Source organism: Lachnellula hyalina (assembly GCF_007821495.1).
Source record: "Lachnellula hyalina strain CBS 185.66 chromosome Unknown contig00052, whole genome shotgun sequence".
NCBI lineage: Eukaryota > Fungi > Ascomycota > Leotiomycetes > Helotiales > Lachnaceae > Lachnellula > Lachnellula hyalina.
In genome coordinates, this window is record NW_022157166.1 from 1 (window position 1) to 137,731 (window position 137,731).

General features: G+C 47.8%; 38 protein-coding genes across 38 annotated transcripts in view; 21 read left to right on the plus strand and 17 right to left on the minus strand.

Moving 5' to 3' along the window:
• Nucleotides 1–1,036: 1,036 nt before the first annotated feature.
• LHYA1_G004219 (uncharacterized protein) lies at nt 1,037–1,720 on the plus strand (the record flags this gene model as incomplete). Its single annotated transcript, XM_031149181.1, has 1 exon — nt 1,037–1,720. One exon carries the CDS (start codon nt 1,037–1,039, stop codon nt 1,718–1,720), a length of 684 nt encoding a protein of 227 aa, XP_031006001.1.
• A 1,187-nt stretch (nt 1,721–2,907) lies between these two features.
• Nucleotides 2,908–5,163, minus strand: WAR1_1 (Transcriptional regulator; the record flags this gene model as incomplete). Its single annotated transcript, XM_031149182.1, has 3 exons — nt 2,908–3,794; nt 3,839–4,125; nt 4,172–5,163. 3 exons carry the CDS (start codon nt 5,161–5,163, stop codon nt 2,908–2,910), a joined length of 2,166 nt encoding a protein of 721 aa, XP_031006027.1.
• Nucleotides 5,164–12,392: 7,229 nt separating this feature from the next.
• LHYA1_G004221 (putative purine permease) lies at nt 12,393–14,341 on the minus strand (the record flags this gene model as incomplete). The annotated part of the gene is made up of 4 exons (XM_031149183.1): nt 12,393–12,767; nt 12,816–13,359; nt 13,456–14,135; nt 14,186–14,341. The coding sequence occupies 4 exons, from the start codon at nt 14,339–14,341 to the stop codon at nt 12,393–12,395; spliced, it is 1,755 nt and encodes a 584-aa protein (XP_031006028.1).
• A 576-nt stretch (nt 14,342–14,917) lies between these two features.
• Nucleotides 14,918–18,012, plus strand: LHYA1_G004222 (Uncharacterized protein; the record flags this gene model as incomplete). The annotated part of the gene is made up of 3 exons (XM_031149184.1): nt 14,918–15,382; nt 15,436–16,400; nt 16,884–18,012. The coding sequence occupies 3 exons, from the start codon at nt 14,918–14,920 to the stop codon at nt 18,010–18,012; spliced, it is 2,559 nt and encodes an 852-aa protein (XP_031006029.1).
• Nucleotides 18,013–18,309: 297 nt separating this feature from the next.
• IRC22 (Increased recombination centers protein) lies at nt 18,310–19,331 on the minus strand (the record flags this gene model as incomplete). Its single annotated transcript, XM_031149185.1, has 4 exons — nt 18,310–18,444; nt 18,495–18,693; nt 18,744–19,183; nt 19,257–19,331. The coding sequence occupies 4 exons, from the start codon at nt 19,329–19,331 to the stop codon at nt 18,310–18,312; spliced, it is 849 nt and encodes a 282-aa protein (XP_031006030.1).
• Nucleotides 19,332–20,422: 1,091 nt separating this feature from the next.
• On the plus strand, nt 20,423–21,013 carry cetA (Secreted thaumatin-like protein cetA; the record flags this gene model as incomplete). The annotated part of the gene is made up of 2 exons (XM_031149186.1): nt 20,423–20,770; nt 20,798–21,013. The coding sequence occupies 2 exons, from the start codon at nt 20,423–20,425 to the stop codon at nt 21,011–21,013; spliced, it is 564 nt and encodes a 187-aa protein (XP_031006023.1).
• An 826-nt stretch (nt 21,014–21,839) lies between these two features.
• Nucleotides 21,840–22,828, plus strand: LHYA1_G004225 (putative oxidoreductase; the record flags this gene model as incomplete). The annotated part of the gene is made up of 3 exons (XM_031149187.1): nt 21,840–22,137; nt 22,212–22,465; nt 22,568–22,828. 3 exons carry the CDS (start codon nt 21,840–21,842, stop codon nt 22,826–22,828), a joined length of 813 nt encoding a protein of 270 aa, XP_031006024.1.
• Nucleotides 22,829–30,122: 7,294 nt separating this feature from the next.
• Nucleotides 30,123–30,502, plus strand: LHYA1_G004226 (uncharacterized protein; the record flags this gene model as incomplete). The annotated part of the gene is made up of 2 exons (XM_031149188.1): nt 30,123–30,304; nt 30,388–30,502. 2 exons carry the CDS (start codon nt 30,123–30,125, stop codon nt 30,500–30,502), a joined length of 297 nt encoding a protein of 98 aa, XP_031006025.1.
• Nucleotides 30,503–31,581: 1,079 nt separating this feature from the next.
• Nucleotides 31,582–32,977, minus strand: tdiE_3 (putative methyltransferase; the record flags this gene model as incomplete). The annotated part of the gene is made up of 5 exons (XM_031149189.1): nt 31,582–32,259; nt 32,403–32,446; nt 32,520–32,690; nt 32,754–32,859; nt 32,924–32,977. The coding sequence occupies 5 exons, from the start codon at nt 32,975–32,977 to the stop codon at nt 31,582–31,584; spliced, it is 1,053 nt and encodes a 350-aa protein (XP_031006026.1).
• A 964-nt stretch (nt 32,978–33,941) lies between these two features.
• On the plus strand, nt 33,942–35,316 carry hpm5_0 (O-methyltransferase; the record flags this gene model as incomplete). Its single annotated transcript, XM_031149190.1, has 4 exons — nt 33,942–34,245; nt 34,302–34,934; nt 34,976–35,107; nt 35,165–35,316. 4 exons carry the CDS (start codon nt 33,942–33,944, stop codon nt 35,314–35,316), a joined length of 1,221 nt encoding a protein of 406 aa, XP_031006031.1.
• Nucleotides 35,317–35,750: 434 nt separating this feature from the next.
• LHYA1_G004229 (uncharacterized protein) lies at nt 35,751–36,392 on the plus strand (the record flags this gene model as incomplete). The annotated part of the gene is made up of 1 exon (XM_031149191.1): nt 35,751–36,392. One exon carries the CDS (start codon nt 35,751–35,753, stop codon nt 36,390–36,392), a length of 642 nt encoding a protein of 213 aa, XP_031006032.1.
• A 263-nt stretch (nt 36,393–36,655) lies between these two features.
• Nucleotides 36,656–38,227, minus strand: cbhB_0 (putative 1,4-beta-D-glucan cellobiohydrolase; the record flags this gene model as incomplete). Its single annotated transcript, XM_031149192.1, has 3 exons — nt 36,656–37,489; nt 37,542–37,959; nt 38,016–38,227. Coding segments are annotated over 3 exons (1,464 nt in total), but the record flags the coding sequence as incomplete, so codon positions are not given.
• A 1,609-nt stretch (nt 38,228–39,836) lies between these two features.
• On the plus strand, nt 39,837–41,262 carry LHYA1_G004231 (Uncharacterized protein; the record flags this gene model as incomplete). The annotated part of the gene is made up of 2 exons (XM_031149193.1): nt 39,837–40,200; nt 40,250–41,262. 2 exons carry the CDS (start codon nt 39,837–39,839, stop codon nt 41,260–41,262), a joined length of 1,377 nt encoding a protein of 458 aa, XP_031006006.1.
• Nucleotides 41,263–41,844: 582 nt separating this feature from the next.
• WBC30 (putative white-brown complex protein 30-like) lies at nt 41,845–44,116 on the minus strand (the record flags this gene model as incomplete). The annotated part of the gene is made up of 4 exons (XM_031149194.1): nt 41,845–41,985; nt 42,013–43,402; nt 43,451–43,535; nt 43,582–44,116. 4 exons carry the CDS (start codon nt 44,114–44,116, stop codon nt 41,845–41,847), a joined length of 2,151 nt encoding a protein of 716 aa, XP_031006005.1.
• Nucleotides 44,117–46,494: 2,378 nt separating this feature from the next.
• On the plus strand, nt 46,495–49,512 carry HET-E1_3 (Vegetative incompatibility protein HET-E-1; the record flags this gene model as incomplete). The annotated part of the gene is made up of 4 exons (XM_031149195.1): nt 46,495–47,052; nt 47,371–47,654; nt 47,913–49,036; nt 49,466–49,512. 4 exons carry the CDS (start codon nt 46,495–46,497, stop codon nt 49,510–49,512), a joined length of 2,013 nt encoding a protein of 670 aa, XP_031006004.1.
• A 1,132-nt stretch (nt 49,513–50,644) lies between these two features.
• On the plus strand, nt 50,645–52,244 carry CYB2_2 (Cytochrome b2, mitochondrial; the record flags this gene model as incomplete). Its single annotated transcript, XM_031149196.1, has 3 exons — nt 50,645–50,771; nt 50,825–52,036; nt 52,087–52,244. 3 exons carry the CDS (start codon nt 50,645–50,647, stop codon nt 52,242–52,244), a joined length of 1,497 nt encoding a protein of 498 aa, XP_031006011.1.
• An 820-nt stretch (nt 52,245–53,064) lies between these two features.
• On the plus strand, nt 53,065–55,208 carry LHYA1_G004235 (uncharacterized protein; the record flags this gene model as incomplete). Its single annotated transcript, XM_031149197.1, has 3 exons — nt 53,065–54,901; nt 54,987–55,070; nt 55,129–55,208. 3 exons carry the CDS (start codon nt 53,065–53,067, stop codon nt 55,206–55,208), a joined length of 2,001 nt encoding a protein of 666 aa, XP_031006010.1.
• A 511-nt stretch (nt 55,209–55,719) lies between these two features.
• LHYA1_G004236 (uncharacterized protein) lies at nt 55,720–56,964 on the minus strand (the record flags this gene model as incomplete). The annotated part of the gene is made up of 2 exons (XM_031149198.1): nt 55,720–56,617; nt 56,813–56,964. The coding sequence occupies 2 exons, from the start codon at nt 56,962–56,964 to the stop codon at nt 55,720–55,722; spliced, it is 1,050 nt and encodes a 349-aa protein (XP_031006009.1).
• Nucleotides 56,965–61,380: 4,416 nt separating this feature from the next.
• Nucleotides 61,381–62,448, minus strand: LAE1_4 (Secondary metabolism regulator LAE1; the record flags this gene model as incomplete). Its single annotated transcript, XM_031149199.1, has 2 exons — nt 61,381–62,166; nt 62,215–62,448. The coding sequence occupies 2 exons, from the start codon at nt 62,446–62,448 to the stop codon at nt 61,381–61,383; spliced, it is 1,020 nt and encodes a 339-aa protein (XP_031006008.1).
• An 823-nt stretch (nt 62,449–63,271) lies between these two features.
• Nucleotides 63,272–64,872, plus strand: gsfC (O-methyltransferase; the record flags this gene model as incomplete). Its single annotated transcript, XM_031149200.1, has 6 exons — nt 63,272–63,457; nt 63,517–63,640; nt 63,745–63,765; nt 63,838–63,933; nt 63,980–64,489; nt 64,556–64,872. 6 exons carry the CDS (start codon nt 63,272–63,274, stop codon nt 64,870–64,872), a joined length of 1,254 nt encoding a protein of 417 aa, XP_031006003.1.
• A 466-nt stretch (nt 64,873–65,338) lies between these two features.
• lga1 (L-threo-3-deoxy-hexylosonate aldolase) lies at nt 65,339–66,328 on the minus strand (the record flags this gene model as incomplete). Its single annotated transcript, XM_031149201.1, has 1 exon — nt 65,339–66,328. The coding sequence occupies one exon, from the start codon at nt 66,326–66,328 to the stop codon at nt 65,339–65,341; it is 990 nt and encodes a 329-aa protein (XP_031006002.1).
• Nucleotides 66,329–67,682: 1,354 nt separating this feature from the next.
• Nucleotides 67,683–69,028, plus strand: ydgJ (putative oxidoreductase; the record flags this gene model as incomplete). The annotated part of the gene is made up of 2 exons (XM_031149202.1): nt 67,683–67,878; nt 67,959–69,028. The coding sequence occupies 2 exons, from the start codon at nt 67,683–67,685 to the stop codon at nt 69,026–69,028; spliced, it is 1,266 nt and encodes a 421-aa protein (XP_031006035.1).
• Nucleotides 69,029–69,666: 638 nt separating this feature from the next.
• HYR1 (Glutathione peroxidase-like peroxiredoxin) lies at nt 69,667–70,623 on the minus strand (the record flags this gene model as incomplete). Its single annotated transcript, XM_031149203.1, has 3 exons — nt 69,667–70,028; nt 70,125–70,259; nt 70,461–70,623. 3 exons carry the CDS (start codon nt 70,621–70,623, stop codon nt 69,667–69,669), a joined length of 660 nt encoding a protein of 219 aa, XP_031006036.1.
• A 359-nt stretch (nt 70,624–70,982) lies between these two features.
• LHYA1_G004242 (putative oxidoreductase) lies at nt 70,983–72,347 on the plus strand (the record flags this gene model as incomplete). The annotated part of the gene is made up of 3 exons (XM_031149204.1): nt 70,983–71,016; nt 71,093–71,947; nt 72,007–72,347. 3 exons carry the CDS (start codon nt 70,983–70,985, stop codon nt 72,345–72,347), a joined length of 1,230 nt encoding a protein of 409 aa, XP_031006033.1.
• Nucleotides 72,348–74,273: 1,926 nt separating this feature from the next.
• RDH11_0 (Retinol dehydrogenase) lies at nt 74,274–75,364 on the plus strand (the record flags this gene model as incomplete). The annotated part of the gene is made up of 2 exons (XM_031149205.1): nt 74,274–74,390; nt 74,450–75,364. Coding segments are annotated over 2 exons (1,032 nt in total), but the record flags the coding sequence as incomplete, so codon positions are not given.
• Nucleotides 75,365–75,695: 331 nt separating this feature from the next.
• LHYA1_G004244 (uncharacterized protein) lies at nt 75,696–76,258 on the plus strand (the record flags this gene model as incomplete). Its single annotated transcript, XM_031149206.1, has 2 exons — nt 75,696–75,706; nt 75,790–76,258. 2 exons carry the CDS (start codon nt 75,696–75,698, stop codon nt 76,256–76,258), a joined length of 480 nt encoding a protein of 159 aa, XP_031006039.1.
• Nucleotides 76,259–76,412: 154 nt separating this feature from the next.
• CMD1 (Calmodulin) lies at nt 76,413–77,276 on the minus strand (the record flags this gene model as incomplete). Its single annotated transcript, XM_031149207.1, has 5 exons — nt 76,413–76,507; nt 76,563–76,787; nt 76,896–77,036; nt 77,128–77,143; nt 77,220–77,276. Coding segments are annotated over 5 exons (534 nt in total), but the record flags the coding sequence as incomplete, so codon positions are not given.
• A 1,458-nt stretch (nt 77,277–78,734) lies between these two features.
• On the minus strand, nt 78,735–80,896 carry FUS6_8 (Efflux pump; the record flags this gene model as incomplete). Its single annotated transcript, XM_031149208.1, has 7 exons — nt 78,735–79,141; nt 79,297–79,430; nt 79,530–79,771; nt 79,832–80,017; nt 80,078–80,254; nt 80,312–80,698; nt 80,753–80,896. The coding sequence occupies 7 exons, from the start codon at nt 80,894–80,896 to the stop codon at nt 78,735–78,737; spliced, it is 1,677 nt and encodes a 558-aa protein (XP_031006037.1).
• Nucleotides 80,897–83,614: 2,718 nt separating this feature from the next.
• Nucleotides 83,615–85,527, minus strand: CYP52A12 (Cytochrome P450; the record flags this gene model as incomplete). The annotated part of the gene is made up of 7 exons (XM_031149209.1): nt 83,615–83,943; nt 83,998–84,099; nt 84,157–84,569; nt 84,622–84,860; nt 84,923–84,969; nt 85,027–85,099; nt 85,159–85,527. The coding sequence occupies 7 exons, from the start codon at nt 85,525–85,527 to the stop codon at nt 83,615–83,617; spliced, it is 1,572 nt and encodes a 523-aa protein (XP_031006038.1).
• Nucleotides 85,528–88,399: 2,872 nt separating this feature from the next.
• Nucleotides 88,400–96,580, plus strand: FUM1 (Highly reducing polyketide synthase; the record flags this gene model as incomplete). The annotated part of the gene is made up of 14 exons (XM_031149210.1): nt 88,400–89,067; nt 89,124–89,637; nt 89,689–89,812; nt 89,861–89,973; nt 90,022–90,475; nt 90,502–90,957; nt 91,011–93,148; nt 93,202–93,324; nt 93,390–94,253; nt 94,300–94,593; nt 94,644–94,718; nt 94,764–95,104; nt 95,161–95,638; nt 95,687–96,580. 14 exons carry the CDS (start codon nt 88,400–88,402, stop codon nt 96,578–96,580), a joined length of 7,536 nt encoding a protein of 2,511 aa, XP_031006041.1.
• Nucleotides 96,581–99,724: 3,144 nt separating this feature from the next.
• Nucleotides 99,725–100,503, minus strand: nop16 (Nucleolar protein; the record flags this gene model as incomplete). The annotated part of the gene is made up of 2 exons (XM_031149211.1): nt 99,725–100,307; nt 100,391–100,503. 2 exons carry the CDS (start codon nt 100,501–100,503, stop codon nt 99,725–99,727), a joined length of 696 nt encoding a protein of 231 aa, XP_031006042.1.
• A 4,266-nt stretch (nt 100,504–104,769) lies between these two features.
• Nucleotides 104,770–107,438, plus strand: LHYA1_G004250 (uncharacterized protein; the record flags this gene model as incomplete). Its single annotated transcript, XM_031149212.1, has 2 exons — nt 104,770–105,745; nt 105,799–107,438. The coding sequence occupies 2 exons, from the start codon at nt 104,770–104,772 to the stop codon at nt 107,436–107,438; spliced, it is 2,616 nt and encodes an 871-aa protein (XP_031006013.1).
• A 3,432-nt stretch (nt 107,439–110,870) lies between these two features.
• On the plus strand, nt 110,871–111,809 carry LHYA1_G004251 (putative 4-hydroxy-2-oxoglutarate aldolase, mitochondrial; the record flags this gene model as incomplete). The annotated part of the gene is made up of 1 exon (XM_031149213.1): nt 110,871–111,809. The coding sequence occupies one exon, from the start codon at nt 110,871–110,873 to the stop codon at nt 111,807–111,809; it is 939 nt and encodes a 312-aa protein (XP_031006012.1).
• A 3,804-nt stretch (nt 111,810–115,613) lies between these two features.
• aldA_0 (Aldehyde dehydrogenase) lies at nt 115,614–117,398 on the minus strand (the record flags this gene model as incomplete). The annotated part of the gene is made up of 3 exons (XM_031149214.1): nt 115,614–116,254; nt 116,303–117,042; nt 117,097–117,398. The coding sequence occupies 3 exons, from the start codon at nt 117,396–117,398 to the stop codon at nt 115,614–115,616; spliced, it is 1,683 nt and encodes a 560-aa protein (XP_031006015.1).
• Nucleotides 117,399–118,938: 1,540 nt separating this feature from the next.
• On the minus strand, nt 118,939–121,235 carry LHYA1_G004253 (uncharacterized protein; the record flags this gene model as incomplete). Its single annotated transcript, XM_031149215.1, has 2 exons — nt 118,939–120,906; nt 121,065–121,235. 2 exons carry the CDS (start codon nt 121,233–121,235, stop codon nt 118,939–118,941), a joined length of 2,139 nt encoding a protein of 712 aa, XP_031006014.1.
• Nucleotides 121,236–127,472: 6,237 nt separating this feature from the next.
• LHYA1_G004254 (Uncharacterized protein) lies at nt 127,473–128,597 on the plus strand (the record flags this gene model as incomplete). Its single annotated transcript, XM_031149216.1, has 2 exons — nt 127,473–127,899; nt 128,110–128,597. 2 exons carry the CDS (start codon nt 127,473–127,475, stop codon nt 128,595–128,597), a joined length of 915 nt encoding a protein of 304 aa, XP_031006017.1.
• A 4,410-nt stretch (nt 128,598–133,007) lies between these two features.
• SPBC3B8.09 (Uncharacterized protein) lies at nt 133,008–134,861 on the plus strand (the record flags this gene model as incomplete). The annotated part of the gene is made up of 2 exons (XM_031149217.1): nt 133,008–133,200; nt 133,252–134,861. 2 exons carry the CDS (start codon nt 133,008–133,010, stop codon nt 134,859–134,861), a joined length of 1,803 nt encoding a protein of 600 aa, XP_031006016.1.
• A 377-nt stretch (nt 134,862–135,238) lies between these two features.
• The window catches only part of CHIT1 (Chitotriosidase-1), a gene marked incomplete at both ends in the record, with an annotated part of 2,730 nt that continues 237 nt past the window's right edge, over nt 135,239–137,731 (minus strand). The window contains 5 exons of the mRNA XM_031149218.1: nt 135,239–135,980; nt 136,100–136,636; nt 136,685–137,140; nt 137,201–137,546; nt 137,590–137,731. The exon at nt 137,590–137,731 is cut by the window's right edge and continues 237 nt beyond it. Of these exons, the coding sequence (XP_031006019.1) occupies nt 135,239–135,980; nt 136,100–136,636; nt 136,685–137,140; nt 137,201–137,546; nt 137,590–137,731 (2,223 nt within the window). The remainder of the gene's footprint in view (nt 135,981–136,099; nt 136,637–136,684; nt 137,141–137,200; nt 137,547–137,589) is intronic.

The following is a 137,731-nucleotide window of genomic DNA, read 5'->3' on the forward strand; positions in this document are numbered from 1 at the left end:
AGGGCTGGGGGGCGTGTAGTCGCTTGCTAGGGTGGGGGTGGGGGATAAGAGGAGGATGGTTGGGGAGAGGAGGATGGATTTCATTGTTGGGAGATAGGGAGGGTTGGGATGAGATGATGTGGTAGGTAGGTAGGTATGTATGTATGGTATGAGGATGTAATGAATGGGAATGTGAACTGGACTGGACTGGACTGTGGGTTTAGATATCTCATGAAGTTTTTTCTCCCTCGCTTGGAGGAGGAAAGGGAAAAGAGGATATAAATCCCCTACCGTAATTGCATTAAAGAAACGTGTCCTAGTACCAAACAATACTCTTCCCTCTTCCCTTCACCCACCCTACCAAACCCGGAGCATGCATGGCTTAATTAAGCCTAATATACTGATACTCGCTCACCTCAACTTGAGATATAGCTGCACGGGATTGGATTGGACGCACACGCAAATCGAATATTTTATCCGTAGCTATACGGAGGTAGTTGTAGCTGTATGGAATCAAGCAAACACTTGTTCATATATTTTGATATTTGCCGCGTGCAGCCGGGCCGCGACTGAGTGGAAAGCGGGGTCCCCGGGGTTTGCATAAATGCTTTTGATACTGTAGGTGGCAGCTTTGCCGGTTTCACGTGCTTTATACGGGGTGTAGGTAAAGAAAGGGTTTCTGCTTAAGATGCTTTGTACTATACGCTTTTTTGTGTTGTGTTATTTCGTGGTGTTGTAGTAGGAATTTTCGTATTCGGCTTAAAATTGATTGATTAGTGGGAGGATTTCACTCCACTGTTGACTCACACCGGCACACTAGCATCTACTATAAGCTGATAAACAACGGCTTAGAGAGATACATGAAGTAAGTGCGGCGTAATCAGCGGCGTCATATCGTTCTTCCCTCAATTCCCTTGAAAATATCTTCTATAAATCAGTGTAGTAGGTATCGTAAGTCACCATCTTTCATTATCCAAGGTCTTCTCTTCTCATCTAAAGTTAAGTTTATCAATCACCCCTTCTTTCATACATACAAAATATATCAATCTACGTTAAAATGCCGCTGCAAATCCGTCCAGGAAAACTCTCCGACGCAGCAGCCATCGCAGAAATCTACCTCTCAGCATTCAACAACAATGCAATATCCCTCCTCGCTTTTCCGCGCGATAACCCAGCATCCTATAATTGGTGGTACGATAGCATTATTGAGGAATTCGCAGATCCTCATGCGCATTTCCTCTGTATCTACGACTCTCCTACTCCCACCCCCAGCTCACCACCTTCCCAATCCCCCATAATCGCATTTGCAAAATGGACCGATGCAGATACTCCTACTCAAAATAGTGCGATGCCGATGCCGAAATGGCCCGAAGGAGGCGATCACGAGATCGCCGAGCTCTTTTTCGGGACGCTGGCTAGGAAGCATGGCGAGGTTATGGGAGGCAGGAGACATTGGTTTCTAGAGGCTCTGGCGACGAGGCCGGAGTGGCAGGGGAAGGGGGCGGCGGGGATGCTGATGAGGTGGGGGTTAAAGCGCGTGGATGAGGAGGGGACGGAGGCGTATCTTGAGGCTAGTCCGCATGGGAAGCCGGTTTATGAGCATTTTGGGTTTAGGGAGGTTGATCGGTTGGTTTTGGGGTTGGAGGGGCAGGGAGAGGGAGTTTTGGGTGAGAGGGAGTTTGTGGAGTGTTTTATGGTGAGAGATGTTGGCAAGGAAAGGGGGATAGATTTAAGTATATAAAAATAGAAGTAGGCGTGAATGTACGAACGTTCTATCAAATAATAAAATGTCGGCTTAAACGTGCAACACTCCTTCTCATACCTATATTTCCCCTCAGGGTCTGTCCAATAGATCGCTGATCGCCTTCCTCAATCAAGTCCCCTCTACAGATTCTCAATCTCACACCTCATCAATTTTCCCCCGCCCTTCCCAACAAGTTCCTTAATCCCGCAAACCGCGACGCGACGATTTTGAGTAGGAGAGAGATGGTACGGAGTATCCGCCGCCCAACGTCTCCATCGCAAACCCGAATGACCGGACCCCTCTGCTACAACTTGCACCAAGTCATCAGCCCCTCTCTCTCCGCCTCGCCTTGTTCCTCTACTTCTGCCCAAGTAATGGCGTGCGTACAGAGTAGATAAATGCCAAGAATATGGAGTAGCACGAGCATAGTAACGAGGAGGAAGCTTTCCACGACAAAGTAGCTGATGTGGTATGGATCCTGCGCGATCAGAGGCCGCGCAGATGTCCGTTACTCCGTATTCCCGTATTTCCAGTAGGTTGTTGAGCGTGAGCAGGATGAAGGACTGGTGTCGGTAGGGTAGAGAAGAACTTGGATGCGAGGGCAAAGACGATAGCGAGGGTGTAGCTCGGTGAGAGTGTTAATTGTGTTTGGAAAAAAAAGATAAATAGGAAGCACATCCTTAACCGTAGATGATTCCTCGGGCTTCGTTTGGAGCGTGAGGCTTGGGAAAGTTTGGATCGATAGAACCAGAGCTGGAGGTCAGGGTTTGCTCATTCTGGCTAGATGGTGGGTGATGTTTGCAAATGAAGAATGGAGGTATTGAATTTGATACAGGGCTGAGATAGAGGGTCATGAGGGTGTGTGGTAGGCTAGTCTGGATCAAACCATCTATGTATTCTGACAGCTAGCATAACAAAAGGGATCGAGGGAGTCAATATCAAGGCGTTGGTGATTCGTAGTCGCTGGTATGATTGCAAGAAAAGCCATACGCTGGTTCAGAAGTACGGATGGGGTATTTGAGTGGCGATTTGTAGAGTTCATCCAGATCTGGTGCTCCTTCCTTGCTCATTCTCCACCTAAAGGCCGTTAGGATAGTACAAATATAGTTGAGTGTCCATTTGCGAAGATTTCGTCTGGCTGGCTAAGTGACATGTTGGGATAGATGGACGGCCGTGACCTTGTATCATTGAAAAGTGTTGTCGACATCTTGGGGGGCCCAATCATACGTCTGCTGCATCTGAGTATCATTCATGACATTGTGCATATTCAAATCATTCAGATTCGGCAATCCACTCCAGTCTCCATCGTCTTTGGCAATGGAATCCATTTCCCCAAATGGCAAGAACTGATTGACATCTAGATTCCCAAAATCGATATCCATGTCCGGCAGAGGCTGCATAGTAGCCAAATCGGTCAAGCCCATGGCCCCGACGTTGCCACCTTGCTTTCTATCCAATGCTATCGACGTTTTCTGGCCAATATACATTGGTTCGTTCAAAAAAGCGGTGTTGTCGACATTCGGAGGAGATGGTAGCCAGCAGTGATCCAATACCGTGTAGAGCTCGGTAGGTTGCCTGAAATGTACGTCTTTTTCTTGACTTTTATACCATATTTGAAGTCTCATGAAGAATCCCAAAAATGCGAAAGGGGCCCTGCATTCCATTGGTCCAACTGCCACACCCAACTTTTCGATGACAGCTTCCAAGTAATACCCCAGTTTGATCATTTTTGGTTCGATAACGGCTCCAATCTGACTTGCTGGAGTTTTGGAGGAAATATGAAGCTTCGTGAGAACGATTGAGGCGTACGCCATTCTTACAAAATTGAAGATGGGAAGAGCTCGAAGGGTTTCTACTTCCATATCAAGTATTAGGTCGAGTAAAGAGTGGGCTGATGAGATTGTAATCGCAATGGCATCGATATAAGATAATGATGCTTGGTTATCTGATCGAATTGAGACGACTTTCTCCAGTCTGTAAGGTGGTTGGAAGTCCTCTAGGGAATGGTCATCGTGCATGCAAATTTCATGGAGATAAATTTGTGTATGGTGGTAGGTGAGCATCAAGGCATCTGCTCTTGTCAATACAATAATCTCAAGATGTGACATGACCTACCATTGATTGCACCAGTCGACGTAAACTTCTCTTTCCAGGCCAAAAGCTTCTTTTCAAAACCACTTAGAGTAAATTGTATTCTTGTCTCTGCGAGATTTATCATATTTCCAGGATCATCAAAAGAGAACGAGGTGCAAATCTCTTCGGTGATTTGTAGTATGCTGACCCATGCAACGAGACAATTGTCTAGATACAAAGGGTTGGCATTGGCGTCCACATACTCAAGGCATTCTTTTAGCCAACTATTCGATCGCAACATGTTTGGACGGCGCATAGACATAGATACACTATAATGATTCAGCCATATTTCCTAAAAGAGTGAAGTCTACTAACCCCGTAGTAATAAGGAAGCAAACTAAGAATGTCCTTCTTCTTTCCATCTCATCCTCATCGACTGGTAAAGAACTGGCTGAATCCAAACCGCGTCGGCGGCTTGAAGCATTGGGATTCGTCCCTATTCCAATATCCATAGCCATTGTTGCAGCCATATGAATGTATTCATAGAACTTGAGTTGTGAAAACCTGCCTGGAGGATAATACCAAACAGCTGATATAATCATAGCCTTGACCAACTCCAAAGATTTCTCACTGTGGATGACCGTCCGATGGGCGTAAGCTGAGAGGACCTCGCTGTTGAGGGCACTAAACAAATGCGGATCCGTCTTTGCTGCAGCTGCAGCTATGACTGCCAGGAAGAGGGTGGGCTGTGTACGCCTAACTTCCTCGGGTGACGTGTCTTGCGGAAAGGGAACGGCCGGGTAGTGTTGATAGAGGTCGCTCATATAAGTCCGAAACAGTTGGATTGCAACTTCCAAAGAAACCATTCCCCTATCTATGACATCTGAGTTCATGGGAAAGGCTGAAATGCTCCAATCCTGGGTCAAAGACGTTTCTACTTCCGGGGTTTGAACTGCCGTTGGGGTCCAACCGGTCCCTCCAATATCTGGAGAATATGTTGGTCCTGTCCCTGTGCTCTGAACGGAAGTATTCACCTGGCCAAATAGATTCATTTCACTTGGCTGGGCACTTGCATCAGGGCCGTCTGTTTCTTGCTTCTTCTTTTCAAACAGTGCACGCATAGCCTGTACCTCTCGTTCGAGCTCCGCGACCCTAGTATCTGTCCTTTTACGTTGCTTTCTCTTCTGAGGAACTGTAAAGTTGCACTGCCGATCCGTTCGGGTGCATCTCTGGCATGCTTTGGACGTGGACGTGGACGTGGAGGAGGTTGAGGTGTTTGGGAAGCACCGTACTTTATGCAGCCGGCAGGCATCACAAGCGCGATTGAGTGGCTGATCAGCGCCGTTCTTCTGTTGCTCTTGGTTCATGATGAATATGTATATGGGTTTGTCGCCTCCCAGAGGCGGAACAAGTATTGTGGGTGTATACCTGGGTATATATACCGGTAGTTGAAGTTCAAGCATACAAAAGTCGCTGCTTACGTAGGCCGCAAGGCTGACATCCTACAATGCGCATCAGCATGACAAACGAGGATTCGATCTATCAACCTGTTGGCTGCAGACTCTTCAGACTGTGAAGTTTATTAGTTTCCTCCGGAACTAATCTTATCATCCCTAAATCCTGCCTGACAACTTAATTATAAAGGCACGTGACCAGGGTTTGGAAAGTAGGAAATTGAAAGCGCTTATTGGCTACAAGAACCTTCTCTCATAATAGGAGATTCATAAATAGTTGACACACTCTCTCAGTCGCCCATTGAATCAGCATTTTCTCGGAGTTGATCACGTGTGGTGGGTCAATACTTAATGTCTCGCGGCAATTCCTGATTCTCGATTCCATTTCGTCCCTCCTTACCTACCGCAACAACCAACAGTTCGTCGGGGCGCCTAAAATTTCCCACGGACCATGCCATACTCTAACCCCGTTACACTGTGGGTATCCCTTGCATCATGCTGTACCAGCTGTCAGCATTGATAAGACGATTCCACTATGCGGGAACATCACCCCGCTGAATCATCCAGCAAGGCTAAAGAGATCTTAAAGTTTCTAATGGAACAATAAGCACTCGATTGAAACTTGCAGATTATATGCTGTAATCAAAGTTTCCACGTTTTTCCTAGATCTGGGGCGTCGATGTTCTCCAATGAGCCTGTACTGGAAACATTTGCCAACAATCAAATACGTCTTGAAACCCGCCTATTCTATTTTATCATGCGATTATCCCTTTCTTTGTATCTGTGTTATTGTTCCAAATCAAGCTTTTGAAAGTAGTTTGCCTTGTTTTATTCAACTACAGTTAGGAAGGCAGTCGGGATGGCGCTGTTCGGGTTCTCGTCAAATATCACAAAAGATTATCCCACCATGCATCTTGCTCCCGGTGCTTATGGCTGGTTTGCCACGCGCTTTGAAATCACCTCTGCAATGCCGTTCTGAGGCTACACGCTGTTACCATTTCCTCAACATCTCTACGTCTCAATTGATGCAGGGGTACAAATCTCAAGTCTCTAGACCTACAACGATATCAACACGTCTTCAAACAAATACCCAACTGCCGTCATTTTACTCTAACAACAACCGGCTTCACGGCTATACCGTCAAATTCTAGAATGAGGAATTGCTATACCTGGGGTGTTGCGAGTAGCCTTGATCAAGCACCTAAAAATGTTCAAGCGCCTCTAATTTGCTAACGTACCAAGTCGATTGCACGTGCGTCTCTTATCACGAGGCAGGCTCAAGCGAGTAATAATAATTGCGTCAGTTTCCATATGTTCATTCATGACGGCGAAGTGAGACTTCAAGTGGAATTTCCTTGTTTGACAAATGTCTGCGCGATGTACCGTCATTATTTCTATAGAGATTCCTGAGGGATTAGTTGCACTTATAATCCTTCCAGGCTCTTTACTAAAGTTTAGTTTACGTGCCATGGACAAGCATTAGAGACAAGGCCAATGAAATCACCGAGTTATTTTCTCTGAACAAGCGAATGCTGGCGCTTATGGGGTAGGGTGTACTCCGTAGCGCGCGGGAGGATCGGAAAATTTCTTTCCTGGCACGGGCTCTCCGTAATGCACATCATTGTTGTTAGTTGGTTAATAAGAGGACCGATGTAAATTAAAACAAGTGTTTCGGATTTCTTGACGTTAATACTAGGCCAAATACAGATTATTTGCACGAAAGTCAGGAACCGTGCCTCGCGGTAGACAGAGATTGCGGTACCAATTTACAATGCGTTAGACTAGTCAGGCGAGTGCCTCCTAAGAATAGGACTTTTTCAATTCTAGATTTGCGTACCTATTACCGGTAGGGACGTGAACTATTTCTTCAAGAAAAGAAAATAGCTACTCGCCTGAGGGGTATAAGTGAGAGCCGACGATTCGTGGCCAAAGAAACACGCTTGCCTTCAAAAGCCTTTTCAAATCCCAAACCTGTATAAGTTTTAACATCATATCAGGGGCTTCTGTCTTTCTGCGCTAAATATAGCCTACAATGACCTAGCAAAACAATCCGCCTTCATTGCCATTTTTTCAACGCCATGAATTTATACTCCGGACTGCCCAGCCGGGGAAGCGGCCAAGCGAGAAGTGCATTTAAATTATCTGGGGCGAATCAGTCCAACCAGCTCTGTTGAAAAGTCCAGAGTGGGGTGCCTTAAGTGAGGAATGTAGGAGTGTGGTGGCACAGTGTGGTGTGGCACGGACGATTCCTACGGAGCACAGCAATCCTCCAGGGTTACGACCACGACCTATTTCTGTGGCATTTCCCTGCATGCTTGCCTCTTGAAATTCCTACATAGATACATCTCGAGCCTCTTGGCAACATAATTGATCTTAGACATTCTCTTGAGCTTTGTATATCATTAGTCCATTAAATAATAATTTCTAGTATGGGTTGTGGGGTAGCACGCAATGAGTGTGTCCTTCCTACCGTATCGTTCTTTCACTCATGCCAAGCTGGAAACTCATGACGAAGAGGGTGATATTTCAGCAAATCATCGAAAACCAAAGACCCAGAAGTCGTTCGAAGTTGAGGTCTCGATTGAGAATACAAGTACCATTGAGATCCGCCGCCCCTCAAAGTAAGATGAGCCATTCCGCGTAACACTGACCCGAGCTGATCAAATGCAGGTTTTCGATCAAGGCATTCAGCGAGAATGTCCATAATACATGGGCGAGAAAGAACTCGAAATTCAACTATTCAAATCTTGAGCTTGGGACCTATACAGAAGTCTTCCTCGGAGCGCCACGTGCACCTTCTCTCCCCAAAAATGACCCCTCACTACCATCTCCGCAGAAAACAGGATGGAGAAAAGGGATTATATGGGCATCGGCGGTGACAGCCTTGGTACTACTCCTGAACATTTTAGTCCTCGCAATTTCTAGCGCGAAGTATGGGACTTCAGATGGGGTGGGTACTTTGTTCCAAGGTGATTGCGGGAAGGCCTCCCGGATAGATTCTGGCTTTCATGTTGCGATCAACATCATGAGCACCATTTTATTGGGAGCGAGCAACTATGTTATGCAAATCCTGAACGCACCGACTAGGAAACAGGTTAACAAGGCCCATGCGAAGAATGTCTCCCTTTTTATTGGTGTTCCAAACTTCAGAAACCTTGGCTGGGTCGGTGTTGACCGTGCTGTTCTGTGGCTTTTGTTGGCCGTCAGCGCTCTACCCTTGCACTTGCTGTAAGTGCTTTCCTCCAATTATCTTGCGAACGCTAAGTCTTTCCAAGCTGGAATTCGGCTGTCTTTAGTACTTTGCAGTCGAATCAATATAATGTTCTCGTTGTGTCCAATGACTTCGTGGGGTCCGACTCTTTTGACTGTAACCTACAAAACCTCAATCGGACTGGAGGATCGGGAACAGGTGGGATGGATGATCTCGACTTCTGCACTTTTGCAATGGGACTCTATGGTTCGGCAAGATCAGGAGGAATGGAGGTTCTCGACAACGAGGCATGCATGAAGGCATATAGCGTCGACTTCTTGTCAGGCCGCAGGAATTTACTCGCGGTATCGAAGCAGAATACGAATGCTGCAATTGGGACAGATGTCAAGAATGGCTCCATCTTTACCTTTATGGATAGTACGGAATGGCAAAAAAGCATGCTGACAGTCGGAGGGTCTGACTGGCTTCCGGACTCCTGGATTTGCTCCGCCCCAGACTCGAAATACACGCACACGTTCCACAGCCCCGAGGCCCAGAGGTTGCTCACTACATGCGACGCAAATCGCGCCATTGCCGATGCTTCTGATTGGGAACTTGGACCTAATGTTCCAATTGACCATTGCCTTAGCGAAAAAGTGCCGGAGGTGTGCCAATTGCAATTTATTTCGCCCGTGATGTTCATAGTGATCTTCTGCAATGCAGTCAAGCTCGTCTGTATGGTCTTAGCGGCATACGGCTTGAGAGATCGCCCGTTAGTTGTCATCGGAGATGCAGTAACGAGCTTCCTGGAGACTGAGGATGTTGCTACGGAAGGGCAATGTCTTACCGTCGCTTATTCAGATCATAAGCATCCTCGAAAATCTAAGCAGAGAAGGTTGGGATGCTGGTCAATCAAAGAATATCAGTCGAAAAATGGCGGAATTTCTCGACTGTGGGCCTTGCATCAAAATCGCTGGTTCACTGCACCTGGGGCGTTCACTTGGATCACGTGTATCATGCTGTCAGTAACATCTTTGAGCATACGGAAAATTTGCTGACTTTAGGTCTATAGATGCCTCGCATTTCTTGGAGTAGCCAGCGCCATGCTTCGGATAGCGATCACGTCGATCCTAGGAGCTTCATTCTCCTCCCTCGCATTCAGCTCCATCTCACCATCTACTCTGATAACCTGGTTTGAATCATGCGCCTCGATCAACGTCACATCGCCCAAATCATCGCTCCTCATATCGTTGATCTTAATAACGAACTTACCACAACTCGTCTTCTCAATGCTATACTTCCTCTACAACACCCTCTACACCTCCATGCTATCAGCATCCGAATTCATTAAATACTCCCGGCACCGGAAACCACTCCGTGTCAGCTATCCCACCGGAATGCAGCGCTCAACCTACTGGCTGCAGCTCCCTTTCCGATACTCGATCCCACTGCTCATCTCCAGCAGTCTACTGCACTATTTCATCTCACAATCATTGTATATTGCCCGAGTTTCCTTCTTCGACGCACAGGGCCAGCCTGTGAACACCACCATGCCCAACACGGACGGTCTCGTCGCCGAATCCAATATCCTCACACTTCCCGGCTACAGTCCAAAAGCATTGATTGCAGCCATCGCTGTCGGCGCTCTAATGTTGCTCACACTCGTGGCGATGGGACTGAGGAAGTTTGATGACGGCATGCCGATCATTGGCAATGACAGTTGGGCTATTAGCGCCGCTTGCCATCCGATTAAAGTCAAGGAACCGGAAAAGTGCGTTCATGTAGGTGTTAAATGGGGAGTCATAGCGTTGCGTAGAGAGACTGGTGTTGGACGTTGTTGTTTTACACAGTTTAGTGTCGAGCGGCCTGTGATTGGCGGCAATTATGCTTGAAAGGTTAGGTTTGGGTCAAGGTTGGAGTTTAGGGTAGACGGTATACGGTGTACGGTATACCAGGGACTGTAATTCTAAATGCTGTTTGTATAAAGCCACCGATAAGATTAATAAGAGAAAGATATGTGATGCCGAGTAGCCAAGTCATCCGCTGCTATATGTGACACATCCTGATGGAAATAATCAATCTGCGCCTCGATATTTCCTCCCTCTCAAATCATCCCATAATCTAACTACTCCCAGAAACACAGTCTATCCCACATACCTATATCCAAGCGGTTGTTTAGTCATAGGCTTCCAAAGCCTCCACCAGATACTGTCGATAATCCTCTTCGCTGTTGATATATTTTAGAGGCATGGACCTTTATTCACTCAACTGCAGTAGCTGAGCTTAGACTGGAAATACCAGAACTTAAAAGGAGGCACCAAGTTGTTCCGAGAACCAAATCAATTTCAAAGACTAGTATCAATTTAGGCATAATTATAGAACAACAGAGAACCATAAGAGAACGTTTTCTCGAAATAGAATACTTGCAAGGCGTGGAACGATTGACGAAAGGTCTCGAGAAGCCTCGCGACAAGACTAGGAATAGAATAAGATCATACTTAAACCACTGCCATGAAGACCTCGTGTTGGTTTTTCGCTCGTGTTGGTCAGCTGTTGGTTGGAACCCTGCCTCGATTAATTTGGTGACAACTCAGCCGCGTCTTACTTTTTGGGTTGCTCGCAGCACGGAAGAGTAAAACGCGAAGCTGTAATCCGAGTGTGAATCATCATAGGGCAAGGGAGGCGAAGTGGTTGGAAAGTTATATGCGTATAGTAAAATCGTGGCGAGGCGGGGCTGAGTGTAACACAAAGCGCTTATCAAGCGCCTTATATCACGAAAGAAAGTTTCAGATATTACTCGTTATAGAACGGTCCAATACATGCCGTGTGGAAATCGGGTTGGTTGTAGGCCTGACTAGCTGGTCTGTGAATTCAGACTTTTGACGTGTACTTTTAGCAGCTCGGAGTAAGGAAGTAAAGCAGGCAGCCAAAGTCGTTGAGGCAGAGACCTCCAAGCCACTATACAAATGCCCTCACCTATTTTTAGGAATCTTGTGCCCTTTGACACTCGACCAGCAGTATGGTCCACAGGTTGTATATATAAAGCTTTCAATCGGCTCTCATCATGGAGTTCCTCAGCAGCAGAACATCATCACACCTCGACATCACAAAATCCCAAGCCTAATACCTCATCCTAACTTACAAGCACCTCCAAAGTCACCCACCGAAAATGCACATTCTTTCGATTTCCGTCGCACTACTCTATCTCGGGGTCAGTACCAGCGCGGGCTTCTTGTCGGTATGCAGCTCCGTATCAATGTCGACCGTCCCCCCTTATAGCAATCTGATCGCGACATGCCCGGATTCCAAAGGAAACCCAGTCAACGACGATTTTGATCTCAACGACTGTATCGCCAATATGCACGGGACCCTTGTCGTAAGTTCTTCCCCGTCTATATCCTTGTGACCTACTAACAGCTGCGCAGTGTGCCCAAGGGTAAGTGCAGATAGAGCTGATATAAGCATTTGATGAAAACAGTACTCGAATCTGACTATGTGGCAACAGTGGTCGCTTCTTCGATTCTTGCAAACAGGATGATGGTTGTACCCTCGCTATTGCGGACACCTCTACTCCTGGGTTGCAGTGCGAATGCTCGGATGGTGCGAATTTTGTAGGCACGAATTTTGACATCGGTATGTGATTGGCTTTTTTTCCGTATTGAACAGCACTAACAGGGTTTTAATTAAAAGACTCGTGCATTAGAGTAAATAGCGATGGCAAACTCTTCTGTTGATCCAAAGGTGAGGTTTGTTCGTGGAGAGGGAGGGAAGATGTCGGGATGTGGGGTGGTGTGGGGTGGGATTTGAGATATCTATCCACTGGAGATCGCATTTGGGGGTAGAGTCATATGACACAGCATCTGCTAAACATTGGCTTTAGTTAGATTTTGACAAGATCAATTTTAAGCATCTAGAAGTATCCAACGTATATTTTTCTTCTCCTTTTAAAGCCTCAGTCTTCTCTCAGTTGAGTCTGTTCCAATACAGGTTTCCCCGAAACGTCCCTCACTACCCCATCCATCTCACTTCTATCCCTCGGTAGCACCAGATTCAAGAACACACCGATCACGGCAGCGACAATGAATGGAGTCTCAACGATCAAGTTGAGGCCCTGTTCGAAGCCTTGAAGATGGACGTTGCTTCCACTATAATCTAGTATCTGATTGAACCACTTCGGTTGCACAATATCGATGAACCCTATCCCGAGGGATGCAGTGAGAATGAAACGATTGCGTCGAGTCCAGGCAATCAGACCTAGAACACGGATACCAGCCACGGCGATGGTGCTATAGAGGAAGACCTGCATGCCGCCAAGTACAGAAGGCGGCTTTGAGTAAATTAGATATTGATTTTCCAAGACATGAGGAGAACTTACCATGCTCCCAAAAACGGCACCGAACTTCCCAAACATACCCATCAAGATCAAAAATCCCGACGCACACCATCCGGCGCGTCTACTCGCACATCCCGTCAACGAAATAACGCCGTTATTCCCGGCCTGTGAAACCATAGGCAAGCCCGTGCCAAAAGCACTAAGCAAACTCCCAAGCCCATCGCACAATATCCCTCCCTGGATACGGCTATTGAACTGCGTGCCCTCAATATCCACATTCGAGATCTCGGCCGTGGCGAGGATGTCAGGCATGCAGCTGACAGCTTCACAGATAAACATAATTAGCAGTGGCAAGATCAGCGCTCCGTCTACGGAAAGCTTGAATGTGTGGACCCATAGAAAGGTGATAGCAGGCGCGGCGTCGATGTTTTCGCGGGACCAGTAACCTGTTGCGCCGGAGATGGCACAGCCGACTGCGAGGCCGAGGATGATGGATGCGGATTTCATGATTGGCGAGCCGAATTGCTCGATGATTATTACGGTTACAAAGACGCTGAAGCCGAGGCCGATGAGTTTTGGTTCTCCCCTGTAAGTATTGTCAGTATGGAACTCGTTCCTGAATTGGTAATTTCAGAGATATAATTGTCTCATTCCTTGCAGGTATTCCGGGAGTGGTACTGACCAAGCAAGAGGTTTCGGAGCACCAATATTTGGACAAAGTGCATAGAACCCATCTCCACCATTGCAATTCGAACTGCCGCCCCAATTCTGCATGCCTGAGTTAATCAAATACACCCCTACGAGCAACAATAAACTGCCTGTCACGATCTTAGGGAAGATCTTGTTCAACGTTTTAGGTGGGACCATGCTCATTGCTATCTGAATCCAGACTGTGCACAACATGCTTCCTAGAATGGCACCCCAGGCGTCAGGGCAGGGGAGTTGCGTTCCGTCTTCAGCTGTGGGGCATGTTCCGTTGGCGTAGCGCATGGATGTGTAGTTGAAAGCTATGGGAAGGATGTCGAATGTTGGGCCTACGACGGAAAGCAGTCCTGTGCCAATGTAGAATGGTGTTTTGGTGATGTGGACTCGTGTCACTTGCAAAGCGGTTGCAATGCCCGTTGTAATAAACGCGGCTGAGACGAGGTATTGAGTGATCGTTGCGTCGAAGTTGAAAGCACCACCTGCGATTGCAAGGGGAGGAGACACGATAGAACCAATCATCGTAAGAGCATGTTGCAAGCCAAGGAGAATGGTGAGGAAGATGGGTATTTCATCGTTGAGGCCGTAGAATGGGGCGACATAATCTTTGTACTTCCGGTTCAGGGGCCAGATATTTGGAGTGATGAGATAGAAATAATCCTGATTCTTATAAGCAAATGACATAATCGAAAGGGCGAGATAAAACATACGTAGTCTCCAATCCATCCCTCCCGGCTCGTGAAGTAGTGCTTCAAGTATCCCCAATTATCATTTTCTTGATGCTCAACTCCCTCATTTAAAGAAGAAGCATACTGAACAACATCTTGCTCCTGCCCAACTTTTTCACTGGTACTAGGAGTTTCCATTATCAAAAAGTGGACGAAAAGAACAATGCCAATGTTCGAGCCAGATGTACTTACTTGGGCTATCCATGGGACCCTCTTCTATATTAATATTCCTGAACCCTTACCGAGCAAGACTATCATCGAATTCTATCTTCTCGATCGGATACGGTAGATAATTTCATGAAGTCCAAAAAGTGGGAGGAGTGATAAGAATTCAGGAGGTGCCCGTGGCCAATTAGCAACCTGGGATTGCAACTTATACCGCTTATCAGGGTCGGAGTCGCCCGGGGACAGAGGTAACGCCAAGGATCTGGGATCTGGGGAAAGCTAAAGCTTCAGAGAGAGAAACTTCCTATCTTCTTGGGTCGTCCGCATTTTCGGTTTGTTCCTATCACTATGAAATCTAGTTTAATTTTTTTTTCTAAAAAGAAAAATTCGGAGGGGAGTTGATTTTCAGGTCTAGTTCCGAGAATTACACTGTACCACCACCAGTCTTCTTTTTTGAGAAACCAAATAATTCTTGCTTGTCTTATCCAAGTAAGAATCTAAAGGTTATATATTGAGTAGGGTAATTGTCGCCAGAGACTCACTATCAAGATGTCAACAGAAAAGTCAACCCTTTACACAAACGCAACCATAATCTCCATCAATCCAGAACGGGAAATCATCCTCGATGGAGCTATCTTGGTAACCGGCTGCCGAATTTCAGCCATTGGAAAGACTGCTATTCTTTCCAAGTCACCTCTTCCGCCAAATACAGAAAACTTTTCTCTGGCGGGAAGAATTATTCTTCCGGGTTTAATTAACACTCACTCTCACCTCGCCCAATCACTCCTCCGTGGCTTAGCTGAAGACCTACCACTCCATTCCTGGTTATGTGACGCCGTATGGCCACTCGAAGCATCATATGATGCAGATGATGGATACATAGCCGCGAGGTTGACCATCGCTGAGATGCTGAAGAGCGGAACAACATGTTTCCTCGAAAGTATGTTGACCCATCGCTCTGGATTCGAGAACGTCGTGCGAGCAGTAGGAGAATCCGGCATCCGCGCCTGTCTCGTACGTCCCTGTTAAACATCCCACACAACTCTAGACATTAACAAGCAACACAGGGCAAACTCGTAAAGTTCGAAGAAACAAACGCCCAGCTAAACATCACCGATCCCCGCGACAAAGATCTATCATCCATGTCCATCGCCAGCATGCTCGCCGCCCACTCCAAGCACAACAACATATTCAACTCCCGCCTGCAAGTCTGGGCCGCAGCCGGAACACCACGCGGCAGTCCCCTCTCCTCACACCTAGGCATCGGCCTCGCCTGCAAAGCGCACAACATCGGTCTGACCATGCACTGCGCCGAAGCTCCCAAGGACTTAACCATCTACAAAGACAGTTACAACCTGACCCCCATGCAATTCTGTGAGAAGGCGCAGTTGACAGGTCCGAAGACCGTGCTGGCGCATATGGTGCACCTTGATCTCGCGACCGATTTGCCCATTCTAAGGGAGAGCGGAACCACGGTAGCGCATAATCCGAATAGCAACCTTAAGCTCGCTTCTGGGATCGCAAAAGTGCCTGAGATGCTGGACGCGGGTGTGAATGTAAGTCTGGGTACAGACGGTGCGCCTTGTGGGAATACATATGACATGTTTCGCGAGATGCACTTGGCGGGGATACTGCATAAAGGCGCAAATCTTGATGCTGGGGTGGTGGGAGCCGAGACGGTGCTGGAGATGGCTACGATTAATGGAGCCAGGGCGTTGGGGTTGGAGAACGAGATTGGGAGTTTGGAGATGGGGAAGAAGGCTGATTTTTTGGTGGTAGATCCAAGGAGCTTGCATGCGGCGCCTTTTGATGAGGGGCAGGTTGAAGGGGGTGGAGTGAGTCCGGTTACGACTGTGGTATATAGTTGTAGCGGGGCGGATGTGGAGATGGTGGTTGTTGATGGGGAAGTGCTTGTGCAGGGAGGGAAGTTGGTGAAGATGGACGAAAGAGACATATTGGAGGCTGCTAAAAAGTCAATCAAGGGGATAAGAGAACGATCTGGAGTGAAAGCTGTGAATAGGAAGGGATGGAAGTATGTCTAGTAGACTTGAGCAAGCATGAAATCTTCCAAGATACAGACATCCAATTCGCTTGATTTGGTGATTGAAATTGAGAACAAACTCAAGTCTCTGCTATCCTGTTGGCTATATACTGAAGATTCGTCTTGATAGCATGCAGAATAATCATCCTCATTGCGCTGTCATTTCCAAGCAGGCACTTGCACGTTTAATGTCACCTGACCAGCCTCATTTCCGGCCGAAGATTCACCCGAAGTCACTTGACTCCGGACAAGACCGCCCCTCGTATGATTATCTGTGAACCGCTCTTCGTCCCACCAATGACCATCAAGCTGACCCGCCGGAAACAACCGCTGATATGGGATATCTCAAAGAGATATATTCTCCCGTCTCAAACTTTGAAAGGAAAAAAATACGAATTGCCGGGCCCGAACAGTTATCTAACAATTCATACAACGGGAATCTTTTACTCAAAAGTGAGATAACAGAAAAATTAGTACAAATGGCAGCTCCATCTCTCTGCAGACAGTTTACCAGACACTCATTGTCTCGTACGACTCCCAACACCCCACCAGCCTCATCACTACAATTCACCAAACTCACTTTCCCATCATGGCACCAACAAAATACACAGACCGTACAATCCCCAAAATCAGCCTCCACGACTTCGACGCCCGCGTCGAAGAGATCACCCAGCAATTAATCCACGCCGCCGAGACGGATGGTTTCTTCGGGCTAATAAACCATGGCATATCTCTCGCAGAAATAGAGCACATGTTCTCTACCTCAGCCTCATTCTTCGCGCTCCCAGACACCACGAAAGCCAGCGTGCCCTTCTCGCACCTCAACGCCGGCTGGGAGAAGAACGCACAGATCAGACCTAGCACTGGACAACCAGACCAGAAGGAAAGCTACCAGATGCAGTTCGGGGCCAATATGGGTTCGTCGTGGCTCCCCGATGCCGCACTCCCAGGCTTCAAGTCCACGAGCCTGGACTTCATGCACAAAGCGCAACACGTATCAGAGAAACTCATGCTCTGCTTCGCGCGCGGCCTAGGCTTCCCCGACGACTACTTCGTGCGCGCGCACGACATATCACGCGCTGAGTCCCAGACTGTGCTCCGCCTGCTGCACTACTTCGAGGTGGACCCGAGCGCGCCGGTTCCAGAGGGGTATTACCGGGCGGGCGCACACGTGGACTGGGATTTCATCACGCTGCTGTTCCAGCGGCCGCAGCAGTCCGGGCTGGAGATCTGTCCGGGACGCGAAGTGTCGACCAGCTTCGGCATCGGCGACGTGTGGACGAAAGTCGAGCCCGCGGCGGGGGAAATTGTGTGTAATATTGGGGATCTGTTGATGAGTTGGAGCGATGATCGGTTCAAGAGTACGTTTCATCGAGTCAAGACGCCGTGCGAAAAGGGGGATTGGTATGGGGAGAGGTATAGCATGGCGTTTTTCAATCAGCCTTGTGTTGATGTCAACATTCAGGGGCCACTGAAAAAGTATGACGGGATTACAGGCAGGGAGTTTACGCAGAGGGCGATGGATAGGAACTTCAAGGCGTTGACGGCGAAGAAACAGGCACTGGAGGATGTTGTTGATAGTGCTGCGGCTGCTGCCTCGTGAGCTGAAGGGAATTTCAAAAGATTTGGTTCTGCATTCATGTCTCGTTTTGTGCCTTCCTATCAAAAGTCTGTTAATATACACGATTTCAATAATTCAGACCGCAGCGGCGTTTTGCAAACCTGATGGCAATAATGACTTTTGTTGTATTGTACACATCATCCTTTTCTTTCCAGGCAATACATGTATGCTGCCCCATTTACTCTCCGCCCATCCTACACTCACCCGGCCTAATCCTGAATTGGATCTCCCCATCATTGTTCCCGCAGGTCCAATATCATATCATCTCAAGACGATACTTCACTCGCCCACAGCGCGAGTTTTTGACTTTGACGACGCGCCGCTCTTGACGCGCTTGGCGGATGGTCGGTTGATGTGCGACTCCGGGATCCAGCTCTCATCGTATGCCTTTTGGGCCAATGCACCGGTGGTAACCTATGAATTGATTAGAAAAGTCCGCTTACTTAGTGAGACAGAAGACTTACGGCTGGTCCATCTGCACCAATGACAGAGACCTGGTCCTTGACGTCAACTGCCTTCTTTGACCCTCCAGACGAACGCTTGGCGCGCTCTCCACCCTTGCCACCACGCTTTGTTTGTGGGAACAATGCTTCAATCCAGGTCTTGTAAACGAAGTAGAGGGTACCGGTGAGTCCTGCAAGGAGGAAAAGATAGAGGAAGATGCTGTGACCGCGTTAGTAATCAAAGATTAAAGATACCAATTTAAAACTTACATCTGAGGATCGAAGATGCTAGTAGCAGCCTCAACAACGCTGACTGTCTCATTGAAAGCCTGGACCTGGTAAATCTCCCCAGCTTTGCTCATGACAACCGCCAGCAAGTTCAATCGCAGGTCTTGTGGGTTCAAGTCCGTGGTGAAAGTGTATGGAAGCGTCAGCTTCTCGCCGGCCGGGATCTCAACATCGTAACGGGTGCCGGTCAAGTTGCGGATAATCGCAGCGCTGGCGGGAGTTTCAGGTGCCAATGGCTGCAGAGTCGTCAACGCGCCTCCAATGACAGCTATTTGTACAGCATCGGGCTCGCTGTTGGTGAAATCGAGGAGCGCTTGTGTCGCGTGTCCATTAATGAGCTTGACGCCGAAGACTTCGGAGGCTGGGAAGGCGGCAGAGACCGACACGGCGAGATTGGGGGGGCTTTCGGGCACTTCTTCCACCTGAGAATAGTCATGTTAGCATTCCAGGAGCTCTGTCTGTTGCTGGCATTCGTGCTCTCCGCCATTGACTTACGGGAGCTGCTGCGGCGAATACACCGACAGCTCGCAGGGCGAGGAGCGCAAGAGCTGAGTATCTGTACAATCCCATGATGGCGGTAGTTTGAGGAGATGGGGTTGTGGGAGAGGAATTGGAGTTGGAGCTGAGGGGGTTGGAATAAAATATATCAACATCATAACAACACTGCTTTTGCAATCTGGCTTGGTCTCTAGCCGAGTGGCGCTAACGAACCTCCCCCTCCCCTCTCTTCTCTTTCCTTCCCTGTCCCACCTATTTCCCATTCTCTCTCGCCATCTCTACTCGTACACTTCAATCTTTTACGTACTTCCCATATAATTTCGAGTGGGCGGTTGGATATCCTCAAAATTGCAGTCAGCCCCATGAAGTATGGACCTAGACCGAGACCCACAATGCAATGTCAAAGAGTCCCCTCTCTGTGTCCTTTTTGGAGACTTAGGCCTTTCACTTTAATTCATAGATAATCCCTGCTTCGTTCTGCTCTGTGACAAAGGTTATGCATATGAAAGCCATATCTTTTCAAGAGTTTGTTTGTCCAGACTAAGTGGTCTAGACACAATTCTCAAAACTCTTGAAGCCCTTTTCAGTTCCAGTAGGAGGCAGTCTTGTTGTATGACACCTTGGACCTCCTATCTTACGTCTGACAGATTTGTGTTTTAAGTGCTGTATCTTGGCATGTGACTAGTCTAGACGCGCTAGTTTAGCGTCTTGTGCCTTCTAGTCTAACGGGCTACACTCAAATAAGTGAGCCAGGTAACCACTCAAACATCTGAACCTACAACAACGAGTTATGACAAGCTTCAGGTCAAAGGAATCCTTGAAAAGGTGCTTATTCATAAAAATGCCTAATGTTATTGTGTGCTGTTTCTGAAAGGATTTATTCAGCTTGGTGAACAAACAACATAGTGAATAACAACCTTTTTTCACCAGCTCTTGTCTTTGAACAGAACATGAGCCCTATTGTCCCATTGTCTTTCGACAAGTTTTTGAATCAATCTTTGTTTGTTGCATCTATATAATGCCTCTTCTTTCCTACAATGCCATTTTTCTTCATCCCTACAATCCTATTCATCCAAAGTCACTTTCGCCAACACAAAACACTCGACTCATCACCAACTGATTCATCAAGCGTTTCCGAAACTTTGATTCGGCAAATCAACATCATGCATTTCACAGCACTTACATTCACAGCTCTGGTAGCTATCTTCGCCGCACCAACCTTGGGAAACAAAATCAACATCATGAACTGGTGCTCACAAGATGTGACGGCTTGGCAATCCCACAACGGTGACTGCGACCACGGTGAGAACGGGATATGTTCCGGTCGTCCCGGCTCAGCTCCTTTTGTCATCCCCGCAAACCAGCACTCAATCGGAATCGACTTAATCTCTGATGGTGCCGGCTCTTCTATCAAGATGACATTTGCCAACGGTGACAGCCATACTCCTTTGCAATACGAGTACACCATCGCAGGCGGAAACATTTACTGGGACTTATCCGCTATCGACAGCGTAGGTCCCAACGATCCCTTCTACAAGGAAAACGTCAAGGTCACTCCTACTGGCAATGGAGTCGGGCAGGGATCTTGCACCGCCATTAAATGTCCTGCGAACCAGTTCTGTGGAGATGCCTACAACAAACCTGAAGATACCAAGACTAAGGCTTGCCCTGTGGATACTGGAGACATGTGGGTGGATCTGTGCATGCCCACTCAGTCATTCAAGCGCCAAAGTCCTCGGGATTTTACTTTTTAATTCTGCCTGAAGACAGCTTGTTCTTTCAAAGGAGTGTTGATGGTGGCCTTTCACCTTGAGGTAGGTCCACGTATAGCAATCAAGCCCCTTGATGGGTGCTAGGGTTCTTAGCTAGTGCTTCTCACCTGCTGGGAGGGTCACTCGATCGAGAGCGCTAGCTTAGTAGCTATTTCTTAATACAAACATATTCATGACATCGCTTTTCTGCTTAATGTGACTATAATTCAATGATGCTTTCTACTTTAATGCTTACTTCGCGAGTTATATTAACAAGCTATGATGTTTCTATTGTTTCTTTCTCTAAAAACTAATCAAAAAAGCTAAAATATGAATAATCAAATCATATTCCTGATCCTATCTTCTAATCTCTTTATTGAACGTCTGTGAAAAACAGCCAACCTGCTTGACTATTTCTTGATCTTCGCAAACTTGTTTGCTTGTGCTACCACTAGGTTAACCGACAGTCTATCTAGCAGAGTACTTGCACCTCCTCACCGTACCTAGCTCTAACTCCGTTCCTAAACAGTGCAGTTTCATTTGCATGAGGCCTAGAGATTTTACTATTCACGGATGTCCGTAGGTGCATGATAAGCAGTCATCGTGGCGCTTTGTAATATGCTTGAAAAATACTCGGATATCCGTGAAGGCATTGCCGTTCCGTTCAAGAGGAAATGAGTGGAATCCTCACATAGATATATATACCTCCGTAGTATCCCTTTATGTTTATAACAAACTCAACATCAACTCCCTATCTATCAAACCTCAGAACTTCTCGCAATTCTTTGCATCTATACGGTACCCCCCTCCCCTAACGAATCCACCCAACATGCCGGTAGATACGCTCTCACTGGCCGGCAAGACAGCCATCATTACAGGTTCTGGGAGAGAAAATGGCATCGGTGCTGCTATCGCCACGGCCTTCGCCCGGAACGGCGCATCTGTAGCAATTCATTATGTATCGGAAGGGTCCAAGGGAAAAGCCGAGAAAGTAGCTGCTGGCCTCACCAAGGATTTTGGAGTAAAAACGACTGTGGTGCAAGGATCTGTGGATAATTACAGCACCGCGAAGCGAATTGTCGAGGAAACCTTGAAGGCATTTGGCATCGCTCATATTGACATTCTCGGTATGTAGTTATCGTATTGAGGAATTGTGCCATGGCCCAGGTTAAAAAGGAACTAATCTCCCCCCGCATTCTAGTCAACAATGGAATAGTTACCAACCCCGTTCAATCCCTTACGGAGGTCGCACAAAAGGATCTCGAAAAGGAGTTCAGCGTCAATGTCTTCGGTACAATCTACATGACACAGGCCGTTGTCGGAGCAGGCGCAATGCCCATCGGTGGCCGCATCATCAACATCGGGTCTATCGTCTCGAAGCTAAATTCTCCTCCATTTATCTATTCAGCAGCAAAGGCTGCGCAAGATAGCTTGACCGCAGCGTGGGCTAGCGAGGTAAGCTTTGCGCCAGTTTTGCTTTGGCGCTCGCTCGTTCATTCATTTCCCGAGCCTCAGCTTTTGACGATAGCATACTGATACTGACGATGAATTCAACAGCTTGGCCGATCCCATGGCATTACCGTCAACACGCTTGCGCCAGGCCCGATGCCCACCGATTCTTCAAAACCATTCCTGCAGAACCCTGATGGGTCTCCAAGCGGATTAGCACAAGCTGTGATTCAGCAGGGGCGAGCGGCAAACCGTCTGGGAACTGTGCAGGATATGGCTGATGCTGCGCTTCTGTTGGTTTCTGAGAAGAGCCGTTGGATTACTGCACAGTGGATTTCTGTTAGTGGCGGTGTCACTGGAACCAGTTAGAGAGGAGTTGATACTCTAGAATTGAGATTATGTCGCATTCTCTAGGGCCATTTAATGGAGGATTCTTCTCGCGGCGGGGATACTTCATGGTGGTAACTGGTTTAGAAAAATTGTCTACCTGCCAGGGATTGCTTTCATGGTGGTACAAGTCTCAGTGGTTTTATTTTTGATCAATCGTTGATCTTGTGGAAACCTTGTTATGCTGTCATATGATACATTTGGATGATTTTATTTTGCAGTGCTACTTGGATTCAGGAAAGCGTTAAAATAGCCTGCTGGAACCGCTAGTGAAACGCCCCATATTACTTTTGCTTACGGCCGTATTTGAGGCGACGGTGCGTCCCCCCTGATGTATTATTAAGCTGCATTACCCACCTTTCACGGATCTCCATGAACTGCCCTGCTGCCATAAATCACATAACATATCCCCAATATTACTTAAGCAGTTCCCTACAGAATTGTTTAATAGTTCATCACATCTTATAATCTCCAGTATTCCATATCCCAGTATTAAACTGCCAAACAATACCACGACCGAAAGATGCTCGATGAGATGGAACAAATAGCTTCGGATAATTCCGAACCAAGCATATGCTGTCCATTATGCAAGAGAACATTTACTCAAGGTAAAACACCATTCGTATATCCGTTGGATACCAGACTTGGAATCATCATATCTTTACATACTAACAATTATTCAGAATCCACACGGAAGCGACACTACTACTATTGTCGCTCCAAACCCGCCGACACAAACATATCTCGGAGGCGATCCTGCGGTGCGTGTATACGCGCAAAGACACGCTGCATTTGGCTGGCCGATGCAAGTCAAAAAGCCTGTATTCGCTGCAATAAACGCAGTGCCAAGTGCGAGTCCGATGCAGTTTCCCGACGGCATCGAATATCTAGCCAAGGTGACATAGTTCTCACAGTAGATGAAGCACTCCGTGAGGATCGAGAGTCACAGATCCCAGAGAACACTACCGATGTATCTGGGAAACTTATCCGCGCTAAGAGCTTACAAGTTAGCACGTCCATGAATAACTATCAGACCAAAGAAGCTCCTTTTGGACCATCAGGAGATGGCAATTGGGATGTTGATTTCGGGCAGATTGACACTGTTAGACTTGAAAGCATGCTTGTTGAAACTCAGGGAGTTGACTTCAAGGCATGTGATTTTAGCAAAGTGTCGAATGGGCTTGTGGACAGGACATCCATTCCCTCGCCATGGACTCAGCAGTTATCTAGTCTCTCCCTCTTCAATACTCGTGCCCTCACAAGACCAGACCAGGCTCCCCTGATGTCGTTGGCGATGCGCATATTACGATCTTATCCCTTTCTGATGCTCCAAAAAGGCATACATTCGCCGTTTATGAGTCCTTTATTGTATTCGTGGTCCGAATCAGGAGAAAGCCGCCCACAGCAGGTCAGTCTTTTGCATCTCTGGTTCATCTATGCTTATTCAAGGATTCCCTGGTTTCTGAGAAATGAATCAGAGTTTACAGTGTATCTCGCATATTGCCCGAGATTCTTAGATTACCTATTAAATCAGAATAGGCCGTTGCTGATCTTCGATAAGCAGGTTTTAATTAATTGCGAGAGGTTGGTGCGCGTGTTCAAGTCAAGAACAGAAGCAAATGAAAACCTCATTTGGGGGCTCATCTGGCTTGAGCAAGACAGAATTTTGACAGAGGTAAGCCCAGCCCGGCTTCGGCCCAAGCGAGGTCTTTAAATAACGATAGCTAGCATTCTCATTTCGACCGATGGGAGCTTCTAGCTGCTTTGCAGGCCTTGCTCGTCTACTGCTTGTTGCGCCTTCAGGATGTTCCAGTTGGGCATGATGTCTTTGACATTTCGCTACTTGCCACAGTTAATGTAAGTTGATCGCAAAGTTAACCAACTTCCAATTGTGCATGGCCGCTCTTTCACGGCTGACAAGTGAAAAAGCTCGTCTCTAGGGCACTGGCGTTATCGATCGGGCAGCGTTGTGATTGTGAACTTCCAGATGATCCTGCCCTGGCGTGGAGACAGTGGAGTTTCAACGAATCAAGAAGACGGTGAGCATTGCTGTTACAGTCATAACTTATTATGACCATTCATGCTAAAGTCCTACCCAGCACAGTGCTCATGTTTCAGATTATCAACATCTTAGTGGACATATCAACTAGCGTCTCGTATTATTCCATCGGTGGATATGTTCTCATCCCTCTACCAAGCACCGCGACATTATGGAATGCACAGGATATCGAAGTATGGAGGGTAGAGTTCAAGACGTACGCCGAGCAACGCAGTATATACGGGGTTTCCGAAGCTGGAGAATTAAATAGGATTCAGAAAACGGATGCTGGGATGCTGTCTAGTGTGACAAAGTGGGACGAATGGAATGCGGAGGTTGGTGATGTAGGAACACTAGTGATGATTGTTGCGGAACTGTTATAAATTGATGGAGCTATAATACATACCGACCTACATCCGAAGAAGTTGTTTTTTGTGACGCAATGTCCTTCTATGATTGTCTAATCCACTGGTCATTATTTATCTTTCGTCGATTAATCTAGTCCTCCCGCTCAGCACTTATGAATTACTAGTCAATGTATGCGGATCGTATTAACAAGTTACAAGCTGAATCAGTGCCTTTAAATTATTGTGATAACCTTTATTCTTATACTATTGGGATATGAGTTTGGCCTTTCAAATTCGTAGGCAAGATGCGGAGGGCCGTCTTCATAAGTCTACTTTCATATCTAAATGTGTGAGTTGGCTTGCATATTATACATTATGTAGTGAATCACAGAGTTTATCAAGCACCACAACTACCTAGACTTTTTCCAAGACCGTTGTGTAACTCCTACTATATCTCAAAGGAAGGAATTAACGGAATAGGAATGATGTACCAAGTCAATCTCATTGCTTGACTCCATGGAATGACTCACGGTAATGTTATATGAATAGTTTGCAGTTTGAGGAGTCATGGCCCAGTTTCGAGCTAGTACAAACTTGCTAACTATAAAATCATGTTTTGAAATACAATTCCTCACCTTAAGACAACTGTTTTTTTAAAGCCACATCATTACTACATTATTCAACTTAGATCACCATCACCATGTCACAAACTGGGATTAGCAAACTCCTCAAGGTAAGATACGCTGTGTTCTCTGAACTCCTTTCCCTCATCTATCCAAGGGGTCTTTCTCTCGAGGCAATTTTAGGCTCTTCCTTCCAGGAATGTCTCACTGCTCCAGAGTCATGACCTCTCTCAACTACATATAACAAACCCTTCCAAACACAAAGCTAACACGCACTCATGCACAGCTTTCAAAGACTACACCAGTCGCATCAATCAACGATGTCCTATCTCACGCCACCCCAGACCTCGGATTCTTGCAATCCTTCTTCTCGACATGGCTCAGCCTTGATGTCACAACACTAGCTGCCGTCCTGACAGTCTTCGGCACCGTCTCCGGCGCCTTAAATTACCTCAAAGGCTTCGGCCTCAAGGCGTATTGGTGGATGATTCGACTATTCACTGCTTCAATTTCGATTGGGAGTAAGGATATGCTTAATCGAGAAGTAATTAATTGGATTAGTGCTCATGTTTTGGAGCGTCAGGGGACGAGGATCCTGACGGCGCGGACTAAATCGATTCAGAACGACTATTTTACGAGACAGCTGGAGGAGAATAAGTTTAAGCATGAGAATGCTATTCCTAGTAAGATAACCCACCTCTGAATCACTTCATTCCGTTTCATTTCAACCCGGGTCGGCATGAATGAAGACCAAAACATTGCTTCGAGAAGAAATGATCAGTTCCGAAGACAGAGGTCCAAACGTATGTAGCTTAGAAGAGATACCAAAAGCTAAAATATATATTTCACAGTCCAATACTTACCCACCTTCGGCACAACATGGTTCATCCACGCTCGCCGTCTCTTCATGGTCCGCCGCTTTCCTGCCCCATCGTCAAGCACAAGCACAAAAGGCTCCACCAACACGCCAGACGAATATGCATCCGCGCCCATCGGCCACGAGCCGCTCGTGGTAATGTGCATGGGTCGCTCCGTAGTTCCCATAAAGCGTTTCCTGGACACGTGCCGAGAATTCGCGAAGAACCAGCGGGAAACATTTACCACTATTCGTACTAGTTCAGAAGTAAGATATGGGTCTGAGTAATATCCGTCGTCTGGAATCAAATGGTACTCGAGACTGATTTTGTGTTGCGTATTCTAGCGTTGGAATGGTCCATGGGATCAGACGATCTTGAAACCCATTCGACCGTTAGATACGGTTCATTTTGATGAGGAGCTCAAGGCGTGGCTTGTGGCTGATATCAAGAGTTACTTGAGGCCTGAAACGAGACAGCTCTATCTTGATCGCGGGGTTCCGTATCGCCGGGGGTATCTTTTGCATGGCACTCCGTAAGTTATCCAACATTCCTATATATTCCCGATACTGGTACTATTTGGATATCTGTCTATATGCCCAGAATTACAGCCGCCCCTGAAGCGATTATATCTTGTTGCTTCGATCTCTAAGAAAGTTAAGCTAACTCGCGCTTTCTGTAGAGGAACTGGCAAGTCATCGCTGTCTCTCGCTCTCGCTGGGATTTTTGGACTTGACCTCTACCTTTGCCATCTCCTAAGCGTCTATGATGATGCCACTCTCCAGAAATGGTTCTTCGAGTTACCCCCTAGATGCATCGTAAGTACTTATGATTCCAATTTCACCCAGAGCATAACTCTACACCGCCTGAAAAGATTAGCCACCACCCCCACCCACAAGGATATTCATAACTAAGGAACCCTCCACTAACATTTCAACCTCTAGGTCCTCCTTGAAGATATCGACGCTATTGGTCTAGACCGCCGCCCCGGAATGCATGAGGATGATGAAGATGAAGACGAAAAGCCCGAGCAACCATCCTGGCGGCAAGGGTACTGCACTTTATCGGGTTTACTGAATGTCTTGGATGGAGTGTCCTCTCAAGAAGGCCGCATCGTGCTCATGACTTCCAACCAAGCCCACAAACTGGATCCTGCACTAGTCCGACCGGGGCGTATCGACAGCAAGATATACCTAGGGCACATCTCGGCGCAGAGCGCGGAGCTGATGTTTCTGCGCATGTATGGTTCTGCGCATGTATGGTTCTGCGCATGTATGGTTCTGAGAAAGTGGACGATGAGTTGCGGAAGTTGGCGTGGGAGTTTGGTGGGCGCGTTCCGGAGGACAGGTTTACGCCGGCGCAACTACAGGAGTATTTACTTACGCATCGTGATAAGCCTGCTGTTGCTGCGAGGGAGGTTGAGACGTGGGCGAAGGATGAGGAGGCGCGGGTAGCAGAGACTAAGACTATGGTTGAGAGAGCGAAGAAGAAGGCGGAGGAGAAGAAGAAGACAAAGGCCTTGGTGATCAATCTTGAGGTGCTGACGCAGGCTGTGGCGGATGGAGGGGGTTAAGGGGGCCGATTTGGTGAAGTTGGCGAAACAGGCTGCGAATAAGGGTGGGCCTGAGAAGAAGCGGAAAGATGCGATTGAGGTTCTTACCAATTCTGTGGTTGATGGTGAAATAAAGGGTGAGAAGTTGGTGGAGATGGCGAAGGAAATATGGGACGCTGTAAAAAAGGAAAAGGAGAAGAAGAGTAAGGCCAAGGAGGGCAAGCCGGAGAGCAAGGAGGACAAGGTTACTCCTTCCGAAGTCGAGAAGAGCGACGAAACCAAAGATACCGCCACAAGCCCAACCAAAGAAGCCGTTGAAACCACCCCCAACGTACCCAATGGTATCATCACCAATACCGAAACCACCCAATCGCCAACTACACCCAACGCCAACAAACCATCTCCCTACAAAAGATAAACAACAACCGAGGGATGAATCTCATCAACATGTATAACAATAAATAGCATAAGGCATAGCATAGAAGAAAGCAATATTGGATGGATAGATAGAAAGAAAGATGTACAAAGCAAAGCAGGCAACCAAGGAATTAATTTACTAACGAGTACCTACCTACACGTGGTCCTCGTATACCGGGACACCAGCACTAATGCTTGGTATCACGTAGTGCACTTTGCTAGCCTAAGGTAGTAATTAGTTGTTTGGTGGTTGCATATCTAGGTGAAGAGGTTTCTAGCTAGGTTGAGGAAGATGGAGGCTAAGCCTTCATCTACGCTAGCCGTCGCGCGCTATCACATGGTACTCGTGAAATTCATTTCATTCCAACACTAACAGGGCTTACAAGTAATATATACCCGTAGGACATGATTTCTAGGGCTCATGGCTTCTAATAATAGAAGAATGGCCAAGAAGGGAAACGGCATCTTTAAGCCGTAGGCACAAGCTGAGTGCTAGGTGATAACAGGTTAAGTATAAGCTTTAATCCTGATTGGTTTTTAAAGAGGCGTGAAAGGGACAGTCACGTAGAGTTGGTTATCATTTGATTGGGTAGAATAACTCTAGTTTTATAACTACGCCAGGGAGCGTAAGTAGGCTTTCCCGAAGTTGTATTATCGGATGTCGGATGCGGGGTATTTGGCAGCTGAAAGTGATACTGATAGCCTATCAGTGATAGGTGATTTCCACATTTACGAAGATGTGCGGTTTATAGTACATATGACCTGTTTCTTTACGTATCGATTCTTTGTCTCCATGCTAGCCATACTCCGTAATAACTTATTCTTTTGATGCAGCGGAATGGAATTGTTCATCCTTGTTCATTGCATACAGTATGCCCCAGCCCAGCCCAGCCCCAGCTCCTTTCCCCAATGTTTTCTTTGGTGCAATTAAGCGAAGGCACAGCGCACTCCTATTCCTACAGGATTTGGGCGCTCATCTCTGCACTTAGGTACGGAGCAAGAATTCACAAATCAATTAGACCATGACCTAAAACCAGAAAATGCACAAGTCAGCGAATCAGATTTTTGGATATTCCTAAGGTTTTCATGGGATCGTTTTTTTCTTTTGGAAATCAGGCCAGCGTGGTCTTCGGCGCCGTGAGCAGAGCTTCGGATGTGGCCGAACCCTGACCCCTGAGCGCGAATGGCTTCATGGTTACAGAATGTCACGCCACGGATTTTATCAGAACACGCAACGGCGGAATCGTCGCAAATCTTCACTGCAAGGAAAGCCATATAAACCAGCATAGCGGTATCTATTATCCAAAACATCAATCTATACAAAACACACTTACTTCTATTCTACTTGAACAAGAAAGCGATCAATCAAACAATCAATACATAGTCCTCTACTCACACATCAAAACTATTTCGATCTCTCTCAATATCAAATATAAATCTCCAACATGAGTACGAACCCAGCAATCGCAGGAACCATCCTCCGCAACTTCTCCATCATCACCGCCGTGGCCCTAACAGGCGTCTACGCCTCAGACCGCATCATCAGCATCGCGAGCCGGAAACAGATGGGGATACGCGGGGAACAGAGCATCTATAATGCCAGCGTACACCCAGAACAAGATCCACTGTATGCACATGAATGAACCCCACGCAATACATTGAAATGGATAAATTAAGGGGCTTTTACTAACTTGGAGTGTCTTGCAACAGAGATACGATCTTGGATCGCAAGAACCTCATGAACGCGGCGAAAGCGAGGAAGCCTTGGAATATGACACTGGCTGAGAAAGAGCGGTCGAGGAGGGGTGAGGCCGTGGAACATTAGCGGTGTATGGACATACGCACGTTCTTGTTTTCTTTTGTCTTGCTGTTGACTTTGCTGTTGGTACTGTATATACCACGGGGGATATTGGGAGTCTGGGAGGCGTTCTGCTGCTAGTATTGTGTTATGCCGTTTGTTGTTGATGGTAGGGGGTGAATAAGTAGAGGTGGTCTGGTGGCGCGTCTTAAATGATGCCCGACCTGCGACTGGGCATGCTTGAATTATGGTGCCGTGTTGCAGACCAGCGCGCAGGTTTATATATATCAATTTGAATTTGAAGTTACTATACGTACGATTTCAAACCCTAGCATGGCATTTCAACAGCTTGCATGATGTCTCAGATACCATTGCTTGCATTGAATTGTCCGAAGATTCTCTCCCGCCTGCAAACTAGCTCGGGCTCGGTCTTCAACAGCTATCACAATAGATGTATCAGCATCCGCAAGCAATCCTGTTAGTGACCTACCAAAAGAAACCCCAGAGCTCGATACATATTCCTAGTAAAGCACCACGACTAACGCCCTTTAACTTACCAATCCCAGCTAATGTCCATTGTTAGTAGGCGTTGCAGCAGCGAAGCCTCAAAAAGAAAAGATTGAGTCTAGATTTCAATGGCAGAAGCGGCGCAAAAGCGGCGAGGGAGGTTGAAGTTAAGGATTCATGAGTGAATATCGCTTGCACTTAAATTAGATCTATGAGTAGCTGTTAGTAATTAGATCGTTTGCTCGCGAACCGTGCTAGCTGGTCTAGTTTTCACACCCAGGCCTATGTATTCATTTTCGCTTAAAAAAGGGGCTGTACTACTGAACGGAACGGAGTTAGAACAAAGTTTCAAGACAGGTGATGGCTTTGAATTTAGTGATATTTAACGATTCACCTACTAGTTATATAGTAATATAGTATGGAGAAAACTGCATAGGTAGAGAGTATACTTTTCGGCGGCTGGTGATTTTGAGCGGAATCTTGGTTGGAGAAGAATATAGCTCAATGATGCACGGAGTAAACCTGAATGGTGATCAAGTAAATCACATTACGATATGTTGAACATGTGACTATAATTGATCTAGTGCGCTACATACAAGTCATGGAGATCTATTGGAAGTAGCTGTTGAAGGCTTCTGCCCATACACAGCATAGAAAGGGTAATAAGAATGATGCCTCCGATTTCTTATATCCTTTCTCACGGCCGCAAAGAACACAGCCGATTCGTCCGCGCTCCACCCCAAACCCTTCTCAAAGACCCTCAGGCTGATACCCTCCAAATTGACCGTTAGGTTTTCCTGCTCAAAGGCTCCGACTAAGCGAAGCCGTGGATCTTTGGGCCAGGGACTCGTCGGCATTTTGAAGACCTTCTCTGTCACGCCCTCGAATCCCGCGCCTTCGAACCATTTGGCGTAGCCCGTTGGGTCTTCGAGCGGGGTGCCGAATGCGGATGCGGCGGCACGGAGCAGGCGGTCGTATTCTTTGAATTGGCTGTCTTCTGGGAGCGTGCCGTCGTCGCATTTGAGACTCCCGTCAATGCATTGGAATTCGAGCCATCCGCCCGGTTTGAGATGTCTGTTGTGTGAGTTTTTGGTTACTCTTGAGAATTCTGAGTTATCGTGGGAGGAGGAGCATACTTGTAGCATTGGTCGAGTAGGCGGGGCCAGTCTCGGATGCAGAGCAGCAGATCTCGAGCGAAGATGTAATCGAAACTTTCCTCCTTCCATGTCCACGGCTGTTCTATGTCGTCGATCTCGAAATGACAATTCGGCGAGGTCCTTATTGGAATAAATATTTACAGAAGTTGAACTACAAGCAAACAGTTTACTCACCATTTTGGTTGAATCGGAGCTATGTCAACTCCAGTGACCGGAATCTGAAGTTAGTACCGTTTTGACCATGACATGGATGGAATTCTTACCTCTGCAGATGGATATGCATCGGCAAAGTCGATGCTCCAGATTCCTGCAGAGTGGATCAACATGATTCGTTCCTAGCAAGTTTCGTGAAGAAAGAAAGGTGCAGATGACTGACTGACCTGTTCCACAAGCTAGGTCGAGGACTTTCTGTGGCTGTGCGGGAATTGGAGCAAGCCATCTCTTTTTATCCAACAACATGAAATATTTAGCGTGAGCCATGTCGATTCTGTCCATCTCCTGTTCGTCCATTGGCGCGCCATACTCTTGACATTCGCAGTGCTCGTTAGTTGCTGTTCTGTTTTATACAGATTTGGCTCAAGGAAAGCTGGCCAGTCCAGATACCATCAACGAACCTTCTTTCCCATAAGAAGCGTAGGTTCTTCCATTTTCCTCGACACCCTTCACAAGACTCGAAGAGAAAGATGTCAGAAGCGAATTTTCTCCTCCCACGTCGGCACCCTGGACGAATTTAGAGATAGGTTAGATTTTAGCTTCCACTTGGAGAAGATGGATATGAACGAACCTCATCACTGAAAGAGTCATCGGCGGCTTCTATAATATCAGTTGGCTCCGCCATATTATCGATAAACGATGAAAACAGAAGCAGATCGGCTACCCACAAGCAAAGCAACACGACTGACTGTACAGTGTTGATTTGAGCGTACGCCAGCGGCTGAGAGGGGCGGGGTGGGGTAAGACAGACTTTATAAATAAAGCAAATGGAGTTCAGTTTGGCGTGGAAAGAAAATAACACGCAATTTTGGACATTTTGCAAGGTAATGCACTTGGATGGAGAAAGTATTGGCCCCTCTTCCCCCCCCTGCCCCTGATCCACGCTCGCCACGAAGCTGTAGGGCTGATTAGTGGTACTGGGTGTTTTTAGATAAAATAAGAAGCGTGACCTTGGCCAGATCATATTCAAGATTACTATTGGCGCACCCCTCTCGCCACTAAATAGCACTCCACCTTTCCTTGATCATGGTGGACGCACATGCACATCCATCTCCAACACCTCCCATCTCGGACCTTGTTACTTATTATATGTACCTACTTTGATGCTTCATCCCAATTCCATGCACACGAAGCCTTATATCACATCCCTCGGACACTCCTGCGATGGTCGAGAGTTCGGATCTGTCCCTCGGCTACGTGCTGCGTGCTGCGTGCCACGTCACATAATCTTCAGCTGCATCCCCGTTTCGCCCGTCTTATGGTAGGCCAGTGTCACTTCACCATGCTTCTACGGAGTCTTCTAGAGCAAGACTACGAGTACCTAGGTATGCAGACAGTATGTATCCATATGTACCTAAATACATTAGGAAACCTCATCCTTGACCCCCTATGCGTAGACTTTTGACTTCCTCGGCCACTCGGCCACTCGTCCCTGTCACCCCACCCAAATACTTCTACGGAGTAAGTACCTACGAAGTAATTTCTATTTATTTCTGCATACGCTTTGCCGGCATCCACTCCGTTCATTCTGCCACCGTACAAAATATCCAAACATCACATTCGTTACTGCTGACAACCGACCCGACGCAATGGAATCGTCACCCCCCGGCCCGAATGCAGAGCTGATTGTGGCGGCCAGTGAGTTCGCAGCAGCGGTCAAGGAGTTCAATGGCGACCCTGTCAAGCAACGTCAGCTGTTGAAGGAGGCAGACCGACTGCGCCTCTTGTTGGAGACCCCAATGGATGTGCTAGTGAAGCAGTGGGAGATGAGTCAGTGCATTGCAGCAATGAATCTCCTGGTGGAGCTGGATGTTTTGGAGGCCATTCCGAAACAGGGATCCATCAGTTCCAAAGACCTAGCCGAAATCGTCAAAGTCGACGAGTCTGCCATAGGTGGGGTTTCTCAATTCGCTACGCTTTAAGGATTGATAATAATGATCATCGTTTAGGACGAGCGTTGAAGCTCATCGTGGCCTTTGGCATTGGCGTCGAACCAGCTCCTAATGTTTTTGCTCTCAATGCCAATGCCTTTGTGTTCCTCAAGGGCGCGGCAAGAGAATTCTTCCAATTCATGATCGATCAAACCGGGCCATTCCTCAAGCTCCCTGAGTATTTCCGCACACATAAGCAGGAAGATCTCTATGATCTCAACAAATCACCCTACGCATGGGCAGTAGGTATGGAAGGACAAAGTTACTACGATGCCATTTCTAGTGACCCAAGGAAGCTGCACAACTTTGACTTCACGATGGCGACGTCTGAGCAAGTCACACCTATCCTGGGCATGTTCCCGTGGGCCAGCATGAAAGAGCAAGTCGAAGCCGACACTTCCCGAGCCTTCGTCGTTGATATCGGAGGTGGGAGAGGCCAGCTTCTCAAAGCCATTCAGAAGGAAGCACCGAATGGGTTTGGCGCAAAGATGATCCTCCAAGATCGGCCAGACGTGCTGGCTTCACTGACGGCAGCAGATACCCCGGGCATCGAGAAGATGCCTTACGATTTCTTCACTCCCCAGCCTGTCAAGAGTATGGCTTTCCCCGATTTTGCTTCGTGGCTAACTCATACTCTCCAGATGCACATTTGTATGTGATGCGTCGTATTCTTCATGATTTCTATATCCCAGTCTGCAAAGAAATGGTGAAGAACATTGCTAGCGCAATGGGGCCTACATCTCGTTTTATAATCGCAGACATGATTATGCCAGAAAAAGTCGAGATAGGGACTGAAGTGACGCCGTATTGGATGGATTTCAACCGTAAGTTGGCACGGAATGACCTGCTGTACATACATTATAACTCACCTCTATCTATAGTGATGATGCTGAACGGAACTGAGAAATCGAAGAAGCAGTTTGAAGAGATTCTGGACGCAGCTGGACTCGAGATTGTGAAGATCTATCCTTTTGCTTTTGGGTGTCACACGAATATCGAGTGTCGTTTGAAGACTGGAGGAGCCTCTTTGTAGTTTTCTCGGCGACTAGCTGCATAACGCAGTAGCACCAACCCACAGCTTACTAGTATATCTTAGGTATAGATGAGGCATAAGGCCGGGAGCCTCGCGGTATTCATGCATGGTTATGTAAAACACCGACTCGGTCTTGCAATGAGTGAGTCTTGATGGGTCCCTCCCCATCTTGCTTGACGATGCATATGAAAACATGCTATACAACCCTGGGATATCTCTCGATGCGCATTAACACGTTGATAAAACCCGTGAACCCGTGTTGTAGGGGCATCAGAGGCATGCTCGTCACGTGCCAGTTATCTTTCTCTATCTATCTACCCCTCTATGAACCCCTCTATGAACCCCTCTACCGGAGAACTTCTCTCTGCCCCTCACTCCGCACAACATGCACCACAAGCACTCAAACACCCAAACACACCTTCCAACATCCCACAATGGCAGCCACACACTACCTCGCAGCCATATCCCTCATCGACGCCGCGCACGCCCAGGACCCAAACACGCACACCTCAACCAACCCAGCCACCAAATCCACCACCACTATCCCCTACGAACTCCACTACGCCCGCAAAATGACACACTACCTAACCGCGCACTCCCCCATCCTAGCCGCTTCCCCGATCCTCGCCGTCGCCATCCGCGCGCAGCACTTCCGCCGCTGGGAAGTCCCGCGCAGCTCGTACCCCGCGACTCGGGCGGGGTATCTGGCGTGGCGCGCGTTTCTGAAGAAGAGGCAGGCGGAGGGCGTGGAGCGGGTTTGTGTGGAGGCTGGGTTTGCGGAGGGGGAGGCGAAGGAGGTGGGGCGGTTAGTTAGGAAGGAGGGGTTAGGGAGGAGTGGTGGGGATGGGGATGGTAATGGGGAGATGCAGGTTTTGGAGGATGTGGCGTGTCTTGTGTTTTTGGATGATCAGTTTGAGGGGTTTGCGTTTGGTGATGGGGGGTTGGATGAGGACAAGGTGGTGGGGGTGCTGAGGAAGACGTGGGGGAAGATGAGTGAGAGGGGGAGGGAGTTGGCGTTGCAGATTCCGATGTCTGATGCTTGTAAGGAGTTGGTGGGGAAGGCTTTGGCGGGGTGATGTTTGGGTGGTGGGGGAAGTAATCTGTAATGTGTAATCTGTATGTATATCACTTGTAGCTCTATGAATAATGATTGAGTAACAAATCAATTGGTGAATCGGAATCTAAGTATATACAGAAAAATTGGTAAAATAGACCAGCTAAAAATCAAACGACTGACTGAGGTTTTCCCAACACTCATACAGTCCATATTTACAGGCAGAGTAGGTAATCTCTAATAAAGAGCGCCAACCTTTTCCCCACCACCCCAGAGTATATTTCTTCACCACAATGAAGCGGCAGCCCGTCTCCAGTGAGCCTTGGATTGCTCCGAAGCTGATCGCTTGGAGGTGCTAGTAGCGGAGAAGGTCGAGTTGATGGGCCCAGTCTTGATGTTCGAGAAGGTCACCGAGGCAGACGCGTTCGTAGACTCAATAGTAGCAGGTACGCCTGATGTCGTAGCGCACGTTCCACGGGCAGCTCCCAGAGTGCCGGCCGCGGCGTCGACTGGGTAGCTAGTGCTGTCGAGCCAGAGCATGTTGGCGTAGTAGTCATCCCACAGACTCAGCACGAGGACCATGCCGGCGGACATACCCTCGGTCATGGAGGTGAAACCGCCCTTGTCGTTGAATGAGTCCGTGTCGTTGAAAACCGCCTTTTGGTCCACGCAGAACTCGTCGTTGACCGAGTTTCCAGAGATGCCGGGGATGGTGGATTCCGAGTTGGGGATCACGACGCCGTCTTGCACGTAGAAGCGCTTAATCTCGTTCATGGTGCCTGTTGCGGTTCCGTCGTCTGTCAGGAACTGCGTGACAACTGTCATGACCTTGGTGGTATCGACGGTCATGCCGGAGCCGTAGAATGTCTCGTTGCCTTGACGGTACGAGTTGAAGTCACATCCGTCTGGGTCGGAGTCGCCTGCATATCGGGAGCTCGAGTAGGTGCCGCCACAGGTGTCACCCGTGCACACGGTCAGGTTTGAGGGTCCGGAGTGAGGGGTGAAGGCGGTGGAGACGGAGTTGGCTTCCCAGATGTCCATTTCCGCGCAACATGCTCCGCGAGGACCAACGCCGGAATTAGCACTGGTGCTTGATGCAACCCATCCGTCAGAGTTCGACTAAATGCACGTTAGCTAGAAGTTACCTCCTGGTTACAGATTTATATCTTACCTCGCCGTCGATGAATTTTAGGTCACGAGGACACTGGGAGTCACAATACCCGGTTCCATACGCAGCACCGGCTTTGTTGGTATCGGACAATCCACCGTCTGCAGGCATGTTCACCATGTACAGGGCTCCGTTCAGACCACAGGGGAGGTTGGATACATCGACATCAAAGGTGAACTCCTGGTTGAGCATGTTGAAAGTCTCATAAGTGCTGTCATCTGACATGAGGTAGAACCGAGAACCAATATTCGGCGATGATCCTCCGTTGGTAACAAAGTCAAGCTTGAGGCTGCTTCCTGATGCAGTAGCACCATAGGTACTAGTATAATCGGCGCCATCAACCGCGCAGTTCTGGGTGCAGGTAGCGTCATCAGGGCAGAGAGTTGTGTCCCAAGTGTTTCCAGTGTAGCAGTTGGTGGATCTGTAAAGGGTTCTGGTTTAGCACGGCCGCTGACATTGTGGTTGACTTTGACTTACCCAGAGGTACTATGAAGCCATCGCCAGTTTGCATCGAGGACAACTTTACCAGCCTTATCTGTACAGCTTCCTGGGGCAGTACATGTTTGCCATGTGAGGGAAGGATGGGTTTCTGTGGTTAAAGTACCAACTTGCTGGCCATGTGCGGCGCGGAAAAGAAGAGAAGCAAGAGCGATTTTGGAATACATAATGAATGAGTGTGAATATCGTATCCTGCACGAGTAGAGAAGAAAGAGTGTTGGTGATGTCCAAGTTAAATCAGAAGGAAGTACATTGGGACTTATATACAAGTCCAGGTGGAGCACGAAGTTTGAAACCCCTTTTGATGAAGTGACATTGATTCTAGTGTGTCCGTTCGGAAGCGCTGGAACCAAGTTGGGTGCCCTTGGCAAATTCAGAACACGATAAATTTGAAGGGCTGTGATTGAAGGATTCAGTGACCTAACCGACACCGACCTTTGACAGCGATGGATAAACTTTATCGCGTACAGCTCTCAACACCCCTCCCCAGCGGCGATCCTTCAGTACCGGAAAAGGAAATCATGTGCATGACCAGTCACTCCACAGTGTAGAATCAGCAGCAACTACTTGGTTCGCTTGATACAGGTCATTGGCTCGTTGGAAGCTTGTCGAAAGGTCTACCGAGAATGTCGTGTTCTAGATATGAAATGAAAGTGGCTTGCTTGTTAGGACCAGCTTGTGAAGCTGCCAGTATCCACATGGTTACCCCGCAAACTCCCCTTCGAGGCTCAACTATTAATATCAAACACTAACCATGCAAGGCCGTCGAATACGCCAAGTATTCGCTACCAAATTCCACTCACTCCGTTTTAATGTAACTCAAGTTTTTCCGGAAAATTTGATCTTTGGGATTACTGCGGAGCCATCAGATCATTTATTCGAGGACGAGCCCGAACTTGTTGGGGTAGGAGAAATGTTTATACAGCCGAGATCCAATCGGAGTATAAGGCAAATTATTAAGAGACAGGCTTGAAACACTCGCTTAGGACTCCTTAATATAAGTGAGGATAATTGTCAAATATCTGCATTGATCTTTCGACATCTTGAAAAGGGATTGGACAACGAGATTGGAATTACCAGACTGTGGGGCGTGAATACGGTAATTATGAAAAGTGGAATCGAAATGTTTTAGAAGGCCATTTTGGGATCGTCAGCATTTTAAAGGAAACGACCTTAAAAAGAAGGTTCTTAGAGATTTGACAAGTTTTGAATCGTGAGAACTTAGAAGTCAGAGAATACTTGCCCCAGAAACAGTCAATTTCTAGAAGAGCTCTCAGATCCGACGAATCAGAAGGTTCATATGCAGAATGGATAGGTCTAGGTAAACAATGACGAGAGACCAGCTGATAGTTGAAGTGGTGTGGACTTGCAACGCCCTCAAACATCACTTGAGCGGCTCATGAGAATCGTCCCTGATGTTGCAATTGGATGATGGAAGCTGCATCACCCGTTTATGAGACCGAGTGGGGGGATCATGGTCAACAGAAGTGTTGCAGCATAGTCGAATGATCAAGGGCTGAGTTTCGTCTCTCGACTGGAAGGTCTCGACTTGAGAGGTAATAGTGAGAAAGGACAGTTGGCGAAACCAAAATTGAGAATTTCCCCGTGCGCGAAGTTTATATATATGTTTGTTTCGTTTCGAATGATCAGGTTAGACATGGTGTTGAAAGAGATGGACATGTAGCAACGCGCTTATGTGCTTATTGCTTACGTAAGCGAAAAATATAATATATCTGCACCCCACTACACTTCAACCCCCCCTCGCTCCGCATAACAAAGAATTACTAACAACGGTGTTCAATGCCCGCTCCTACGGCTGAAGATCTTATATTCTCCGACCAAGCGAACCACAACTTCTCCAAAACACTCGGCGAGCTTAAGAGGTCTACACTTTCCATTCACAACCGCCTGCGGTCTATTGAGGAAGATGCAGCTTTTGCAAAGAAGATACAGGCGGCGTACGGGCGACCGTTAATTGCAAATGAGCGGTGCGGAAGTTGGTACATCGATCCCGAGAAGAAAGGAGGGAGTGCATATTTCAAGAGCACAGATGGACATACCGGAGTCTGGAAGTTTAGTTCGAGGCGACTGAATCTTCACCTGCTCGAGGTTATTGGCAAGAATGACGGGTGTATCATTATCGATTCTACTAGACGGGGAAAACGTAAGGAGCTCTACTTTCTACGTGTTTCGCTGTATCTGACTAGTTCTAGGAATGCCCGATGCTCTGAGCAAGACCATACCAATATGGTGCAGCGTCATAAATCGAGTTTTATTCCCTGCCGATTCCCGATCTCACGCTTTATATACCCCTCCACAAGTTGTATCGAATACCGAAAATGCCCAAATATTCGCCCTATTGCCATACTTCGAAAGGTCCCTCAATGCCCTCGATGTATCCCTTGAAACCTACAAGTCACATATATCGAAACCCCTACGTCCAATATGGGTAACTCCTGAATCTAACATAGTGTCTACATCATCTGTCTTTGAAAATTTCCATCCCGTTATATGCTGTACAGTTTCACGGAAAGTGACAGGTGGAGAACTCAGTGAGGGGGGTTACATACAAGGAGCAGGAGACGATACGGAGAACTGGGCTCATGGCCTGACGCCATCTATTTTCTGGACAAACCGAAACGCTTTGTTTTCGACCCCAGATTTTGATTTGCTGGAACTCATAGCAGCCCTTGTTGAACAAGCAGCCATTTCGGGACCTGTTGGCGGAGGAAGTGCGAGATGTGTGGAGCCTACAGCGAAGCTATTTGTTACTCAAATCTCCGCAATTACCACGGAAGATAGGGATCTGACAATTCTTCTTCGTCCAACGGTCACTAAAGAGGAAACTTGGACGACGTCTGCCACAAGATTGGACATTGGACTTGGACCTCACAAGGTGGGTAGTCGGAATCTCCGAGCAGCATTACCATTCATCGTGGCGTTTGTGGAAAGAAATGCATCCAGGCTAGAAGAGCAGAATGATGTGGCCAGCCGTATAGTCATCGCTTGCGAGAGTGGTAAAGATCTAGCTATTGGTGTTGCGCTTGCTCTTCTCTGCCTTTTCTTTGACAGCGGGGGGAAGTTCCAGGAGAAGACGAACCCTACTATCGATAAGAGCTTCATCAGAGGTCGACTAGGATGGATTTCAACCTCGATGCCAGATGCGAATCCAAACAGAGCGACTCTTCAAAGTGTCAATAGTTTTTTAATGGAACGTCCAAAGTAGCTGCGGATTTTAAACCTGGATTCTTTCGTAGAGTGGGCGGCAAGAAAGTGCAAGGGGTCCTCCACTCCCTCGAAGCTATTTGTCGGAATCTTCAAAGTTCGGTAGCAGTTGGACCATCTGGCGATTATTAAATTCAGCACTGTAGGTTCATTCTCTGTCTGTATTTCCTCAGCTTCGGCCTCGGCCAACCTCAAAATATTTTTTGTTTGCCTACTTCAATCCCTTGGTCAAAATATATGGTTTGGGCCCTTTATCGGCGTTAAAGTAAGCGAGCGAGTCCCCTGATAATAGCTCTGCGCTTACTCCCTTACCTTACCGACCTCAGCCATTTAAACGCCGCATCCTAGCTAAAAGATCTTTCTACCTCATCTAGGACATTTATTCTCTATTCTACTTCAATAATATACTCCAATCCATCTTAGAGAACTTGAAAAGTGAGCGAGTTTAACATCTGCAGTGAAAGAAAACTAGTTTAAAATAAATACCTTAGGTAGTGTTGTACTCATATACGATAGATACGTTAAGATGTATATATGACCATGTATATATAAACACGCTATAATACACAATCATCCCCCTCCATCACCGCTGCTTAGCCGGATACATAAACCGCAGTCCCAAAAACGCCACAACGCGATAGATAGCCCCCAACGCAAGCAACAGCAGCAAATCCGTACTATACTTCCCGAGATGATAGCCTAGGCTTGTCTTTGCCATATCGATCTGGTACAAATAGCGATACGGACTTACGTTCTCGGTGAAATACGCCTCGGCGAGCCAGGTGCCCGGCGACGCGCGCCACAGCCACGCCATGTGCCAGCCGCGGACTTTTTTGAGCGACGGCGACATGCCATTCAGCACGCCGACGATGAGCGATGACATGACAGCGAGGAGCGGCCCGTCTTCGCGCCGCGTGACCATGGAGACGCAGGATGCGAGGCCGTAGATACACCAGAAGTATAGCAGGTTGGCGGCGAAGGCTGCGAACCAGGGGATGCGCGGCGCGGACAGTACCATGAACATGGTGGTGAAGTGGAAATTCGCTAGGAGCATGCGGGGGATGGTAGACACTACTTTGCCGATATAGTATGCGAAGCGATTATGTCCCGCCGCTGCTTCACGCCAGAAGACGAGTTTTTCTTCACCAAAGATCTTGACGCCCGGCGCGGATGCCGTGAGGCCGATAGCGAGGCCGACGAGGAGCGCCATTTGCGGGACGGCCGAGTAGTCGACACTGGCAGAGAGCATGGAATAGGGGGGGTTGAAAATCCCGCGGAAATTCGTTCCCTTTTGTGTTTCCTCTGCTAGACCAATGAGGAAGCCCGCCATGGCTCCAACGCCCAGCTCGAAGAAAAAGGAGGACTTCATGCGGTATTGCTGGACTAGGGAACGGTGGAAGCAGAACCAAATTTGCCGATACCAGGGAGCGCCACGCTGCTTGATGGTTTGTATTAGGTTGTTCATTTCGGCCATGGAGACGGTGGAACGTTTGGACTCGGTTTCGGTGGCTGCAGGGTGCTGGCTGGCCCAGTAGTCAATAAGGCCTTGGACGCTAGCGTCGCCTGTCGGCTTGTAGTGGCGTCCTTCGCCGGCGATTATATCTCCCATTATATCTGCTGGGTTGCTGTGGTCCGGGAAGGAGAAACCGAGACCTTCGAAATAGGGTTGGATTCCTCTCTCAGGGCCGGTGTAGATCATGCGCCCTTTACCAAGTAGGACAAGACTGTCGAGGGACTCAAAGATCTCCTGTCGCGGTTGATGGATGATGGTTACGATTGTCATGCCGAGCCGAGAGAGGGCTTTTAGGGTTGACATGATTGATGCCGCGGCTGTTGCGTCCAAACCTGAAGTAGGCTCGTCGAGGAACAGGGCCATGGGCGCGGCGGCGAGCTCCATACCGATACTGACTCTCTTCCGTTGCCCTCCAGAAATTACAGGTGCAGAGGTACTTCCTACCAGCGAGTGCATCACATGGTCGAGTTGCAGACATCGTAGGAGGATATCGACATGGTTTTGGATTTCGCCGTCACTCCAGCTTGCGGGTAGACGGACTCGGGCAGAATGGAGGATGTTCTCTCGAACAGTCAGTTCTGGAAGGACTATATCATCTTGAGGAACATAGCCGATGATCTTCTTGTATCTAAAATGTGTCAGTTTGTCCCTTCAGAATAGAATTTGGGAAACATACTTTTTGATATCTCCAGCAACTCCATTGACTTTAGTGATACCTCCTGTATTCGGAGTCTTACCCATGAGAACGTTTACAAAGGTAGCTACATCGGATTAGCCAAGTTGATTTCCAGGTATATGAGAACTTACATTTTCCAGCACCAGAAGCACCCATCACACCCCACAGCGAGCCGGCATCAATCATTCCAGTCACTTCTGAAAGGATCGGCTTGGGATTCTTCTTCGGCTGGAAATGCAAATTCTGGAACTCGAAGTTCAACCCAAATTTGCTCGCCCCAAGGATTCTAGACAGAGACTGTACAAATTGTTGCAAAGCAGTCCTAGATGCTCCATTATCATCTTGCAGATCATCATGCAAAGCGTATTCTGCCCCCTGTAAACCGAGCTGTTCAAACCCCGTAGGTTTGCGTCTCAAATCGGGCCTTTGAAACTCCAAGTTATGCTGCAGAGGGATGCCAGCTTCCATGGCCGAAGGGTATGAATCGTCGCCGATCTCCTGGTATTTTTTCTTGTTCCTAAACGGAACTCCACCAAATGGCAGTCCCTTATTCTTGCTCGCTTTCGGATGTTTAGTTCTGTACCGCGACTGGATTTTGGCAATGACTACAGCCGTGACGAGTATAACATCGATGATTATGAGGATTCCCATTGGCAGAAAGAACATGTCTCGGATAGAGCCCTCCTTGCAGCTTGAGCCTGGGCTGCATTTTGATGGCTCATACGAGCCTATGCGGCAGAACGACCCTGCTGGACACTTTATCTTTCCTCCCTCTTTGGGACAGTAGAATCCTGCTTGGCATACAACTGGTTCGAAGGTGCCTTGGGGATCACAGGATTGCCCTGACAGACGTGAGGACTGGCATTCGGCCGTAGGAGGGCAATATTGAGGTGGGAAGGTAGCATTGTTGTTTTCACCTGTAATTATTATCAGTGCCTTGATCTACCGTGTAAAGTTATTGTATGCCCACTGACAGTAAAAGCCTTGACCACAGCCAGTCGCGTTCCACGAAGATGAGTTTTGCAACGGCACGCCAATGGCACCGGGTGTTATACAGTTCGACGCTGCAACAGTTGATTTCGGGGTTGAAGATTCAGACGCAGAAGGCGATGCAGAAGGAGGGATCGAAGAAGAAGACATTTCCACTGCACTGGACGTATGCGAGGATCGATACTCACGCACTCTCACACACACTGACTCGTAAGAAGAGGAAAGTAGAGGGAAACAACGAGAGATATCCTACCGTACATTTCTGAGGTCAGCTTTGCCATATATGGGCAATGTGTTTCTGTGCCTCTTTTGCAGAAATTAGATGGGCCAGGATGGGGCATTTGGGAACTATCTCGTACCGTCGGACCAATAAAGCTAGCGTGCGGCTGGAGGGGAGGGTTCAACTGTACCTCTGCACCGTGGATGCCTCATTTGGCCTTGGTAGGACGATGAGCCATTGTTCCGGAGACGATCTGTGGCGGTGAAGTTGCAATTGACGTGAAGTAATAATACCTTACTTGGTGCAATACTCGTAGACAAATGATTTCATCGCCTCCCTACAGAGGTAGCATTTCTTTCTCGAAGTCTTCGACCGAAGTCTTCGTCTTGATTGGTCCGTTCGTTTCCATTTCACCAAAGGGTTATTGCCTTACTCAGGATCTGTGCACATGGCTGGCGGGGCTGAGGCACCAGGGGTCTTAGTTATAAATAAGCCTTAGATCACGTGAATATCCGGTACGCGTCCACTCATTGGGTCAGAATGCGATAAACGAGATCCATCCCTGGTACGTACTGAACTGTACCTTGCGTAATACGGAGTATAACGTCGATCATTAGAGAGGCTGGGTTACTTAGTACCAGGGTTAGGTTAGACGAGGCAGACACATGTCATGTCCGCCAACTTGCAGTATGGATATTCCCTGGACTACCACTCCCACAGGACTGGGACACGACTATGTATCCTTTGCGTCTAAATTTAGACTGGTAGTATATTATAACCTACCTACCTAGGTACTCTATAATATTATATCTTGTCCTATCCTATCCCATCCTATACCACTATTATTAACCTTATCAAGTCTTATAGATAGTAATAACTAAGGATAATGCTCCTCCTAGGAATACCCTCCCTATTTAACTATTGTGAATAGCAACTGTTAAAGCAGGCAAAACACTACCATCACTTTAATAATATACTCTCCGTCATCCCAATTCCTAGCATCAGCTCTCCTCCTTATTTCCTGGTGTCCCTTTCCAGCCCTGCTAATCTTAACCATACCACTCAGTGGATTAATATTAAACGGGTCTTTCATAGAACAAGCAAATATATACGACCTAGGAAACGAGGCAGCATAGATATTGCCTTTCTCATCTATAGAAAGGTTATCCATCGGCAAAAGGTCTTTGATTACATGGACTTTGTCTAAAACCTAAGCGAATCCTAAGCAAATCCAAAACGGAGCGTCCACGTGATCCAATCCTGACATAGAGGGAGGAGGGAGGTATATAAAATGCCAAGCATCTTAATAAGCGAGGAAGGATTTACTAACCTACCTTATGTTATATTTACAGGCACGCTAGTCGTATTTTATTACACATTATATTGATGTCACGTGAAAGTGTGGCGTTCTTCGACAAGTTTCTACAAGCAGCCGAAAGGATTCTTCTTAACCTGTAACTTATCTTATCAAACATCCTAGTACAGTTATCTGGTTCTGCATTGTATCCTCTACTGTTATATTCCCCCCAGATACTGGTTCTACTACTGTTACTGCTGTTATCGTAATTATCTGCGCCATACTATCGTGATTCTTCTTGCGTCTTCGTGGTTTCTGTGCCTATCATTTCTTCGTGCCTCCCTCGATATATGAGGCGTTGTATCCTGCTGAATAGATTCTGCCTAGGCTACAATACGAAACGCGCAATGATCCGCCTTTTGACTTGGACCGACAAAGGAGAGCTAAGGTTTCGGGAATTTGAGGGCGAAGATGGGCTACCCGCTTACGCTATCCTGTCGCACACATGGCATACGAACAATAAAGAGGAGGTGACCTATGAGGATCTTGAAACTGGCAGAGGAACAACATAAAGCTGGCTATAGCAAGATTGATTTCTGCAAGAAGCAGGCTTCTATCGAAAAGCTCGCGTACATCTGGATCGACACCTGCTGTATCAACCGCAAGAGCGAACCAGAACTCTCTGAGGCTATTAATTCTATGTTTCGATGGTATAAAAACGCTACACGCTGCTACGTTTATCTATCTGATGTCTACACGTCCCATGAAGAAAGAGACACGCCATTAGGCGGCAAGGAGTGGGAGGCTCTTTTCACACAGAGTCGCTGGTTCAGTCGAGGTTGGACGCTTCAAGAACTTATTGCGCCAGAGCACGTTGACTTTTTTGCACGCGACGGGACCTATTTTGGCAACAAGTTGACGTTGGAAATAGCTATTTCTAATGTTGCGGGCATTTCTCTGGACGTCTTGCGTGGTCGTCCCTTGGCTGAGTGTACTATTGAAGAACGTATGACGTGGGCAAAGGCACGTACAACAAAACGCGAGGAAGATCACGTCTATTCTTTATTTGGTATCTTCGATGTGACTATGCCGCTAGTATATGGAGAAGGAAAAGCGAAAGCTTTCAGGAGGCTTTATGAAGAAATTTCAAAATACAGTAAGTAAATCCTTTAATTGTTTAGGTAATACCAAAGCTTTCAATCAATATTCGAAACATAACTGCGACGTGAACTCTGTACCTGACCCGAGCATTACGCCGCCGTTTTCACAAATTTTTATATAGAAGGAAAAGCTAACAACACGTTGGCTTCGCGGCCGATGCGGCTTGCGACGATGCTGTACAGGAGATAAAACTTTTGCAGGTGAGCGTGGTCATAGCCAGCCTAAAATCACTGGACTAATAGCTAGATACAGAGCGCGATGCAAATGGTGCAAGCGCGGCTGGCGACTTCCCTGATCATTCGAAGCAACAGCCTAGGCCTCCAGGGGTCATCGGCCATGCCAGCCACGTATCAATCCATACTCAATCACGAAGAGGGTCCTAAGGTACTCATGAATGCGATAGGGATTGGGACAGAAAGTGGCGGCACCGATCGTCCAGGCCTTCTGCGCACCCTTCTCCTTAAACTTACGCAACTGTTATCCGCCTTTGTAACTCCACTTGGCTACTTCGAGGCACTGTCTTCATTTCGACCTGAGTAATACACAATCAATGACATCGGACCACAAATCATCTGCTACTCGTCCATTCTGGCAGAAATAAATCCAACTATTGCTATTATGACACAAAATCTCTTTGTCGCAAAGACTCCACGTCATTAGATTCGCATTAAACTCAGAACGACAGTGGCCGTCGGAACCACTCACTAGAAAGTCTTAGTGGAGCATAAGCTAAAGCGGCCTTCGTATATTGGATGGCGCCAACTTCCTGATAATGTTATTTCGCTACTACAAAGAATAATAACTAACCATCCGGATGTTGGCGACGATACGGAGATCAATATTCGCTTTGACAAGAAATCCAATGCTACGGGCGGCGACAGCGAACCTAAAGCGACAAGCCAACTACGAATGCTTGATACTGGCATTATAGACAACACCTGGAACCTCACCGAAGTTCTTCACCATCAGAACGTGCGGATGATTCCAGAAACAGATCTTATCACAGCCTACGTCCATACAACTTACCTGGTAGCAAACCTTGACAACCGGTGGGTTTTATACCAGACTATGACCGCGGGCAAATTGGGAACCGACCGCTTATGTCGTGCAGTTCAGGCCAGTGTTGCTCTCCGAGGTGCCTCTAATGTCGCACAGTTAGTCAGTATAATCGTGGACTCCGAGAAGAAGCTAAAGGGCGTGCTTGTCGAGCTGCCTTCGAAAGGACCGATGTTCAGACTAATGGACGCTCATAAGTTCAAACGCAAACCTATACCATGGCCAATAAGACAAAAATGGGCTAAGCAGATTGTCCGAGGGCTTGCAGCATACCACGAACGTGGTCACGTTGTTGCAGGCATGAGAACATACAATTGGTGCGTCTGCATTGATGACTGCGACAATGCAATGATCATAGGCTTGGGCAATGGCAACCATACCGCTGTACATCGATACGGTGGTTTGCTACCACCAGAATACCGCACCGAAGCTTTCAAGAAGGGAGATGGCCAGGTTGGACCTGACTTTGATATCTTCCAATTGGGCTTATTGCTATGGCACCTGTACCGTGATCAGCATCAGCAAGGCGCCAGAACCTTCTGCTCGCTTGCAGGATGCAACAATGCCGAGCTTGCCACTTGTGACGAGCACGGGGATCCAATTGCTTTGCCAAAGGCTGCGGTGGACGTACCGGCCTACCTAGATTTAATTATTGCACTATGCCGCCAGAAAGATCCCCACAAAAGACCGGCTGCTTGGGAGTTACTCCAAATGTTCCCTGAGGATGAGGAGATCTTTAGACAGATTGATTTGCTCAACGAGGACGAAAGTTTTATCCCAGGATATGACAGTACCATCACTGCAAATGCCAGATTGACAAGGCTTGAGGTCATTCGAGATATCTACGGCAATTCTTGCGTTTGTACGTTGTGCAGCGAACGTTGTCGTGACATGCACTATCATTGTGATTTTTGCCACCTTGCTAACTTTGATCTGTGCCACAAATGTTTTGTTGGAGGAAAGCACTGCTGGGACGGGGAGCATCTCTTAGCGCGATGTTATCATGTGGCTCTCGCGAACAAGGAATCAGGTAAAAGGGTAGTTTACTATTCGAGTGTTGACGAAAAGGGAGAACGAGAAGAAATTATTATCTAAGTGAGTTTGTGGGGAAGCCGATTTTGTCAGCGACTGTAACAGATAACTGTGCCAGGGTATTTGGCTTCGGCAAGCCTTGTGTGGCATGGAACAACGAAAGATGAGCTTCTTATGGCAGCGGGTCGATCGTACCTCGATAGGTATATAGCTATTGAAGCTGCCACGAATCCATTAATGCTCTGTATTGACAATATAGGTGTCTCGGTTGCTGAGTTCAAGTATGTTAAACAAGAGCTTGAATAGTTTGTTTTTGGTCTTGGAGTAACTAACAGAGCTCTGTCGCTGCCTCCAAATATATAGTGCTTGGTTGATAATATTTGTATTTTTCTTTAGTGTCGACTTGTGTGTGATTGGTTTCCGGCGATTCAGCTTGAGGGCAAGTAGGCATGATACGAGCTAGCCTAGTCGCCACTTAGCAGTGTGTTTAAGGATCTCTAGCATGCGAGGGTTTGGCAAATGCGACTTTGGAGACAGGGTTTGTTGTCTAAGCATGCCATGTAGAGATATCCTATCTTCTCATGCATCCACATATCTTCACAACCTTCTAAGCCAAGCTTGTCTATCTTTCTGCAACGGACATGGCTGTACGCCTTGATTGAATCAAGCTTGCGAGCGACTCCCAAAACATCAGATATAGGAGGTTTGAAGAGGAATTGGTACAGGATTCCCACGAGAACAACGCCGACTATACCAGCTTTTGAGGCTATGGCTAACCATATCGCTGGTGGGAATGTGTGTCACCACAGCTCGAGTTCGATTTAATGTTGACACTTGACTCTAATCGTCCTTTATTCAAAGAAGTGAATTGCAAGGTAGGTAGTAAAGAGCAAAGCATAGCATATGCGAAGTCATCCGCTCTTTCCTTCTTTGCTCTACTTCTGCTCGCTGAGACATGATCTCTTTCTCCGCACTAAGATACAATAACCTCGGGATTTGAGGTCGGTCTTCACAATAGCTTTCTCCCGTGTCAAATATCGAATTTCGAAAGAATAGATGATCATAGTAATTACGGTTCGCAGGTATGGTTATAAGATACTATCTGCCTTCGTATATATATGAAATATCAGTACTGACTTCCGCAACGAGAGAGAGAAGTGTGACGATTGATTAATAAGCATTCTAACGTCGCTTGTGCTGACAAATCTGGCAGATGTCTCTCGGGGCGTGCTGTCCCGAACCATTACATCTTCAACTACCAGTTCAACAATCCCACTATTGCGTGGTATCTTTTGTACGCCATGTATATAGATCAAATATATAGCTCCTATCTCTCCAATCACTCTTATCTCTCTTGGCATTGCATTTAACCGTCAATTGACACTGACAATATCCGAATTGACCGTGCTACCTCTAGGAATCCGTACAGTACACAGCAATGACTCGAGTTATCTCCGTCCAAGAAGTCACTCAACACAATATTCCCGAAGATTTATGGATTGTAGTCGACAACACAGTTTACGACCTTACAGAATTCGCCCCTGAGCACCCTGGCGGTGCAAGCAGTATGTCTTCCATCCCAAATCCCCTTCCTCGCTGCTCACTGACAATGCCTCAGTAATCCAGCGCCATGCCGGCCGCGATGCCACAACAGCATATTCCGAAATCCACGGACCCTCTCTCATTAAAACCTCCCTCCCTTCCTCAAAAGCCCTCGGAACCCTCGATCCCACTAGCATAACCGCAGAATGGGCAAACCCTCCAATACCCACAAGCACCTTGCATCCCACCACCAAACCTGACCTCTCCACCCTGATAAACACCCACGACTTCACCGCCGCCGCCTCCACATCCCTCACCCCTAAAACATGGGCCTTCTACTCCTCCGCCGCAACAGACCTCTACACCAAAACGCGCAATACCTCCGCGTACGCAGATATCGGTCTCAGACCACGGATACTAGTCAATGTGAAGGACGTCGATACGCGCACAAGCATGCTAGGCTATAAAATGGACGTGCCGATTTTCTGCGCCCCGGCTGCGATGGCGAAGATGGTGCATGCTGATGGGGAGAAGGGGATTGCAAGGGGGTGTAGGGCGAAAGGGATCCCGGTCTGTGTTTCAACAAATGCGTCGTTTCCTATTGCTGAGATCTTCGAGAGCGTGAGCGGATGGGGATCATATGGGGAGCATGAGGAAGGAGAAGGGACAGAGGGGCTGCCGATTTTCTTCCAGCTGTATGTTGATAAGCAGCGGGCCAAGAGCGAGAGCTTGCTTCAGCAAGCAGAGGGTTTGGGCGTAAAGGCTATTTTCGTTACTGTTGATGCGCCTATCCCCGGGAAGAGAGAGGCTGATGAACGGGTGCTAGCGGACGAAAGTCTGAGCACGCCTATGAGCGGCGCGAAAGCGAAGAATGATGCAAAAGGTGGGTCGTTGGGACGGATCATGGGCAGTTATATCGATGCAAGTCTTAGCTGGGAAGACCTGCCGTGGTTAAGGCGGTGCACAAAGCTACCGATTGTTCTGAAGGGCGTTCAGACGCATATGGATGCCAAACGAGCCATGGAGAATGGAATCGAGGGGATTGTGTTAAGTAATCATGGGGGCAGGAGCCTGGATACTGCGCCGCCGCCTATTTTGCTTCTTCTCGAGCTGCAGAAGCACTGTCCGGAGGTCTTTGACCACATGGAGGTATTTGTTGATGGAGGGGTTATGCGGGGGACGGATATCTTCAAGGCTCTATGTTTGGGTGCTAGGAGTGTTGGTATTGGCAGAGGTTTCCTATTCGCTTTGAATTACGGCCAAGAAGGCGTGGAGAAATACGTCGACAGTAGGTTCTGATCGAATATCCTCATGAACTCACACTGATTACCCAACTAGTTTTAAAAGATGAGCTGGAGACGACGATGCGCATGATGGGTATCACGGACCTTTCTCAGGTTCATCCAGGCATGCTGAATACGAAGGCTGTAGATCATTTGATTCCTGATGGGGAAGAACATGCGTATGCCAAGTGGAGACCAAAGTCGAAGATATAAAAAGCAATACAAATAAGCCTGGGTGTATATGCATAATATAATTGTTCCGATCTCTCATTTGACAAGACGGCTCGGTCCCTCCCGGGACTTGGAGCTAGGCAAGTGCCGCCACTCTTATTTCATATCCAGAATTCTTTTCTTCAAATGAATGGAGATGCGAAAGTTTCCGGTGTGAAACCAAGTGGTCAAGGAAGGGCCTCCTAGGTGGAGTCTCCATAGAATTATCCGATCCCACAAATAGCTTCTCGGGGCATGACTAAGGGCTGGCTGATGCTGCTGTAACAATCCATTCTGTGTAACCTACTTGTATAGGATATTGTCATGAAGCTTGTATTTCTCCACTTAAGCTGGAAAAAAGAGCCCTCTGGATACGATAAATTCTTTCTTATTTGGAAATCAGATAAATGCCAAGAAATACTTTACGAACTAGAATGGGAATATTCCCGGCCCAGAAGAGTAAATCTCATGGAAAAATGCCGTTTTAATGGCATCGAGGTACCTTGTACCTTCCTAGTTTGGATAGGTAGGTACGGATATAAATAGGTATCCAGTCATTTTACGAGTTGGTGTGGTTTTTACGGCCCGATTGGGCAGTTCGTTGTACCCATATTCTGTACCGAGCTGACCGATGCAGCGTCACCTCACTGCGCCCCAGTAATATCCATCACCATCTGCATTTCCTCTACTTTCATCTCATCTCATCTCACCTCTGCTGTGTTTCTTAATTTGCTCATACAGTATCACGTACAATACTATAGTGTAGCTGGAAAACGAGGTCGCTCTCGTTCAATCTCATGCTCACGCTCATGCTCAAGCTGAGATGCGCAAGTTCCTAACGGGCCCGCGACGCTCTGTTCCAGAGCCCGAACCCGCACCCGCACTATCCGGGCTCACCCACGCGCCGCCCGCCCCGCCGCTCACCCCTGCGGATTCCTCCCTGTCGGCCTATTTTGAGCCGCCGAATGCACCTACACATGACGGGACCTTGAGATACAATCCGCTAAGAGGAGAGCGTCAGTTCCGTGTCCTGGTGCTGCTTCCTGGCTCGGGCGAGGACGAGATCGCCTGTGTGCTGGACAATGTCTTTCTGGATGACTGGCTTACCCATTATGAGGCTCTGTCGTACATGTGGGGGCCTGCCGAGCCTTTGACCCCAGTGTCCGTCGATGGGTCGACGTGTTTTGTTCGCAAGAATCTGTTGACTGCGTTGAAGGCGTTGCGGCTTCCTACCGAGTCGCGCTTGTTGTTTATCGATGCCTTGTGTATTAATATGGGCGATGTCCCGGAGCGGAATCATATGGTGGCTAACATGAGCCAGATTTATCAGCGGGCGTCTAAGGTGTTGGTTTGGTTGGGGGACGCGGACGAGGTTAGCGATTTTGCGTTTGATAAAGTCAATCAGAGGATGCCTTGGGCGGATATTTCTGCTCCTTTAGAGAGAGCAACGGCAAGTACATTAACCAGTCTTTTCAATCGGCCATATTGGCGGCGGGTATGGATTCTCCAGGAAATTCTGTCCGGCTATAATCTGGAAGTATACTGCGGGACTAAGAAGGCGCCTTGGATGCAATTCATCTCAGTCATGCGATTCCTGGATTCCAAAGCCAACAGGGACCCGGAAGAACAAGATAATGGCATCGCATTTGCAAAATGGTGTGTCGGCACCCCCGGGATAGCAATGCTCAGACTACAGAACGGGCAAACCCCAACACAACACAAAATGACTGATCTCCTTAAGATGTGTCAGAAACACGAATATGGATGCTACGATATCAGGGATCGGATATACGGGCTTGTGAGCATATCAACACAAGATGAAAAGGGCCTAAAGATTGATCCCGACTACTCGAAATCCCAAGCCCAGCTCTGCATTGACACGTTTTTATCAGAATTCTCACGAGACAACGTCCATTTCCGCGTGTCGACTCAGAACTCGAGTCAGGACCCATCATCCCACGAACTCGTAGCCTCTCAACGCTCAATGCAAGCCCTGCTCGAAGAACCGCTCTGGAACAAAGACAAAAAGACCTTCGACGCCCTCCTCAGCATCGTAGACGAGGCGCAGAGCTACCTACTGCGGAACTCATTCAGCAAAGCAAACGCAAAGGGTCTAGGTACCGTCGCTTGGGCCAGCGACGTCTTATCCGCCTCCTCGCCTTCTAAAATCCTCTTCGCCCACCTGGAACTCGACGCCTTGTATAACCACCACGCGCAAGTACTGCACATCCACCTCCCGCCCAACATCGCGCGGCTGAAAGCCGATGTCGCGAAACTGAGTGTGAGGGAGTATCACTCTACTGAACAGTTGAGAGTGCGCTTTGCGTGGAGTCCGCAGGCGCGCTGTTTCCGCACCGAGAGCACGTATCGCAATACGTGCCCGCCGTATTTCTCGTGCGACAGTGCGGGCGAAGTGCGGCTTTTCGTTAGTGGCGATGGGCAATTCGTAGGCATCGCTTCTGCTGTTATCCAGCCGAGGGATATCCTTTGTAAGATAGAGGGCGCGGAAGACGTGTTTGTGATTGTGAGACCCAGGAGCGATAGTAATCGGATTGGATTCCGGCTGTTGGGTAAGGCGGTGCTGGTTAGGGTTGAGGGGAGGGAGAGGAAGGTTGAAAAGATTGAGGGGCGGGTTCAGGGCTTGGGGATCTTTAATGATGGTTAGTGACCTTGAATCTTCCTTTGCGTTCCGTTATTTGGCTTCGGTTTCGTAAAAATTGAGCACGCTGATGATAGGTCTACTAGACGGGACACAGAGTCCGAATGAGCTGATCAAGGCGATTGACGATGCGATTGAATTCGCAAATGATGTCCATAATGCACCAGAAGGTTCACTTTGCCTTACCCCCCATCCCGGAGCTGTATGGAAAGCTAATGCATGGGATAGGCCTTGGAGAGGAGTTTGCGCTGTTCAGGAAGTTCGAGGCCGTTATGGATGCCGCTACGATGTTCTTCTTAACGAGGTGATGTGAGGTGAGCTCTTACGGCCGTACTGTACTGTACACGGCGTGGCGTATAGGTTTCTAGTATCGACATGCCAGACTATATATAATCTACATATTTATAATTGAACACCCTCATATTTCTCGAGGGGTCACGGGATGGGAAGGACTACATGTTTTGGTAGGGGCCCACGGGCCACTGAAAGAAGCGAGCGATGACCCCTATTCCATACTAGCGATGAGAATATCATTTACAGTCTTTGAAGTCTTCATACCAGCACCTCCGCCTAAGAGCCCGAATTGTTAAACGGAATCAAGTTCATTTTCCCCAGGACAGCACAGCGGAGGTTAAAACATGGCAAAGAGGTGGCACCCAAATGTGTTGTATTCTTTTCATTTACGATGTACGAAGTAAGTGCCCGATAACTTGAGACACATAGGTACTCCATCTACGCAAAGAAGCCAATGCAGAACTCCCGCTAAACGCCCCAGCAAACACCAGCAAACTCCCGCAACGCACAGTACAATACTCAGCGTCAAAGTTTTTTCTCCAGAAGCAAGTGCAGCTCCGGCTCAGTAACCCCGGTACGTCCAAAGCCACACTCAGTCGAGACACCAAACCCATGCAAGAACTCACTCGCGACGCGGATCCTCTCCCTCGTACCCTTTAGATTCCACGCATGCGCCAGGCCGAGGAAAACCCGCGTCTCGCTGTTCACCTTCAAGTGCTTCAGCGGAAGGAAGTACGCTTCATCAGTACGGTTCTTGGGGACGGGAACGTGCACCCAATCTACGACTCTGCCGGCGTGTGAGGAGAGCTCGTTCACCATATCAACTAGCACACCCATGTCCGCGGGCTCGCTAAAGTGCTTGTGTCCTGCATCGCCATAGCATAGGTGAAAGGCCATCTCGACACCCTCATCGACGGCTCCCGCTAGACGAGCAAAGCGCTCCAGAATCCCTTGCTTGACATCACCGTCGAACCAAGAATTGAACGCGCAAGGAAGCTCAAGCATGCCAATCTCATACGCCATGTCCCACTGGACCGCCAGATCCTCCTTCGGAACACCATCTTGAATACGCCTTAGCGCAGCCATCAGCGCAGCCTCGTACAGCGGCTCCGCCTCGGCCTGATACTCGGGCAGCAGACACAAGCCGACGACATTAAGCGGGGTCGGCAGGCAGACCTGGAAGCGTACACCGTGCGGGATAACCCCTTTGTCTCGCAGCGCGCAGAACTCGGCGTAGGATGCCAGGGCGTGGGTGTCGTAGCCTAGAGCTCCGAGCGTGATTTGCGAGGACTGCGCAATGCCTGGTTCGTAGGCTTTGTAGTCGCCGATCTGCGAGAAGCCTTTGAGGATGTGCGGGCTGGAGGCGAAGACGTCCATTTGCCAGCGTACGAAGAAGTGCCGGGTGCCGGTCTCGCCGTCTGGACTGTGTGAGGGGGGAGGGGTCAGTGAATATGCCATGGGGATTTTGGAGTGGATATGGGCATGCAGTTTCGCTGGACGATGCTGGGAGGAATTGGAGAAGTGGAGAAGTAAAGAGCGAGTAATTAATGAAAAGCGGTGCTGTGTTTGAGAACAGCGAATCTATGAAATTGGGATGAGGAGTGGAATACTATCTTACAGACAAACAAGACGGCCAGGCAGAGCAGTGCTCATGGCCTCAAAGAACTCAGTGTTGGTACCGTAGGGCGAACTACCGACAAGATGGACATGGCGAGGGGTGAACAGCTCCGTAGAGGAGGTCTCGGGGCCGTGTGACGAGACAGAAGACATTTCGCTTCGCAACTGTTTAATCGGTCGGCGCGCGCGGTGAGAGGGAGGTTTGTGTGAGGATGGAGTGAGGGGGAGGGAGAGGGAGAATATGGAAATGGAAATGGGAGGTTTATAGGAGAGCAAAGGAGAGAAATAGACGAGAGCAGGAGGCCATTCACTTTCTAGTAGACACTCATTTAAGATATTGCAGGTAATTATGAGTGCTTCTTTCCACATCTGGACTGAGTAGGGACTTTTATCATTCAATTGAGCTTTGGATGATCTTTTCTATCCTTTACTTCTAGTCTTCTACCTCCCGTTACTTTAATTTTGACATGACTTTCCTAGCCCTTTGAAGACGGACACCGCAAGATTATCCGTTCGTGTTGAAGGATGAACATAGAGGCATACTTTAGGTGCAGTAAGGGGAATACTTGGATACTATTCCAATAGGAATACTATTAAAGGTGTAATTATTTTCTTCTGGAATGTCAAAGGAATAACGTAGGGGAGATGAAGAAGGTTATAACAAACAGATCATTCATTGAGAACCGCAATTAATTCCTGGAAATATCTGCTAGATGTACGGATACCGGTACAAGCTTCTTGCAGCAGAGTCACTGCCGCTGCTTAGCGGAAATTCACAGTAGATCCAAGACAATAGCGGCACTCTAGCTGGGTTTGGCTTCTTTCTTAACGGTTCTTCCCTCCCTCTCCATATTAGTCTAAGGAAATAGCATGCGTCAATGGGTAATGTTATCGATTCTCTCCGTATATACCTACGCAGTGGCATTGCGCGCTAATAGCCTCTACGTTTAGTTTAACACCAAGTTCACTCATTTTCCGGATCCCGAACCATCCTGTGGAGACTTATCATATCACAAATTAGTAATGTGTTGCCAAAGCTGTAACCCCAGAACCCACTCAGACTTTCCATTCGAATAGAGAAGGTGGAGTCGAAGGTCTTCTCCAGCGCTTGCTTTGCCAATGATCGCGATGTCTAACTTTGACTGCGACATTGATGGGCGGGCTTGGGCTGGTTGCGCACCACTTGCTTCTGCTTCCACTCTTTCTATATACTGCTCAGCTGAAGGTTCTCGAATGTACTTACTTCTTCTTTTCTTCCACTCTTTCTATATACTGCTCAGCTGTAACATTTTTGAATGTCCTTTCCAACGACCTTCCCCTTTCGGCTGAGGGAGTAAGCGCAACCCTTGCTTCTGCTTCCATTGTGTTTCTCTGCTCAATAGCTTTAACATGTTCATATGTCCTTTGCAACGTCGCTAGAAGCGTGGCCGAAGGAGGGAGACTGCCCACAGGCCTTGGGATAAGAATGCCTGCAGTGGGCAGTGTAGAAAGGCTGGTTGGAGTTGGCGGCAGAGAATATTGCGTCTGGCAGGGACAGAAATCCTGGGCTTGAGAGACTACCTGGGTTTGGCCATACTGAGTTGGAACATGCCCAAAATTGCTGTTCGTTTGTGGGCCATTATGAGACGGATAGGCATGTTGCGGTTGCGGAAAGGGCATACTGCCGTCCTGTCCAAATCCATACAATGCATTTTGCAGAGCATGGGCTTCTGGTATTTGAGGTTCAGAATGGGAGTTGTATTGCTGTAAGAGTTGCAGAGCATTGAATGGTTGCGGATCGATCAGGTTCTGATTTTGTCCGAACTGTTGGTGTTGTCCGAACTGCTGTGGGATCTGCGCAGGATTAAACGGTTGCAATTGCGAATCGATCAGGCTCTGATCTTGCCCGAACCGTTGGTGTTGTCCAAACTGCTGGTGTTGGCCGAACTGCTGGTTTTGTCCAAACTGCTGTGGGATCTGCGCAGGATTGAATGGTTGCAGTTGCGGATTGATCAGGCTCTGATTCTGTCCAGACTGTTGATTTTGTCCGAACTGCTGTGGAATCTGCGCAGGATTAAATGGTGGTAGTTGCCGAATGAACGGGCTATGATCTTGTTCAAACTCCTGATTGTGCATCGGGGGACCGTCGAAATTCGCAGAATATCCGGTAGATGGGGAATACCCGCCTTGTGGAGCCGGGGATGGAGCCCTATTGCCAAAGTAATCATGCGCAGGTGGAGCTTCTTGGTAGATCGTCTGCGAGGGTGACACATTCATAAATGGTGTGTGCTGAGCATTCTGGAGGTCCGTCTGGGATGGTAAAGCATCCATAAGTGGTATGGACTGAGTATTCCGAAGGTTCGCGTGCAAGGGTGGAGCATTCGTAAACGGTGAGGACTGATCATCCCGGAAGCCGTTCTCAGCATCTGTAAGCGGTGCGTACTGAGCATCCCGAGGGTTCATATGCGCAGTGGAGATTAAAAATGTGTGCACAGTGTAGCCTGATTGGTCATCTGGAGATTCCGAGTCCATTTCTGTGTCCGATGTGTAGTAGACGGCTGGAGTAGTCTCGACATCTTCTTGATTTTGTGGTGCATCATTCTCCGAAAGCCTGGAGGGAGACGTTGACGTGCTTTCAGATGGAGCTTCCTGGGCTTCCTCCATACCGCGGGTTTGCAGAAAGAAAGAATACTTCGTACTGGGCAAACAGGTGAGTCGAGGAATCCAGCAAGAATGGAACCCCAATGAAGATCATGGGGAGCCTACCTTTCTTAGGTATATGGATCCGACTGATGGTTTTATGGAAGTTGTATGTTGAAGTCGAAAGGAAGTTTTGATCAAATTGGTCATGATGGCAGTCTCATGAGGAAGTTGCGATGCTGCCCCTTCCACACCTGCGGCATTGACTCGGAATCACACGCATTGTAGAAGATGCTCCCGCAGAATCAACTAATAATCCTGAGGCTACCTCCTGTCAATTCAAAAAAAAGGGCACATTATTGCCGACTCCGTTGGTGAGAAGGATCATACTGCTGTTGGGCCTGTGGCCTCAATAACGACTTCCTTGGTCTCCCAGGACCTCTCTTGAGCCCTTTCTGGGATTCATTCAGAGGCAATTTCAAGCCAAGGAACTGACACTCCCGAAGACGTCGATTAAAGGTGTGAATGGCTTTTTTAGCACTCGGAATATCAGACTTTCTGGCCCATTGTGCCATCACTTTTTTACCCTCTCCTCCGTATCTCACGAGGTATTCTGTGACCATTCTCTTGTCGATAACCTGTTCTACCTTAAGCTCTGTGCTAGAATCCCCAGGCGGATGGTTTGTCTTGCGCTTTCGCCGACGAAGTGTGGGTTCCAGTCGCTCCGTGGTATCAGGTACAGAAGTGTCTTCATCGTTGGTGTATCCCCGCTCACGCGTCTTTCGGACAATGGCCTCTTCAATCATTTCATCCAGTGACTTGGTATTAAGGACCAGTCTGCGAGGCGCTGCCTGTGAACGAGCCGGTGAATGGTTTGTGACCGGATCTTTTGTTTCCGACGATGTGAGAGCATCCGGCGAGATGTAGCATCCGATGAGCTTATGTGCTGGTGGAGTTGCCATGGTGTGGAATATTTATCAGGATATCTTGCGTCGATCTATGGCAAAGTGTTGGAATAAGCAGAACAAACCACATAGAGATTCACTGGGCGGCCTTGACCGCTCGACGGGCTTTTTTCTTCCAGGACTTCTAGGCGTAGCCAGATATCAAGATCTTTTAATCCATGAATTGTGTAGGTAAAAGCGATATCTCAAAGAACTCAAAGCCGATCTAACGGAGTAAAGTCGGCTCATAATCCTTCTGTGCGCAGCAAACAAAGCAGTACAACAAGATCTGAGTACAACCAATATTTACCTTAATCATATGACGGCTATTAGCAGATGATGTACCACTGCTTGATACATTCCTACCAAACAGACATCTGCACTGAGAAAGAAACAACATGCAAGATACAAAGATCCCTATATAGTATAGTAGGGTAGGGAACAGAAATCTTGACTAAATTAGTTCCAGCTACAACAAAACGTCAGAATTCCAAACTCCGAACTCCAAACTAGTTCCCCTAGAGATTAAAAACCACTATAATAGTCTATAACGAGACAAAAACACATCTAGCTGAGGTCTTGCTTCAAGATTACCGGGGAAATGATAAATATCACGTGAACCGCCCCTTATACCTTGGTTTCCAGAAATTATATACAGTACCTCAACACGCTTCATTATATACGTCTCTACCCCATTAACAGCGCCAATTTGTCGTTATTTCTCGCCGTAGAATTGTAAGTAAGGCGTAGAATACCTCGTGCAGTGTCTGCAGATTCCATGTCAACTGAGCCTTGGGTCTTTGCTTCTAGAGTGGTAACATAATAGCTGCAGAGCAATCTCCTCACTCTTGGGAAGGATTCTTGCAATAGCTCGAGCCATGGTCTAAATCGAGTTGTGATGCGATAGAAGTTTTCAGATGGTGACTGTCATGACGATGACTGCGACCTGCTTTTCTCAGCTTCTGGCCGCTTGCCATGAACAACGTAACTAAACAAGTCAGCGCGGTCAATTTGAGCATTTCTTCCCAACCCACAATAACAGATAGGAATGCCTTTTCCTATCAGTTACCTCATTCCTGGCCCTCGCCATCAACACCTCGAAATAATTCGGATCACCACCTAAGATCTGCGTATACCCCCTCGCGAAAATATTTGAAATCCCATCCCTGAAATGCGACATCTCCAGCGCACCAATCTGTTTCATCCTGCGATCTTTCGGCCAAGGATTCGTCGGGATCTTCAGAATCGTCTGCTTGACATCGGTAAACCCGGCTTCCAGGAACTGCTCTTTCCACTTCAAGGGATCGTGTCCAGAAACCCCAATCCGATCCCCCATATCGAAGAACACCTGCGCGATCTCCGCATAAGCAGAGCCCGCTGGCAACGAGCCATCGTCGGATTGGAAATACGGCAAGGAGCCGGAAATCTCTAGATGGCCGCCGGGTTTCAGGTGCTCGTATGATTGCCGCATCAGCTTTGGCCAGTCGCGGATGGACAGGATTAGTTCGCGCGCGTAGATGAAATCGAAGCTGTCTTTGCCCCAGAGCCACTCGGATTCTGCGTCCTCGATTTCGAATTGCAGGTTCGGGGGTACCATGGTGGGTTGGACGGCCGCGGTGTCAACGCCGATGACCGAGGCCGAGGGGTACTTCTCGGCCATGTCTATAGCCCAGATTCCGGAGCCTGTTCCAATATCGAGTATCCGGTGCGGGTCTGGTTTTATTGGCGCTAGGTGTAGCCTGTTTCCCATGAGGAGCGTGAATTTACAGTGTTGGAAATCATTGCGGTCCAACTTGGGGGAAGTCAGTTACATATCATCGGGTGGCGAGGAAATTCTTACTTCCGGGTCGTCTATGGGTATCCATTGTTTGTGTTGTCCATAGGCAGCGTAACGTCGACCATCTTCTTCGATTCCGTGGCGTATGTCTGATGCTATAGAGGTCATGTAACTAGTCGTGGTCGATTCGGCGTATCCTTCGTCGGATATGGAATCATCGGGTTCGATTAGACTCGTTCGCTCAGTGGATATAGTTGCAATTGATGGTGGTCCGGTTCCAGATCCGGATGCCTCCATCTTTTCAGGGTCTGATGTCCACCAGGGGGCCTTCTCAATGAAGCGCGGAGGTTGTGAAATCCGGGGTCAGAACAAAAGCTAAGCGAATACCCCTTTTCAAGCCCGTGCCTGTGAAGAAGTCTCCGCAGTGTGATATGATACTGTGAGGGTAAGTCAGTTCTTTAGATTGAATCTCAAAATTAGATAAAATGTAAGCTGAAGCCGAAGCTGAAGCCGAAGAAATTTCCCTGCGTCCAGACTGCGACTGACATGCGAGGATACACGCTACTGTACTCGAGTAACGACCGGCCCCACCTGCACCTAAACCCGGTCATGGGAGTGAAGTGGTACCATTTGTCTTTATTCCTGGAAAGTGCGAAGAGCGTTGTAGATTCTCTCCTTGACCAATAAGAAACCATTTACTCTCTTAGTCTACGGATGATTCCGAAACAGATGGTTGACAGCTGCGGGGTACAGTAATCGTGTGGTGGGGCAATGGAAGTCGACAACACATCATTTAAAGGTGAAGGAATCCTCATGCAGATATGTAAAGTCGGATGGCCAATCGAGATAAGTTACCAGCCAATTTAATGTCTGCGGGTGCAGGGTTATGTTCCCTTACTTCGTACTATACAAGTCCCTCCTCCACTCCGTCCCGTCCCTTGTTCTATATTGTGTATCTATGCTACATGGTTCTTAACCGCATAGTGGCGCGTTCCTAGGTACCTTTGCAATCCCTTCTGCTTCTTCCGTGCCGCACCTCTACTTCCACTGCCATGCCATGCCACTTGCAATCGATTAATTACCTCTCACTTCAACCCAAAACCTTTAGTCAAGAATCAAGATGGCCATGCCAGCCCCCAATGACCTTCAAGCTCTGCTCGCTGACCTCACCAGTGCCGTCCAAGGCTACTCGACTTCGCCAGATCTCAATGGCTACATGTCGCGGATCAATATTATTGAAAAGGCAAAGCAGATCACGCAGTCGCTGATTCCAGCTGAACAATTGCCCTACTACCATGGACTTCACGTTGGTCGTCCTGGCGTGCGAGAAACGCGTGCAATGTATTGACTTATTGCCATCTCTAGATGGCTGAATCGGTCGCTATTAGGACTTTTATTAAATTAAAGGTTCTTGAAGCTATCCCCGAGACTGGCTCGATTTCTCTGCAAGAGCTTTCAAGAGCGACTGGTGCACAAGATTCACTGTTAGGTACAGTGAATATCTTTCGTTTTTGTATTTCATAACGTGGGGTCTGTATAAAGCAGATGTAAATTGTAAGTGGTATGAAGCATATAACTAACAAATTGAAATAGAACGAATGGGTCGTATTCTGGGTGAGCTTCCCCATGTCTCGTGAAACCTGGCGTCCAGGATAAGTAGCTTCTGACCTCCCCTTGAATTTCCAGTCGCGGTAGGATTTCTGAACCAAACCCGCGACAATGGTGGTGATTATATGCACACCAAGTACTCGCTTGGCTATATCACATCTCGACCAGGCCCAGGTCAATTATTCCTCGCCATGTAAGACAATATCTTCCTCTCTTCCAGCACTCAGCACACCTCCTTACCTATACACTGGCAGGTACGATGAGTGGTTTAAGAACATGTACAACTTTGACGACTACCTCGTAGCCCGCAACCAACTATCTTCAGCCCACGAGCCTGATGACCCGCTCAACAACCCTTACACATGGAGTCACAAGCAAGATGGGACTCCAGTCTGGGCAATCATGGCTCAGGACCCCGAGAAAATCCAGACGTTTCAAGTCGGCATGTCCGGATTGGATGTTGCCATCCCGGTAACTGGACACTTTGATTTCAACCTTCTGAAAAGCACGCCTGCAGACGTCGAGAAAGGAATTACGGAGTTGGTGGATGTTGGAGGTGGCGTCGGTGTTTGTTTGAAGCAGATTACGGATGCTTATCCGGCTTTAGACAAGACGAAATGTGTATTGCAAGAACGAAAGGATGTCATTGAGATGGCCGAGGCAAATAACGAGGTCCCGGAAGACTTTGTCAAAATGGAACACGACTTTCGGACGGAACAGCCCATCAAAGGTTCAAAGTTTCCCTTCATACACCAAGCATCGAGAGTGAGCTGACAGAAAGTCTCTTTCTGCATAGGAGCAAAAGCATACTTTTTCCGTATGATCATGCACGATTACGCCGATCCAGTTTGCATCAATATACTCTCGCATATCTCCCGAGCCATGTCCCCAGACTCACGCGTTCTGGTCTGCGACATGGTTCTTCCACAGCGCGCCAACGAAGCAACTTTCGGAGCAGTCGTAATGGATCAAGCAGTGATGACTATGGGAGGAAAAGAGCGAACCGAGGCAGGATTCAAGCTGCTATTTGAGGGTGCTGGGATAGAGTTGGTTCAGGTATGGCGAGCGCCTGGAGTTCCAGGAGCTTGTGTCGAGGGAAGATTGAAGAGGTGAAACGTAAGCAGAACTGGGCTTTAGCGTAGTATTTTAAAACCTTGATAATCGAGGCTCCACAGGACTTGTTGTTTTATTTCGGGACAAGAATGCAGATATTCTTTCAAATCAATCCCTTTCATTTCGCTAGCTCTGCGTATGAACAGATCCCCTAGTTGAACAAGTTAGCCAAACTGGGGAATCTGATGAAGAATTTGAAAGCAAGCAAGTACCAAAAGCCGACGACTTGAAGCGCGAGAGACCTTGGGGTCGGTGCAAAAATGGCGTATATCTCCATGTATGCTACTCTGCTTAATAATAGCTCTGCTGTCCCAATGAAGACAATGTTGCTCACGTGATAACACCACAGATACAGTACGGAAAAAGAGGCTGCAACATTCACGACAAACGGTTCTAGTTCTTGAATTAAAAATTCATCGTCTATGCACTGCTAAATCAAACCAAAATGCCTCACCTTGCTCAAAACCTATAAACTCAACTCCAACTTCATAACCTCTTCAATCCCCCCCTTGATAGCACTAACCTTCACCTCATCCAAACTCTTCAACGGCCGTCTTGGGCGTCCCCCATAGCCATAATAACTCTGAATCGCGCTCTTGGTCCCTGCAATCGCCGCCTTGGTAAGCACCCAATCCCCCTTACTCAGCACCTTCTGCATCGCGAAGGCCTCCTCTTTCTTCCCCTTACTATACAGATCCCAGACCTTCACACACGTCTTTGGCATCACATTCGCGCCGCCTGCGATAATGCCACTCCCGCCACTGACCAACGTCTGCGCAGTGAAGTCACACATCCCACCAAACGCCATGTAGCCCGAGCCTTCAGCAAACGGCGTTTTGGCATCCGTGGCCAGCGCAACGCGGGTCAGCTTTCCCGTGTTGCCGCACGTGAACTTCGTGCCGATGATATTGGGGTGTTTCGCCAGGCGGATGAGCAAATCTGAGTCCATGTCGATGCCGGCTACGGCACCGGGGTAGTTGTATAGGATAATGGGTAAGCTGGCGCCGTCTGCTACGGCGATGAAGTAATTGTACACGGACTCTTCGTCCATCAGGCCGCGGAAATAGCTCGGCGGGAGTAAGAGCACGTATTCGCCGCCAGCCTGTCTACTCTCTTCAATCAGGGAAATGGTGCCGCGGACAGAGCCTTCGGTGGCACCGACGATGATGGGGACTTGGGTGAAGCCGGCAGAATCGAGGGCCTCGCGGGTCGCACGTGTTACGGCTGCTTTTTCGGACGAGGAGCAGTGCACTGCTTCGCCGTTGGAACCCATGGTTACGAGACCGACGAGACCGGCTTCTGCGAGACGGATGGCATGGCGTTTGATGGTGGGGATATCGAGATCTTCGGTGGTGGGGTCGAAGAATGTCATTGTTGGGGCGTAGATGCCTGGGAGGAGGGGCCGGCGTGTGCTCGTGTGGCCGTTGGAGCCATTAACCCCATTCAAGTCTGCCATCTTGGTTTTTGGTAGCGGAGAAGGGAAGAGATGGTGGGGTCTTTGGGTAATAGTATAGGAAAGGGAACGAGGTGGAGGGGGAGAAATCGAAAAAGACAAGCCGGGAACACGAGGAGGAATATGAGAAGAACTATATGGGACAAGTAAAGTATTAAAAGACTCTCTCAGCTATGAGAGGAATGTCCCGGAACCCGAAACTCAAGATCAACGTCGAATGACAAGCTCTAGTGGGGGGCACTGGCCGTATGATATTATTCCGAGAGACGCAGCGCAGTCTTATTTTTCTGGGGCCGCCACATCCACATATGAACAGAATTCTTAGCTCCTTGCCTACTTGGAAAGGTGGGAGAGTAGCGTGGCCGTAAAGAGGAGACTTCTACACGTTCAAATTTGATTTTCATAAAGCATGTATATCCATACGCTGAAGGAGGAAGTTGGGAAGGGTCAAATGCCCCTTCTAGCAGCATCTGCCGCTGACTTGTTGACTAAGTATCTTCTGTATATGTGTAGATGCAGGGCCAGCAGCATGAGGCATTGGATTGCAATATGCGTATAGAACGATTGGGGTTGCGCGATGAGGCTTTGTCTACGCGGAAAAGATTTTCCACCAATAGACGGGATCTGCTGGGGTGGGATGTCAATGCCAAAAGACGCTTTTTGGCTGGGGTTATACAGGGGTTGTTTAGCCCGTAGGCCTGTCAGTAGAATGCGGGGCACAGGCTGAACATGTGGAGAGTGGAGGGCTCATGATCAGCGCTCATGATCAGCAATGAGCTTCCGGTGGGTAATAAGAATGGCCGACTGTGGAACCAGAGGGTAAGATTAGGCTGAGCTGAATAATGGGAGCCATCTCTGTATATAGTCGTACAATTGTCTAACATCAACGCGACATTGTAGTGGAGGGTATCACGATAAGTGGATGGAGGGGTATGGAGGGGTAACAAAAAGCAAATACTTTCCTGTACGACTACAACACACTTCACAAATTCAGAATAATAAACAAAACAGTAAGTAGCCATAATCAACACAATCTCTATTCTTACACCTATCCAAAATTAATGATAAGGTACTTATAGCCACGCCAATAACATTCTATACACACCAGTCCCGGCGCCGGAATATCTACTGGCGAGTGATTCCGCTGCCCCTCAATTTCTCCTATTTCCCCGTCAGAGGCCGACTCCAGTTACATCAATAACAACATGCATGTCCAATATCTTTTGGAGCTTCCTCCACGCGTCCCCGAACATTCTCCCGTATTCTCAAATTATTTCGTCAACGACCGAAGTACAAGATTAAAAGGTTGAAGCAAAGTACCAGCTTTGAGACGATCAATTGCTTTCAAACCGCAAAGATGGCTTCAGACGCCCCATTGGAAGTCCTCATGGTAGGCACAGGGGAATACACCACAGGTTTCGTAGGAGGAGGAGCATCAGGATCCGACAAGAAAGTCGGCGTAGTCGGTCTCACCCTGTTTGATTTACGACGACGAGGAAAGGTAGGAAAACTCTCAATGGTAGGGACATCAGGACACAAGTTCCCCGCAGTCCGTACGTACCTCCCCTTTCTCCCCTCCATCCACTCCATACTCCTGCTCCCAATGCATGCTCCATTCTAACATAAACCCCAGGTGAACATCTCACCAAAAACATCACCAAAGTCTACAACAACCTCGACACGTCCTTCTCCTCCTACCCCTCCAACGACACCACCGACCCTAATGCCTACAAAGCCGCCATTGACGCCCTCCCCCCGGGCTCGGCCATAACGATCTTCACGCCCGACACCACGCACTACGCCATCGCACTATACGCCATCGAGCGGAAAATCCACGTCCTGATAACCAAACCGGCCGTCAAAACACTAGAGCACCACCTAGCCCTCCTCTCCGCCGCGCGCGAGCACGGCGTCTTCGTCTACATCGAGCACCACAAGCGCTACGACCCGGCATACGCGGACGCGCGGTACAAGGCGGGCGGCCTGGGCGATTTCAATTATTTCTATAGCTATATGAGCCAGCCGAAGAGCCAGCTGGAGACGTTCAAGGCGTGGGCGGGCGTCGATAGCGATATTTCGTACTATCTGAATAGTCACCATGTGGATGTGTGCGAGAGCATGGTGTCGAGTCAGGGCTTTGTGCCGGTGAAGGTCAGCGCAAGTGCGAGTATGGGGGTCGCGGTGGACTTGGGGTGTGATCCGAAGACGGAAGATACGATTAGTTTGCTGGTGCATTGGGTGAAGAAGGACGATACAAGTAAGAGGGCGACGGGCGTGTATACGGCGTCTTGGACGGCGCCGCAGAAGGCCGGCGTGCATAGTAATCAGTACTTTCATTACATGGCGTCCAAGGGGGAGATTAGGATTGATCAGGCCAAGAGGGGCTACGATGTTGCGGATGATGGGTTGGGGAATGGCTTGATGTGGTACAATCCCTTCTATATGAAGTATGCGCCTGACGAGGAGGGGAATTTTGCAGGACAGGGCGGGTACGGGTATGTGAGTTTCGAGAAGTTTATCGATGGGTGTAGACTTGTCAATAAGGAGGGCCCAAAAGCGCTGGAAACGTTGGACAAGAGAGGGCTGCCGACATTGGCGAATACGGTGTTAACTACTGCTATTCTTGAAGCGGGGAGGAGGGCCATTGATGAGGGTAGGGAAGTGGGGATCAAGGAGACGGAAGGAGGATGGGAATTGATTTAGGCTGTGCGATGAAGCATGAAGGTCAAAAATATTCGAGGATAATCAATAAATATGTTCTTTTACACATCTCTCAAAGTACCACCGTACCTAAGGTGCCTATGCTAAGGTATACTCCATACTCCGTGCAATGTCACTTGCAATAAAACAAAAAGAAATTTAAAAGCCGTACTTCATTCACTTCAGGTGACGAAAAAAAGAAAACCCCTCGGGATCACCCTCATGATCGTGCTCACGCGAAATGCAACAAAGCTCCCAAGTCCCCACTTCTATTTCCCTTTTCGGACGCTGTGCATGTTTTGTTGCATGTCGGGATTTGTGAACCGCCAAGGTGGTGGTTCCAACTTGCTGGGGAGTTGGGGAGGATTTAGGCGGATTGCAGTGGGGAGTTTGGGGGTTGGTTTGGGGGAGGTAGGGGAGTTGAGCGCTGTATTGTATGGAGTGCATCTCCGTATCGCGGGGGTTTCGGGTGCATTTCTCGAGTACGGGGTATGAATGGAGTAATTGGAATTTGTTTTTTGATTGATAGTTTATTAGAAGATGATTTACGCTATTTGATGTTCGAACTTTGCCTCCTTTTCCTCATCATAATCATCGCCTCCATCTCTTACCTATCCATCCTATCCCATGCCATCGCCCCCTCACAAATCAGCCTTAACCTCCTCCCCCTTAACCTCCCCAGTCTTCAACTCCGCCTCAATCGGCTTCTCCAAACTCTCCGGCTTGGTAGTACTAGCCCAGCGTCCCTTAACCTTGCCATCCTTGCCAATCAGCCACTTCTCAAAGTTCCACTTGACGCGCTTCAAGCCCAAGATGCCCGGCTTCTCCTCCTTGAGCCACTCGAAGAGCGGGTTGGCTTTGTCGCCGTTGACGTCTGTCTTGCCCAGGATGGGGAAGGAGACGCCGTAGTTGAGCTGGCAGAAGGATTGGATTTCTTCGTCAGAGCCAGGCTCTTGCCCGCCGAATTGGTTGCAGGGGAAGCCGAGGATTTCGAATTCGTCGCCTGTGTGATGCAGTGTCAGTGGAGTAGTTCGAGGGCGAGGAGGGACGACGGAATGGCGTTGGGTTGGGAGGAGGAGGGAGGAAGGAGGGAACGAACCATGTTTCTCCTTGACGGATTTATACAATTTCTCTAACCCCTCGTATTGGGGCGTGAAACCACATTTCGAGGCTGTGTTCACGATGAGGAGGACTTTGCCTTTGTAGTTTTCCAGTGGGACTGGTTGGCCTTTCTCTGTAGGGGTATTTGCGTTAGCGTGCGATGCAGACGATGATGATGATGGCGGGGTACAAAAGGTACGGGAGGTTCGGAAAATTGTGGTGGGATGATAACGACAATTGAAGTCATGGAGCCAAAAAATAAAAAATAAAAAATGAAAAAAACATAGGAAGACTAGAGGTGAGGCAATGTGGGGTATGCAAAAGGGGTACGAACTATCAAGCGGCTTGAAATCATAAACGCTGGTAGCAGAAGCCATGGTTCTTGTTCCAATGTTGTTGTATCTGGTGTTGTGGAATGATGCGCCTTTGAATGCAGTTGAGATGATACGTATACTAGAGAATTGTGTCTGGAAGATACTTCTAGGCAGAGCTTGCATGAATTGATCTTCTCACAAGTATCTGATTTGATGAAATGGAAACACGAGTAGTTGTAAGATGCAGATCTGATTTGTTTTATACTCGATCAATGGTTTCGAAGAATTTCAAAGCATCCATGTTCTAGGCCTCGGCATCTGCCGTGAGTGTGCTGTTCCAAGGATTGGCTATGCCGAGCCAAGCACTTGCTCGAATTGGATTGGATTCCTTATCGTAATCGGACGATGACGCAAGGAGGGGCGGCATAATTATTTATGCATCTACGGCGTAATTATGCCCCAAACTGGATATTCTCATCCAAGCTTTACTTATTTATAATCATCCCGCAGATGTACTTTACACGGCGCTCCTCACCTCAACAATGGCTTCAGAACCACGGAATATTGTAATCATTGGTACGGATTCCAAACTCTTGATCTATTGATCCCTACAAATTCATGTTTATGCCGGAGAGACGCTGATGATGAATAGGAGGAGGAATCATCGGGTGTACCAGCGCCTACTTCCTCACCCGCCACCCCGCCTTCAATCCCTCTCTCCACAGCATCACCATCCTCGAAGCCACATCCATCGCGTCCGGCGCCTCGGGCAAAGCAGGCGGTCTGCTAGCACTCTGGGCATATCCGGAATGTATCGTGCCTTTATCCTACCGACTGCACGCTGAACTTGCAAAGGAACACGATGGCGCGAAACGATGGGGGTATAGAGCTGTGCATTGTGGCTCCATAGATGCTAAGGGCAAGAAACTTGAAGGTGAGAATGGAGGAGAGACTGCTGAAGGAGAGGATGAATGGAAAAAGCTTCCTAAAACACATATCAAGCGGGGGAAAACTATAGGTGCTGAGATACCCGCGGAGTTGGACTGGTTCGATAGTTCTTCTATACACAGTTATAGGGAGATGGGAAACCCAAATACAACAGCACAAGTACACCCATTCCTCTTCACGACCTCCATGGCGGAGCTCGCCCAAGCTTCCGGAGCAAAAATTGTCTTCGGCTCTGTGACGGAAATCGATTATACAGGCCATGGTGTAAAAGGCGTGGTGTATAAGGACAAAGAAACAGAAGAAGCAAAAAGGCTAGACGCTACAGATGTAATACTAGCTGCAGGACCCTGGTCACGCAGTATCTTTCCAGATGCGCCAATCGATGCGCTACGCGCGCACAGCGTGGTTATCGAGGCGGATGTGAGTCCGTATGCAGTCTTTACTGAAATTGAACTGCCAAAAGACTTTACCGTACCTGGGCAGGGAAAGAAGAGGAAACATGGGAAGAGTGTCAATCCTGAGATGTATGCTAGACCTGATGGGACTGTTTATGCTTGTGGTATGTCCCTTTTCTTGTTCTTTTTTGGTTGGTGGTGGGATGCTAACAGTGAGGGATAGGCGAAGGCGATGAGCGCATCCCCCTCCCCGCCACCTCCGACCTTGTAGTCTGCGACGAATCTAGTTGCGACGACATATACGCTTACATATCCTCCATCTCCCCAACGCTCAAAGCCGGAAAAGTGCTTGCGAAACAAGCTTGCTACCTCCCTCTCGTTGCTAGTGGCGGTGGTCCTATTATCGGCGAAACAGGGATAAAGGGGCTGATACTAGCGAGCGGACATACGTGTTGGGGGATCCAGAACAGTTGTGCGACAGGCAAGCTGGTTAGTGAGTTTGTGTTCGAGGGCGCAGCGAAGAGTGCGGATATTGAGAGTTTGGATCCACGGAATGTTATGTAGATGGATGGGAGAAAATATTTAAGCTTCGGGCGAGGAGTTGGTTACGGAAGGTTACGATTGGATGAATCACATGATGAACGACGGCAATGGTAATGGCTTAACGTCTTGCACTCTTCTTAGTATCATGATCATCATAGTTATGATATTGACACAAAGATCCCCGTTGCTTGCCCTGCGTGCAGAACGCAAGAGATACGTGAGATGGCGGCTACGTAGCTGTAATTCAATATGCACACCACAGAACATCCAACGCTTCATTCGAGTTGAACCAATATGCACAAAACATGCATAAAACATACGAGTATTACTCCAGGGCTTATGGGTGCTGCTCGGCTTAGATACAATCCGGTTTGCCCAAGATGTCTTTTGTTCAGCCTCTAATTCCAATCGGATTAGAGTGCAGCTCGTGTTTATTAGGCATACACGATAATGGAATCTCTTAAAACGCAATATAGTTGACAAAGTTGCACTGTATTTCGGGTGCATCCATGTCCAGGTACAAGTAGCGCATCCGTACAGTATGCATCCCATCTGCCCCTCCCCTCCCCCCTTTCCACCACCCCGCATTTTAGCGAGACTCGCTCGATCGATGCCTTAACTCTAAGCCCGAGTTTCTAGGTATTACCGCCCAGCCCACCTCACCTTATAAGAGTGAAGGAATTGCATCCTCGATCAGGTAGGTAGGTAGTCAGTCAATTTGAACGAACCCCCGATTCGATTCCGAGAGCGAACTTTCCAACTACAGTACCTACACTTATCGGCTCGGATTCCAACTCCAACTCCTCTAACACGGTTGCCTATACCAGTACCCAATCCCCCAAGCTTAAGGTAAGTAGGTAGGGCTTATCCTTTCACGCGATGCGGCGAATGATTGAATCCTAGACCCAGACTCAAAACCAAAACCAATCCCAAATCCCAATCCCACGGGCCCACTACCTAGAGGCTTATTGTGGAAGCCTTGCTTATTATGTTAATACACTTGGGTGCCTTGATCCTCGCTACGAGCACGACCAATGGGGACGTATTATGTAATTGAGGTGGGATTTTAGATGATAAGTGAGGGATGAAGGAGAAGAACACGGATGAGTTGGTTTGAGTATCGGGAGGGAGAGAGAGAGTATACGAAGAGCGAAGATGGATAGCACGAGCACGAGCACACGGCACTACTTACTGGTGGTACCCAGGTAATCAGGCAAACTTAAAGTTACTGTACGATAAGCGAGTCCGAAGTCCGAGGTTGGTTGATCTCTGGCCTTTCGTAAGTACGGGAGCTGACTTGATTGGATTCCGACTCTACAGATTCGGACTTCATATAGATGGGTTCGTGTATAGTAGATACAAATGGGCGGATTCTTTAACATTAATGGGGAATATTTTATTGTCCATACTCCAATTCAAAGGATTGACACTTACTAGCTTTACAGAGCGAGCCAACGTGCACATAGGGCTCAAAGCTCGAGACTTGGACCCTGATCCGAAGGAAGCAATTTGGGTAAATGAATACCCTCGACCCGAACAATAGAGAGCTCGAGCTTGATCTTGGTTTTTGTTAAACTCGGACTCGCATAATCCTGTATAATCTAACTTACACTGCCTGGTTTATGAGGATGTGAAATCGCACGGCAATCCCTCGAGACACCTATGAAGCAACAACCTTCGGGATATTCGGAAACTTTCGATGAGTAAATGTCATGGTGGATGTCTAGAGAAGATAAATTGTTTTGGTATTCCCTTTATATGAGTCCTGTCATTGTTCCGTTTCAAAACTGCTTTCTTCGGCCGATTAAAGCATTCTTGAATATACTTTGCATTTGCAATACCCAATTACTTCATCTATACCTGTTTAGATTTATACTCTGTCGTTATTGGAATTAGGCACCAATCGCCAATCGCCAGTTTTCGTATAGTACATTACTCAAATCTTAGAGTAATATGTCTCAATACGCCGAGGTTCACAGGAAGACCGCTGGGCCAGGTGATGAACGACCAACCGCTTTGCAAATAATCAAAAATGAAGGCCTTGAAGGGCAAATGAAAGATAAAGTAAGCTTTGAAACTTCAAAGTCCATCTCCTACTAGAGACAGGACACTAAATGCTTCAGGTCTTCCTCATCACTGGATGTTCTTCAGGAATTGGACTCGAGACCGGAAGAGCGATTGCGGAGACTGGAGCTCGTGTCTTCCTCGCCGTCCGCTCACTCGAAAAAGGCCAAACAGCTTGCAAGTCTTTCCTCAAGCCAGGCCGTGTTGAGCTGCTCCTCATGGATACGAGTACGCTCTCTTCCGTGCGTACTGCCGTTGCCTCCTTCCTGGAAAAGTCCCCTACACTCAATGTTCTGATCTGTAACGCCGGCATCATGCTTGGTCGCAAGCGTGAAGAATCTATCGATGGTTTTGAGCTCCAGCTCGCAACCAACTACTTGGGCCATTTCCTGCTCTTCGACCTATTAAAGCGCGCCATGATCAAAGCGTCCACACCAGAGTTCAACTCACGACTTATCAATGTCTCAAGCGCGAGCCACCATTTTGGGGAGATCCACTTGGAGGATTTTAACCTCAGACAGGACGGGGCGTACGAGCCAAACAAAGCTTACGCCCAGAGTAAGCTCGCTCTAATCTACATGTCCAACTTTGTAGAACGGCATTATGGACCGCTGGGGCTCCATAGCCTAGCCTTGATGCCCGGTGGTGTCTGGACGAACCTACAACAACACTTGTCCCAGACGGCGAAAGAAGCCTTCTTTTCAAATTCGTTTGCGATGAACTGGATGAAGAGTCCTGAGCAGGGAGCGGCTACAAGCGTGCTAGCTGCTGTCTCGAGGGAGTGGGAAGGCCGAGGCGGCAAGTACTTGGAGAACTGCGCAGTTGCGACTTCAGAGCCGATGATTCCGGGTGTTCTAGGAGTCAAGATGTCTGCTTATGACAAACATCTAGACGAGCGGCTGTGGAGACTTACGCTTGAAACCTTGGGGCTTGAAAACGCGCCTATGGTATCGCAATTGCCTTTTTTCTTCTAAGCATATGCGTGCGTATAAGCAACTAAATAATAGAAACGTTCAATTCCATTCTCAGTGTATTTTTAAGTGGCAAGGCATAGCTGTCGAGTAACTCAAGACGGAAGATCCCAACACGCCAATCTCATTTCGCTGTATGCTACTAGGCAGCAGCATAACAGTTCAGGACTGCTATCTCGCTAGGAGAAGTGATACCAGGCTGCTATAAGCTGTTCAAGAATACTAGGTGAACAAAAGCTCCTGCAATTTCAATAATGAAATAGTTGCCAAATCAAATGGTTGTTTTCTTTCTCGCGTGCAATGAAGAAAAGGGGCTGCTGCTGCGCGACGCGACATGTCTTGGTGGTCCGTGCACTATGTACCCCGCCATCCCCTTTTCAGATAGCTTCGATAATCATCCTACAAATAGCTACCGCATCCTTCAATAGGTGTTTAGACGAGATAAAAGTTAAAGAGGAAGAAGAACAGACGCTCGATTTAGCTTCGGCTAGCAAAGATACTTCGCCGCTTTACGTCTCAGAGAAAGTCATCGCTGAACGACAAACACCGGAAGGACTTGAAATACTGGTCCAATGGGAAAGATTTCCGGCTGAAGAAGACTGGACATGGGAACGAGCGAAGTCCCTGGCTGAAAGCGCCCCAGATTCTATTGACGAATGGAACCGTAGAGCAGATCGCACCAGTATTGAAAAGGAGAACGAGGGGCATGACGCTTGTGAGATACAGGTGGAGAAAATATTGGGACGTCGCAAAGTCAAAGGTACACCGCATTACTTGGCCAAGTGGATCGGGTATGATCAGGTGAAGGATAGGACTTGGGAACCCTGTGAGAAATTGCGAATTGATGTGCCTTTTATTGTTGAGGAATATGAAGCCAGGCCCAAGCGGAGGACGTAATGACTCATGAGCAGAGTAATCAAGGATTCAAGGGTCTATTTGGAAGCAACATGGAGCAAGGTAGCAAGCTTATGTTCATTTAGATAGATACCCCAGCATTCTCCTTTCAATATACTTCCATGGCTTTCATCTACAAATTATCTTCTTCCACCACTTAAGCCCCATATCCCTGAACAATCTCATCCACCTGCCTCCTTTTTACAAAGCTCACAAACTCCTGATCTACAGCTAACATTAGTACAAAAAATACTATACTAAACCCGGTTCTGGTTATTCCCCAAGATTCGAGAACCAGGGTACTCACAGCTAATCGCATCTCCCTTGACCACATCCCCCACTTCCGCCTCACTCAAACTCTCCCCCAGCGCTCCCATCACCTTCTGGAACTCCCCGGCGCTGATCTTGCGCTCCAAGCCAGGGTCGACTTCCTTCCAGGCGGACTTGCAGGCTAGCTCCATGATCGCATCGGATTTCTCGGTTGGTTCGGGGGGAGGGGCGCGGGAGCGCCCAGTCATCATGGCGATGAATTCTGGGGGGGTGTTAGCATGTAATGTTAATGCAATTTAGTGGGAATTATGGATAGGGGCCTGGGAAGAGGAGAGGAGAGAAGGGAGGATAGAATAGAAGGAGTGCGAACCATCGAAATTAATCGTCCCGTCGCCGTCGAGGTCGACTTCTTTGATTATCTGCGCGAGCTCTGCTTCAGTGGGATTCTGGCCCGATTTCTTCATCACGCGGCCGAACTCTTCCACTGTGATGTTGCCTGGAACAGACATATCTAGTTAACATACTACAATATCCTGCCTCTGGGGGTAGGGAAAGGAGCTCTGATAGCAGGTTCAGGTCGTTCCCATTTCACACTGACTGACCTCCTTTGTCTGTATCCTAGATCGATCACCGTCAGTGAGTATTGTACGGATCTTTGCACGGGGAAGGAATGGAACGACCCTGTTTAACTCACATATTCCTCAAACTCATGCTTCAGGATCTGAATCTCTTCTTCACTCAAGTATCTGGCCTATACGTATATTCTTCCAATCAGTCACATGTTACACCGCCTTTTAGGACTAGTATCTAAACCCGCCATTTTGGTTTTTTCTCCGTAGTGGATAAGATGGAGGATTGTTGATTGATTGATTAATTTGGGATTGAGGCTGAGGGCTTGTGCAGGTGGGATGAAATGTCTTGTGGAAACGTGGGAGCCAGCGAAAGAGGGGATCTTTTGAAGGAGGGGTAGAAAGTTTGAAACGCCAGCGAACCCCTTGTTGCAGGATATCGGGTTCATGCGAAACGCGAACCTTTCCTTGTGCAGATCTTGGCAGGGGATCCACCGGTGCTAAGCACGTGGGCGAGGCACGTGCTGTTCAATATATCCTCAAATCTTAGACTTGACCCTTTATGTAAAACCTCCTCTACGATGATGCTTGTCGCCTAAAAGGCGTCTTGCTATTTATAACGTGGATCTCCAGACAAGTAAACTCCCCTTTTCCCTAACGTAATCTGCATACTACTTATAAATACTAAAAGAAAACTAGTAAGATCTAGTTAGTGCTTAGATTCCAACTATATGAAAAGCACCCATTAACCGCATTGTACTATTTTTGACTAGTCACTTCGTAGTCATTAATACCGCTTCCTTTATTACCCTACCCCGCGAATGTAAATACAGGGTGTATTAATACTCGTATACTATTCTGTTCCGTTACACGAAACCAACCTTTTCATACCTACCTATATATATAGTATTCAATTTTCAAATCAGCTAATAGAGGTTAGAGTCTTATCATCAGGTCTACATGCTGCAATCGAGCATAAATACTGCTGAGCTTCTGTAAGGAGGACTATAGTTTTTGAAACGAAACGCTGCGATCGATAGGTTAATAGTACTACTATAACGAGCGTAGGAGCTATTAAAGATTTCATCTTATTACTTAAACGGAATCGTAAAGCTATCACCGATCTCTTTAGCCCGAGGATATAAAAAAGAAAAGCAGGTAACATCGAGCGAAGATCTATAACGCTTTGTATCAGAGAATAATAAATAAAGATCTAACTAAATACTTTTACTTCGTTGTCCGTCTCTTGTTATAGTGACAACAATTAAAAGGAGAGGTCATATAGTTCAACTATAGCTAGTTTAGAGGCTTTAACGACGGGAGACAATGCGATGGATGAAATGAGCTAGAGAACGGGGTTAGTGGGATAAATCAGGTCTTATAAGTTGGAAGAGATTCAAGGGATATTAGCTGAAAGACTTCTTGACTTATTTCGCTCATTCGCCGCTAGTAGTTGTTGCTGGAAAGCACCGATGAAACATCTATAACCTAGTACGCATAATCTACCTGTATTCTAATTCATAGTGCTATAAGATATAATACGTATCTCTATCCACATCTTCCAGTCCCAAGTTCTCCATTAAAAGCAGGCAAACCAAGTATCTTAGCGGCGCACAAAGATGATATCTTCATCTTCAACACTACGGCTGTGACAACGGGCCTGCCGAGATAACTTCTTCTGGACCGCTCCCTCCATTTCTCGAACCACTTTTCTCCTCATCAGTACTACTTGGCATAGCTGGAGAGGCCCCTACATCTGGTATCGGAGATCGATCCAGAGAATATCCTTTGACCAAAAGTGAAAGAAGGGCTGCGACAATCGCAAATCCCATCGTGACGATCCATATGATCTTTAGAGAATCAACATAGCTCTGCACGATGTTGGCTTTGTTCGCATCATCGGGCAAGTTCGCCAAGAGGGGTACGAGACCTGCGGCATTTTTTGAGAGTGAAGACGCCTGATCTGCAAGATCCGGATATTTTCTAAGGTGTGATTCCATCTGGTTTTGAAATATTGAGCCGGCAATGGCAACACCGCATGACTGACCTGTACTCTATATATTAGCGTTGCTCCAGCGAAAATACTTTTGAAAACGAAGAAGACTTTGATGTCTCGGAAGTCTGAAGACATTACAAAACGACTTTGGAATCCCAAGCTTGAGAAATAGGGGAAGATGCGCAATGATTTGAGAAATCTTATACCAAATAAGCGGAAGAAAGTAAACAACGCGGCCGAAGTAGGCAAGTCGCTGTCAGAAGCAGTTGCTTGAACGCCAATAGACCCTGCGCTCATTGTCACGCCAATTCCAAAGACAGAAACAATGCCGATGAAAACCCTTTTGAACGAATTAGCTTTGTCTTAACCCGCAAGAATTAGATTGAAAAGTGCTCCTGACGCTTGCGGTTTTCAAAGGGGAGGATAAAAATCAACTCACCATGCTACCGTGGGAGTATCGACATCCAACAGGTAGAGAAGACCAGTTCCCAGGACTGTCAGCGCCCATCCACCCCAAATTGCCCAACGATATCTCCCCGTGCGAGTAATCAGGATTCCAGTGATAACACTAGCAGGGCAAACTGAAAAGGATTGCGGTATCAACGCTACACCTGATAACAGAGGTGAATAGCCTTTTGCTACTTGAAAATACAGAGGGAGATAATAAAGCTGGCTGAACATCTAAGCAAGTTCAATTGCGTCGTTAGTATTGAATTTTTGTGGAAGATGATGGTGAATTACCAGAACGCCAGTTATGACACTTCCAAAGTAGATTGATGCTGCTGTCCTATTCGCAATGATCCGTGGAGCGACGACTGGCTGACTAGGCACAAACTTTTCGTATACCGCAAAACCAAGTATGCCAAACACACCCAGAATGAGAGGCACTAGAACACGCCAGCCATCCCAAGGGTACTGGACTCCTCCCTATGCTTCATTAGCACTTGAATTCCAACATACGCCCGGTGCGGGCAAAGGTAGTCTTACCCAAGTGATTGGTAAAATAATAGCAGTGACAGATGAAACGACGAGAAATTGGCCGATCCAATCTACCATCTTCAATTTCTCTGTAATGGCTTCCGTCCGTACGTGGGGCTCTTGGAAAAGAAACACCATCACAAATCCAATTCCACAAAGTGGAAGTACGACCCAGAAGATCCAGCGCTGGAGAGCCCTACATTAGTAACACGACATCGACATATATTGGCGTATAGAACTTACCCAAGAAACATATTCTACAAACGCGCCCCCAATAATCGGTCCCACAAGAGTTCCAACTGCATATTGCATCAGAATTATTCCCATCCACTTTCCTCGCTCTCGTATAGTGACGATATCGGTCATAACCACCAATATCATGGCCAAGATACCTCCAGATCCAGCGCCTTGAATCGAGCGGCCAAGTAACAACACTGTAAATGAGTGTGCGATTCCGCTGACAATCGTCCCTACGGTAAATAGCAAGAGGACGAGGAAAAGCAACGGCTTTCTGCCAAAGACTTGGGACAATGACGCGAACGTGGGTTGGAAGACCGTCGCACAAAGCAAGAAAGCCGTACCAGCCCAGAAGCCTTCGAGGGCCGAGCCATGAAGTTTTTCAGTAACAATCTGTTTTGGAATCGTTAATTATATACAACTGGCCTGAAGTTCTGGCTTGCCTACCGGTATGGCTGGCGATAGCGAGGTCGTTGCCAGTCCATCCAACCATGCTATGACACCTAGACTAGAAAGCGCCAGCCAGAAGGCCTTACCCTTCATAGGCTTCATGCCTTGGACTTCCACAGCTGTGACGGGGGCTGTCTCCATTTCGAGAACGCCTCCGAACTCCGGGGTAGTGTATGATAGAAGCGTGTATCTACGTTTCCAGATTCATACAAAAGCTCATCAAGAGTTTGTGAGGCACGGTTCAATCGAATTTCAAGTCTAGAGTAAGCGGAGTATGGGGGAGAGTGGTACGGTGCATGGGTGTCGAGATGTTCCGTGTTCATTGGGAAGGAGCTTCAGCCGTAGCAGTTTAGCGTGGTAAATGTACCGGTATATGAGTATTTAGCTCCCCTTCAATGGACCTCTACTCCCGTATAACTTTTTGACTGTAAAACTTGGTAGAAAATCTTCGAGCGTTTAATATCTATGAAAATCCGGAAAACAAAAAAGCGTTTTTGGATTTGAAATTACTGTTCTTCAGCGTTAGTTCTTGCTTTTTCTTTAAGTATGATACTGAGACTATTTACGGTGGACATTCCATATATATATTTAGCTCCTTACCGCAATATCCCACCAAATTTTACAGTGAGGCTTCTTATTAGTTGGAGTGCTATATTTAATTCAATATCATATTTTTTATCGTAGAGTAGACCATATAATCATGCAATATATATCCAGAGCACTGCGAAAGCATAAGTCTCTACACTAACCGCTAGTTTTTTATATCCCTTCCCAGTTAATACAGTAATGTTTTTGAGTGAAGATTACGGGCTGAATTGAAGATAAGAAAAGCGGGAGCACGCATGCCTAAGCTCCCTTGGCTTGATACGTCGACGATAATTAGGCTTGTTCGGAAGTCGGGGCACCAGGTAGATACAAGACTCGGAGTACGTACAACAGATGTTCGGCTTCTGCAGGGATGGAGAGCGAATGCCCGCTACTGTACTCCGTAAAGTCTGTCCCCACATATATTGGGGCCTCCATGTTCTGACGTGCAGAATCAATGGGGCATTTTAGGGAAGCTGAGCTGGGCTGGGCCCTAGTGGTCGAAACCGGGGTGTGAATCCTCCGTGCGGCGCTGTCAGGAACCGTCTTATTGTCTTCACCTCGGCTCTTTCAATGCTATGAGTATGCTAATTAACATGTGAAGAGATACCTAGGTTTTCGTATTTTATCCCTCTTCCTGGGTTCTTTTTGTTAGCTATGGCTCGAGTCTGCATCTGCTCAAGTACCTACGTAAATTTATGAGAATCGCGAAGGGTAGGTACTAGGTATAAATACCAGCCCCACAGGTGTGCGCCGTGCGGTGCTGTTTGCCTACGGAAGGTCAACAAGTGTCCGCGGTGCGGGCCGGCGGCACAACTGCCTAGCCCCCCCCCCCACCCCCCCGAATAAGCCTCTATACCAGTACCTAGGTAGGTTATAGTGCCTGCTAGCAGTACGATACCTTACTTTGAGAACTCGTTATATTGGCTTTCATTTCCTTTAATCAGCTGGTGGAGATAACTTTTATTACTTTTATTCTTGTGTTCTTCCTATCTTAAGCTCGCGTTTAACATAACAGGGCTGCTGTTTGACTTATCAGATTCTCTGGATAAGAATCGGATCTTCCGCCCGTTATATATAGCTCGCTCTTATTCCGAAGTACAGAATACGACGTACGATGAATCCTATCGCTTTTACCGGCCATGCACCGCCGACTTCCGTGACGCCTCTTTGCGTAACTATAACGTGCCCATACGCCTCTTCCTCTTCCTCTTCCTTTCCCCGGACCTCGACGGCTGAACCTCCTGCACATCGTCACATCGTCACACCGTCCCGAAGATAGAAGCTTGTCCTGAAGGCAATCTTGAGCATATGGGGGCGCTACACGTCCTCTGTTCTTAGGGAGTAGGGCTTACTCCTGCGAGACTCACAGTGGGAGCCTGTAGTACATGCAGGCCACGAATGCCAAGTCTCTTCCCATGAAAGGCTGTGTATTGACGTCCATCTACACGTATAATGTCTTATTCTTTGTCATCGGGTACTATTAGTTAGGTAAATGAGGAAGTGACGCAGAAGAGGAATGATATGTCTCAGTCTAGCTCTTCCTTCAAGTGTAGCACTTTCCACATTATTTACCCTATATTTTATGTCTGTAACCACTTAAAAACTTAATCTTAGGCTCCAACCGAGAAGTTTTCCTTTTATCATTGGCTTAGCCGTTATTTTTCTAGCGCTTATGAGGATCTCCACCAGGATCAAGAACCAATTACTTAATGTACGCAGTACACAGTAGTACTTCGTACTTCGTATACGGAGGATGCGTCTGTCCTTGTACGCTAAGTAGTGGAGAGGTAAGACATGACAGGCACTAACGGTAGAGAGCCGAGGTTTAAGCTTAACATAGAAACTTCCGAAAGAAGTCCACAGGGCCTGGACCCTAGGCCAATGAACGTACTGCTACTGCTGCGAACTTTGTGCAAAACACGATTATTAAGGGAATTTATAGCAATGAGATAATTTGGGGACCTCCTAATTATAAGATAATAGGAAAATATAGCACTAATGGCGTTTTAGTTCTGAACGCGAACCTATGCATTTCGACGGCTAATCTTGCGTACTATTCTTTTTAGCTGGCACTGCAGAGATAAATATTCTGTCTAGCCCCTTTAGAAATGGTATGCTGATCGAATACCGCACGTTTTGATCATGAAAGACATAAACTCTATTTGCCATTGGTCAAGGTACTGATCCTATCTAACTACTTGCAAGAACATCAAATTCGATTTCAAGACTCGTTTCAGTCCTCTAACCACCCCACTGTCCCTAGAAGGACATCTAGATGCCGGTCTTTTCCACTTCAGACCTCTCTCGAGGATGGAACTTGCACATACATTTATGTGCCATTTTTGTGTTCAGCTCCACTCGGATCTGCTGTTCTTTGGGAGATACTAGCTCAATACGGCCGAACTCCTGATAGATCCGAACAAGCACATACAAGATCTGCTGTTGGCCAAAGTTGCGTCCCATGCAAACACGAGGACCGTGGTTGAAGGGGATGTAGTCCCAGGTGGCTGGTTTATAATTGAGCCATCTCTCAGGCCTCCAGCTTTCAGCATCTTCTCCCCAGACGTCTTTGCGTCGTTGAAGACCGAGTGTTGAGTAAACTGGTATTTTGTCAGAAATAAGTCGCTGGAACATGGATATGGGGGAAATCTTACCGCATTGGGTGTTTGCAAGCACGCCGACGGGTTCTTGGCCATTTACTCCCCCGCCGACCGGGAGAGTGGTGTCTGCTGAACATGTGCGAATGTTGTAACCCACTTTGCCTAGTTAGTCTCATTCGATTCAATACTCGCCGAGCGTCTGATAATACTTACAGGATGCATATACCCGTAAAGACTCCCTCATAATGCATTTTGCGTAAGTCAATTCGTTCAACTGTGCGGCTGTTGGGGGTATCGAGTAACTGCCAACCACTGAGAGAATCTCTTCTTGAAGTTTCGCAGCCACTTCGGGATTTCGAGCCAGCTCAAAGAGGTTCCATCCAATTGAAATTGCCGAGGGATCCTTTGCTGCTGTGAGAACGGCCAACAATTGGTCTCTGATGCTCTTGGGGTCCTTTCCGTTTCTGATCAGTCCATGAACAAGGTTCTGTTCGTTCTCAGGGATAGCTTCGATATCCGAGGGAGACATAGCTTTGACTCGGTCTACAAAAGAGGCGACGTATTCGTTGACTATTTTCAGTGGGCCTGCCGCCACGATGCCCATGGGGACTTTCGTTCCAAACGGTCTGTTTATTAAACCATTAGTGGTTTTCATACGGCTACCAGGTAACTGCTTACCCCAGCAAAATTCTTTTGGTGTTCCAGTCAAATACTTTCTCCATTGCTACTCGGAATTCTTGTTTAGTAGCGGGGAGTGATCCAGCAGAGTGCCCGAGAAATATGCGCGTTACGACATCGAGTTGATAACGATCAGCTAAGTCGTATACGTCGTGGGCCTCTGGCTTCATCAAATGTTTCTTCAGTTCCTGGAAATCAATCTCGGTTTCTTCCAAGTCATTCGGGCGGGCCTTGGCAACCTATTGCCGAGTCAGAGACTTTCCTAGGATAACAACCAATTCAAGGTTCACAGTTCACTTACATAAGGTCGAAGCAGGGCTTTACTCGCCAGCCATTCTTCACCATCAGCTACAGAAACTAGATTAGCGCAGGACTCGAACTGTTCGGCATGTTCAGACAACTTACTCGTGAAGATTGAGTCGCCCAGTGCTACCTCCCAAATAGCATGCATATGATGCCCTTTTGGCCAAACGGAAAACTAACATTCGTTCAGCTAAATATAATAAGGGCAGTGATTCAAATGCAAACGCTACTTACATTTGTAGCCATGATGGTCTTAATATTCTCAGCGGCATCAGTGAAGAGGATACGCCTGCCAAATATGTTGAATTCTATGGTATGGCCAGGTCTGGTGAGCAGCTTGTGAGTCCATTCGAAAAAGGTGTTGTTTATAAGATGTTTTGTCGCCGTGACCAAGAGATCGAGTTCAAATGGGGCCCATGAGTGAACCCGAGGGGCAAAACCACCAAGGGCCCTGATTTGTCTCTTTCTAGATACGGACTTGACAAACGATGAGATGACGATGAATAAAATAAGACACGGGGCAAGAACAAGGAAGAGCGACTTTTTCTCATGCGAAATGGAAGCCATCGAGGGCAATTTCTCCCAGAGACTGCCTGTTGCCATGATTTCTGAAAGTGATGTAGAATAAAGTGTCACGATCTAGAGGTTTAGATGAGCAGAAGAATGACGAGGGAGCAGGCTGCGATCCTCTCGTTTGCAGCAAGAAGTATAAGTCGCAATGCAGGAAGTGCTTATGAGAAACACGCCACGAGGAACCAAGCCCCCAACCCCGCTACCATGGTTTGTTAAAGTAGGAGCATATCTTGGCCGCTGTTTTAGCTAGTTTACAAGCCTTGTACGAGTCTACGAATCATGAAACTTCGAGCATAATGCCGATTCCTTTCCCGCCATGCCAATAGAGGGAAGAGCTAAGAGGACACAGGAGCTGAGAGCTGAAGGGATGATCGAATTCATCACTTTGTGCGGCGATAAGATATCCAGCCGCGATTTTGGCATTATTTGACTTATTACGAGTACTTCAGCGACTTGCAGGATGCAATGAAACCCCGCAAGGGTACCACATGCTATCAGCATATGCAGGAACTTTAGTTCACCCCCATTCACTTCACCTCGATGTTTAAAGCGCCAGCTTCATCTTTGCATTGGCTTGGCTCTCGGATCCTTATCAAATGGCTTGGGAACTTCAAGACATGTACAATCCCTGAGATGTATACCATCCCAGTCTTCTTATCGGACACCGACTGACAGGTTCGCGGCATGCTCGGAGTACCAAGAAACAGAATATCATGTTTTACGGAGGTTTGTCTTCTGACCTAGACTCAGATATACCTGTTCGGCTCGTCTTATACTACACGCGTATTTTCAAGGGATATATAAGATTATACACAGGGAGAAGCGAGTATATATCGCTACGTTCCACGCATCCAGGTTGATTGCTTATACTATTAAGGGAAAGTTTACAACTATGCATAAGGGATGAAGATCCTATAATCACAAGATTGTTGTACTCATGAAAGGTAGTTAGTTACCTATCTTAAAATATACAAGTACAAGCGAGAACAGTAGTAATTATATAGGCGTAAATATCTCTATATGGCCTACTTTTGTATAATAATATTCATTCAGTTCAGCTCAAGGGTCAAAAATAGCATTCGGTAGTCCGAGAGTTCAGACGGAGCACCCTTTCGTATCCCGATGCTGTGCTGACATCTGCTAAGGGCAGGCACGATCCTCCTCCGCTTGTCCACCACCGCTGAGCCGTGCCGTCCCGCGTTCCTAACCGGATGCAGTCAACGATGTTGTTATGTCGGTATGCAAGCGAATAACAAAGCCTGTTCTGACGCTGAAGCTACTGAATTATACTGTGCCGTCTCAGAACTAGCGCGTAGCGCTTGAGAGGTAGGTAAGGTAGTTTTTGGATAGATGCGTTGCTTAGATCAGCGGATCTACACCCTGTCTGACAATATCACTTGTGTGCACAACTCCACAATTTCTGGTCTGGCCAGTCGGAAACGCTGAATGGAGCGGGAGCTTATTTTATATATTCGACGACGCGTTGCGGTTCGGTTTCATTTGTATTATATATTTAAGTAAAAGAAGCCAATAGCTTACTGCTAAGCCTTCTCGTGGTATTATCATACCTGCATACGAAGGTATACGAAAATTCGACAACGGTGAGTAAGCCTACTAAACGTTTTCCTTTTGACTGTTTGAGTGCAGTCTTTTCACGTAAGACCATTAGCAACTTGAGCTCTGCTCTAACAAGCTACTCCGCGCGTGAATCTTCTATTTTAAGAGTCTTGACCTAGAAGGACGAGAGATGGCGTACATTCGAAGCCACAAGTACTCATGGTGTTTCCCCAATTTTAACACTAAACGCCCGATTGATAATATTTACCCCACGCTTATATGTTCCGCGCTACTATGCTCCAACACCTTAAATTCGACGAAATACAGGGCTCGTGAAGGCACTAGTCGAGAAGTTTGACTTCAGCAATGGCTTACCAGTAGGCCAAAAGACCAATGATATGGGCGAAACCTATCTTTACACGGAAATAGTCAGCCTTAGACTTGAAGGATAAATCGACTAGTAGCCGACTTACTCCAACTCTAATTTTTCTATTAAGTCTGACAATCCCTACTACTTAGTGTGAATTTCTAGAATCCTACGTATATAACTAAGTTATAACCCTAATATACGACTTCAGGATTATAGGATAAATGACCTTAAAGTGAGAGTTCTTAATCAAAGACTTATTTCTAGACAAAGCTAGGGTTTTGGATAGCGCAGAGTATAGAAATACAGACTAAATATAGTAGGGACTTTGAACTATACTACACACACAAAAACACGGAGAAGAGAGACAATGTGTGCTGGCGGCACGGAACTATCCTAGTGAGGCTTAACAGGGTACAGGAACCAAAGACTATTTGAACATGGATGTACACGTGTATATGTTACCAATTGGTGAACATATATAACGAGCTAGTAATACACGATTCGGTGCTCCAGAATATTCAGTTTCCGAATGCAGAGGGGACCGGTATCATAGACTTACCCAATTTAATTCAGCATCTTGACTTCTGAATGGCTTATTCCCCGGTTCGGCACATTTGTGATCACAACTTCAGCTCTATTGTAAACTTGGAGCTAAGTGCATAGCACAGGATCTCTATCCAAGCTCGTCGGATTCCATGCGCGACTAGGGTAAGGCACCTCAGAAAGCCACGTTTCTCTAGCGCAAGGCGGAAGCTCCCCCTGTTCCCCATCCTCACCCGCGTCCTCCCCATGCACTACTTCTTGATAAGCTCCTTGGTATACATTATAAGACAGGAGCTTACATGTGAGAGTGTGCCCGACAAGACCATCATCAACTCATTCCTTTCAAATACCTAGACTCAAGACCTACTTTTCAACACCAGTGGGGTCTCCTGTGCTTTCGTCATAGACTTCACTAGAAATCTTCAAGACAAGATGAGTGCAACCAACGGTCATACCAATGGTTCAACAAATGGCGTCGAGCTTAATGGGAATGGCTTCCATTCTTCAAGTTCAGACGGCAGCAACACACCCCCCGAAACGAATGGAACTACCAATGGCCATACCAATGGTTACACAAATGGCTTCAGCAAACTCCCCGAAGCTGGAGCAGAACCTATCGCCATCATCGGCATGGGAATGAGACTTCCTGGCGGAGTTCATGATTCGGAGTCTTTCTGGAAAATGCTCATTGAAAAGAGAGAGGCACGTTGCCGCGTACCCGCGGATCGGTACAACGTTGACGCTTTCTACAACAAAACGAAAAAGCCCCAAAGTGTCGCGACAGATTCGGGGTACTTCTTAGAGGATATTAACCTTGACGACTTTGATTCCGGGTTCTTCAATCTGGGTAAAAAGGAACTCGACAGACTGGACCCGCAACAGCGGCTCCTAATGGAAGTCGTTTGGGAAACGCTGGAAAATTCCGGTGAAACTAACTGGAGAGGGGAGAACGTTGGTTGCTATATTGGCGTCTTCGGAGAGGATTGGCTAGAGACTCAGCTACGAGATACCCAGGAGATGGGCTCGTATCGGATCACGGGCCATGGAGACTATGTTCTTGCGAACAGAGTTTCTTACGAATTCGATTTCAAGGGTCCCAGGTGAGAAACACTTCGCATTCGTCATGTGACTCCAAGTATACTAATACTCCTCACAGTTTGGTCATCAAGACTGGCTGTTCATCTTCGCTTATAGGCCTTCATATGGCTTGTGACGCTCTTCGGAACGGTGATTGCACGTCCGCAGTTGTTGCTGGCACAAATCTCATCATGACACCAACAATGACGATTGCCATGACAGAACAAGGCGTTGTGTCGCCAACTGGCACGTGCAAGTCATTTGATGCCAGCGCTGATGGTTATGCGAGAGGAGAAGCCGTGAATTGCGTCTATATCAAGAAATTGAGCGACGCAATTCGTGACGGTGATCCGATTCGAGGTGTTGTTCGATCAACAGCTATAAACTGCGACGGAAAAACTCCTGGAATCTCATACCCTAATACAGATGCTCATGAAACACTGATGAGGAGAGCCTACAAAGTCGCCGGCATTGATAACTTTTCGGAAACGGCCATGGTAGAATGCCACGGGACCGGCACACCTATCGGTGATCCTGTTGAGACCAACGCAGTAGCAAGAGTTTTTGGAAAGGATGGTGTCATCATCGGAGCTGTATGTGATGGCTGCATCCTACTTAGTATTTCTTCCAGCTAACTTTCAAAGGTGAAACCAAATGTTGGGCACTCGGAAGGTGCCTCGGGTTTAACGAGCACCTTCAAAATGCTTTTGGCAATGGAAAAGTTGACGATTCCCCCGAATATGCGTTTCAAGAATGGAAATCCAAAAAGTAAGTAATTGCAAATCATGGCAAAGCTCATTGCTAACTAGGAAAAAGTTCCATTTGAAGCTTCAAAACTCACCGTGCCGCTGGAGCCTATGGCTTGGCCCGTAGGCCGAAAGGAGAGAGTTAGCGTCAATTCCTTCGGAATTGGGGGCTCAAATGCCCACGTAAGTAACAAGTATCCCATAAGTTGTGGCATGTCACTCACATTTTAGGTTGTCATTGACTCTGCTGCGGCGTGGAACGTTGGTCGTCCCAAGTCGTTGGCTTCTAATGCTCTCGCTCGACCTGAGTTGCTCGTATTCTCTGCCAACCACCAGGAATCTCTCAAGAGAGTTACTCAGAATTATGAGAAATTCATCGAAGAAAGAAGCGCAAGTTTGAGTGATCTTGCCTACACTTTGGCATCAAGGAGAACCCATATGCAATATCGATCATTTACCGTCGCCGGCCTCGACGAGCCACTGACCTTTGCTCCACCTATCAGACCAGGAAATCAGCGAGTCCTAGTTTTTGTTTTCACCGGCCAAGGTGCCCAATGGGCAGGTATGGGTAAAGAGCTGTTGACCGATTACCCCTCCTTCCAGGATGATATCAGAGCGATGGACAAGACCCTCGCGCATTGTCCAGATCCTCCCTCTTGGACAATAGAAGGCATGTGCTCCACTTGTACAAGACGAGATGTTTGCTAACAGATACAGATGAGCTGTTGAAGCCACAGGCAACTAGTTTGATTAACCGTCCTGAAATGTCCCAACCGCTATGCTCCGCTGTCCAGATTGCCCTTGTAAACCTCTTCCGGTCGTGGGACGTCAAGCCCCAGGCCGTGGTGGGTCATTCAAGTGGTGAAATAGCCGGTGCGTACGCTGCGGAAGCAATCACTGCAGATGAGGCTATCTTGATGGCATACTATAGGGGCCAAGTCATGAAATTACAAGGCCTTGCCGGAGGTATGGCTGCGATTGGTTTGGGGCGTGATGCAGTCACCCCTTTCCTGGTTCCCGGCGTAGTCATTGCTTGTGAAAACAGCCCTGAGAGCGTTACACTATCTGGTGATGCAGACAAACTGCTCGAAGTCATGGACACCATTGGACAAGCCAATCCAGACAAATTGGTACGGCGTCTGAAAGTAGACATGGCTTATCATTCCCGTAAGTCAACCCAAGAATTGCAATTCACTCGAATAGAATTAACAATATAACAGATCACATGGCGGCCATTGGCGAGCAGTATCAAGCCTTGATCCAGGATAAGGTCTCCAGTCGTAAACCGACAGTGCCATTCTTCTCCAGTGTCACCGGAAAAGCCATCAGACAAGCCGGCAAGCTGGATGCAGCTTACTGGAGATCTAATCTTGAATCGCCTGTGCTTTTCAGCACAGCTGTGAAGTCCATCCTGGGCCCTGCAGTCCAAAACAGTTTGTTCATCGAAATTGGGCCCCACTCCGCCCTTGCTGGGCCTCTCCGACAGATATTCAGCACTGCAACCGGTAGCCATGCCTATCTCTCCACTTTGCAAAGGAACAATAATGGTACCAAAACTTTCCTGTCTGCCATTGGGCAACTGCATTGCCACGGGACGAAACTGGACTTCTCAATTATGAATCCAAGCCGAACTGTTCTTCCAGATTTGCCGCTGTATCCTTGGCATTATGAGAGGAAGTTCTGGAATGAGTCGCGCCTGTCCAAGGCATATCGGTACCTTAAATTCCCTCACCATGACGTCCTCGGATCTCGTGTTGCTGAAGTCAATGACTTTGAACCGACATGGCGCAACATCTTGAAGTTGGACAATGTACCCTGGATCGCAGACCACAAGATCTCTACAGACATTGTGTTCCCAGCTGCTGGTTATCTCTCCATGGTGGGAGAGGCAATCCGCCAACTCACCACTTCCGAAGACTATACTGTCAGAAATGTCACACTCACCGCCGCTATGGTTCTTGAAGACTCAAAGGACACGGAAGTGATGACGAGCCTGCGGCCCAGTCGACTAACCGTCTCTCTCGACTCGGATTGGTATGACTTTACTGTCACGTCTTATAATGGAGCTGCGTGGACCAAACACTGTGTTGGCCAAGTTCGTAGTGGCTTTGAGACAGATTTGGTCGGCACTACGAAGCTTGATAAGCTTCCGCGCGAAGTGTCTACTCATCACTGGTACGCCGCGATGCGAAAAGTGAGCTTGAATTATGGTCCAGCTTTCAGTGGGTTGGACAACATATCCGCTGGCGTAAATGAGCATACAGCGGTTGCCGATGTCAAGAACTGGGAGCGCGAGGACGAGTCCCCTTACTCTCTTCACCCTGCAACGCTTGATCCTTGCTTTCAGCTGGTCAGTGCTGCCCTTGCCTACGGTCAAGCACGCAAGCTTAACCAGATGTGCTTGCCCACTTCTATCGATTTCCTTTCGATACGAAAGAGTGTTTCAGACGTTCGCATGTTTGCCGAGACGGTATCCTCCCGAAAGGGCGTTGTCATCGGCGACGCTTTCGGGGCAACAAACGGCGAGCCGGTCATGCGCCTGAGAGGGTTGAGGCTCTCACCCGTGGAGAACGATTCTGGAAATGATCCAGATCCTCACGCAGCCATTCAGCTTGAATGGAAGCCGGACATCGACTTCCTCCAAAACAAAGACTTGATACGAACAGTCAAGAGTGTGAGGGAAACCCACAAGCTTGGTGAGAAGTTGACCGCATTGTGCATCCTCGAGACTAGCTCTCGAGTTTCCAGCTTGAAGTCGGAACAGCCCCATTTGAATCAATTCATTGCCTGGATTGCGAAACAGGTATTGCGCATTGAGGCAGGTGACTATGCACTTGTGGACGATGCAAAAGATCTAGCAAAGCTTGACCAAAAGGCTCGCATGAGTCTTATTGACGAGACTTCTACCGCTTTGAAGGCTACAGACTCGCCCGCTGCCGGCACAGCTCTGGCAAGAATTGTTGAGAATATCCAAGATATTATTGATGGGAAGGTTGATCCTCTTGAGCTGCTCATGAAGGATGATATCCTGACTGAGATTTACAACTTTGCTGGCCAGTGGGATTACACAGATTTCTTCAGTTCGCTAACCCACAAGAAACCACACCTGAAGATTTTGGAAATTGGTGCCGGTACTGGTGGTACAACAGACATCATCTTGAAGAACCTCTCTTCCACGTTTGGTGAGCGAATGTATGCGAAGTACACCTTCACGGATATCTCTGCTGGATTCTTCGGTGCTGCCAAGGAACGGTTCCACAACTATGCTGCTATCGACTATGCTGTTCTGGACGTCAGCAAAGACCCGATTGCGCAAGGCTTTGAGGCAAACTCATACGACCTGATCGTTGCAACCAATGTATGAAGCTTTGGGTCGAGTAGAGAATGAACAAATGCTAACACTACCGACAGGTCATTCATGCAACCCCAGTTCTCCAGGAATCGCTCTCCAATATCCACAAATTGCTTCAACCTAACGGCCAATTGTTCCTCCAGGAACTGTGCCCAGATTCCAAATGGGTCAACTACATCATGGTACGTTTCAGCCGAACATCGATGGACGGTCGGTACCATGAACCTACTTACTAACGCTATTTTAGGGCTTGTTCCAAGGCTGGTGGCTTGGAGAAGCAGACAATCGATTTGAGCAACCATTCGTCTCGCCCCAGAGATGGGACGAAGAGCTGAAGAAATCTGGATTCTCCGGAGCTGAAACAGTGTTGTATGATGACGAGAAACCTTACCAGAATAACGCCAATATTCTAGCCCGACCCGCGACTGTAGACAAATCTGGCAAGACCGTCACTCTGTTGTCGGCAAAGTCAACAGACTCCGCTGTCACAGAACTGGAGACTGTTTTGAAAGGCCGAGGCTTCGGAGTGGACGTCATTGAGTATCCCCAACTACCTCCAGCCAAGCAGGATATCATTGCAGTCGTGGATCTTGCTGAACCTTTCTTCACCGATATCGAGGCCGAAAAGTTGAAGAGCTTCCAAGACTATACTTTGCATCTGCAGAACGAGAATATCGGTATGCTCTGGGTAACTCAATCTTCCCAAATCCTGTGCAAAGATCCGCGCTACGCTCAAGCAATCGGAATTGCCAGAACAGCTCGTTCCGAGTTGGGGGTTTCCCTTGCAACTTTGGAGCTAGACACTGTCAGTCCGGACAACTGGGGCCGTGTGGCTGATGTGTTCTCTAAATTCCAGCGTCGAACCAAGGAAGAAGAAGTGGACTCTGACATGGAATTTGCGGTCGCCGAGAATATCATCTATACCAGTCGTTTCCACTGGATATCTGTCAACAAGGAGCTGTCTCAGACTGCTGCAAGCAGAATGCCGAAAAGGCTGGAAGTTGAAAAGAAAGGCATGATTGAAACCCTTCACTGGGCGCAGTTCCCCGAACCCGAGTTGAAGAGTGACGAGGTGATCGTGGAAACTCACGCCATCGGCATGAACTTCAAAGTAAGCTCTCCAACACACTTTGTGCAACCAATCGCTAACCAAATAGGATGTTCTCATCTCTATGGGCATTGTTGATGCCCAGAGAAGCGACAGCAGTGGGTTAGGATGCGAGTGTGCGGGATTCATCCGCAAGGTAGGCTCTGCAGTCACTCGACTAGCACCAGGAGACCGTGTTGTCGTTCAAGCGACTGGCACTCTGGAGACTCGGGTGAAGGCCAACTCGAAGCTTTGTGTCAAGATACCCAACAGCCTTAGCTTCGAGGATGCTGCTACAATGCCGGTCGTCTATGGCACAGTGGTTCATTCCGTCATGGATTTGGGCCATCTTGAGAAAGACCAGGTAAGTCAGGTCGTCTAAATCGATAGATCCCAATTGCTAACTACAATCAGACCATTCTCATCCACTCGGCTGCAGGTGGAGTAGGTATTGCTGCGATTCAGATTGCCCAATATATTGGCGCAGAGGTAGGTTCACAGCCACTGAGTTTGAAACCGAACTGACAATATCAGATTTACTTGACCGTCGGCAACGAGGACAAGGTCAAATATCTTATGGATACCTATGGCATTGCTCGGGATCACATTTTCCACTCCAGAGATGCATCCTTCCTACCCGACATCTTACGGGCGACTAACGGCAAAGGAGTGGACATGGTGCTCAACTCTCTTTCGGGTGATTTGCTTCACGCTTCTTGGCAATGTGTGGCTCAATACGGAAAAATGCTCGAAATCGGAAAGCGTGATTTCATAGGCCAAGGAAAATTAGGAATGTCCCTCTTCGAAGCAAACCGATCGTTCTTTGGTATTGATCTCGCTGTCATGGCCGAAGAGCGTCCAGATGTGATCCACAAGTAAGTTTTCAAGGCCCCCTTTCCATGTAAAGTTTGGTACTGATTCTGCGCTTCAGACTGCTCAATAAAGTCCTTCAATTATACATCCGGGGTGCCATCAAGCCAGTCAGGCCCATCAAGGTATTCGAAGCGGCTCAAATCAAGGATGCATTCCGTTATATGCAACAGGGACAGCACATGGGCAAGATTGTTCTGAAAATGCCCCTCAATCCCGAAGAGTTGGCAGGAACATCAACAGCTAAAAAGCTCACTCTTCGCCCAGATGTTTCATACTTGATGATCGGTGGCCTGGGTGGTCTCGGTCAAGCAATCTCGACATGGATGGCTGAAAGCGGAGCTAAGAACTTAATTTTCCTTTCAAGATCAGCAGGAAAGACAGAGGCTCATAAATCCTATTTCAAGGAGCTCGAGACTATGGGATGCTCTGTGCAGGCATTTGCTGGCAGTGTGTCTGTCTTGGCCGACGTTGAAAACGTGGTAAAAAATGCAACGATGCCCATTGGGGGTGCTATGCAGATGTCCATGGTCTTGAGAGTAAGCAATCCAGTTTCAATGTAGTGAGCCAAACTAACGACTCTATAGGATCAAGCCTTTGCGAGGATGTCGATTGATGAATGGAATGCAGCTGTCGCTCCTAAGGTCGATGGGACCTGGAATCTTCACAAAGCTCTGGAGAAGGAGACTCTGGACTTCCTCATCCTCTTCTCATCATTCTCCGGACTCGTCGGGCAGTGGGGTCAAGTCAACTACAACTCCGGCAACACATTCCTTGACGCTTTCGTGCAATATCGCCACGGCCTTGGGCTCCCAGCATCAGTCTTGGATATTGGATGTGTCGTGGATGCTGGCTACGTCAGCGAGAATCAATCTGTTCTAGACACATTGCTCTCCACTTCCCTCCACGGCCTACACGAACAAGATGTCTTGGACTCCCTTCAAATGATGATGGGTCGCTCTGCTCCAGCGCCAGCATCTCCCGCCAAGACCTATACCAACCCAGGACAGGTCGGCATCGGTCTTCGCTCAACCATGCCCCTGGCAGAGCCCGGAAACCGCAGTATCTGGAAACGAGACCCTCGTATGGCAGTTTATCGCAACCTGGAAGCCGCGTCCTCGAGTTCGGCTGCATCAGATAATGAGCCTCTCCGACTCTTCTTAGCAGATGCCCACGCCAAGCCTGCCATGCTTACTGAGAAAGCCAGTGCGGAGTTCCTTGCTCGCGAAATTGGGCTTCGACTCTTCATCAGTCTGATGAAGCCAGAGGAGGATCTCGATATAACCCTTGCACCTACAGCCCTCGGGTTAGACTCACTCATCGCGATTGACCTACGAAATTGGTGGCGCGAGAGCTTCGGGTTCCCTGTCACGGTTTTGGAGATGATGAACGCGAAGTCGATTGTGGAGCTGGGAGAGCTGGCGGCTAAGAAGCTCTTGGAAAAGTTGCAGCCATCAGAAGACAAGCCGAGTGACTCGTGAGGAGTGATTGCGCCGTGATGATGTTATGAGATGGTTTTCGAGTTGACGGGTTTCCGGTATGATACGATCAAGATAAGGGATGAGCATTTGCTTTCAATATTAGATTTATTTAGGCCTCTTCCTTGCAAATATCAATAGACTTACAGTATTTACTATCCTCTCATTGTTTCGTGTAATTTGTTGTAGTCTTTGTTGTTTAAAACATTGGTAAAATTCGGTCGTTGATGCTTTTCATGTGCGAATGATGTGAGCCTCGGCTGTTGCGGACTTTGGGTTTCCATAGCCCAAAAGGCATTGTTTGTCGTGACATGTATGATTTCCAAGCTGCAGATTATACGTTCCAAGTATCTCTGTATCATTCATTTGAGACTCGATAGATAAAGATGTAGAAGAGCAACCTGAGATCCCGTGATAACCACGTGCATGTAAACCTTCTTCCTCATCCTTTGACTTGGCACTTCGTTAGCGTTTTGATCACTATTTTTGATAATGATCTAAGTATACTTTCGTACAACTGGATGAAAGTCCCTTTTATACGCCTAGTGCAGTCATGTATCAGTCAATCCACGTGACCGTCCCCCTATTCACAATACCTGTTTTTATGCAACCAGTACTTTAGAAAGCCTTATACAGACAAATCGCCACTTTTAAATCAATATATAATCTATCAAGGAAGAATAACTTTAGCTCCAGGGTCGGGTTGATAGTCTTTTATCCAAGCATTAACAACTGCAAAACCATAACATTCATGGTCGATATTGAAATTAGGCATAAAGTAAGCTTATATCGTATTGGAAACAGGTTTCCGCTCAATTTTATGTTATTATACAGATCACTAAGGATTTGTATTAATGTGATTTTTTACAATTGCATAATATAAAGACTTTCCACTAGAAAGTTTCCAGTATTCTATAGTTCATTCTAAAGGTAAAAAGAATTGTCAGTCAATAACTTAATGATATGGTTTGGGTCGACATAATATTTATTATGATCGTAGTATAATAAAATAACTGCAACATATCAATATCACCTCCTACTTCAAAAGTCACTTAAAATCCCAGATCTTTACAGCTACTATAGCTACTCCACATTCTATATGCACTTCATTGTGAAAATCTATGCAGCAGCGGCCGTCACATGTACACTCTCGGCTGTCTGCAGGGCCACTATCGCTTTCCTCCGCATCAGCGCGACTTCTAATAGCATCTCCGGCGCAAGAGAAAGTATAGCTAAGTGGATCGATTGTACAGCTCTTGCATAGCCGTTAATGGGGATGTTGCTGCGGCACGGCTGAATCCATATATATCAAATATGTACGCCGAAAGTTGCTGCATCTATAGTGAGGGTAGCTGTACAGGCTAGCACCAATGTGTCAGGGATAGAGATAGCAGTACTGCCTTGGTGAATGGCCTTTACAACTCAACCTAGTCTATCAAATGCACTCCATCAAACAATAACGAGAAAACAACTATAAGAGGTTGAGCAGATCCCCTTCAGCCCTCTAGTTCGGCATTGATATGCATCTAGTCCCGAAAGTCGTATATGCTAGGGAATCTCGAGGAAGTTGTATAAGGAGGTCGTAATAGAGAACCCCCAACATCGCACCCTTCCTTTCGCAAGTTACATATATGCTAGTTGCAGATATTAATATGGCAGACATACCGTAGGAAGAGCGTATATGCATTCTATTTCATCTCATCTCATTTCATTTCTCGCACTGATATATAGCCATACTAGATGGTTGAACCATCAGATAGATAGGATTAAGAAGGAAGAAGAAGAGAGCCTTCATGCTATCGAAATGGGAGGTAGAAGTCCTGTTGCGGACGCTAAGTCAGAGCATTCATTCATTCATTCATTCATTCATTCAATTTAGAAATGTAGATTTTAGCATCGAACTTGACTTCAAGATGTATTGTCCCTCCATTTCCAAACTTCCTATTTTCGCGCATTTGCAAAGAAGTCGGTTCTGTTTTAGTTGAAGATCGATATGACTAGCGGGGGCTTTGTTATTCATTTATTCATTCATCCATCACTATATATGCAGAAAGAAAGGCGATGTGTGGTGTTTCGGTGTTTCGGTGTTTCTCTTCTCGTCTTCATACTAGCTGTAGAATTCATTCCATCTACTTGTTCCCGGCCGTAGATCTCTAGGTAGGTATTAAGCATAAGCAAGCAAGCACTCAAGCCAAGGATTTGGAAAAGAAATAAGATGGGTGCAGGTAGTGAGTGAGTGAGTGAAAATTCTGTTCTCGTATATAAATGAATGAATGAATGAATGAATGCTTGAGGGGAGTGGAGAAGGGAAGCTTGGCCCTGGGATGGTTAGCTATGTATCAATCATGTACTGTAAGGGAAGGAAAGGCAAGGCAATGGATTGGCGAGGCTTTGAGATGGGATATATTGGGACTACGTATGTATACCGCGAACATCGATGTTATGAAGAGGAGAGGCCCTTAATCAGCATTTTGAGAGTACAGTACGTGATTTCGGAATTTCTTAATTGCGTTCTAGGTCGTTGTCTATGTTCGTGGCACGTACTGAAGTTCTTATTAATCGGAAAGCCCCGATATTCATGGATGGGGAGATGGAGGAAGGGCGTTAAGCAGGATAAACTTCTTTTACGTGTGGTAATGTGTTAAATGAGGCTGCTTTGTAAGGAAAATAAAAAATATCATTCGGTATTGACCTTCAGCGGCAAAATCTCAACCCCATATGATTGATTGGCAGAAACTAGCAGCGCAGAGCTGATTTTCTCGACAACAACTGTAGATCTTGAGAACTATGAAATATGAGGTCGGATTAAAGCTGAAAGAAGAAAACGCTCTCTGCCGTGTCACCTGATCAGAACCTTTGTTGTTGCATGGATGACACGGGTGGCTAGCCCCCTCAGCCCCTCAGGAGTGAGAATCCTTTCATGAGTAGCTCGCATCATCACCAATGGAATCCAAGTTAATGCCTCCCTCGCGCCGTTCCGAAGTATCTTGTCGGAAAGAAAAAGACTCCGTACGATATTCATTACCGCGGTGATCGCCACACAATAATTGCTCCATAACACCAATGCAATGCATGCCATTCTTATACGTGCCGCATCCTGCTACCCCTCACTCCCCCCTCCCCCCTCCCTCACTCCCCTTATCAGCTTCAGCCTTGAGTGGCGGCACCACCGGAAGATCTCCATTTTTCCACTCGTTTTCTTATGTCCGCCTCGGTCTGTTGCATCGGGTTCAACTTCATGTCTCGCGCCATGCGCTTACAATCCTCTCCATACTTCCCCACTAGCCTCTCGATCCATTCCCGTTCCCGCTCACTCTGCTTCCTAGGAGTTTTCTCGGGCGCCCTAGCTGCCATGTCTTCTAGTTGCTGCACGATAGGGTTTGTCTCGGTCCTTTCCCCTCCTCTTGAGTCAAACCCCTCGAAGTCTTCACCGTCGTCCCCCAACATCGACTCATCCTCCGATTCGGAGTTTAGGGGATCGTTTAGGGGATTTGGCCTCGATGCTGCATGGATAACTCGTGTGATCTTTCCCGTTTCGGGGTCGCGCTCGACCTTTGCCTCAGTCGGTGTAAAGGTTTTGGGGATAGCGTTCGAGATGGCGAGTTTGCTTGTGGTTGAGCTCTTGGAGTCGGATCCAGCACGTAATTTCTCTATGCCACCCGTCGCAGCATTGAGGCGCGAAGTGAGACCGAGACGCTTGTAGTTCTGTGTCAGGGTTTCGCTTTGATTCCTGTGATGCCCTGTCAGTAACTTGAATATAAAAATAGTCTAGGTCTAATTGGAAGTTTTGCTATACGCAAGAGGGGCATGTACCAATTCGCCGCAATGATAGGATTACCTAGGGGGTTGACTCTCTTCGATTTCGGCTTCAGCTTGATCTTCGAGATCGAAGATCTATTCTTCTTCTTCTGTAGTTCGCGACCCATGATTGTGACTGTGGTTGCTTTTGCGGTTGCGGTAATCCTGATCTGGAAGTTGGAAATGGTTCTCGTGAAGTTTTCATAATTTTTCGCTGTGCTAAAAAGATAACACTAGCTTACTCGTACTCGTACCCAACTCTTATCTTCACGTGGATATTTGTACGATCTCCAGTCACGTGCTCAGCCTCCAAATCAGCCTCGGGGCGGCGAGCTTTTCTTCCCGGCAAAAGGTCAAGCATCATGATATCTCCGATTTGAGGTGACAGCCATGCAGCTTTGACAGTTTCTCAACCCCTTGTACTTCGTACAGCGTCCAAACCCCCACGCCTTCATATGGTACTCCAAGCAGAGTATCGATTCGAGTTTCCTTCAACATGACCGAACGTAAATTCAACAACACCACCACCCCGCAATAGAATATCTACCATATCTTCGTCATCATGACCCATCAGTGCAGCCCAGTTCAATATAGAAAACACCGCATCCACGAGTGAGTCTCGTGGAAATATCTTGTCATATATGAGAATGTCTCTCAAAAGGGCCTTCGCAGCGTTGAACATGACGCTCTTGTGCAATCATGTGCTGTCAACTGTCAATGTTGTGACCTCGTGCAGCGATACTAGTACTGTATATCATGACCTCAGATGTGAGGCACGAGGTGGGGGAGGGGATCAGCGAATCGAGACCCCGTGTTGCTGCAACGGAGGTAACGTTGCCATGAACAACTCTACTGAACAGGTAATCGGTGCGCCACAGTTCTCCATCGCCAACAAATAATAGGCTCTAGTCGCTCCTGTCGCAAAGTGACCATTGTCGAATCAGGTACCGGCGGTGTAGTATTTCAAAAGCACAATATTGAGCGGCGACTATGCACGGCGATTAGAGTTCTATGAAGGATTTCGATGTTGATCATTCTAATGATTCCATCCATTCATCTTCAATCTTTGGGTAGAAATCTGTCCAACTCCAGCACTGGCGGCCTTTTCCGCTCAAAAGAACACCGAAATCACGAGAAAGGGAAAGGGATGACCTTGTACTTACTCAAGTCCTTGTCTATACTCATCAAGGACCTCGGAATCGATGGCCTTCGGGAGATCTCAGTCTAGACACGGGGGTATATCCCAAAGCCGTATAGACTTGGGAAGCTAAGCGCTTTAACTTTCTTATGTTTCTATGATTAATACTCCATGTCAAGATTTATAAGATGATAAGTCCCCCACAAACTAATTGAGACCGAGAAGCGCGGGTCACGGCATATGAACCGGTTTTTGGCAATACTTGGTTGCGGACTCTCCTCTTTCTTAAACTTGGATGGGGGTGTTCGCTCGTGGGTTGTGTAGCACAAAGCTGTGAGACCAGTGCAAGGCCTGAGAGGACCGACCATTCACATGACCCTGCACAAGGCAAGGATATTCGAGACGAGGAATCGGACCTCTGTAGTTAGGGGTCTTGGTCAATATCCACTTCTATTGGCCAGCGGGAGATACGTGCATTGGAGGCGCTCCGGAAACAAGGTTGGTCAACTTGGCCGACAGGGAATCTAACGATTCTGTCGTGCTTCGGCGGTTTCCACAGTTTCGATTTGTGGCTGGAAAAGCTTCTGTGCAGTTTCGAATCCTTCTAGGGCCCTACCACAACCGGGGCGTGCTTACTAGCAGCAATCAAGCTCCGGAAGGCCCATTACTAGTATATCCAATAAGCGTCCCTGATTCGGTTCGCGGGGAGAGTACTAAATAGTGGCCACATCCGACGAAGCCCTGGAAGGTAAGGTGTGGAGAACGGGATCAGAAGCTACGTGCAGGAAAACGAAGAGTTCTGGCTAGGGTCACAGCGAGCAGGTCCGTACCTGGAAGCGTCTGTACTGTAAGCGCGCAAACCGTCAAACCCTTATCTTGGTGCTTGGACCAAAATAGGATCGAGTCGCCTGCTAGGTGCGCTGATCATGAGGTAAACTTCGTAAACTGGTTCAGGTCAACGTTGCGAGTTGCTAGGTCGCTCGTACATGCGCGGAGTAGTAGCGAAAGGAGCTGGCTTGAGTACCAGGTACCTGCGTACAGTGCCATACGGACAGTATACATGATCGAGATGGATTGGACCTGATTCGGAACCCCCCTCCCATCCTCCCTTCCAACGTTGCGGTAGGCTTCACAGCCTGCCTGCCTTTCTTTCCATGCGGATGCGGATATAGATTAAAACTGGAAGATGCGACTCTCCTTCCGCTCCCCTCAATTAGGCCGGCGCCTCTTAATGGTTAGGTATTCCGCGCCCCTCGTACCACAAAGCATGCGTGGGTAGCTGGCGAGAGAGCGAGCAATAGGGGGAGGCAAAGAAAAATCAGGGGGAGAAGCAGAGCTCCTGGTATTTCTTTTTGTCTGTATATGCAATTCCGTCAAATGTTGAGCGATGCCCGTGATGCCCCTCACTCGACTGCGTCTAATGCATGGCCTTATCTCCTGGTAAGCAGGGTATTAGAGCATCTTATCGTGCACAGCCAACGAACTGCTAGTCGTGCCTTGAAGGTGCAGGCCTGCTTGCATCTTCAGATACGACACTGCGAGTAAATGTCGACTGCAAATCAGCGAATGAATCAGAGACGAAATAAATTATCAAGATCCTAGAATAAACTACCCCTGACCCTGACCCTCGTCGTCCATCATTTTGCCTTGAAGCCAGGATGGAGGGAGGCGGCGGCGGCTGGGGATTGTGCGTAATTCTACAATCGAGTCCGTACCGTACCTCGTACAGTCAGGAGGAGACTTGATGGGTGGGTGGTGAGGGCCGAAACGCCTTCAACGTTCTTGGCTGGCAAATTTAAGCCTTGCCACGGCATTTCCGCAAAGCCACCTCTACTGCACCTAATCGCATCTGCGTTTGTCTCGCCTCCCCACCACAAATCATCGTCAATGGCTGATTGACGCCGGTAGCTTCGGCATCGTAGAGTAGATCGCATCACTGGTCCCTTCCTTTCATCTCCGTGTCTACATTGTCCAAAACAACGCTACAGTAGCAGCCACGGCGTGGGCTCTCCTGCGTACAGTTGGCAAAGAAGGGGACCTAGGTGAGGTCAGGTAGGTAGTTGGCAGTATTACCTACCTACTTGCTGGATGTAGATATACTACTGCACTTGCAAGCTGTGCTCATACACGGATACGCCTATACGCGGATAAGGAGAAACTCTCACCCCGACCTGGATTCTACGCTTCTCTGATGGTCTGGCGCGGATCTATAGTGTTTCCCACCAGTGAAGCGGGCCGGCACATCTTACCTCCTCCCTAAGGTACGGAGTAGGTACCTACTAAACTCTCACATACCTCCATAATAGAGGCTACTATGTACGGTACTGTAAGAAGTGTATAATAATACGAACGTGATCGGGATTTGCAGCAACATTAAGGTTAAATCTAAAGAATCCTCTACTCGTAAATCCTTCATGTATGTAGCTATCAAAGCGTTGATCTCGATGGGATCCTTCTCCGGGGCCTTGGCTTGGTCTTGGTTGCGGCTTGTGATCATGGTCGAGCTCGCACAAGAAACCAATTGCTGCGAGACATGCGCATCTGCATCTCGAGACCGGAAGAGACAGGGGAAGGGGGGGCTTAAGGAGGGAGACACCAGAGACAGAGATGGTCAAGAAATGCATGCATAGAAGGCTGCAGTGTGCTTCCTCTGCAGCCACAGCGGACTGTGATTTGCTGCCTCTGCTCGGGGGAGGCGTTTATTAGTCTGGCTGCAGCACAGAAGAGACAGTCCTCGGTTTGTTAGACCCTAGTCGAATAGTAGATAAAGTAGTAAAGTAGTACGGGACGGTGGTGGATACCTAGATATGGTGGTGGTAGTAGTGGTGGTGGTGATGGTGGTGGTGGAGTGGCTCTTTCCACCCTTGTAAAGCCGCTGCTGCTGTCTGTGTGTGTGTGTGTGTGTGTGTGTGTGAGTTGATCTCCATCGTCGCGCTGAACCTGCACCTTGCACCTTGCATCTTGCACCTTGCACCTACCTTGCACCTACCTCGCAGCCCCGGCTCCTCTACTACTACTACTATTACTACTGCTACTACTACTACTACTACTACTCTACTCTATTCTACCTACCTTAGCTCCACCACCGCTGCTCATAACCACTTGGATGCCCACATTCACAAAACCGCATTCAGACGTTTATGACCACGAGAGTTTCTTGTCTTGCATTCTTTTACACATAGTTTCTTCACTTTCTCCCAGTCTCGCCAGTCGCTCCCATTCCATCTCCCTCGTTAAGTTTCTGCCATAGCCAAAAATGACTTTACCCCTCGCCTGTCCTCCCGCCTCGGCCTCTTCTTGTGCCTCCTCAGACCCACCGACGGTCCCACAACGCAAGCGACGTAGAAGAGCACCAGCTAGTGGCGCCTCGGACGATTGTTTTGCTTGCACCAAGAGAAACACCAAATGCGACCGTCGACGGCCATATTGCTCGCAATGTCTAGAGGTTGGGAAAGAATGCTCGGGATACAAAACCCAATTGACCTGGGGTGTGGGAGTGGCCAGTCGCGGAAAGCTGAGAGGCTTGTCCCTCCCAGTTGCACGATCTGCCCCAGTTCCCAGAAGTCCGCCCACGACCAGACCAAGGGCGACATCGACGACTGCGCGGAATCGTGATAATGAAGATGGTGTTAAGATCAAGATGGAACATGCGCCTCCCATGCCCGTCAACCCTTTTACGACTTATGATTTTGTCAACATGGCTCCCAATGGAGTTGCCCCGCCTATGCACTTGCCAGAGTGGAATATGCCTGTACATCACGAATACCCAATACAGCAAGACTATCACCATCAACAAGATGGAATGAGCCACCAGAGACAACTTCCGCATCTACACCGACTTCACACGCACTCTCTCAGCCTTGGAAGAGCAGACGGCGGCATCGCTCTTTCTAGTTCCCTCGATTCTCTAAGTGCATATGCCGAAAGCGACTACAATGGGTCTCCCATTAGCCAGTCTTTCCCCGGCGACGACGTGCCCTTCTTGCACAGCCCTGTGCCAATGTATAACAACTTTTCATCGCATAATTCCAACGCCGGTCACAGTCCTGTAGCTAGCATGATGGGTGATTCACGTGGACCCACCTCCTGCCCTGACAACTTCTATGCCCAGTCCGAGATCAGCTCGAGCATCAGTTCGCACCATGGCCACAACCTGTACGATATCTCTGAAGGGCGACAACATCAACACTCCCCAGCGGGTAATGATATATTTTATGACGACGACATGCTGGGTGAGCTGCATTCCGGCTATTCTTCCACCCATCACATCACTGACCGGTTTCAGGGGGACATGCCAATCAGAGCGAATCAGAGGTATATGCCACCAGTGCTCGATCAAGCCATTTTGGCTGGACATCCGTCAATGATGATGATATAGCCTCGCAGGCAGCTTCCGAGGCAGACACCTATCACCATTCCCGACACGATTCCATGTCGCCCGCCTACACCTCCGACATGACACCTCGGATGTCGTTCTTCCTAGACTACTATGAAAAAATCATATGCCCGTCTGTGGTTGTTATCGATAGTCCCAGCAATCCATACCGAGAACACATCCTAAGCCTAGCTTCCTCGAGTAAGAGTCTGCAGCATGCCATCTGTGCTCTTGCCGCCTGCAACCTGCGCATGAAGCGAAAGCAGTCACTGGGCCAGGATCTTTGGCGTCAGCCACTCGAGCTTGAGCTCCAAGACCGCATCAACGGCGCGCATACCCGGGCCCCACTATCTCGACAACCTCCTAGCAACCCAATGTCACCTGATACCCCATCAAGTGACTCCTCCCTCCAGGAAGAGTACCAGCATCGATCTCTCGCTGTATCTCTTCTGAATCAGCAGCTTGGTGATCCCTCAAAGGCTCGTCATGATTGCGTCCTTGCCACACTTTTCATCCTTTGTCACTATCGGATGTGTGAGTCTGGGGTCGCCCAATTCCGTACTCAGTTCGCTGGGGTCAAGAAGATTCTTGGAATGCGCGATTCGGGGGTGGAGACTGGTAACTGGGGCTGGATGGAGACGTGTTTCACCTACTTTGATGGGATAGCAGCAAGCATCAACGACCGCGAGGCTCAACTCAGGGGTGGCTATCTGGAAATGATCGCCACCTCATCAAACCCGAACCACGGCCTGGAGAACCTTGCCGGCTGTGACTCGATACTCTTCAAAACGATTGCCAAACTTGGTCGACTGAACATGTTATGTCAACACAGACCTGTCCTTGACGATCTTGCCTCGTCACAGATCCGCCGGCCGAGACCCCCTCAACCACGAGCAGGACTAGCCGGCCAAGCATTAGTAGACTTCTACAACCTACACGCACACAATTTCGATGGCAACGGCTTTGCATCCACCCTAGACGACAATGCTTCTTTCGTTCACCTCACCTCTTCCACATCTCACGACGATATGAACACTACTTTCTGGACCGAATGGAAAGCCGCCCGCCAAGCGCTTCAAGAATGGGAGTTTGACCCTTCCCGTCTTGTCGCCAACCTCCCTGCTACTCCTTCTTCAACCCAGTTAAGAGATTTCGGATATATTTCTGAAGCCTTCCGCTACTCAGCTCTTCTCTACACCGAGAGACTCGCCTGCCCCAACCTCCCATCTTCCCACCTCAGTTTCCAGAATCTCGTCTCACAAGTCTTGTTCTATGTCACGAGTCTAGATCAAGGATCTGGAGCTGAGAAATTCTTACTATGGCCATTATTCATCAGTGGCAGTGAATGTGTGAATGAGCTCCAGCAAAGTATCGTGCGCTCAAAATGTAGAGAAATTATGGGGCGCAGTGGATACTTGAACAATCTTGCTGGCTTGGAAGTTCTTGAAAAGTTATGGGCCGATGGACAGAGCGAGAAAGATTCATTCTCTGGACCCTTCAAGTGGGCAAAATACATGGAGGGAAATGAAGGGGAATGGATTATGGTATAATGATTAATAATCATATTACGACTTTTCTTTTGTTGGATGATTGGAAGATACCAGTAGAACGATGATTTTTTGGAAATGGATATCATTTTATCTTTGTTTTTGTTTTATTTTTGTTTTGGTTATGAAAACAGGGAATATAGGAAGAGGATTTTCAAATGGATTGGATCGGGGTAATGAATGAATAATGGAACTGGCGTTTTCGGTCATGGGTTTTGTATGAGTTGGGATGGGATGATCTTGGGATGGATGTGATGGATAATGGATTATGCTTAGATGAGGAGTTTGCATTTATTGCACAGCGTCTACGTACCTAGGTATTTATTGGATATGGATGGATGGATATGAGAAAATATAAGCTTGGATACTATGCTTTACTATGCTTTACTGTGCTTTACTGTGCTTTACTTTACTTTACTTTTTAATTGAAATGACATGTGATGTCAACCTGCCTTCAGATGAAGTGAAGTGAAGTGTAGTGAGGTGTGAGTGAGGTGAGGTGAGGTGAGGTGAGGTGAGGTGAGGTGTGAGTAAGTGTGGGTGGGTGATCTGCCGGTACCTGAGTATCACATCACATCCATCTACCACATGCCATCATGTCTATCCATCACATCACATCACGTCGGCACCTTGGATCTTCTAGAAGCTGTCTAGAAGCCCTAGTGCACGCGGAACGCAAGCACGCACGCAGGCTTGCATAGCAGGTACGCTAGAAAGAAAGAAGGAAGGAAGGTTTCTGTAGAAGGGTTGGGTTGGGTTCTAGAAGCTAGGTCGCTATCTATCTGTATACGGGACGTGCATTAGATCGAAGAGGAGAGGAGAAGAGGAGAGAAGGGAAGGCTTCTAGAATGAAGAAGTGGAGATAGATGGATGATTATGCTGCAGGGTGCGTGCTGTGCTGTATCACACTGCAGCGGTAGTGGTAGTGGTAGACGGGCCAGGGACGGGATTATCCATGATAGTGACGGGATGGGGGTGCTGGTTGGATGGAAGCGTGGAAGGGGAAGGAGGGGAGCGGTAGATCGCTGTAGGGTAGCGTGCTGGGGTAGGGTGCGAAGAGGGGGAGGGAGGTAGCTTAGCTATAGTAGGAAGCTCACTTGCGACGGAGTACACTTGGCGTAGGGCACGGTACGGTACGGTACGGTATGGTATGATGCAAGGCAAACAAGGCAAGGGAAGATCTGAGTATCTTCCCTACAGTACAGTACGGAGCATTGATCCGCTTGCTTGCGTGGGTGGTTGATACGCTTAGCTCCGGCTCTTTACTATCTGTACTGTGGAAGGGAGGGGGAGGGAAGAAAAGGGTGCTAGCTCTTGTTTCTAGAAGATTCCCCGATTGCAACTAGCTGCACGGAAGGGTAATATACGATGGAATTCGAAGAGGGGTTGGGTTCGGGTGTTCGGGGTCTTTCTAGTCTTCTAGAAGACTTCCTGTTGTGCAATGCATGCAATGCATTGCAACTACCGTAGCTTGATCGTATTATCAGTGGGGGTTCGGACGGAGCTTAGAAGCTTGTTTGAGGGTATTCTTTGATCGAGTATAAAGTATAAGTAGTTTAATGTTCAAGGAAGGCTTAGTTTTATGTGTTGCTATGGTAAGTACGGAGTATGCCTCCCTTGTACTTCGTACAGCACACTTAGCTTTATCGTACTGTCGGCGGGCTGATCATGATAGAGCAGATTTAGCGGGGCGGGGTGTTGGATCTTATCTTATTAAGCTTAATTAATTACAGTAACCTCTCCTCTATCACATGCCTGTGCCGACTGTACACTAGCTGTCGATCAAACCTCAGAGCCCGGCTGTTGACAGGACAAGGCAGCAACATCAACGGAATGGCAGTTTTTGCGCATGGACTGGACTGCTGTACTTGCGGGCGGACACTCCATACAGGTAGACAAGTCCTAGCTTACTATTACGATTTTACGTTTACAATGTTCATGTTTGTTCCAATCCAGCCCTACTCCCGAGCCGCTTGCTTCGGCTGCCACCGTGTTGCGAAAGGGGGCCGGGACGGGACTAAGCTAAGCCAAGCCTGTCGTCGATGAGATGAATCATAATTGTTCAATCGCCTTCCTTTATAAGCTAAGGGACGGAACATGATTTATGTCGGTATATGAAACCCTTGCCTTTGCCTTGCCTACCTCACTAGTAAACAAGTACGGAGTATCTGACGTCTACTAGCCGGAGCCGCACTACTTTAGGATCATTAGTTACATGTATGTTCTTTCGAGCTTTGATCACGGAGTAACAAACGGCTTTCGCCTGCCTTTACATCTGTGCACGATTCGAGGCCGGAGATGAGGTGTTGAAACTTGACTTTACACACCCTAGGTACCCTACGGCTTCGGCTATAGCGAGGTCTTGTATTGATATAGGTCGTTTCAGTTGTCTAGCAAAAGCAAATAACTATCTGCAATCTTGCATACTACAGTATACTGTACACCTGCACTACCGGGGTTCCGACAGGGCAGGATATTGAGGCGCAAGACATCGGAATCCCAGCCCGGAATTTCGACTCGCTTCGGTAAGTAGGGGGTGGGGTGGTTTGTTTTGTAGTACTGTATGTACGGAGTAGTGTACGGTAGTCAGTACCTACATCCTACTATAAGCGAATACGACCCCCACCCCCTTTTCCTCACTCAAGTGCTTCGCCTCCACAGTTTCAAGATCGCATTGCTATCCGTGTCATGTCAGGTCGAAGATACTACATAAGACGTGGCTTTTCATGTTTTAATATCTGCAAGCCATTTTTCTTTCAATTCCACAGACACCACCTTCTGCAAGTGGTATAATACCTCCGACACATTGGCATGATGTGGCTTTGCAGCAAGCAAGTTCTTTGACGGGTTTCATTTCTTGTTTCTTGGGTTGAATGATATACATACATTGCAGATAAGACGCGTTTCTGATATCATCGTTTCGTTGGGTATATTTGGAGTGTGATATGGCGAGGGAGCAAGTGCAAGCGAGAGAAGTGATGGCTGCTCTTGCAGTTATACTATAGTCAAGTATAACCTGCTACTACTAGGGTAATTGCAGTAGCTTTCTGTACCTGAATAAAACCGGCAGTGGGGTTTACTCAGCAATGCTAGTTTATAAGAAAGTCCCACGTGCTTTGGAGGTCTATCGTTAAAACGCATAGATTTGTTTGTGTTGGTAAAGAGACGGCGAATCACTATTTTTCTCCATTGAGTTCACTTGAAATATCAAGAAATTCCTTTCCGTACCTAATACCATCGACATGTGATCAGATCGGCTTCACAATCCGATCTCGGAATGGATTGAGAAAGCCGGTGCCGATTCAACCCACTCTTGTATAGTACCAAGTAAGTCTTTTACCACAATATTTAGAATAAAACAACTCTCCTCCCCTTCATGAAAGGAATACACAGGATTTGTATTCAGAAACCCAACACTCTCCAAGCTCAATCAAAATGGCGTCCGTTCCACCCTCCGGCGTCTGGTGCCCAGCCGTAACATTCTTCAACCACTCAAACGACACCCTCGACCTCGCATCCCAAAAAACATACTACCAATACCTCTCCACAACCGGCCTCGCAGGCCTAGTAATTCTCGGCACCAACGCCGAAGCCTTCCTCCTCACCCGCGAAGAGCGCTTCGACTTGATTTCCACCGCGCGCCAAGCCGTCGGCCCCTCGTTCCCGCTCATGGCAGGCGTCGGCGCGCACTCCACCAAGCAAGTCCTCGAACTGGCCGCCGATGCCGCGAAGGCCGGCGCGAACTACCTGCTTGTGCTGCCGCCGGCGTATTTCGGCAAGGCGACGACCAACGCCGTCATTGAGAGATTCTACGACGATGTGGCCGCGAGCTCGCCCTTGCCGATTATCATCTATAACTTCCCCGTTGTGTGCAATGGGGTGGATCTCGACTCGGAATTCATCACCAAGCTGGCGAAGAAACATGCGAATATCGTGGGCGTCAAACTCACCTGTGCCTCTGTGGGGAAGATCACGCGACTCGCAGCATCGCTGCCTGCATCTGAGTTTGCGACGTTTGGAGGACAGTCGGATTTCCTGATTGGGGGGTTATCTGTTGGATCTGCTGGATGTATAGCCGCGTTTGCGAACGTGTTCCCGAAATCTCTTGCCAAGATCTACAGCTTGTATAAGGAAGGGAAGGTCGATGAGGCTCTGAAGATTCACCGCGTTGCGGCGCTGGCTGAGAGTCCGTGCAAAGCTGGCATTGCGAGCACCAAGTACGCGGCTGCGATACATACTGCCAAGGCGGCGGGGATCGAGGGCGCGGAAGAGAAGTTGCAACCGAGGACGCCGTATATGCCTGTTGCGGAGGCGACGAAAGGTCAAATCAAGGATGTTATGGCTGAAATGGCTGCCATTGAGGCGTCTTTGTAGAGAATAATAATATCATGTGAAAGTTCAGCAAAATGTGTCATTCGGTTGAAACAATGGTTCCAAATGCGAAGCCTAAAAAATAGTGAGATCCTACAGTAAGTGATTTTCCTACGAAGGATGTTCAGCTTTGGTGGACTCTCCCACGTATCCCTCCCTATATGTGGACAACAGTTTTTCATTCTAGAAGACTTTGTCAAACTAGCTCAATCATTTCACTAAAGAAATCAGTAGGACGGGCTTTTCCAGAGATATGGTATTGGTTGTAAGCTGACACCCTCCTTTGGCACAACCATCTTTCTGCATTCAGGTTATAATGATTCATCTATCACAATCATTAAAGTCTTCCCACTACTTAAGCGGCCCGTCACATTACATTGACAATAACTATTGTCTTGACAGCAAAATATTTTTACTACCTCCATGCCTTTCCTCGAGCGAAGTGCAATTAATAACCATACAAGAATGTAGCAGCATCTCTGAAATCTTGTTCTAGAGAAGCAGCTATTATGTAGCGAGGCATACGTTATTTCCAGCAGTATTTCACGAATCACATGAGTTTCAAGAAGGAATAATAAACACCGAACTTCTAGTTAAGCCTGTACCACATCCTAGTCTGCCTCCTTCCATGAGAAGACGTCATATCCGTTTCTTTTTGTCATGAAGGTAATGTCGCAGAGCAGGATCAGTTTTAACACCACGCTCATCCACGTGACCCGGGAAAAAAGGGGGTCCAGGTAGAGCTCGCTACCGGGAAAGAAACAATCGAATACTTGTAAAGAGGCAGTGAAAGCATCGACAAAGGAACCTTAGTTGATCATCCAAAAAGCGTATTAGGGAGGGTGGTTGTTGGCCCGTAAGGTGAGGAGGCCAGGTGTATTTGGTCAGGGCAGGGCCCTCCTTCCCCACAGTTGTCGCAGTTCGCAAAGTGTAACATTTTCTCTTCTATATTAGTTGAGGCTAGCCTAAGTGAAATAATTAGTATGCTACCTTACTCGAGTAGTGGTATTCTGTAGCTAAGGACCCTTACTATGCTACTCAAGGTGCTTTTTCTACGTCACGGGTACCGCTACGTACGTCTTTCCAGTCGAAATGAGAAACTAGCTATATATACATCTAACTCCTTGTGTTAAGATGTACACTTTTGCTGCTTGAGCATCGCATCGTCCAAGCAAACATCCTTCTGCATCAATCACACCAACCGAAGATATCCAGTACCAGCGACACGTACAAGTTCGCACACAGCAAAGTCGCTAACAACAAGCCAGAAGACGACTAATAGTCGTCATCGGATTCCAATTTCATTCCAAAAGCTATGTCGGCAACCCAGCTGAGTCAACTCCCACCATGGAAGAATCGGTTGCGGAGTTTCTCACTGCCACAGGTGTTTCGTTGGCGGCAATTCTAGCGCTATTTACTTAAGCTTCTATATCAGTCTAGTGCTCTGTCCACTGCACGACAAGCAGGACGATGAAGAGAATCCAGCGTCTCTACATCAGCCTCGAGGAGCTAGGACATCCCAGAGGAGCGGTTCAGGGATTCATGGGCTCCTCTTTCTCTTGTCGATGTTGTTCTTCGTGTTGCGAAGGATGGTCGATGACGAGACTCGTGAGATACTACAGGCAGGCAAAACATGGACCTGGGAAATGTATTGTTAGGGGGAAAGCTCAAGATGCTCATGTTCGATTGAGGCAAATTCGGGGTTGGTAGGTGGCGCGAGGAAGGGGTTCGAAGAGAGTATACTCCAGTGATGTGGAAGGAGAATTAAGTCATCTGTGTATGGGGGACTAAAAATAAACCCTTGAGTTTGCTGGACATAAAAGCAGCACTTGTTCTACTGACTTTAAATGTCCCACGCCAGATAGCATACCCCTTTCCTGTCCATAGCGAGGCTTCTTGTTTTTATTGAGACTTCCGTAAAACACTATAGGACTTAATATAGAGGCTGTTATCTCTAGAACTTCTTGGCTACGTGATGGTTACGTATAACAGCAGGTATTGAAAGTGACAGCCTTCTTCATTCCACGACCTCCTGTAGCTGTATAACCATTTTCACCTTACCTCCCAGCAGAGTAATTAAGAATTCTAAGTCGTTGAATTGAAGCCACGAACAGACATTCGCCATTTTCATTGTGCCATCTATGTCATTCTTTATTGATATAAAGTTGGCATTAAGAATGTGACACCAACGACAGAGCACCGCCAATTGACCGCAGCTCAGCTTTTAACAACAAATTCATCGCACCTTATGATCAGCCAAGACCAAAGTAGTTTTGATCTCTAGACAGAAGCTAAACACATATTATAAGAACCCTATAAAACCATCACTTACTTCAGGATATATTGGCCATTAGATACAGTCCTAGAAGCAGTGGTGGATCTCGAATGTGGAGTTTCTATATGCAATGGTATATAAGAGAAGTCTTAACAGCTATATAAATACTGGAAATGGCCTTTACTCTAAACGTAGATTCTCTTCATGTTCTCTTGATTGTTCGGAAAAGTGTGCGCGCGCGGTCATGGAATTCCTACAACTCTTCTCTCCAAAGGTATAAAAATCTCGATCCTTTTTAGCAAGACTACGTTCCCTAGATGGTAAGGCGTTCACGTCGACCAAGGATTGTGTGGATGTGAGCTTGGTGGCCCACGAAATCTTTTATCACTGATAGCCTCGAATTAAACTGCTGCTTTTCCGCATTTAAGAGCCATTCATCACAAAGCTTTAAAAAGAACAACGAAAGAAGGAAAGTGACAGCAACTCATGTATCGACGGTGAATAGTTCACGTCTCGATGTCTCAACCATCCAACAAGCCTAGTGTATAATATCGTAAGTAAAAGAAAGTCCTCGGGGGGACCAAGTTTGAAGTGAATAACAGCCTCGATGGCAAAAGCAGTGATTACGAACACTTTGCTATTTGAAACGGCTGTGCTTTTCAAAGGTGACGAAAATATATCTGTCTTTAAACCATGTTTTCCCTCTCCTCTCCTTTCCTTTCTGCCCTCCCTCTAAAAGGCCACCCTAAAAACCACCCACACCCCTTTCCAAAAGCTCCAAAAGACACACATGCACAAAAACCACGCAGTACTCAAACCATAAATACCAGACTATCTAGACAACAAGCCGCCAAAGCCCCCACACCTAGCCTCTAGGCAGGGATAAATTGAAGGGAAAAAAAAGAAGATCAGACCACCCCCACCCCCACGCAAGCTCAATAATAAATTCACCCAAAACGTAGACCGGTCCACCGTTATTACATTACAGTACATTATACCTCGGATGTACGTATATTATCTCGAGCTCCTTGATATATACCTGCCCACTCCACTCTACTACCCTTCCACTCCACTCTTCCTTCGGCCCAACGGACTGGGCTTGGCTGGGCGGGGCCGGGCTCGGCGAATACCTTGGTACGCGAGGCGGTAAAGGTATCCGGAAGAATGGAGGAAAGGAAGGGTTCGCTTGAGGATGGTAGAGAGGGAGGATAGATAGAGGGAGGGTAGGTGAGAAAATGAATGAGCTGGAGGGAGGGCTTTGAGAATATTACAGAACCTGTGGGTACGTTTGTGAGGACCCGGAAATGCGTGGAGAGTTGATAGCTCTGATGAAAGCAAGAAGCTGAGGAATCCGGACTGGGGATCTAAAGCTAAGATAGGAGTTGTTTGACGGCTTTCATTTGTTTTTAATTTGGTATACTCATTGCTTCTAATCATGGCCAAGCAAATGCATCGCTCTATCACGCGTCCATCCATGCATATTCATCTCATCATAATTCCCCACCATCACCCTAAATTCTTACCATGCCCCCCTAAAGCCTATTGCCCATATTAACATGCACAGCTTTAACCTGCGTATACCCCGCCAGCCCAGCCTCGCCCAGCTCCCGTCCGATACCACTCTGCTTGACGCCGCCAAACGGAATCCGGTAATCCGAGTCATTGCTACTGTTGATCCACACCATGCCCGCCTCGATGTTCTTCGCAACGCGATGCGCCCTCGTGATGTTCTGCGTGAACACTGCACTGCCAAGTCCATACGTACTATCATTCGCCATTTCTAGCGCCTCTTCTTCCGTCTTGAAACTAGCGATAACGACGAAGGGACCGAAGACTTCTTCGCGGTAGATTTTCATGCTCGGCTTGACACCGGTGAATATCGTGGGGGTGATGAAGAAGCCCTTTCCGTTTGCAGAGCCCTTGGTGAATGCCTCGCCTCCCGAGACCAAGGTAGCGCCTTCGTCTTTTCCGGCTTGTACGAAGCTGAGGACGCGCTCGTATTGCGCTCGTGTTACTTGGGGCCCTTGGAACGTGGTGGCTGCAAATGGGTCGCCGACGACGGAGACTTCTTGGACGTGCTCTTTGAAGGCAGAGACGAAGGAGTCGTAGATGGACTCTTGGACTAAAATTCTGGAGGTTGCGGTACAAACTTGGCCCTGGTTGAACATAATACCTGAGATATATTAGTTTTATCTAGAACAAAAGGACAAGGGAGAGTTACCGATATGAGCCCATTTAACGGCTTGGTCGAGCTCTGCATCATCAAAGACGATGAGGGGTGATTTACCACCGGTCTCAAGAGTAATGTTCTTCATGTTTATAGCGGCCATCTTCATGATCTCCTTACCGGTCCCAGTGCTTCCTGTAAAGGCAACCTTGTCAATGTCCAAATGTGTTGCAATAGCTGCACCAGCTTCCCTTCCGTGTCCATTCACGATGTTAACTACTCCAGGCGGGAAACCAGCCTCCTTGATCAGATTTGCCAGGTATAAGATACTCAACGGAGTCTGTTCAGCAGCCTTGATGACAATTGTATTTCCGCACGCCAGCGCTGGACCCATCTTCCAAGCCGCCATGGCAAGCGGGAAATTCCAAGGAATGATCTGTCCGCAGACACCCACCGGCTCCCGAATAGTATATGCCAACTTCGAAGGACCAACATCAATAGTCTGGCCATGGATCTTGTCCGCATATCCACCATAGTATCTGATCGTGCCCTCTGTTTCCGCCACATCGCCCAGAGAATCATTATAGATCTTTCCGTTGTCCCACGTCTCAATCGTAGCCAGGGTATCCGCGTTCTCTTTTATCAAATCTGAGAGTTTGATCATCAGGTTTCCGCGTTCGGTGGGGGTAATGTCGCGCCATGAGGGGTCTTTGAGGGCTTTGCGGGCTGCTGCGACAGCGGTGTCGATATCTCCAACTGTTGCGGCGTAGACGGACACAATGTCGGATTCATCACTGGGTCAAGTCAGCGTTGATTCATGCCGAGGGATACTCGTATTCCTGGCTTACGTGGGGTTGATAGTGGTTATCTTCTCGCCGCTGCTGCTCTTGATCCATTCGTTGTTGATGAAGAGACCCGTTGGCTGACTGAATTTCTTGCCATTGGGGGCAGTGAGTTCGATTATGAGGTCTGACATCTTCGTAGAGGTAGTGCTGAACGATCTGAAGGAAGGAGTTCCGAGTCTAGGAGTTGAGGTTGGACGGGGAGGGGTACGGGTTACCAAGCTGAGTAGAGGTGGGGGTGAATGTTGCACGCGTTTCAATACTATGCTTCGAATGTGTAAAGATTGAGAACAAAGGAATGGTGGCATCTGGCATTAATTATATTATAGAGCTTGATGTACTGTACTGGTACTTTTATACGTAGGCATTAATAATTAAATGCAGCTTCGCCGAGTGACACAGAAAAGAGGCCCGCGGGGTCTGCCCTTGCATTATGGTCTGAATAACATCCCGACTTAGATAAGCTGCTCGGGGTGTGGCTTCCTCATTAGGTTACAAGCATATAAACAACCCCGCGATAACTTCATAACATACCACCCCACCACCACTTTTGGAATGAAAGAAGCTCCGTTGCTCTGTTTAGTGATATGTTTTTGGCGTGTACATAGCGAGTTGTCCTCGAATTGTCTGTATTTATCATTCACAAGATAAAGCCATATCTATCGCTCCATAGCCTTACTTACTTACACTTTCCTGTATTTCTCAAGCCTAATAGCAACGTAATAAGTTGCAACGAAATTACGACACTCTAGTCTATCCCGGTATATTCCCAGCATTGTATTCCTTGCCATAGCTTTGAGTTTCAATACGTCAGCCTGCCCCTGCAATTCTTATATCCTATAGTGTTTTACGGCCTTCTCCATAAAATATCGCTGCTAGTTGAAAAAGCCTGTAGTGGATAGAAAAGCGGCAATAATATTGAGTCCCGCTTCTCTATCAGCATAAGAAGCATAGGCCTTAATAGAGAAGGCCGTAAAATACTATAGGAGTTAATGTTTTTCGTTTCGGACATCTCGGGACATATACTGTTCTTGCAGTTCCTATGACAGATTCTATCGGTGATGTTACTCAGACCTGTACCACTTAAAGCTACCCCTCATTCTCACATGCATAGAATTCATGCATGGCACTCAAATATTTCATCGCCATTTGTATCACTCTGTGCCTTGCTAAAAATGCACAACTGCCTAACCCAGACTCCTCGCCAAAAACCAATCAAAATATACATGGTGTCTTGTACAATACAGTCTGATATATACCCCATGCCATGCCTCTCTTCCACTCAATACTGCACTGTCTATTCAACAATCTTCTTTATACAGCCCAAATAGCTCCTTTCGATAGCCCTTTCAAAACCGTGCCACGCCCACCCCAAAAAGAAACTAACTGACACCTCCGCAAACCCAAAACTCCTACGACCCCCTTCTTCAGGGTCCTTGAAATGTCAAATGCTAATCCCCAGCTCCACCCAAGAAACAGACTGAACTCCATGCTGAATCGCTCCAAAAAAGCAAAGTGGTTGGTGAGGATTATGGATATATATGAATAAGAAAAATAGATAGTGCATCGCGCCAAGGGTATATTCGCAGTTTTGCCGACCAAACAAAATATGGAAAGGTGTCTTAGATCCTTCGTCGGTCGCCCGATATTATGCTAACTCTTGATGATTTTGCATTCATTTCACTCGCTAGAACCCCGATGGTGATCTGCGGATATTAGGAATACACAAGATAGATTTGTGTACTCGTTCGGATGATGCTGAGGTGGTGATTATATAGGTACATATATGTATAGGAAATGTGCGATGTGCTGTGTTGTCACCGTAAGCGAGGTTGGGAAAGGAGGCGGTTAGCGTCGCGAATGGTCACTAGGTGGTCCAGGCCAGCCTCTCTCGTACGGGCCTCGGGCATACGGGTCGAATGGCGGCTGAGGGCCTCCTGTTGTTGCAGGAGGCTGGTTCGGCACTGATGTCGGCAATATAGCTGGGCCGTCCCTCCGCATAGGTGGGAGGCTCTGGGCCCCTTGTGAGGGGCCGGGGGGAAACCCCGGACCCGCAACAGGGGGAAGTGAAGTCGGAGGGAGGGAGTAGGGTAAAGGACTGTACTCGCCCTGAGTATCGATTCTTCTTCGTCTAGGTGCTCTCTCAGGTCCTGGAGGCTGGTAGGGAGTCTGTGGTGGGGGACCTCCCAATTGTTGGCCCTGCCCTTGAAAAGACGTTGCTGAGCGGATGGAAAGTGGACTTGGTGGGGCCTGCATGGCAAGATGTCTCGTGTCCGGGTTTCTAAACACCACTTCCCTAAATCTGTCCCTCTCCCCTCGATAAAAGTCTCGTTCCTGATCGGACTCCCTCACCCTGCGCTCCAAGTCTCTATTTTGCTGCTGTAGTTTCTCGATGCTCGTGGAGGCCTCTTTCTCCTTTTCTTTCCTACGTTGTCGAAATCGCGCCGATGCTCCTGCGTTGCGCGCACGCTTCTCGTCAGCTAACCGCGACGCTTGGCGTACATCCACTGGGACCTGATACTGCCCTGACGACGTAGTAATCGTCAGGACTTGGATGGGATCGCTGGCAGACGCCTGCCTTGAGCTGCCTGCACTGCTGGAGTGAAGAGAGCTGCCTTCCTCTTGTTGTGAAGATGTAGGAGCGGGAGCAGTGTACGGACCTTCTGTAGTACCAGACGACCTTTGGTATTGCAGCCCTTGCATTCCGCTTCCTCCTGCGGGCTGCTGCATTGAAGAGCCAAACGTTGATCCTGGGAAATACGAAGATGTCGTTGGCGGAGCTTGGCCACCTTTGTGGTACATGAAAGACGCTGGAGACGTTTGGTTCGAGGGATTTAGTGATGATGCTGACATGCTGGGACTCGCACTTTGCGAAAGCGGTGCTTGCATCGAAGGCATACTGGTGCGTCGGTCTGCCCCAGGCGTCGAAGCTGTGGGTGGAAATCCATAATGTTGCTGTTGCTGTGTTTGCGCTGGGGGCGTTGGTACTGGCGGCTGTCCATCTGACGCTGATCTCGCCTCAATATTGTACGCCCGTCCCCTCAAGGGCAGGAAAGGTGATAGCTGCGCATCATAAGTTTGCCCACGCCCTCGTGCAGAACCTGTTGCCTGAGCTGGAGATCTTGGGGTCAAGATTCTGCGCAATCCATAGCCTTCTACTGCTTGGGTAGTGTCCGTTGGAGTTTGCTGGCCAGGGAATGTATGCGGTGTATTAATCGAAGGACTTGCACCGAACTGTGGATGAAGTGTGCTTGTTGGGAAGGGCGAATCTAGATTTGTACCACTAACTCGACGATCTGATTCACTGCTTTCAGGCTCTGTGGGGTTTAGAATCGAATGAACCCCTAGATCTCTTGAAGGCCCCGAAGACCTCCAGTCTTCTACGTTTGGTGTTGGTGCGCTACGAGCATGTTGATGTGATGGTTGCAAGTGCGGCTGGAATGCTCGAGCCCCTGGTGGGTCGACATGATGTCTTTCTGGCTGTCGCCCCCCCTGTTGAGGACCATCTCGAACCTGAACCGATGGTAGTGTTATTCTCTGACCATCCGTAGGTGAGCGAGATGCAGGACGAGACGCAGGAGGCCGCTGCGACATCGAGTCCTGATCCCCTAACCCTGGTTGGTCCCGAGGACCGGGACATTGACGTTTTCCACTTCCTTCCCAACTCTGTTGGTAGCTATGGAGCTTATATACAAAATCAGCAAGATGTTTTTCGAGGACTTCTGGAGATTGTGTTTCCGGGAATCTAGTTAATCTTGGATAAGTTCCCTGTTCTTCTCGAAAACCAGTGAGAGCGGGACTTTCGCGCAACGGGCACTTTAGGAGGTTTTGTACAGCCACAGCGAATTAGATCTCTTGAGATGGCCAGTAAAGCTTTCCCACTGAGCGGTGAATAGTCAGCTCTGGTATGAGAAAGATGGTTCGAGGAATTCGGATTTTGTCGTTAACCGCGGTTCATTACTTGTGCGTCGCACCAGGACCTCTGAGGATGTAGATTTGTTGCCTGATGTGAGGTGAATTGTCTTCAACAGGGATGCTTGGTGGTGGACGATGAATGATGAGGATGGCGGGCGGCGCAGGTTGCGTCGAAGGTTGATAATGTCGACGAAGGCCAGGTGATTACTGTACGACGAGTCACTGGACATTAGTTCCTGCGCATGCGAAGAATATAGCCCCGTTGAGCCGGCTGTTTGGAGAATGTGAATGGAAGCTTGGGGGACATACAAGTGGGGGAGGTGTATAGTAGGCGGGCCACTCAAGAGCTTGAAGGACAACGAGGGCTTGCGATTTGTTTGGGTAAGAAAAAGCCCCGAACTTGAAAGTTTCTACGGGCTGCTGAAGAATCCGCAAATAAATGTATCGACGTGTGGTTGTTTGTTGTTGGATGACGCTTTTAGCTTTACGCAGCTTTTCCACAAGCCTGCATTCTTATTGCATTGGGGCCCCCCAAGCTTTTGGGTTTTAATCGTTGCCAGTCCCACACCTCTGCCCACAGACCACAATGACCCTGACCGTACCAGCCAGAAAGGAACTCAAGCTGTCAGGGTTTCTGGCAGGGGCAGGTCTTCTAAGGAACAAGCTGGGGTCTGTACAGTAGACCTGGTTGCAGTAGTCAAGGTACCGGGGGTCTTTGCATGCTAAGATGATGCTGAACATGGCTTGTGCTCAAGATGGCTTAGGGCAAAGAAACACCTGGGAATCCGTCCTCGCTGGAGGCGGACCCAGCAGACAGGCCATCGCTCGCGCGGAAGGCGGGAGGCGTACCCCTGTGTATCACGTTATATTATGGCAGTCGGCACATGGGATACAGATGAGATGGGACTGGCACTAGGGCACACGAAGAACGGCCGGCAAGCGGTGAACAGTGAACACCGCTGAGAGAAAAGAAGATGAGACGGGGATGGGGGGCGCTGACTCCTGGGAAGTTGCTAGCCACTTGGCCGCCGCAAGGCGTTAGGTTGTTAGGTTTATATGCGTTATGAGAGGTCAAAAAATATAGCTAACTCGGGAATCTTGGGGATGGGGCAAGGGGGACCCTAAGCTAAGATTTTACTCGGTATAAAATCAGCACGACACAGCCAACTTGGACGCAAAAGGAGTAGCAAAAGGCGAAGCAAGCGCTATAAAGTTGCCCCCTAACCTTCTCAGGCGCTTGCTCTCCTTCATCCTCTCCTTTTGTAGATTTATAGCACACTTGTTCGGCGCCGTAAATAAAGGGGCGAACGACTAAAGACAAGACTCCTGCCATGTTGCCCCAGCCGTGCTCCGTACTCACTTGACTAAATTAGTAACCCGTTCCCGAACTTGCTCAGTGTCTTGCCATGATGCCTTGCAGGACTGCAGGTAAATATATTGCGCGCTTGGTCTGATTGACTGGAACGCTATCGGACTGCAGTAGTATATCCGCTGCCTGCAGGAAGCGTGTCCTGTCGTTGGTAACTTTTCAACTCAAGTGACTGCAGAGTTTCGATGCGGAGAAGGTAGGAAGGTCGCATCCGCATTGGCAGCCACCATTCAAAAAGTCACCGTAAGGTGTTGCTACAGTACGACTTTAGTATCGGCGCAGAATCCATGGGTCCTCTTCTTAAGCCACTTTACTTTACTCCGAGGGCTTTCTCGCAGGATTTTGCCTTCAATTGACCCCATAATTGGCAATTGAAGAGACGTGTTGGCTGGATGTTCTTTGCTTTTGCATGTCATTCTGCGTCAATTTCCAGCCCTGCAAAGTTTCACTTCCAATGACTGCCACGATCCTAGCCACAATCACGAGTTCGTCATGCAGTTTGAGTCCTGGATCCCAGTCTCCCACGAGGAACCCCATGTTGATCCCTAGATTTCAAATACGCGTATTCCGTAGCTCCATGCTTCAGATGGAGAAAACAGCAGCAAGATGATAATGATAATAAAGGTGCCCTCAATCAACTTCGCATGTTTATTCATGTCAAGTTACTATCTGCTCCAGATTTTGTTATTCCAAATCCAGGCCGAATTATTGCGAATTTGCTAGAAGACCCAAAGCCCAGGGCATCGGTGCCTTTCGGCAGCAAGATGAGCTGCAGTAGCTCCGTCTTGTGGGCTTAGAGTCCGCACGGATTCTATTGGGATTTCTAGACGTCCATCATGTGCCGATTCCATTTGTTGCTCCGAGATCACTGGTAAAAGAACTTGTGGGATCAATAATCCACAAGCAACTTCCCTATAGAAAAATACGAAAGTACTTCAGTAGAAGTAATATTAATTGCGCAAGTGATGCGTCAATCTACCATACCTAAATTGCGGTTTTGACAGAGTCATGCGCCACGCGACGTGCCGTGGGGGAGAAGGTGCACCGAATCTCCTTCCGCAAATCATTATTTCATACTGCATGTTATGCATGGCAGCCCGACACCATTTATACCTAATGCTAAAAACCCTGTCATATAATGGTCTAATGTAGATGACCGAATGCAGATCCAGTATGAATGAAGCAACTCTGCTTGTTATATCGCTGCTCTACTATGAAATATTTCGCAGGGGAATTTCATTGATCTGCTCAACCCTATATGAGCAAAGAAGATGAGCAAAGAAGAAAAAGGAGAAGGTCGCCAGGAAATATCCCTAAAAGGCCAATCAAAGGTCCCGCCGAAGAACATAAGCTTTTAATACGACTTTAGGCATCGGTTCATACTGCTGAACGCCGAGTCGGTGGTGCATCGTTCTTCCCGTTGTTTCAATTCGGTGATTATGTCCCCAAGGGTATGCGCCGTCCTCGCACTACAGCGGGCGTGATTGGGCTTGTGTTTCCAATCACAAGGGGCCCCAGAATCAGGGCAAGACGCTACAGATAGCCGGTTGGCCGTCGGCATTTGCCCCTGGGTCGTAAAAGCTGCAGAGGAAGCTTTAACCTTTTTCCCACATCACTTAAGGCTATAAATTAGGCTCGCATCACCCACCGCCAGCCTTTGACTTCTTCTGGCCTTAGAAAAAGACATCCGCGGGAACTCTTTCCTGTCCTGTTTGAGGAGATCAAAAGAAAGGAAATCAGACAAAGCTAGAGATAAGATAATCTTTGCGCTACCACGCCACGCATCCTGGCCTGGAATGCAGCTGAGCTTTAGCGAGTCGCAGACTCCAACTAGAGTCGAAAAATGCCCCGAATTGTGAAGTCTCATCTCAACTTTTCTGGGGCTGCAAGAACATGGAGATAGGCAGTTTCACACCAGTAAAATGCCTAAACCGCTCGGAGTCGTAACCCTAAAGTGTCAAATCCTAGATTGGGCTTGGGGTCCCCCTCAAGCCGATTCATCATTTTAGGGTCAGATCCTCCTCCCACTGCTGTGGTAAATGCCAAAGTTAGCGTTTCCTTTAGTGTTCCCCATATAACTTCCAGATCGCTCTTCCACGCCGTTCCGCTCTTAACCAGCGCCCCATGTTGAGTCGTCGGGAACATACAAGTAAATCCATTAAATTGCCTTACGTGGTGTTAGACAAAGTGGACGCGTATGCGTGCTGGGCAAGCGAGGTACTTCGATCGCCACCTAAGTTACATTGTTCCTGAAGTACCTGGCTTTCCAGCATTCAGCCACGTGGACGAAGACTTAAGTCGATACGGGTAAGCTCGTTCAGTTCATTTGACCCTTGCCCCGTAAGGAATAAGCATGCTTTCCAAATGCTTTGAACGTGATTGGGCAACCTTGAAAGAATTATCATCCTTTAAACACAAGTCCCTTTGAATTATTGCCTATATTTTATGCCTTATAGGACATGAATAATCAGAAATCAAGAAAACTAGTGTCCAGGCCAACAAAATGAATATTCGAACCGGCAGTTCTAAGCGGTCGTATATACTCCGTAAAACAGGGCGGCAGCCCACAGCATATCAGTACAGTAGTCAAGTTCAAATCTAGGACAAGGCGGACGCTTCTGCATGGTGTATATTGGCATCCCGCTTTTTGCCTAATCCCAAGATGAGATAAACTGCATGCTGGCCCCTGCAGCTGCAGGCTACCGCATAAAGCACTCGATAACGGACGTGCATCTGGAGGTATCGAAACAGTCATGTGGCTCGGCTGTAATTTGGAGAGGAGATTCGCAATAAAACCCGCGAGGCGCTTCAAAACGGGCTTGTATACCGAAATACATGTCGCTGATCCGCTTCTCTTCTGTTCATGAGATAGTCATCATGTCATGTATCCTTGCCTCAATGCTAACGAAAGAAAAGTTAAAGTACGTAAAGCGTTCCGACTCGCTGAGTCTGAGTATGCCTACTCGGAGGATCAGCAACCTAGAACAAGCACAGCCGCGAGCGCGAGCTTGAGCGTCCTGAAGCGCGTCTATGGAGTGTTGTCTGGAGTTGCGAGTAAAGAACATACGAAGGACGCAATTCTTACTGTGTTTGGCATCCACATGATGATGACAAAAGTGCCCCTGCTGATTCCGAGCGATTTCTTCGAACAGTACCAAAGCCGCACCAGGTGAAAATTTTGACATATTTGTTCCCTGTCCTCCCACGTGGCACAAGATAGAAATACCTCTAGCACTAAAGTGCTTGTTATCACTCAGTCTACTCGTAATAATAATTGCCGGACCAAGCACCAAGCTCGACCAACCCGAATCCTGAGCTTATGGAGGCGTTATTGCACACTTTTAAGTCATTGAGTGATTGGCGTGACGCGACAAGATGGCGCTTAAGTAGGTGATTGCCTTGTGCACGTGCAGCTGACTGACGTTTGATCCTTGAGCTACTCCGTACTCCAAAAACTTAGGGGGTAGTTTTGCCGTGACCCGAGGAAGCGGCACCGAGTTTTGAACCTACTTCAAGCCGCCTGGTACATTGAAAAGCTATCGTGATGAGTGCCGCTTTTCTAGATCCTACGCTACACCCCACCAGCTAGAGATGCACGATAAACATCGTTCGGATGCGGTGAGTGTTGCGAAACTCTGTCTTGCGGGTTCCAACTTAGCGGTCAAGACCCCGAAGGTCTAAATCTGCGCGCTTTGCCCATAGACACGATTGACTTGTTATATCTGCAGAGTGACGAGCTGTGATGTGCAATGCGGGTAGAGGAACCCGGTTTCGACTACATTCATCAGCCAGTCATACAATGCTAGGTCTTGCTTGTTTAATATTTCAGGGCTGATAGCTGCATGCAGAAAATAGCGTCAGCCACGCTTTTCAACCTGGGCTTCGACGTGATCGAAGTGCATATTAACTCCATGTTTTAGCTAAGTTGCCAGGATGGCTGGTCTAAATTGAATTGTCCAAAGCGTATTTCAACGACTTAGCCTGATAGACCACAGCACGGGACGACCCGTTTGCATGTTGGGCAGTGTTGCCTATCACATCGCTTGCCTCATAATAGTCTAAATAATAGTGAGGGAGAGGACGTCGAGGCAGCGTCGTTGCCGAATACAGCGGTCAGCCGTGCTTGTAAGAAATGACCGAAGCTGTTGTAAATGTTGTAGACGTAGTTCATCCCTAGCTTTACAAGTGGAATATTGTAGTCTAATTGCAACTACCTGCCAACTTGATGCAGAGAAAAAGACTTCAAAAACGTAAAAAGCAGAAGAAAAATACGGTATGATGCCATAGCTTGTGGCTTTCTTGCCTGGAAATGCTTCAAAGACCCATCCTAGTAGAGGTCATTGAGACTGCTTAGTCCTGGTATGTGTTTTGACACACCACGACAGAGGTCACGGAAATATGGGAGGATAGAAAGAGATACAGGTTCCACAACCTCGACGCCACGACTCCCCAATACCAGTCCGCATGAAAGAAGTAGAGCATGCAATGAAGACTATTCCCGATATAAGGTCGTTCCCAACATACAATACCAATCCTTCACCCGATATCAAAATCTCCAAAACACTATACGTGGTTGCAACAGCCTAAAAGCAAAATGCGCCCGGATATCCGCCGCAAACTCCCAAATGATGTCTTGAGCCTGATCATACCAGTGCTTATCCATTGAAAGACAACATGCTGCAAAATTTACAAAAATGGATCCCGAGCAGACGCGTTCAGAGCGGGATTCAGGCCCGTCAACCGAATGTGACAAATGAATGAGTATATATGAAGTACACTGGCCCGCACGCATTCCGCGCGTATTCCATTGCCTCGTAGTATATTGAAGGATGACTTGAAGCACTTCTTTCCTGTCATCGAGGTCTTGTTGCTGAACCATGGTGGTTGAATCTTGATTGATGGGTTGCGCGCGTCGGAACTTTTCTTTCCAAAGTCTCGCTTGCGGCAAAAGAGTGGAATGATGACCTCAACCTCAACCTCAATACTGGGTCCGGGTCCACCAGCCAAACCACACCTCTTAACAACAGAAACAACATCTTCAATATTCTCCTGGTTGTATTGGATCCTTTCTTTGCTCCGGCCCAGCACAAGTCCTAAGATGGCGGAAATCAAAACATGGACCGTGACCGAACCCTACCTCAATCTACATTGTGCTTTGGGCGAGGGGCCATTTTACGAGGCGGATAGAAATACACTACGCTTTGTGGATATCATGAAAAGACACCTCCATACAGTTGATCTTACCGTGGGGCCAGAGTCTTTGAAGACATTACAGCTTGATATGCCTGTAGGTGTAACTGCTGATATCGAAGGCGTGGATGCCAGCAAGAAGATTCTGGTCGGGGGCAAGAGTGGGATTTATACTCTGAAACGGGAAACCGGCAAACTTGAACTGCTGAAGAGATTCTATGATACCGAGGAGAAGGACGAAAGATTGAGAAGCAATGATGGAGCGGTGGACCCAGAAGGAAGATTTTGGATTGGGACCATGAATGATTTCTGGGTGGGAGAACCACAACCCGAAGGTTAGTGAAAGAACTCTCTGTTTCCTTCATGATTGCCTAGTGGCTTGATTAAGAAATGCCCTGGTTCCTTGAGAACATGATATCCTGGGGTGAAGTTGCCCCAAGGCGCTCCTGCCGTTGCAGTCTTCAGCAGTCACGTGTTAGTACGAAGTCTACATCTCTCACTCATCCAGTATTATTAGACTAAGCTCGACTTCTGACTATTCACAGGAACCATTTTCCGCTTCAACACAGATCTCTCACGTTACACCGCACGTTCTTCCATAACAATACCAAACAGTATTCGCTGGTCACTGGATCACAAAACCCTTTACTTCGTTGACTCGAAAAAGAGACGCCTCATAGCTTTCGACTATTCCGTTTCAACAGCTGATCTTAGTAATGAGCGCGTCTTCTTTGAGTATGAGGGAGAAGGAGAACCGGATGGGTGCAGATTAGACGTGGAGGGGAATATCTGGCAGGCCATCTACGGTGACAGCTGCGTGCTCAAGATATCACCCCAAGGCAAGGTGATTGGACGAGTCGACTACCCCACAAAGAACATTACTTGCCCCGTATTTGTAGGGACTGAGTTGTGGGTCACGACTGCAGGTGGTGACGAGGAGAAGTACAGTGGTGGCGTTTTCAAAGTCGATGTCGGGGTGGAAGGTCTGAAGGACTTCAAGTTCAAACTGGAAAGAGATGTTCCAGGCTTGTAGGGTCTTAATTGGTCCCATAATCTTCAGTGAGGAGAGGTCAGCTCACGTAGCAAAATGAATAGAGTTCTAGATCCAGGATTCGCGAGTTGCTGAACCTAGTGAGTCCAGTAAGCTCTACTCGGCAGAGGACATTACCTTTGTAGTCGAGAGATTTTTTGAATTTTACGGGAACTATAATATTTTTGTTATTATCTCGCCTTATTTTTCGCCTAGGAAGTACGCGTATCCTACTATTCGCATATTCATTTTTATACTAGGATGCAAGATCCATGATGTACCAAGCCCCGCCGATTAGCACAACCCTGAAATCAATTCATCATCGGGTACCAGCATTTTCCTCACATCTTTACTTTTCAAAATCCTCATCTACCAATAAAATCTCTGCCCTGGATTTTACCCGAGCTCGATCTGCGAGACCATCACCCTCTTGAAACTAATGCATTATCGGCATGCGGCTCCAGTGGACGTATCACCTCTGAACCCGGCAATGGGAGCCTCACGTACGGAGTAAGACCTTTATCGGTAAGCTGGTGCAGACTTTCCCTGCCAGACAATGCGCTGCTGATAATTCTTGGAGTACTTCGTACAGTAGCTGCGTGTGGGGTTCAGGGTATGTGTGGAGAGGTTTGCATATACTTTGTGCTACAGTACAGTAGGGTTGCATCCTCATAAAGGAAGGATTTCCTGCAACCTTTTATAAACCTTGCTAAGATGAAACTGTATTCTCCTATCCTAGTTTTGCGTCGTAAGGCGGGGTAACGATCGATGTCCCAAAGTCTATTAAAAAACCTGCTGATCGAGTTTATTTCGGATAGTTTCTTTGTCATTCGATCTAGTGGTTATCATCCTTCTTTCTCACGGCGGCCAGATGCTTTTTCCTATAGGCTTTCTGCCAGTACTAACTATTTTCTCTTTGGCATTCCATCAAATACGCTATTGATACCATTTTCGACACATCTTTTTCAGGTTCGTTCTCGGCCTCATTCCCGGATCTATGGATGCTACGAAGCGACTCGGGGCAATATGTGGCGATATTTTGGGGATGTCTGAGAAATACGATACGCTCTTTTGCAAATATTTTCGTGGCTGCAGCTTATACCTGCAAGGTGATTGAATATCCCGACGCCCAACTTGCAGTCGGCAATACTTCCGGCTTCCAGGCCAAGGATAGCCATGTGTAAGAATACGTCGCGACGGTCCGATTAATGTTGTAAGGGTGGCAACCTTAGCTTTGTTTCTTTATTCCACACCACACCCACCTGGACTTAGATATAAGCCTCAAATCCCCTGCGTCGGAATCAATTCTTGAGGTTCACAGCGTTGCTAGTCGATTTTGTCTAGGTTTGCTGGTACAGCTCTTGTTAAGCGCATTTCAAATGCCTTTACACTTTCATTTAGCTTGTCACATGGGCATATATTTCCTTGGTATCATGGTTAACCATGGGTCTTTCTTTTGTGGCGCCAAGTTTATCTGCCCAATTTGAACTCAACTGCCAGATACTCTGTATGTTCGCGAGTGCTGCCGCCAGTGCTGTAAGATTCTTGGCAAAGACTACGACGGTGTTTTAAGGACCGTCAAGGAGATCAACTTTGCTCGGTTTCCAGCGTTGGACTTATCATGCTTGTGATCTACGCTGCACTAGGGTGCGTATCTTATCCATCACATTGCAAGGTGGATGGAACCTTAAAGTTATCCCTTGGGTTGGATGACGACGAAGTAAAGAAGATGGTCCATGCTTCATGGGATAGCATGCCTAACAAGAGGGTCGTTATGAGTACTACAGCACTCGGCCATGGTAGTTCTAGTCTTGGTATGTGCATCAAGGAATGCGGAATGCGAAAAACGCTTAGCCTTACCCTTGACGACGGTGAAGGCATTTAGGATGAGATGATGGTCCTATTTGCGATTATATCAGCGATGAGGAACCGATTGAAGAAAACCGAGATCAGATCAACTCGCAAGTAAGCATCTGTTCTCGCTTATCTATACCTGGAACCGCCCCCTCGAAATCCTCATACACGTCGTTGGGATGGTGGTTAGAGGTCTATTCGCAGTGGGTGGTTGATTCGTAGCCCTTGTTCTTAACTCCATTTTCCCTAGTAGGGGTGTGTTTTTTTTTGTCTGTTTTTTTTGGCTATTCTCCAGCCTGGTGGATCATCCAATTCAGTGGAAGGTTGAGATTGAACAGTCATATTTTGACACCATTTCGTTGAATACATAACGATATATTGTTTATCGCAAATATCGTCTTCAAGCTGTGCTTGTCTAAGATCCACTCGCCAGCGGCGTTATTTACGCAAGGGCTTTGAAGGCCAGATACTCGCTACATACTATACGCGAGACTTCTACAAATATACTTTTTTCCCAAGATATGTCAGTCGCGAGTCGCGATTAGGAATGTAGCCACACATTCCATTGTGAGGAGGCGATGCAGATCATTAAATGCCATTATTCTTTCTTCTCGAATTTCAAGTTTCGCCATAGAAGAATATTTTTACCATGAATTTGGTGATTTTCATGCTGCTGGCCCTGGCCTTGGGTGCAACTTCATCATGGGGCTCAATGCAATTCCCCGAACTCTCAAGCGTTTGCGTCGTTTTTACCGTCGTTGAACATGCTACACATATCAGTACCTGCTTTCCTTCAAGCACAATAGCAACATTTCAGGGCTGCACAACCACAATTCCTGGCCCAACATGTATCGATACCATTATTACTTCTTCCCAAACGATGAACCCCCCAGCGGCCATTGAAACTGTCCAAAACAGAATCCGTACAACCGACACATACACAACTGTCATAACGAGTGCAACGACATTTACTTACCAATCCAAGGCATATACAGCGACGGCGCCGACCACGGTTACAATCACAGGTAAAGACCTAGATGCTCCGTAGTGGGATCAAAGCTGATGCGAAACAGATTGTCCTTGCACATATACGGTTCCAGTGGTCACTCCAGCATCAGAAATCACTCATTACGAGATTGTGACTACGGATATTCTCACAACTGTCTGCCCATCCGCGACCATCTTTACACAAGGCACCAAAACATATACCGTGACTGAGGCAACAACACTTACGATTACTGGTAAGTTACGAAATATCCCAAGGAATTCGAAACTAATACAGATAGATTGCCCTTGCACATATTATCGCCCAATTCTCGGGCCGACCTCTGTTCCAGCCAGCACAAACCTACGTTCAAGTGAGATCTCCCCATCCCAGCTGCCCTCAAGAATGTGTTCTTTCTCGCCTTCAAGTTCATTATCTCCAACCATGCAAAGTGTGTTAGCTAACGATATTCCAACCTTTCTAGTCACCCTCCAAACATCCATTCCTAGCTCGCAAACCCCAAGATTCTCAAATTTTACTTCGTCATCAGTGCCTAACCTAGGTGTCACCATCACAACTTCTCAAAATGTGCTCCCTTCATCATCGGCTACTTCTACTTCGCCCGTATCATCAACATGTACGGTGGGGGCAAATCAGGCAGAGTCTTTTCCACCTGGAACTATACCGCAGTCTATTTTCAACACGTCTCTAACCAGTATTCCAAATCCAGCCGTATATACTTTTGACGGAACTGTCTATTCATTTGGATTCCCCATTCCTACATTAGGCTCACAGGCAGACGCAAATCTCAACCCAGCTGTCCCAGCAAATGATAGTTTCGCCTTCTACCAAGCATCCTCCCTGCTCTACCCCCCTACGGTTGGCTGCACAGCATTTGGTTACCTTTACAATGTCGCGTCCGGGCTCTGTGTCACCGCTACTAAAACTGAAGATGCATATCCGCAGTACCAAGGAGGGACTTTGACGTTAGAGCCCTGTCAAAACAGGAACTGCACGGAGCCAGCGGTCAACCAGACGTTTTGTACAGATGAGTACACGTTCCCGATCTATCTTCCTACCCAGTGTGTGGTGTTTTACGGAGACGCGACGTCCCCTAATAGCTTCTATGGGCCGACGTATGCTGGGCCGAGCACGGTTTTGATTGATGGCGGAGATTGTATTTTCGTTTTGTTTCCGGCTTAATATAGACTTTTAGAGGTTAAGTAGAAGCTGGAAGGGAAAGAGGGAAACACAGGATATTGTATCTAGTGTGAAGTACGTTCGAAATATATTAGAGTGGTACCAAAATCCTAAAACTTGCTTTTTATATTTCACTCCCAGGTCAGAGGGATTCAGGAAGCATTCCTACCTTATCTTGAGTTGTGAACACCGCAAAAGAATCGGTGCAGAAGCGAGAAAAGGAGGGGCATTAAGGGGGTGGGAGGGGGGCTGCACGTGTTTCGTTCTCTCTTTATCGCCGATCACGCTAAGATAACATCCCTAAAAAAAAACTTCGAAATCTGAATGCATCATTCCCCCAAGCGCTACTAGCAAATTCATCCACCTCCACAATTATGGCTAAGAAAAGAAAGGCATCAGCTCGCTCGAGCGAGCCCCAAGGCTTTGAGCCCAAAGGCGGCAAACTAGGACCTATCACTACCTATGAAGATGTCGCGGATTCAGAGGACGAGTTCCATATCAATCGGGATAAGGTGTTGCTAGATGAAGGGCCGGATGCGAAACGAAGGAGGAAATTTGCGGAAGAAGGTCAGTCCCCTCTTCCTATTCCATAATGTCTAGCTAACAGATGAATTGTAGATGCCCTTCATGAACCATCAGATGAAGAAGTCCTAGGGTATTCTTCAGACAGTTCCGACGAAGACGCCGCGCCCCAAAACGCAAATTCCGACTCTGACGATGGAGAGCAGGAGGAGGGGGAAGAAGAAGAGGAGGGGTGGGGAACCTCCAAAAAAGACTACTACAATGCCGACGAAATACAAACCGAAGCCGATGCCCTGGAGGAAGAAGCAGAAGCGAAGCGGATCCAGCAGCGCAAACTGCAGAAAATGACAGACGCAGATTTCGGCTTCGATGAATCAGAATGGCTGGCCCCTGCTACTACGATCCCAGACGAGGAAAGCGATGATGTGATGATCGAGGTTTTGAAGGATGTAGAGATCACTGAGGATATGGGACCTGAAGAACGGTTACGGGTGCTGAGAACGAGATATCCCGAGTTCGAGATGTTGGCGAATGAGTTTGTGGCTTTGCAACCTACTTTGGTCGCCCTACAGCAAGACGAGCAGTCATCCGTCACAATTGTCAAGGCCAGAGCGCTGGCAGCATACATCGCATCTCTAAGCATGTATTTCGCGCTCCTCACCTCCCCAACCTCACCCGCCGACCTGCGCGACCACCCCATAATGGACAGCCTGTTTTCCTGCCGCTCTCTCTGGACAAAAGTGTCATTCCTCAAAGCACCAACCCCAGAAGTAGAAGTAGAATCAGATTCCGAACCCGAAGAAGAAACAACAACCAAACAATCAACCCTCCCATCCCCTATGCAGACCCAGAAATCCACAACAAAGCAACTAGCAAAAGCAAAAGCCGCTTCCCAAGCCGCCACCCTGCGCGCCCAAAAGATAGCAACAGCAGACGCCTCCCTCGCAGACCTCGATTCCCTCCTCCCATCCCGCACCAACAAAGCCAAGAAAACCATTTTCAACGATACCACCGACGACACCAATGATTTCGGCGAGTCCTCCCACATGACAGCAGCCGAAGCGGCATCAAAAGCAACACGCAAAAAGTCCCTAAAATTCTACACCTCGCAAATAGCACAGAAAGCCAACAAGCGCACCGCCGGCGGCCGAGACGCAGACGGTGATGCAGACCTCCCCTACAAAGAGCGGCTGCGTGATCGCGTTGCGCGCTTAAACGCTGAGGCTACGAAACGCGGCAAGAAACTCGATGCGTACGGCCGGGGTGCAGACCTAGGCGGCGAGAGCGGCGATGAAGAAGATGCAGGAGAAACAGAGGTAGCGAGGGAAGTCCGCCAGGACGGCGAAGACGAATACTACGACCTAGTCCACGCGACTTCCACCGCCAAGAAAGCTCAAAAAGCCTCCCTCCTCACCGCTGCGCAAGCCGCCACTGAACAAGACGCCCTCCAGCGCGTTGCCGAAGGCACGCTGGACGAAGACGGCAAGCGGGCCATCGGCTACGTAATCGAGAAGAACAAAGGCCTAGCGCCGAAGCGGAAAAAAGATGTGCGGAATCCGCGGGTCAAGAAACGCAAGAAGTATGAGGAGAAGAAGAAGAAGTTGGGGAGTATGAAGGCTGTTTATAAAGGGGGTGAGGAGAGGGGTGGGTATGCCGGTGAGAAGACGGGTATTAAGAGTGGGTTGGTCAAGAGTGTTAAGCTGTGAGGGCAGGATTAAGGTCATGCTTGATGCTATGAAAGAATGAAAGGATTTTGCAAGCTTTCGATTATTTCAGGCGCCATGAGACATTGAATAGATCTGCTGAAGCTTTACTCCTATAGTCTTTATGGCCTTCCCTATAAAAAGGCTGAATTATAAACAGTTGAGTTTACTGGACAAAAAAGAAGGAGCACCGATTTATAGTGTGCGAAGTGGCGTGAGACATTTAAAGTCAATAAGTGCATCCATGACTTGACAAAAGCAACCAAGGGCCTACGAGTACTCTTATATATCAAAAAATGCAAGATCTTTGTTTAGGATGGCAATTTGTCATATTACATTCTTAATGTCCCCTCCACATGGCACATTATACATTGCCAAGTTCAGGAACAACTCCCAAACGCACTTTGGCAGCCATTCGCCGAAGAGCAGTAATCAGAAGTCTTACCACACCACCCATGAGAGCTGCAACAATCACCGAAAGATGAACCTAGACAGATTTTTCCTGACCCACAACTTCCATCGACTGTCATCTTCAAATTGTCACCACAGAGGCCAACTGCGGGATTACAGCCCTTATCTAGTGAGCAGTAGTCGGGGGTAGACCCACACCAACCATTTTTTGAGCAACAGTTCCCAAAATCGGAGCCTTTGCAAGTTTTACCAGCACCACAAGATGCGTCTTTGCTGACAGAAAGAGAGGTAGGTGTACTGACTGGCGTACTGCTGATAGTACTGGAAGATTTGACATCTCCGGCGCAGCTTCCGAGGCCTGGTTGGCAGCCCTTCCCACAATGGTCTGGGGTCGAGCCACAAAAATTATACTGGGAACAGCAGTTTCCAAATGCGCTTCCCTGGCATGTCTTATCATTACAGGAGCCATCTACGCTGACCGCAGTCGGGGCAGCGGCGGGCGTGCTTGGAATGCTTGAAATGCTGAACGGGCTACTGTCCTCGTCACATACACCAAATTGATCTTGACAGCCTTTCCTTGCTGAACAAAAGTCTTTTGAAGACCCACAAAATGAATTGCCTGAGCAGCAATCACCGAAGTGTGATCCGAAGCATGTTGAAATCTTCCCACAAGTCCCATCAGTGCTCACTTTCAGAGCTAGAGGATCAGGACTATAATGTGTCAGAAAGAGGAGAGATATGATGAAAGAGGAGAGATATGATGAAAGGATAGAGATTGAGAGGATGGAGATTGAGAGGATGGAGATTGAGAGGATACGGATTGTACATACCTTCCATTGCCATTAGCCAAGTCAACACTCCAGATCATAGTTCCACCAAAACAGTGTTGGTCTGCCCATTGTGTCTTTTGGGTTATAGTATCGCTGTCATCGTATGAAATCCATTGGTCATCAAATGTGATTGATTTCTGAAAGATACCTAGAAGGACCTTTGGTATAAGATGACGTTGGGCGATTATATCCTGGATTTCTTTTAAAGACAAAATACCTGCCTCGCTGCTGCATTGACCGGCATGACTGAGGCCAGAGTAGGGACAGTTAAGATCTACGCAGGAAGTACTAGAAACAGTGGCACCGCGTCCGTAGTACGGGAGACCAAGATTAAGCTTGCTAGCATCGAGACCATCGAACCAGATTGGCAGAAGCGTCCTCTCGATATCCGGCAGCGCCGCCTGTGGACGAAGAAGAGCGCCCAGTCGTGCTGTTTCCCAAGGGCCATGTAAATCGTAAGCCATGAAGTTGAAAAAGCTCACATAGGGTTGGAGGGCTATAGGATTAAAGGCAGCAAGATAATTGAAGTCGTTAGGCCTGAAACTATTAGTGGATGTCTAAAATGAAGAGTTCGGTATTTCTTACAGCGCAAGGCTTATGCCATACTTAGTGCCAAAAGCAGTACGCATTTCTTTGATAAGAAGTTCCAGATTCGCAGTATCCTCCGGCTTCCCGCCAGAATCTGGCTGGGCTGGAGTCTCCCAATCGAGATCGGCACCTTGAAATCCCCACTTATGCATGAAACCAACCAGTGAAGAAATGAAAGCTGCTCGGTTTGATGGCGTGGAACTTAGATCGGACCAGGTTGTATGCGTTGGGCCGGGGCCGCTGAAGCCACCACCCCCGATAGAAATCCACGTTTGTAGACGGTGGGGTGATGACAGAGTAGTAAATTGGTGGTACAATAGAAAGTCTTTGGGATCTGCGGCAGTAACACTGAACGTGACGGGATCAATCGAGGCAAACGCGAAGTTGAGATGGGTCAGGCCGGTGGTGTCTATCTGGGATGGGTAGACTCGATCACAGGCTCGATTCGCACCCCTATTTGTAGATATTGATTAATGATGGTAAGATAGATATCCAATATAGTTGACCACTTACCCGCTCTGATAATATGCGACTCGCCTACCTTTGGAAGCTGTCTTGGTCGTACAGTTTGGCGCACTCATGACTTGACAGTCTCCAAATCCTGGTTGGCACGGAGTTTGACCTTGGGTAGCGCAGTGTGCATCTGTTGCCTGGTAATTATCAGTGGTGATTATCGCCGTCGAATGTTCCAGGTACTCACACCGCAATACCCAAAGTAAGAACAGCATAGGTTCAAGTCGCATTTCTGCTGCCCTTGTAGCGAGTCTACTCCACACATAGCATGGGCATCGCAATTCGAGATACAAGTCGTCGCAGCAGACGAGACACAATTGTAAGGTTTGAATCCACATTTGCCTTCCTGTTCTTCGTCAGCCGGATTCAGTTCCCAGGCTCAACAGCACGTACCGAATTGCAGCAACTCTGGTCAGCACAAGGCTGACCAGGACCGCACTCAGCAGGTGCATTTTTCTGGTACGACAGAGTGAATTTCGAGACTTCTGGCGGTGGCGGTCGGCCATCTGCTTCTGCATTGGAGACGTTCTC